At 48.6% G+C, this 144,179-nt stretch overlaps 2 protein-coding genes across 4 annotated transcripts; one reads left to right on the forward strand and one right to left on the reverse strand.

The window, feature by feature from the left end:
- Nucleotides 1-2,591: 2,591 nt before the first annotated feature.
- Nucleotides 2,592-35,427, forward strand: Arhgap8 (Rho GTPase activating protein 8). Its single transcript, XM_051189537.1, has 11 exons — nt 2,592-2,721; nt 10,943-11,030; nt 11,465-11,596; nt 15,159-15,245; nt 20,290-20,388; nt 20,944-21,054; nt 29,405-29,478; nt 30,354-30,431; nt 31,175-31,303; nt 33,185-33,288; nt 35,018-35,427. Exons 1-11 carry the CDS (start codon nt 2,643-2,645, stop codon nt 35,300-35,302), a joined length of 1,266 nt encoding a protein of 421 aa, XP_051045494.1. The 5' UTR covers nt 2,592-2,642; the 3' UTR covers nt 35,303-35,427.
- Nucleotides 35,428-48,180: 12,753 nt separating this feature from the next.
- Nucleotides 48,181-113,033, reverse strand: Phf21b (PHD finger protein 21B). Of its 3 annotated transcripts, none has more exons than XM_051189532.1 (13): nt 112,567-113,033; nt 111,603-111,668; nt 67,474-67,566; nt 64,049-64,399; nt 63,074-63,205; nt 59,131-59,182; nt 57,728-57,804; nt 55,850-55,904; nt 54,586-54,608; nt 52,916-53,074; nt 52,516-52,591; nt 52,227-52,330; nt 48,181-50,051 (listed from the first exon to the last, which is right to left on the reverse strand). In XM_051189532.1, the coding sequence occupies exons 1-13, from the start codon at nt 112,618-112,620 to the stop codon at nt 49,833-49,835; spliced, it is 1,461 nt and encodes a 486-aa protein (XP_051045489.1). In that variant the 5' UTR covers nt 112,621-113,033; the 3' UTR covers nt 48,181-49,832. The 3 variants fall into 3 exon arrangements, with proteins under 3 accessions (XP_051045489.1, XP_051045488.1, XP_051045490.1); XM_051189531.1 differs by lacking the exon at nt 112,567-113,033 and adding an exon at nt 111,853-112,116; XM_051189533.1 differs by lacking the exons at nt 52,916-53,074; nt 112,567-113,033 and adding an exon at nt 111,853-112,115.
- Between the last annotated feature and the right edge of the window lie 31,146 nt (nt 113,034-144,179).

A 144,179-nucleotide genomic window follows, 5' to 3' on the forward strand; every position in this document is an offset into this window, starting at 1 on the left:
AAAGGCTGCCTTAGACAAAAGCTCAGAGACGTGGGTTCATGTGAGGTGGAAGCAGAAAGATGAAGAGTTCAAGGCTAGCATGGGCTACATGAAGCCCTGCCTTAAAAAAAAAATTAGAGTTGGGGGTATAATTCAGTTGGTACAGTCCTTCCCTAGCATGTACAAGCCCTGGCTTCGATCTCTAACATCACATAAAGTTGGGCATGGTGGCATGTGCCTGTAATTTCAGGCAGGAGGATCAGCAGTTTAAGGCCATCCTCAGCTAAGTATCAGATTTGAGGCCAGCCCTATCTCAAAACAAAAACCTGGGGCTGGAGAAATGTTTCAACAGCTAAGAGCACTTGCTGCTCTTTTAGAACACACACACAGACACTCAGACCCGCAGACATACACACACTACAAAAGAAAAGGTGATTTTAAGTCTTGAATCTACCATGATTGTATGACTTTGATCATGTGATCATTCCTGAGTTTCTTTTCTTTTTCTTTTTTTTTTTTTTTAGAGTAATTTGGGGTTTGGCCAGACACAGGCTCCATGTTCAATCAGTTGCATGGTGTGTGTGTGTGTGTGTGTGTGTGTGTGTGTGACTGGAACCCAGGGATGCTGGGGGCTGGGGGCTGACATGACAGTTGTTCACTTTGGCTGCTGGCCAGGAGCCCTTTTACTGTGTGCCTGTGTGCCTGGACTTTAGGCCTCACACCTGTCTGCGGGCATCTTCCTGTTGAGCATTGTAGGGGAGGGAGTGGCAGAGTCAGCCACCCATGCCCTACATGCTCTTCACAAGTTCTGTTTCTGCGTGTTTGAGGGACATTCAGTTCCCTTCTCCATGGTGGTCAGCCCTCACGGGGCCCCAGCGCCTGACAGCTGTTGTAAAACTTGGCTTCTGACAACAGCCAGTGGTGACAGCAGACTGCATCCAGCAGCAGCAGGTGGCCCTTACTAGTGTGACAACTCGTAAGCCTGGGTGCCAGAATCCCAGCCCTCCACAGTGGCTAATGTGGCAGCAGTTCTCAGGCCTGGCTTAGCCTTTTAACAGCACTCCGGGACCCTTCTAGCAACCAGGGCCTTAGCTTCTTCAGATCTGTGCAGCTCTGGTCTCCATCGAATTTGTTCTTCGTTGCTTCTGCCCTAGGTAGTCTCTGGAAATCTTCATCTGTATGTTTGTTTGTTTGTTTGTTTTTCTGTTGTTGCTTTTGTTTTATTTTGAGAAAGCATCTCACTATGTAGCACTGGCCAGCCTGGGACTTGCTGTGTAGATCAGGCTGGCCTTGAACTCACAGGTATCTGTCTGCCTCTGTCTCCCCTCCCGATTACTAAGATAAAGCTGTCAGCCACCTCATACAACTTCAGATGCTCTCTTCTTGCTGCTCCCATTGCTATGGTTGCTGTTGTCACCACCTCCCTTTGTTCCAGTCACCTGCTCAGCCCACTCTACCTATAACTCAAGCCAGACAAGACCCTAGTATGGAAAGGGGAGGAGGGCATGAAGTCCCACCCCTCACTAAGGAGCTGTTGGCAATTGGTAATTGCTAAGAGAGGGAGAGTCAGGGTTTTTGTTTTTTTTTTTTGTTTGTTTGTTTGTTTGTTTGTTTGTTTTGTTTTGTTTTTAAGAATGTAGTTCCTGGGCTGGAGAGATGGCTCAGAGGTTAAGAGCACTATTTGTTCTTCCAGAGGTCCTGAGTTCAATTCTCAGCAACCGCATGGTGGCTCACAACCATCTCTAATGAGATCTGGTACCTTCTTCTGGCCTGAAGTCACACATGCAGGAAGAACACTATGCATAATAAATAAATAAGTCTTTAAAAAAAATAGCCCCTGGTAAATGAGCCATGCTCCGTGAAAGGCCACAAATCCAAGAATATTTGGGCAACACAAATTTGACTTTCCTGGGTTTAGAGAAAGAAACAGAAGACACAAGCTGGGTGGGTAGGGAAGCAGAGATGGGTCTGGGAGTAGTTGGGGAGGGAATATTATCAAAACACATTATGTGAAGGAACTAATAAAAATGAAGGAGAAAAATTAAAATTGAGCAAGAAAGGAACACCAGAGAGAACCCTTTAATGGGCCACACAGGAAACTGTCTTCCTCAGACTCACAAAGGGATTCATTCACATGGCCTACTCATACAGATAGAATAGAACAGTAGCTATGAGAGCCTGGCTGCCAGTCAGGCAGAGCTCACTGAGGCTGAAGGCAGGGTTTTGAAGTGGGTGTGGCTGACAGAGTTTTAGGAAACAGAATGGCTCCCACAGCCAGCGGCTGTAGTAGCCTTGGGGCTTTCTCAAGGCTCTGTGTAGCACTCAGAGTGGCCATTGTGTGGCTGGCTACTTGGAGAATAATCAAAACAGCAAGGGCGCAGGGAAGGGTCTAAAAGCTGTTGACTAGGGAGTTGGCTGTTCCCTGGCTCTCAACACCTCAGTTTATAACAAAAGCACACCTAGGAAAGGATGGTTACATAAAGGCTAACTATTGATGGTGTATCAGTAGTATTTAGTAGTGATTTGTCAGTGATTAGTGATAGGTCCCCCTAACATAGCTTACCTCCTGACTTCCTTTAATTCCTGTGTCCCCAGCAGAGCTACAGAGAGACAAGGAAGCAACAGTCACACTGAGGGCCACAGGAGGGCCCTCAGTGGTCTCCATGGCTGTCCAGGACCCGACATTGAGCACCAGTCACCCCTTCTATGACGTGGCCAGACACAGCATCCTGCAGGTGGCAGGTAGGTAAACCGTCTAGCTGGTCCCCAGACTGGGCAGTACCGTCTTCTAGATCTTACAGGATGGTGGGCTGTCACAGGCTTCCTCAATCCACCATGGCTGTTTCTAGTAAGCATTTAGTGTAGAACACATTTGGCAATCTCCCACTTGGGGTCATTCTTGTCACAAAGATGGTCACCTCTTCCCCTCCTAGGGCCTCATACAGCATTCAACATTGACTCCTGTCTTTAACTCTTGCTCCTGGGTTTTCAGTGGGCTGACAGCAGTTCTGGGCCAGGGACCACCTTCCCTCCAGGACTCCTTCTTAGGAGTTGGTTATATCCTCTAGATATAGCCAGGTGTGGCCTCACTAAGGAATAGTACAGCCTTCCCAGGGTCCTGTAGCCAAATCTGGAGACTTGTTAAAGGCAACTAAAGAATGACATGTCAGAAAAGAAAAGATCCTCCTACCCTGCCACATTACTATGGTGCCTCAAGGGAAAAAAAAAAAAAATCACCTCATTCAACTTCCTGTTTCTGAATTTTGTCCCTGAATGAAGGACAGGAGGTCCCTGCCTTCCCTCACAGTTGTCTCTCCAGGGCTCCTGGCAAGCTTTGAAAAGTAGCATGTACTACTTCAGAAAACAGGAATGGTGTCTGGTCCTGGAACTGCTATTCCTCCTGCCTCTGACAACCGGACTTCCAGATTATTTAGTACCAAAAGAAATTACTACAATGGGCAGCAACATAACCCTGCGAGCCTTCAAGAAATAGCTTAAACCCTACAAATATCTCACATGGCTTTATAATACCAAACATAAGATTTTAGAATATGAGTATAATAGTATAGAGACTATGTTCAAACTTAACCGTACAAGTGGTACACTTTGTATCTGCAATGTCCAGAAAGAAGACAAAGGTCACTACTACGTGAGAGTGTCGAATGAAATTGAGAAACAGAAAAATATAATCCTGGATGTATTTGATCCTGTGTCCAAGCCTTTCATAAAATTTGAGATTGAAAATTTGCCTGGCTCTTGTCATCTGAAACTATCATAGAACAACAGAATGTTCAGTATACTTGGTACGATGACTAGGGGTCTCTTCCCAAAGAGGGTAGAGGAGATGTGCTTGCTCCAAAGAATCGTCACTCCACAGAACAAGTCTGTGTTCTACCCCTGTGAAGTCTGCAATCCTGCAAGCAGTAAAAATGACAGTGTACTTCACTCTACCTTGTACTGTGGCCAGATCCAATGGAGTAATTTGGATCCCAACTTGGTCATGGTACCAATCATTCATGCCATCCTGTTGACCTGAGATAAACTCTTCTCAAGAATGAACCTTCAAGGCCACAGGATCCTGCCTTCATCACCAGCAGGTGCTCCTACCCAGGACAGCAGCTCTGGCTCTAAGGCACAGAAGAAATTGTGTTGTTGAACAATTTGTGAGGGTTTTCATTTTCTTACCATCCCAGGGTTAAATCCAGGGCCTCGAGCATGCTATGAAAGTGCTGTGACACTGACCTGTGTGCCCATCCCTTTACAAAACATTTTATAGTAACCTTTTAAAAGTTGTAGTTAATATCTAACTTTACATACACTATTTGATTTCCAACATACATTAAAGATAAAATTCATTATTTTCACACACAAATGAATGACATGCCGTCTAAGTGGGTGCTTTTGGTCAGTCAAGGCACCACGGACGCCATGGGGACTTCAGCAACTGACAAGTGGTCAGATGGGGTGAGTAATGAATGCATTGGAGACTGAGGCTGTGGCCTAGGGGACTGGGATCAGGAGAGATCATGTGGTGAGGAATAGAATGGGAGATGGAAGGTTCTGAACCTAAATATCAGAGAAAGAAGGCAGGAGGGAGGCTCTTGGAGCTGTTAATGGGAACAAGTAGCCTGGAAGACAAAGGGAAATTTATGCCAAACCTGGTCTTGGGACAACAGGTGTCACTATCCTATCATCTAGATCATTCCACCCAGCACACCACAGCCTTCTGAGCTTTCGTACAGGACAAACTCATAATTGCAAGTTTCCCTATCTCTCCCCATCTCACATCCCTCGAAGTGGACCGTGAACCACTCAGACCCTCTGCCTTGTTTTACTGGTCAAGATGGTGGACATGTTGTACCTGCCATGGGTGACGACTCTGGACACCTAATGGGGCTTCTATTGCATGGAGACAGGGAGGCAGCTAGTGATGCCGTGTCGTAGACAGGGGGAGGAACTGGCAGTGAAGTAGTCTCAGGCCTGTGGGATTTGCACTTGTGTATAGTGTTCATCTCCTTCTATTAATATCATTTTTTAAGCCTGGGTGATGTGCCAGTCTGTATTGTTGGAAGGAACATTCCTCAGAGTGCCCAATGTTGTGGATGTAGACACAATGACACTAATAGCCTCATAAGGCGGTGTATGGCTTAAGAGGCAGAGGGAGGGAGAGGAGGAGTGTGTGTTCTGGGGTTTCTCCTGGCTTCTGAGGCATGTGGAAACCCCTATTTGGAGCAGCGGAGGGCAGCCCTCTGTGGCTGCTGGTGCTGGGCAGAGACACCTATCTCCTGCCTGCAGGAGAGGAATCTCCTGACTTCTCGTGCACTGAGATGCTGCAGCCCTCAGTGAGCATTGGCTAACTGATCTTTGGATCAGGCAAAGGGGGGGCCACCAACAGCTGCCATTCTGCAAGGCCCAGGCTTTGTGTGTGAGGAGAGACCTGCAGACTGATGCTGTGGTTGGTGAGTCTGGTCTGCCTCAGGCTTCGGGAATGTCCCCGGGTTTCTGACCTTGCTGGGCCAACTTTACTATCTCTCTCCACTAGTCACTGTGTCTTTTTGAGCAGCCATACTGTGACTCAGAACTTCAGCTGAGACATTGATGGCCCTCAGACTCCAGCTGCAGTTGCCTTTGGATCTCAGTGGCCCAGTTTGGAAAACTCACTGTTTCCTGCTGTTGTGCTTAGAGCCTTGCTGGACAAGAGAGGGGACTGTGGTGGGTTAGAGCACAGAGCTCTAAACAAGCAGAGGCCTGGCTGAAGTTTGTAATGACAGGGAGATGAATGGATGCTGTATTTGCAAGCAGGTTGTTCTAGAATCTTAAACATCCCAGGCTCTGGGGCTTCCCAGAGGAAGGATGGTGTGTTGTTATACATAACAAACAGCTTTCCAGCCACAGAGGTGGGAAGTGGGAGGCGGGAGCCCACCCAGGCCCATGCAGTCAGTGCACACACTTGATACTGGCTCATTCTGGTCCGTTCTCTTTCCCGGCATGCATTCTTCTATCCCCGTATCACATTTAGGGGAGCAGGGGAGGGAACCCTGAGAATGGCTATAAACACTTCTTTACAACACAAGTGAGTTCAAGATGGGTCTCTTTCTAGAAGGGGAGTTTTGTTGTCTTCCAGGTACTGTCCTTCAGGCAAGCGGTCAATTATGATTGGACCTGCAGAAAAGGGATTGGGGAGGAGCCCTCAAGGGGGCTGGAGGGGTCTCCTCTGACTTCTCAGGGGTGAGTGAGGGTTGTGGACACCCAACCTGATGGATCCCCAGAGGCTTCTGGGATGGGGCCAGGCAAAGGGAGGAGAAAGAAGAGGTCACAAACAAAAGGAGGCACCGAGGAGCCTGGGCACCATAGGTAGTGGCTTGGGGACTGCAGGGGAGAAGAGAGGGCAGAGGCTCTCTCATACAAGCCACAGGTGGTGGTGGTTCTGTGGGACCCAGGCTTTGTGTGTGACATTTGCAGACTGATACTGCGATCTGGAGCAGCAAGGAGCCTTTGTCATGTGCCCTGGTCCCTTGCTATAGATGAGAGAGGATGTAGGGTAGAAGGAACATTCTAAATAGAGACATGTGTGCCCTTCGTTCTGAGATCAAGGCAGTCTGAGGTACAGTGGCTTCCCCCAGGAGGGGACAGGCTAAGCCACGTTTCAGTTTCATCTGCATAACTCTGATCTCCATCCCATGGATTCCTATACATTGGAAGATGGCCACAGACACAATACATTGTATTACTTCTCTCTGTGGTCTGTGCAGACTATAAATGAATCCATTTCTCTCCACCAAGTTCTGTTTCCCAAGACTCTGGAGTACAGAGAAACTGAAGCCCAAGTAGCAGGTAACTGCTGGGACAGAGGTTCCCAATTCAACAAACATTCACTCTCATGGTTCTGGGGTTCAGAAGTAAGAATTCAAGGTGTAGGTAGGCTGGTTACTCCTGGAGACTCTGGGAAGATTCACCCCAATCTCCTTAGTTCTAGCATTCCTTTGACCTCTTGACCTTTGACTAGAGCTGCACTCCCCACCTCCCTTGGTCCACAGCTGTGTTCTTACCTCAGTCAGTGTCTCCTGACTTTTTTGTCCTAAATCTAGGATGGTCCCATCTTGGACCAATAATTAAATCTGTGATGACTCTATTTGCAAGCAAGGTCACGTTTGGAGGCTCTAGGAAGTCATGAGTTGTTTTGGGGGCTGGGAACAGAATTCAACCCAAAGCTGCCTCCATATCTACTTTCCATGAAGTGTACCCCCTGATATCCACCAAGGGCAGCACTGTCCAGTACAGTGTGATGGAAAAGCCATGTCCACTCCTTCCAAGATGTGTCTCTACTGAGCCTGCAATGTGTATGTGGCTTATACTCGAGGGTACTAGAAGCCCATGGCAGCCAGCAGCCTTCCACACATCATGACTTCACAATACACCGCCTCTCTTTTTTCTGCGTGGGGGCCAGGGTGGCAGCAGCTCTATTAGAAATACAAGTGGGTGTGGAGGTGGGGGAGTCAGGAGGGGTGTTTTTCAGGGTTGGGGCAGGAGGATGCCTTCTATTACATGAAAGTCAGATGTGGTGGCCTATGTCTGTAATTCTAGTGTTTGGAGATTCAGGTAGTTGTGCCAGTGGCTCTGGGAAGATGCAGCTCAACACTGCCCCCAGATTTCTCTTTGGAACCTCCACTGTGGTAAAGCTGGTGTTTGGTTTTTTTGTTTTGTTTGTTTGTTTGTTTTGTTTTGTTCTGTTTTTTTTCCAGACAGTGACTCTCTATGTAGCTCTGGTTGTCCTGGAACTCACTCTGTAGACCAGGCTGGTCTCTGCCTCCCAAGTGTTGGGATTAAAGGATGCACCACTACATTCCGCTAAGCTGGGTCCTTGACTGTACTGTAGAAAAGAATTTCAGGATGCAAAAAGAAAAAAAGAAAAAGAAAAAAAATTAAGAACAATTTGGGCCAGGTGTTTTTAATCCCAGCACTCAGGAGGCAGAAGCAGGTGGATCTCTGTGAGTTTCAGGCCAGCCTGGTCTACAAAATTCCAGGACAGCCAGGGCTGTTAAACAAAGAAACCCTGTCTCAAAAACAAACAAAAAACAATTCAGAATTAATCAAGTTAGCAAGTCTTTGTTTGTTTTGTTTTATGTGTGTGGGTGTTTTGCTGCATGTATGTTTGTGCATGGCATGCTTGCCTGCTGCCTGTGGAGGCCAGAAGAGGGTGTCTAATCCTCTGGAACTGGAGTTGTAGATGGTTGTGAGCCACCTTGTGGGTGCTGGGATTCAACCCTGGGTCCCCTTGACAAGATGCCAGTGAGTATTCTTAACTGCTGAGCCACCACCTCTACAGCCCTCAAAGTAGCAAGTTTATTAGCATGTAGGGAAAGGCTCACAGGAAGGGGACAGCACATACCTGAGTGTGGGTGCTGGTTTCCATAGAGTTGCATTGATGTGCTTTTACAATGTGTATGTATGTGCACGACATGCATGAAAGTGCCCCAAAGAGGTCAGAGGGCATAGGATCCTGGAACAGGAAATATGGGCAGTTTTGAGTTACCTGGTTTGTGTGCTGGGAGCCAGCAGTAAGTGCTCCTACCTGCTGAGCCAGCTCACCAGTTCCAGGGGTGTGTTTATGATTCTGTGGCTTTGGAAGCTACATTGTTCAAATCATGTCATGTACAAGGAGGTTGAAAGATTAGGCAAAGTTAAAGGAGCGGGGAGATGAGGACTGAGATGGGAAAGTGCTTGCCACACAAGCTGGAACACCCGAGTTCATTCCCCCAGAGCCCCTGTAAAAAGCTGCACAGAAAGACACACTCCTGTAATCCCAGCACTAGGGAGGTGCAGACAAGGATCCCTGGGACTCCCTGACTAGCTAATGTGGATTCAATGAGCTCGGTTTAGTGACACATCTGTCTCAAGAAATAAGATGGAGACTGAGGAAGATGCCCAACTTTCAACTTCTGCCTGTGCACACAGGAATATGTACACACTCTGCAACACACACAAAGATATGGGAAGTTTAAGCATTAAAATTTTTAATGACCTGGAAAGATGACTCACTCTGTGATTACGGGCACTGTCAGCTCCTGCAGAAGTTGAGAGTTTTATTCACACACACACACACACACACACACACACACACACACAGAGAGAGAGAGAGAGAGAGAGAGGAGAGAGAGAGAGAGAGAGAGAGAGAGAGAGAGAGAGAGAGAGAGAGAGCAGCTCACAGCCATTTGTAACTCCAGTTTCACGGATCTGGTGTCCCCTTCTGGCCTCTGCAGCTCTGCGTAACACATAGACATTCATGCAGACAAACACCCATACACATAAAATCAAACTAATTGAGTTTTTGTTTGTTTGCTTGTTTTTGTTTTTAATAAGCTGGTTGAGTTATTTCTTTCCATTCTTTTTGAAAATGCCATTGTTAGGTGGATTTAAGGGTTGTATGGCTTAAATTTAGGGATGAGAGGGGAGTGCTTAAGGCCACAAACATTTCCTTCCTAAGGAAGCACACAGCTCATTGGTTGCCTTTCATGTCTGTGTTTAAGTCTTTAGGAAACACATCTTTGCACAGTCAGCTCTTTTGGCTGTGTTGAGCCAAAAGTCAGTAAGAAGGACAAGCAGGAATCCAGTTGTGGTTATTTGTCCCTTTTATTTTTTCTTTTTATCCTGACTCAGGAGGATGTCCCATTTAAGGCCAGCCTGGGTTACATATTCAGGCTTCATTTCAAGGGGAGGGTCAGGGGACTCCTGAGATGGTTTAGTGGATCAAGGTGCCTACCATCAAGGCTGTGTTTGCTCCTGGGTCCCACATTAGTGGGAGGAAAGAACCAACCATGACATGTTGTCCTCTGACCTCTACACATGGACTGTACTGTGCATGTGCGTGAGCACACACACACACGCACACGCGAGTGACAGAAAGAAAGAGATATGGAGGAAAGCCCCTGCAGCCAGGCCTCCTTGCTTTTGAACCCTGAAGAGCTGCTCTCTTTCCAGTGCTCAGGTCCTCAGCACATGTCCCAGTTGCACTCCCCTGTGCCCTGTGTTTACCTGTAATAAAGTGTGATGGCCAAAGCTAGCACTGCTCATCATTTTCTTCCTGTCTCTAAGGCGGAGCTGGGGAATAAAGCCCCGAGGACCCAGTGGGCAGGAGCTGCGACTCCAGGCTACTGTTCTTCAGTGTAATGTCCTGATCTTGTCTTCCAACGTGAACCTGGGGTCCCATAGATAGAAGGACTATGCAGCCATGGCCTGGGGAAAGGCATATCCGGCATTTGGAACCTCAGCAGCTACCTGTACTCTGGAGAGAGGCTGTGTGATCACTAGGTGCCACCATGTGCCTGACCTGAGCCTGACCTCAGGGGATGGTCTTCAAGTCCACTGGAGAGTCATCTGAAAAGGCTCCTGTCACCAAGACTACCTGGCTGCCACCAGCACCATTCATATGCTTGGACCAGCTTGCTTCCTCCCTAGCCAATTGAGCTGTGTGTACCGTCTCTCTGAAGATGAAGACCATCCCCTGTCCTGGGTGGAAGGAGGCCAGAGCTCTAGAACCGGTGGCTGTTGCCAGTCCTCATAATGCATTTGTCCCTAAGGCCTCATGGCAGGCTTGTGTACCAAGAGCTGATCCCAACCCAGGGTGACTTGGCCTTCACAAGAAAAAGCAAGTGTGGGACTCCTGTACCACCAAGTGGTCCTGTCCCAGGAAAACACTGAGGGACACTTTTGTGTGAAGGAGGCAGCCAGATTCTGCACTTGAAGTCAAATGAAGCTGAAGTTAAACCCACGAGCTGTCAACTGGTGGGACCTGGCTCTGGTGATGTAACCTGGCAGCTCAGTGTTTCATGTTAAATGGAGAGATGAATGGTTGGAAGTTTCCTCAGAAAATGTGTGCATCACATGCCTCCCTGGCGTGTCGGCTAGACCAGACCCAGCCGTAAGTATCCTAGCTCCTAGCTCACACCCTTGTCTGTTCCTCCAGGGGATGACCGCCAGGGGAGACGCATCTTCACGTTCAGCTGCTGCCGCTTGCCACCCTCGCACCAGCTCAATCACCAGCGTCTGCTGGAGTAAGTACACTCTGCTCTCATGGCCTGTGATGCAGAGGGCATGTGTGGAAGGAAAAGTATGTCCAATACATGTCAGGTCCTAACCCCCAGAACCTGTGGCTGCATCTGGCTTCTGAGAAGGACTTTGCAGATGCGATTGGAGACTTATGGGGACTCTCTGGGCCACCTTGGTGAGCTCAGGGCATCCCCAGGGTTATATAAGCAAGAGGCCATGAAGCTGCTAAAGCTAAGAATGCCAGTTCCACACCTAGATTGAACTGTAAGGCAATTCAGGGTGTTGTTTTAAGCTAATTAGTCATCAGAACGTGGGTTCTGGATATGACTTGAGCGTGGCACCTGCTGACTGACCATGGTGTCTGTGCCACGTAAATCAGTAACTCACAGTGCAGGACAAATGACTGTCCTGAGGGAACCCTTTGTCTTGTGCCCTTCAGGTATCTGAAGTACACGCTGGACCAGCATGTGGAGAATGACTATACCATCGTCTACTTTCACTACGGCCTCAGCAGCCAGAACAAACCATCACTGGGCTGGCTCCAGAACGCCTACAAGGAGTTTGACCGGAAGTGGGTACAGAGCACTTTGGGGGGGATACAGGGGTGGACTGCCCACAGGGACTGAATGGTGGAGGGGTCATGGGCTATGCAGTGGATAGAGACAGATGCAAGGGTCTCATTTTAATGATGGAGAGAGTCCATCTGAGAGAAGGCTACAGAATCTCAACTCTTCTGTTCTTTTGCTGGAGGCAGAAGTGTATAATGTACCTGTGAGTTTGACATCTGGGCAAAAGGCTATATATAATTTATGGGTTTTTTTTTGTTTGTTTGTTTGTTTGTTTTGAGACAGCTTCTCACTGTATAGCCTGGACTAGAACTCTCCATGTAGACCTAGCCTCTGTGTCCCAAGTGCTGGGATTAAAGGAATGTGCCACTGTGCCTAGCAGGCTACTGGTTGGGGAATGGTTATATCTGCAGATAGAGGTTGGAGGCCACCTATGTCCAATGTGAATGGACATTCACACTCACACTGAAGGGCAAGAGAGAACACAACTGTCCATGAGCAAGGACAAAGTCCTTGCTGACTGCCTGTTCCCTACTCTTTTAAAACCTGGGTCAGTGAGCTGTAGATAAAGGTGGATGGAAGATAAGGGCTGTGGTCTTCGGACTGGGGGTCCTGAACTATATATAGTGTTTTCTTTCCCACTCTTAGTCAGATATGGTGGGGCATGCTTGTAATCCTTCAAGAGATGGAGGCAGGAGGACCAGAGTTTAAGGTTGTCCTAGGTTATGTGAGTTTGAGACCAGACTTGGCTACATTTGACAGTGTTTCAAGAATAAGACCCAAACAAAGCAAATGGATACAGATTTCCCATTCTTCAGGAAAGGGGGGTGGGGGCAGGGACAGGATTGTCTATGTTGGCTCTCCATAGAATCAAAACAAGTGGGTGCTTTAGGCACCAAAACCATCCAACAATGAGGTGTATGTGTTTGGGGGGGGGTAATGAGCCCTCTGTTCCTAGAGGCCTGCGGCTCTAGGGACTCTGGCTCCAATTTGTGCTGGGAGAGCTTCCACAGTGCTTTCCCTCCCCTCCCCTCCCCTCCCCCTCCCGCCTCCTCTCCCCTCTCCTCTCTTCTCCAGGGACAGGTGACTTGGTGTGTCATTCAGTGGGGTACATATAAGAAATAAGTCAGTGGGAGAAAGATGAATGACAGACTCACTTCGACCTGGAAAGGACAGGAGCAGACTTGGCTGGTCTGAGGCTGGCATCCTCATACCTGTGTCTCAGTCTCAGGGTACAGGGGAATGCACTATTCAGGATCTGAGAATCAGTTTTTGTAGAGAGTAGGGAAGGGGAGGGCCTGGCTTTTCTGGTCCAGAAACTGGTGTGTGTGGTTTTTGTTTTGTTTTGTTTTCTGATAAACTGTTCTTTGAAATTGTGAGGTAGGAGATCAGTTAGATTGCCTGTTTTTGCAACCTTCTGACACCCCCGCCCCCCCAAAGATGAGACAAGTTGCCTGTTTCTGTGACCCCTGAGCTCCAGGATGCATGGTGGGGGTTAGCTGTTTCCTGGAATTCCATGGCAGCAGATTTCTTGAAGCCTGCCTTACGGCGGAGGTTTTGGAGGGCATTCCTTTAGTATGCCCTCACTGTATCATTTGCTGCTCACATAATACCAATTTGTCCTCCCCATTGCCTCTCAGCGTGCCTCAGGGTCCTGTCTCACCGCTTTACTCTGTCCAGGATTCTTTACCCCTTTGACCCCAGCCCTGGAACCTGTCCTTTCCCCCAGGATCCTGCCTCCTTCCTGAGGGCTGTATTTAGAGGCCCTGTCACCGGTGTTGCTTACAGTTGTCACATCTCTGGTCAGCCTCATGAGTTGACAGTGTGAATTCATGGGAGCCCTGCACACTCCTCTGCACGCTCACACCACCTCTCTACTGCAGCTTATTCTCCCTGATGCAGCCCCTCTTCCTTACCCACTGTGCTCTGGTGTTCCATGCCAGGCCACCTCAGCCCTCTGCTTAGATGCTTTCTTTTTCTGAACTTTGCTCCCTGTCCTGAGAGACCTAAGTCACACTCACCTCCAACCTTCAACCCAGTTCTGGCTTCCTGGTGTGTTGTTGCAGTTTAACAACCTGGCCCTCAGGTTGGCTAGTGAAAGACCCCAAGAGTTCGGAGCCTGTCAGGGGGAAGGCCCTTGCCCCCAAGAGATGAGACCAGACCACTGGATGCAAGTACAAGAGGCTGTTTATAGCTTACACAGGTACCTGTGGATGCTTCAGTCTTTCGGGGGACTGAGCGTGCCGAGGTTAAAACTCAGGCAGTTTATATAGGGTTGGCAAGAAGCAGGCTTACAGAAGCAGAAGCATGGTTACAGGGATTTCATTGGTCCATTCAATTAAGGCAATTGGGGTTAACCAAGGACAGAGTTGCTTATTCGGGTTGGGCACAAAGAATACAAAGAATTCAGTTATGACTATCTCAGCACTCTGGTGGTCTCCATAGAATGCTCCCAGAACCTTCTGTTCCCAGATATCGTCCTGCTGACTTTGCTTTGGTCCAAGCTGCAGACCACAGATATCTGGTTGGCGTTGGATGAGAGCAGCACCTGGTTCCCTCCTGTACTTTTCCCATAACTTGACCTTGGCAAATTGGCAAGAACAGCTCAAACAGGCAATAAGCATAGTGGGGGGGGTCTTTCACTAGGGCCCCTCACAATGATCTCTGGAGTAAATCCTGCCCCTCCCCTCCATGGCCTTATGCACACTACTCACAAGGTATCACTAATGGTGAGCTCTCTGGGTAGGTTTAATTCTGAAAGCTACAGCCAGGTCATCTTGGTTTAGGTCTGTGTTCTATGCCTTCCACCCAGCATCTGCAAAAGTATCCACAGCCACAGGCTCCGTGTCACACACATCAACTCACACACATGCAGTGTAAACTATGCAGTGGGTGCACCGGGTGAATGAACCAGAGTTTCTAAGTTTAAATACTGTCTATGGTGTGTGTGTTTGTGTGTGTGTGTGTGTGTGTGTGTGTGTGTGTGTGTGTGTATGTATGTGCACGTGCGCACACACGTTGTGTAAGCCACAGGGTAACCTCAGCCATCATTCTTTCTTAGGCACCATCCACCCTGTTTGTTGAGACAGGGTCTTTCATTTGCTTAGAACTTGCCCAGTAGGCAAGGCTGGCCAGCCAGGGATTCTCCTGCCTTTGCCTTCTTAGCAGTGAGATTACAAGCACCCTCCACCACACACACCTTCTCTTACATGGGTTCTGAGGTTCCCAGGCATTTTACCAATTGAGCCATCTCCCAGTCCCTTCCTCTTCTGGTGTCTGATTTTGTTTTGTTTTTGAGACAGAGTCTCACCGTGTAGCCCTTACTGGAACTCTGTACATAGACCAAGCTGGCCTTGAACTCACAGAGCTCTACCTGCTTCTGCCTCTCAAGTGCTGGGATTAAAGGCATGAGCCACCACAGCCAGATCTTCCTGGGTTTTCGTCCACATCCTTTAGTTGAGCCTGTTGAGAAATGGGTTTTCTGAGGCTTGGGCCTGCTGTGCAGGCACTCGGTTTAGAGTGTGCTGGAGTTGGGGGAGCTGAGGTCACCTACCTTTCCTTCCTCAGGTACAAGAAGAACCTGAAGGCGCTCTATGTTGTGCACCCCACCAGCTTCATCAAGGCATTGTGGAACATCTTCAAGCCACTCATCAGGTGAGCATGCACCCTAGACCCTCACCCCACCATCTCTGAGGCACACCTCTACAGGAGGGTTCCATGCAGGTCTGTCTCTGAGGCACACGTGGGTTTTTGTGAGGTCACATAACCAACCAGGCCATGCACTGTGTCTCTCTGAGGTTGTGGGCAGGAACAGTGGCCCATTGACGTGGCAGCTGGTATTTTAAATACTCCATGACCCCAATGCCCTCATTTTGCATCTGTATCTTGGTCCCCAAGGTCACTGTCAAGTTCACAAAGCCCAGGAAGGGCTACGGTTTACACAGCAGGGTAACTGTGTAAATACAGAGGCTGGGGACACAAGCGCATGGGCTCCGACCTTCTGTCTTTGGGAAATGACCTGGGACAGCGTGTCCCCTGCCGCTGAGTGTGACATGGTGAGGAAGCTCTATGTTGCTATGACCCTCCCAGCTGTTTTCTTTGGGTTGATCCTGTAGGTATGGACACTCCACAACTGGCCTCAGTGACTCCCTCTGAGTATGACTGGCCTCAGCGACTTGGTCTCCACTCCCTCTGGGTGCAGACAGACTGTGAGGCCCCTCCTCAATCATCTGAAGGCACAGACTTTGCTAGAAGCTCACAATGGGTGGCTTCAGCCCATGGACTAGCCTTTTATTGCCTGTACCTGGGCAAACAGCCCAGAAATTTGGGGACTTCTGTTAGCTCTTTCCAGGATGTCTGGACTCCTTGTCCCTGGACAATGATTTTTCTATGCAGCATCGGGAAGAACTCCAGGGGATCATAAGGCTTGGCTCTCCAGAGCCCCATAGGCGTCTTTACTTCCTCTCCCTTTACCCATAAGCATCAGGCACAAACTGCACCCAGCCACATGGTGGGTTGGTGAGCTTCGTTCAGGAGGATCTAGTATTTGCATGGGGCAGGTTGGGACATTCAGATGAGGTACACATTTAGAGATTGGGTGGCAATGTCCTTTCTGGTCAGCCAGGAGAATTCAGGAGGGTTTTCAGAAGGAGCGTTTTAGCACAGGAAGGGCACACACATAAGGGGGTGATCACCCTTTGCCTCAAAATCCTTTGCTGTCTCCTGTGCCATCATGTCCCTGTCACCTCCTTCCACTGTTCTACCTACAGTGGCTCTGAAGCCTGTTACTGATAATGCGCTTGACCCTCTCAAGCCCACGGCCACACAGGAGGTTGACGTTGTGTCTTGTGTCTAGGAGAGAAAGCGGGACAGAGACAGGGTCAGGCATTGCATCAGTCTCTGTAAACAGGAGTTTTTCTGTCCTGCCTCATCCTGTAGCTGCTTCCAAGTAATCATTCTGAGGCTTACATTAATTATTAATGCTCAACCAATAGCTGAGGCTTATTACTAGCTAACTCTTACATTTAAATTAACCCATATTTCTATGGATGTTTTGCCACATGGCTTGTGGCTTTTTACCTGTTCTCTAGCACATCTTGTTCCCTTAGTGACTGGCTCGCATCTCCTTGACTCCACCCTTCTTTTTCCTTTCCTTAGTTTGGTTTTTTTTGCCTAACTTTATCCTGCCTGGCTATTGGCCAGTCAGCTTCTTTATTAAACCAATCAGACCATAATTTACACAGTGTACAGGAATAGTCCACAGCAATTCTCTGTTTCCATTTCCCCTCTGACTTCAGGAAGGCAGCCCAACCCACCAACCACATGCAAAACTCTGTTTCTCCTGCATTCCCCATCTCCTACCTGCTTCCTTGAGGGGTAAGCCATGTATCTCACCTTGCTGTGTCCCCAAGTCTCTGTCACCACACACAGCCTTCAGGGCATCATTGGCATCAGTCCTTGGGGTCTCAACACTCTTTTTCACTGGACAATGAATGGCTTAGAAGGGCCCTGAAAGTATGTCATGTTCCAAAGCACATCTATACAGATGAGATTAAGGCAAGCAGTTACAAGCAGAAGACAACTTGGGATGTTCTACTGGGCCCAAGGTGGTCTCCGGGGTTCTTAATGGATAGCCTTTCCCAGCAATGTTGGGAAGAAGCTCAGAGATGCTGCACTTCTGGATTTGAAGATGGAGGCAGGAGTCCCACATCAAGGGACACAAGCATCTCCAGGAACTGGAAGAATCAAAGGGCTGCAGCCTTGCCCACTCCTGGACTCCCCTACTCACCTGAACCTGTGGAGGGTATGCTGGTGCCATTTTAAGCTGGGTCCCTGACAGCTGCCTATGGACCACCAGTCTACACCTGAGGGCCCTAGGACCCCACTACTACATGCTCTTGAACATCTGTCTGCACTGATGTGTGCACATACACATTCTCACTCCTGTGTGCATGTGTGGACACATACATACATTGTCATCACCATCATGCACATCATTGTCATACATACACATCATCACACACATCATCATCATGTCATCATCATACATCATTATTGCCATTGTCACACACACATACGACATCATCGTCATCAGTGGCTCCTGGGTAGTGCTGTAGTACTTCCCTACCTCAAGCCTCATCCCTCTCTTTCAGCTGCCCTGCAGCTCAATCTGCCTTCCCCACCGCCCTGGTGATCTATGGAATGTGGCATCTATCGCCCTAGAATGGTTTAAACTATCCTTTTTGGGACTGAATTATCTCTTTACCTTAGGTAACACACACCAAAATCATCTTATGTGGTCATCCATGCCTTCTAAACAGGGGAGGCTAGTGCTTAGAGAGGTTACAGTCTCCCCAGGCCCCATAGCCAGTAAAGGACTCAGGACTGGAATCCAGCAACAGAGTGAATACAGAACACAGGATGAAGGATGGAGCCACACAGGCTTGAGCTGGATTCTGAGAATCATCCCGACTCAGTCCCTCCTGGAGGCTGAGGCTGTGACAGAAACCCTGACCTGTGCCTGTGCTGGAATTCCTGCCTGAGCTGCCCAAGGCCCTTACACCAATGTAAAAGGCCAGAAGGGTCATGTCCACTTGCCCAGTGGGTGACTCCCTTGTAGGAGTCCCTTGTAGGCAGCTACACAGAGAAAGGGGGGGTGTGGCTCCCGAGTGGGCAGGAGTGGCATGGGAGGACCCCCACAGTGCTGAAGCAGACAACACTGGACAAGTCCACAAAACAGCTAGGCCCCTAGTAGACTGTGGGCTCTACACCCAAAGCATTAACAGCATTTCATACCCCAGAGGAACCTTTAATGTCCTCTGAGGCTAGACTGTCCCCGAGTTCAGGGCCCGTTCTCTTCCACAGCTGAGTTCTCTGATAGCACCCTTGCAGGCTGAAACTAACTACCTTGCTTGTGGCTGAAATCTGGCTTCCAGGTCCAATCCACTCTTTTCCACGAGAGGGAGCCAGTGCACAGGCCTTGGCCTCCTTGGGGTGTGGGAAGTGGTTTATTTAGGCTGGAGTTGGCACAGGACCCAGAATTCTACTCTTCACAGCGGTATACCATCTATCACAACCCCTGAGGTCTTGTTTTGTTTGGGCCATTGTACGTTGAATAATCTTAATTCTATGTTATCTATAATGTGAAGAACAAACATTGTTATTCCTGAGTATGCAGTTTGTGTTTTTTTTTAATTTATGAAGAAATTTATTTTTCAACAGTTCTTTATACACACATACATGAGCTGTATATAATAAATTAATTAAAGCAAATTTACATACTAGTAAGATGGATATTCTTGTTTTTACATGAAGAACTGAGTCCTAGCTGAATATAAGACAAGTATAGCATCTTTAGTATTTCCTCAGAGGTAGTCAGTGCTCTGACTTTATAATCAGCAATGCTGAGAACTCTGCTTTGTATAAATGTGTAGTGAAAGTGGCATATGCCTGCTTACATATATTTCAGAAATTGTTGGAAATCCTGTCCTACTCGCAAGCCAAACTCATTTAATGATTTTTAAAAAAACGAAATTCAATTCAACAATTTAAATAGCAATTCGTAAAATTCAAGCATTCCAAATACAATAATGCCAAGGACACACTACATGGATAATTATACTTGTTGCTCCCATGTAGAGATATCCAGGGCTGATCACTTGGGATTGAGCAAATTATGCAAGGACTCCTCCATTTCCCACCTGCTCTTCATCTAGAGCTGGGAATTTGTGGAATGTTCCTATCCACATTGGCATGCCAACTAGTATTGCCACTGTGCCCAGCTATGAACCACAACAAAGATCAGGTTGCCAAGATATCCCCAATGGTACAATCCTGGCACTTTCATGTAGCTTGCCTTTTTTACCTCAATTCTGCAAAATGGCTCAAGTTCAGAGTTTGTATCAGCGGGACCTAGGCCTTGTCTTGGCAGGTCAAGGGACTTGTCCCAGAGATAGAACTGATGGTAAAGGCTATGCTGTCTCCCCATGGCCCCCTGAGACACCTCTGGGGAGTCTCCCAAGGTCCCTCCTCTGTCTCTGTACAGGGCTGGTGAGGGGGAGAAGAAGGCTCAAAACCACCAGGGGCCATGGTGTCTCCAGACAGGCACACTCAGTCCACTGGCCCTCTGAGCCCTGCACATAGTCATGATTAAGGTCAGTCTGGCAGGATGTAGAATCACACAGGAGAAGGACCTCTGGGAATGCCTGGGAGGGGCAACCTGCCCCATGTGGTTGGACCATTCCTAGGCAGGAGACCCTGGGTTGCATAAAGGGAGAGGGGAACTGGCCAGTAGCATGCATGCATGTGTGCCTTGTCTCCTGGCCCAGATGTAATGTGAACGGCTGCCTGGAGCTCTTGCTGTCCTGACTTCTCTGCCATGATGGACTGGACCTTGAACCCTGAGCTAACATAAACCTTCCCTTAAGTTGCTTTCGTCTGAGTTTTATCACGGAAACATGAAAAGAAACTAAGACACATAAATACACTCCACACAGCAAGGGGCTCCCATACTGTCTGCTCTATGTAAGTTCACAGCCAGTTCAAACGGAGACCCATAGCTATTTTATATACAGGTGAGCCTTAAGGGCCTTTGGCCCATTCCAGGTCTCAGTGCATGGTCTGTCTTATGAGCAGCACCCCAACTCCTGCAGCCCTTTTTCCTTCACCTCATTCTTTTATTCTTTGTCTCCTTCCTTAGTCACAAGTTCGGGAAAAAAGTCACCTACTGCAGCAGTCTGCGTGAGCTCCGAGAACACCTTCAGTGTGACCAGCTGCTCATCCCCCCAGAAGTAATACAGTGAGTGCCCACTGCCCCCATTCATGGCTCTGGGGTCTGATATCCACACACATGCACAGGAGACCAACGTATGAAGGCTGCGTGTGGGCGGGAGGCTTGCTCTTCTCACTGCCAGTGTAAAACTGATTAAAAAAAAACACGGAGACACAGGTTTGCTTCTGAGCCGGATATGAAAGGGGTTCCCTGGTGTGCAGATGAGCAGTGTGTAGAATGAAATGATCCAGAAGTGGCAGGCGCAGGGGCTCTGGAAGACAACTAGTGGAGTTTCATTCAGCTCCTGCTGAATGTCTCACTGAATGTCTGGCAAGCCAGAGCACCAGGTCTCAATTGTAGAGGAACCCTGGCTTCATGCCTGCCAGGCATTCCAGCTCCGGCAGGGCTCCTGAGCTTGGTCTAACTCTGAGCACTTCACTCTCTCTGAAGGTGCAGCCTCCCGCATAGGATGTTTCCCGTTGATGTCAATCAAAGCCTGGTCCACATATAGCACTTGGAGACTGCTTCCATAGCCAAAAGGCTGTCCCCTTGTGAGGTGACACTCTCCTGTTGTGTCCACAGGTATGACGAGAAGCTGCAAAACATGCACAAAGGCCAGCTGCCCCCTCCCGCTAAGATTCCGCCACCTCGACCGCCTCTGCCCACCCAGCAGTTTGGTGTCAGCCTGCAATAGTAAGTGATGGAGGGTGGAGGCTACCCTGCTACCTTGAACACTGGGACCCCTCTGTGTCCTGGGAGGTTGCCCCAGGCCTCTGCCTGCAGTGACTAAGTTTAACTCTACCGGAGGGAAAGGGCCAAGTCCCCACTGAGGCTGAGTGACCTGCTCTGTGTGTGTGTGTGTGTGTGTGTGTGTGTGTGTGTGTGTGTGTGTGTGTGTGTGTGTACAGGCAGACAAGAGCTTTCTGGTCACGCACGCTTCAGTCCTGGCTCTCTGCCCTTCAGGACTCTGGCTAGGACCCCTCCTCTCACCTTTCAAGTGAGATGTACTCCTGGGACTTTGACCTTTAGTGGATCTTCCATCTTCCATGCAGACTTGGGAACCCTGGGAAGAGTTTAAGAGAAGTCTGGTGGGGGTTCAAGTTTGTTCCCGTCCTTCCTGGATCATCAGGGCAGCTTTCTTCACAGTCTCCTATGGGCTCTGGGATAAGACCTGTTGGCACGCTAGAATGGCCTGCAATACAGGGGGCATGCATGGAAGGTGAAGTATGCCCAGTACATGTCACATGGTAACCCCTAGAACTGGCAGCTACACCTGGCTTCTAAGAAGGAACTTGCAGATGTGATTAGAGACTTGAGATGGGGCTCTCTGGGTCAGCTTGGTGAACCCAGGCCATCCCCAGGGTTATATAAGCAAGAAGCATGAAAAACAAAGGGTATGTCCCTGGAGCCTCCAGGGACCAGCCCCACACCTAGACTTGAGCTGTAAGGCAATTCAGGGTGTTGTTTTAAGCTAATCAGTCATTACAGCTGCTGGGAAGCAACAGGAGGTGGCAGAGAGGCTGTCATGTGGTTCTGTGCCTGTCAGCAAGAAGGGGATGACAAAGCAATGTTCCCTGAGCAAGACAGGGGTGTGTCTGGTAACCTAAGTGGACTGTGAAGGATGAGCCTGCAGGGGAGGAGGGGAGCATTTTGGGATATCACAAAGGAAGACTGTTATTGCCTATGTGTCCCTGGATCAGCACTGTCCAATGGGCTTTCTGCTGTGATGGGCATGGTCTGCTGGACCACACGGTACCTCCTCACCCAGACAGATGTTCTCAGAGAGAAAATGCAGAATATGGTGAAATAGTTGGCCCCCAAACTGGAACACAAACTCTCCCACTACAGAGTACTTTCCTTTTCATGGATTATGAAGGTACATTGCTGTAATTCCCTGGTGGCTCTCAAATCACAGATGCCCCTGGTGGCCCCAGCAAAGTCAGATAGGGCATTAATCACAAGTACTAGGGGTCTCTGGTGAGAACTTATCACTGGGAGACCCAGACCATCAAGTGACAGTTGTCACAATGTTTCTGAGGCCTGCTGATGTCCCCAGTGGCTCTGCTATTCAGAATTCCTTAGTGCAGAGGCTCCAGCCATTTATATGACCTTATACAAGCCACATGCGTCTTGTAAGTTTCTGGCGAATGCCATGAACCTTGTGAACTTTCCTCCTTCCTCCCTCTTCCTCCCCTCTCCAGGAGGGGATGTTTCATTCTGAAGCAAACAGACACACAAGCAGGCCACTGGGAACACCTCTGGTCTTGTGACCTGAGCACTTACAGGATATGTTGACACAGAGCTGTCAGAGGACAGGACACTGTTGAGACTGTCACATTGCTAGTTATTCCAGGACTAGTTACTGCTCTTGACAATCGGTTCATTGGACAGACAGACAGCTGGGGTACAGCTTGGTGGTGGAGCGCTTACCTAGTGTGTATAACCGCCACGATCCACTCAACACCACACAGAAAAATCCACTTCATTATCTCTTTAGGGAACAGCAAGCAACGTCAGATGCCTTTGAATACATTCTGTGCACGCCACTTTAAGAGATAATCTGTGTGATTGCTCCTTTAAATTAATATTTTATGTTGTCTCATTGCCAATGACTATAATAAAATGGCAATAAACGTATTAAATAAAGCACCAGATATCTAATTTGTTTGGACTGCGAATGAATGGAAGACATTAAAATTCATAACCAAAGCCTATTCGCCAATGTTAATTTGCTGATTTAAGTTCACAACAGAAAGCCATCACATGGAACGAGCCGCTTAAGCCAACAGAGGAAGGCAGAGTCCGGGAGTCAGAGGTCTGGCTCAGGCTGGAATAGGGCTCAGAGTGGTTTGCCTAGCACATGCAAAGCCCCAGGTGCAGAAATAAAAAGGTTTGCTTGCTGTTCCTGAGGGGGGAGGATAGGGATATGATCCCCTCTAGTAGCTGTGAGTTTGGGAACGAGAGCAAGTCTAGAGATGAACCACTGCTTGCTTCCTCACTAATCCCCCCACCCCTGTCCAAGAGCCTGTGACCATGAGCCTTGCCACAGAGCATGCAGAATATGCACCCTTGCTACCTCCTCCTCCAGGAAGCCCTCCCTGATGTCTCCACACAAAACAGAATGTGTAAACTCCTCCCCCTCCATTCATGCATGTGCATACCCCACATCCTCCACCTGCTTCTCAGAGTAGGACTGACCTACACATGCATCCAGGAAATGTCCAGGCCTGGATTATTGGGTAAGCTTCCTTTTTTATAAGTATGCTATTCTGTGGGTGAGGATTGTCTTAGCCATGGGCAACCGCCACCATTGTCTAAGGCCAGGACATTCTGTCCATGTCAGTTGCCCTTCCTCCCTCACAAGCCCCTCACAGACACGAGTCCACTTTTCATTGCTAAATTCTAGACATTAAATGGAACCACACCACGCATAGGCACTTTCAGCTGTATTCTTCTGCCTGGTGCCATTTTTGAGGTTCAAAGAGGATGTATTTATTGTATTGCTACAGCAGATTATGTTGGTTCTCTAGCAATCACTGGACATTTTGTATGTTTCTGCCTTTCTATTATTTTGCATAATGGAAATTCACATAGAAGATTGTGAGTTTCTGGGGTTTCTGTTTTCATGTGCTGTGTTGGATACATGGTCCCTAGCTGGTGATGCTTTTTGGGGAGGTTATGGAACCCTCAGGGGTGGAGCCTTGCTGGAGGAGGTAGGTAGCTGGGGGAGGTGATCCAGCCCATTTCCTGTCCCCATTGTTTCCTGATCTCAGGTGGTGTGAACAAACAGCTGTGGGCTCCCACTGCCACTGTGAGCTGGTCCTGCCATCATGTCTTTCCACCATGATGGACTGTGTCTGTGTCTCCTCAAACTGTGAGCCCAATGAAGAATCCACCCCTTTAGTGGATTTCTCTTGGGAATTGTGTCACAGTGAAGAGAAAAGTAGATGACCCACAGAGTGATTCTTTTCAAGAGAACCCACCGGGCCATTATCCAATGTGGCCCCAACATTTCCCATTCCCACAAGCAGTTTGAGGTTCAGCCTTTACATGATGCTGCTAGCACTCATCATTGTTTTTCTTTATTGTGGCCATTCTGGTGGGCTTGGAAGAAAGGTCACTGAGTCTCTTATTCTGTTCTTGTGACTAGTGATGCCAAGTGTCCCATTATATAAATGTCTGTTCATATCACTTATTTGGAGAAATGTCTTTCAGATCCTTTGATTTTTTTCTTTTTTCTTTTTTTGTCTTTATTTTTGTAAAGGCTTTTAAAAAATATATATTTTAGGGATGTGGAGAGATGGCTTAGCAGTTAAGAACACTGGCTGCTCTTCCAGAGGACCCAGGTTCAGGGCCCAGCACCCACATGGAAACTCACAACTGTCTGTAACTCCAGTTCCAAGTGCTTTAGCGCCCTCTTCTGGTTTCCACAGCCACTGCACACACATGGTACACAGACATACACACAGACAGAATGTTCATATACTAGATTGTTATAAGATGCTTTGTAAATATAGTGTCTTGTTTTGTAGGTTGTCTTGACATGTGTGTGTGTGTGTGTGTGTGTGTGTGTGTGTGTGTGTGTGTAGGCAGGCCAGAGAATAATCTCAGGTGTTCTTCAGGTGTCCCCACCCCTTATTTTTTGAGCTAAGGTTTCTCATTGGCCTGGAGCTTAATGATTACAGGCTGGATTGGCTGGCCAGTGAGGCCCAGGGATCTGCCTGTTTCTGCTTCCTGGGTGTAGGGAATATAAGCTTATACCACCTGCCTAATTTTTTATGTGAGTTCCAGAGCTTACACTAAGGCCCGTGAGCTTGTACATCAGGGGCTTTACCTTTGCATGCCCCCCCCCAGGCCCTGTGTCATGCTTTGTTGATGTCCTGAGAATATCTGACCTGCTTCCTTGTGACTGGCCTAGTCATAGAGAGACGGCTGCCCAGGACCCTGGTTCTGTGCTGTGTGTGCTGGCCAGCCTACTGAGGTCCCAGGCTATGGTATCGGTATCCCTGGAAGCCAGTGTCTTGTATGGCACTGCTGAGGCACAGCAAGAGGCACACAGGACATGGGCTCCACCCTCGTGAGTGGACCTGAATGTTCTCTTCAGGGAGTCCCTTCTGTGGGAAGGTGGGTGGGGAGGCTCGTGCCTTTCCCTCTCTTGTACTCAGCCCCCTTCTGCCACATTATGATACACAAGAAACCCTGGCCAGGAGCTGAGCAGGTGCAGCGCCCCTCCCCACCCCAGCACTAGAACTTCTTGTCTCCAGAACTATGAGAAAGAAATGCATTTTATTTGTAAATGATACAACTTCAGGCCTCTTGCTATAGCAGAGTTTCAAGACAATGGTGAAGCAGTTTCTAACTCCTCCGTAAGTAGGAGGCCACAGCTTTTCTGAGTCCTGCTGCCCTGTCATCTCCCAGCACCTTCACTGCCTCCAGACCCCCAACTCAATAAGCATGCTGTAGTCTGTGCATTTGTGTGTTGCCAGGCATGGTGGCACATGCTTTTTAATCCCAGCACTCAGGAGGCAGAGGCAGGTGGGGATCTGTGAGTTCAAGGCCAGCCTGGTCTACATAGTGCATTTCAGGAAAGCTAGGGATATGTAAAGAGGTCCTATCTCAATACATGCATGTAGACACACACACACACACACACACACACACACACACACACACACACACACACTGGAAACTGAACTGAGGTCTTCTGGGTAGGAAAAGGCTCACAATTGACTGCTGAGCCATCTCTTAGCCTGATTTCAACCCTAGTTGTAGCCCACACTAGGCAGTGTGACTTTAAGTAAAAATAATTTACCTCTCTGAGCTTCAGTTTGTCCTCTATAGAAATGGGGATGAAATGGTACCGCTAATAGACTTCTAAAGGCATGGGATGCACAGTCAGCTGCCATCAACCCACCGCCACTGTCTGCTGACCCTATGGCCAAGGGGTTCTGTGGTGGTGGGCGCTGCAGCCAGCCATTCCTCCCATCATGGGGACTGAATGACCATCTCAGAGGTCTGGGATAGGCTGAGGAGACATTGACTGTCTTGGAGGGCTGGAAAAGCCAATGCCCAGGTCCTCACACTGCCTGCCCCCAGCCAACCAGCTTCACTGCAGTGGTTTCCCTCCCCACTCCACACTCCTGTTTGTGCATTCACCACATACAAAAGTAGGAAAAAGCCTGCTCTGACTGACGCCACGCCCTTTTCCCAGGGGATAGGCAGGCTTATGAGCTGCCTATCCCCATCTGCCCGGACATTGCTCTGTGTCCCACTCTGCTTCTGCACGTGCCCCTTGGAACCTCAGCTCAGGGGATGGATTAAATGTGCCCCAGGCATCTTTACAGAGGCCCGTGCCATTGATGTGCTCAGGAGGGACTTGATGTGACATTACTCCATTGCCTTGGGCATATCTTCCTGGGCAGGAAGTGAGTGGGGCCCATCTGCTCTCCTGGATGGGATAATTATTCTCAGCACTGACTTTGTGAGACCATGAAGCAATGTAAGGGCCAGCAAGTAGGGGCTGTGGGATGCTTGCCAAGGCTCAGAACTGGTGGTACCCTGTGGGTAGCAGCAACTTCTGGTCAGGTCCCCCATTGCTATACCTGACAGGTAGAGGTAGAATGCCACTCCTTAGGTCCACAGGCCAGTGGATCCCAGACTGGGAAAATCTCTCCCCTTGGGGGACCTGGGTTTTCTCTGCTGCCAGAGGAGTTGGGCTTGGGTGGTCTCAAAGTGCAGCGAAGCCCCAGGCAAAGCCATGCTGAGCAGGGCTCCCTAAGAATGATGGCCAGCCTGATCACTGCCATGCGACCTGGACAGTCACCACAGTTCACTGGGTCCACATGTTCCCTTCTGCTGTGGGGACACCACTCTGTCCTGGCATGATTTCTGCCACCAGCACCATCGGCTCCCTGCTTAACAACACCTCTGCATCCCCAGGCCCTGAGAGGTCTGCCAGCACCCTTGCCTCCCAGATCCAGGCAGCCCGAGGCGCAGGAGGCTAAGGATCTGGCTGGCAGCAGCCCAGCTCTGGGGAGAGCTGGCTCAGCTCATCTGCCTTCCTAGAAAGCAGTGCCGCTGCCTTGTTCCCTCCTCCCCGGACATCACCGCCTCAACAGTTGACAAGAAGGAAGCTGACATGGGAGAGGCTGGGAAGGGCCCATCCATTCCTGCACTTCTCAGGAGGGAGGCAGGGCCAGTCTCATGGCTACTCAGTGACTGTCCAGGGACCTATGAGTGTGGCTTTAGCAGAAAGAAAGATAACCGTGAAACCAAACCAGGGTGTGTGGAGGCCATTGCTGCTGTGACACGCACTGTGGTTGAACTGAGCCACGTATTTAAGGTTCATCCCTAATATCCAGGGACCACCCACTTGGGAACAAAGCAGGTTTGCTGACTGCTTGCAGACTGACATGATCACCTTGGAGGATCTTTCGCATCACCCTGATAACGCCACAGCCAGCCCAGGCGACAGGCTTCGAATCACACTCACTTGACAGAAAGGGAAGGAGAGGCTCAGCCAGGTCTGTGCCGGCAAAGCCAGAGCTGTCGCACACACTCTGCCTTTCCGTTCTCTGCCTCTGTATGAGTTTACACTCTGAATGGATTGTTACTGAGCTGGTGTACATTGTGTACACTGTGACCTTGACACTGTAAGTCACAGAAGGAATGGGATGGTGAAGAGGTGAGATTCTGGAGCCTGCCTGGGTTCAAATCTTGGCTCTGCACAACTCATCAGACAACTCATGTAACCCATCTGTGCCTCAGTTTTCCCATCCAAGTTCCAGTCAGCCTAAAAAAATCATCTCAGTCTCATAAAACAGAATGGGTGCTTTCTGTATTTACACCTGTTCCCTGTATTCCAGTGTCCTGATCTACCTTCTGCTTCAGGAGACCCCAAGGTCCTTTCCCTGTAGTTCTGGGCCTAGACTCACAAGCAGAAAGTGTGTCTCGGTCAGCTGTCTCTGGTAATGCTGCGTAACAAATGGTCTACATCTTAGCATGTTATAGGAGCAGGCGTTTTTTTTTTCTGTGTCTCAGTCAGTTCTTGTTGATGGTGCTGTGTAACAAGTAGCCTTGCTCTCAGAATGTTACAGCAGTAGGAATTCTTTCCTAGGTTCCATGAAGTGTGTAGTGGAATTGGGGTTCAGCCCATTTTATGTATCTTGTCATTTTTGACACCAGGATAGAGTAGTGGCCTCCACCCAGGACCTCTGTTCACCTGGTAGAAGCAGAAGCAAGCATAACCCAGTCAGGAGGTCTTACAAAATGTATATATCATATCTGCTTATGTCCTACAGCAGGTTGTGTGGGCCAGCTCATGGCCAGGGCACAGACAGACAACTGCTCTACAAGTGACACAAAGGCGACACAAAGACATTTATCTTAAGACACTGTAGCTCCCTCCACTGTGGTCCCCAGTCAGCGCTAGATGCCAAGGACTCAGAGCTACACCAAGTCTTTCTCAATATTTGCTGTTACTGTGTTTCAGGCCCCATGGTTTTATCATGTACTTTTGTTTTGTTTAGACAGGGTCTCTCTGTAGTCTTGGCTTTCCTGGAATTCACTATATAGACCAGGATCCATCCTCCTGCCTCTGCCTCCTGAGTGCTGGGATTTAAGGTGTGTGACACCATTCCCAGTGAGTACTTTTTAAAACTGAATAAGCATCTAGTCTGGTCTCCTGGGTCCATACTCATAGTCACAGTCAGACTGTTTTGTACCTCTATGTGTCTTCTTGTCTATAGTGCCTTTTTTCTCTTTCGCCCTCTGGCAAGCTCCTACTCATTCCTCAAAACCTCTGCCTTGAAGTAGTCCCCTGGGGAAGCCTGCAGCTACTCAGCATCCCCCAAAGTGTATTCTGGGTACAGCTCCAGCACTGTGTTGTCCTTCCAAATGTTTGAACTCTTGTGGATGCTTCATGGGGCCTGAGACTGTGTCTCTCCCTGGACACTCCCTGGTGTTGTATTTTCTTGGAATGGGGAATCCAAGTGCATTCCTACTATCAAGGTCTGGAATAAGCCAGTAATTTCTTCTCCTTCAGCCTCAAAGACAAAAATCAAGGTGAACTCATCCCCCCTGTTCTGCGGTGGACGGTGACGTACCTGAGGGAGAAAGGTAAGGAGCTAGTGCTTGCTGGGACACTCAACAGAGCCATTCCAAGGGCTTCGTTTCAGGTCCTTAACACCTCACAAGCCAGGTGCTGCTGGAGCTGTGGCCTTAGATGGTATGGCTTTAAGTGTGTGTGTGTATGTGCGCGCTATGTGCTGGCTGTGTGATCTTGAGTCAGCTGTTTACCTTACCTTATCCCCTGGTCTGTTAATACCAATGCCTAATTCGTACAGTTGTAGGGTGTGTGCACCCCTGTGAGCAGTGGGTTCATTGACTGGGTTGAGCCTGGGTCTGTAGGCTCCATCACCAATGGATGGGTATGCTCTATGGCTCAGAAGGCTTGGGCCTCACGGCCTTCTGAAATCATGGCTGGAAGACAGAGGAAGCATTGTATGTGCTAAGATTCTGTGGCCACCTTAGGTTTTTGTGCATGGCTGTGGGGCTGTGGGAAAGCTAGGAAGGAGAGGCAGGAGAGATCAGAAGGACTTCAGTCTCCAGGTTGCTGCCCAGTGTACCCATGTATTCTGAGGTTCTGAGGTACTGTTCCCCACATAAAGTAGACTCTGGACTGACTTTCTTTCCAGGTTGTGAAGCCAGCAGGGACCTGGCAGGAAAGCAGCCAACTGATGATGTTGGATAGAAGAAGAAAAGCTGAGAATTTTCTTTGGGGTCACATAGCTGCTAGAAGGCGGGGGCAACTAGAGTTTGAGGCTGTGTGTATTTCCTTCTCTTAGGGAGGGAGGGCCTGGAGGTGGGACATTGGGTGACTGGAAAAGCTTGACCTGTTGCCTCAGGAGGCTGACGATGCAGGCAGGGAAGTCATAGAATCTCAGGAGGCCAGAGTTCTGGGATCTGAGGTGTCCACTCTTTTTTTCCTGCAGGGCTACGCACAGAGGGCCTGTTCCGGAGATCCGCCAGTGCCCAGACTGTCCGTCAGGTGCAGCGGCTGTACAATCAAGGTGATGCCCTAGACCTCTCCCTCCTGCCATATTCTTGACTGCCACCCCCCCCCCAAGGACTTGGTAACTGTATATCCCACCTAGCCCCAGGAACAGGCCTGGTTGGTTGGGGCTGCCTGGGAACTCCAACCGCCATCGCTCTACAATGGGGTTCTATGTCCTGACTCCAGCCTGCTAGGCAAGTCACTGCCCCAGCTCTCATTGCCTTTTTGCCTTCTCCACTGACACCAGGTGGCCACATGTTTTGAACTGACACTTCAAGGTAGGGAAATCATGTTATGGTCTCTATACACAGCCCCAGCCCTGCAAGCGGAGGGAGACCTGGCATCTGAGCTGGAGGTACCCCCAAAATAACACTAAACAAGTAGCTATCTTGCTCCCAGGCTCCCTAGCCCTGCTTGAGCCCTCCATGTTCCTGTGATTGCATATTCATTCATCAAACACTAGACCCACACAGATACCCGCCTGTCCCTGTGTGAGTAGCCCCAGAGTCAAGGCCCTGACCTTGGAGCTCAAACCTCCTTCCAGAACCTTACCTGGAGGGAACCAATGGCTGGCTCTGTGGGCACCCTAGAAGGGGGAGACAGTAGCAAGAAGAGGGAAGCTGGTGGAGAAAAGCACCCTCATACCCAGATGGGGACAGAGGCATCCCTGGGACATATGGCTGTGACCTATACCTCCCCCTCCAGCTTCCAGGCCATGGACTGAGTGAACTGCTCAGTCATGCCATGTCCTGTGTTCAGGGAAGCCGGTGAACTTTGATGACTATGGGGACATGCATGTCCCAGCTGTGATCTTGAAGACCTTTCTGCGAGAGCTGCCCCAGCCGCTACTGACCTTCCAAGCCTATGAGCAGATTCTCGGGATCACCAGTATGTATCCACCCAAACTCTAGCCTCAGGGCGTCCCTGGTCAGCCTCTGTCTTGGCTGATGTGTGTTCAACCTACCTTGGCCCATTACCCTGTGGGTCAGCAGAGGGGAACTTGGGGCCAACCCTGTATTCAGTGAGGTTTTGGGCTGCTGCTGACATTAAACAGGCCATATTGTCCTTGGGATTGGGGAGAGTGACCGTAGCTTGCCTGGTGGCCCCATCCAGGGGTTACATTCTCCTTCAAGTGTTGTATGCAGGCCTTTCCTGGGAGCCCTGTGGAATCTTCCTGAAGTCTTCAGAGACTAGAACACTGCTGATGACTGAGAAGTCAGGAGAGTCATCGACCTGGCCCAGAGCTTACTGGGTCTTAGGTCCCAGTCACCAGCTGTGTGACCTGGCCAAGCCACACAGCCCTCTGTGCTCACTTCTCTCATCTACATTCACTAGGGCTCTTCTGAGGATGGAAAGGACATAAAGGGCTAGGGATGCAGCTCAGTGAATAGAGCACACACCTAGCATGCAGGAAGCCCCGGATCCCATCCCCAGCACCAAACAAAGTAGGCATGGTGCTGTGTAGCTGTAACTCCTGCGCTTGGAAGGCAGAGTCAGGAGAGTCAGGACCTCAAGGTCACCCTTGGCTCAAAGCAAGTAAAAATATGTTCAGCTGACTGCTGTCACAGAGTCAGTGTCCAGACTCTGCCTGCTTCCCGGGGAGGGGTAAGAAGGACCACCATGATCGCCAAGGTGGCCCATGTATCTCTCATGTCCTCTCTGCAGCCATCGTTCTCTGAAGATGGGCTTGAGACTGTGTCATCCACAGCCTGGAGCTGGTGGTCACTCATTTTCTTAGACATGTGAACTGCAATGAAACTCTTTGTCCACTGAGATTACTAAGCAATCATAACTCGGTTCCCCAGGATGATGTCTTTTATTAGAAGGCCCTCAAGCTTTTCAAAGATGGGAATCCTGTGTCCTGGGATGGGGGGCATTCATACAGTTTCAGGGTCTCTTGGTCACTGCACAGGCTTAGCAGGGAGACAGTATGTCAGAGGCTGGGGGCTCTGGAATACATGTGTACATGTCTGTGGATGGAGGGTCTGAGGATGTAGATTGGTTGGTAGAGTGCCTGGCCTCCATCTCTAGCACTACATAAACCAGGAATAGTGGCATACACCTATAATCCCAGCACTTGGGAAGTGGAGGCAGGAGGACCAGGAGTTCAAGGGTATCCTCAGCTATATAGTAAGTTTGAGGCCAGCCTGGAAAATGTGAGGCCTTGCCTCAAAACAAGACTCACATGGAGGGCAAAGGTGGGAAGTGAAGGTCTATGTATGAAACAGACCCAGCCCCCGACTCCACCCCTGAATGTGGGGCTTTTCCCCCCCACCACAACATGGTGATCTATGTCCTGAGAACCATAGGCAGGCAGGCGTATTTATCCCAGAGAGGCCAAAGAGTACATGCTTTAGCCACATAGTCTCTGTGGCAGTTGCTAGCCCCATCTTTGTAACTCACAAGCAGCCCTAGGCTATGTGTGTCAACACACAACCACGATTGTGTTCAAGCAAAATATTACTAATTATGCCTCTAATGCCAACACTTGGGAGGCAGAGAGAACAAATAAAACCTTTATTAACAGAGAGATTGCTGGGCCAGATGTGGACTGCAGTCTATGTGTAAATTGCCAGCCTGGCCCTGGTCTAGCCTTTTCCTGTTTGCAGAGTGACTCACTGCCCTGCTTCCCAGCGGGCAGTAGTTCCTGTAGCTATGACATGGAAGAGGAAGGAGCCTGGCAGAAGTAGTGGGGTGCTGGCTAGAGCCACATGGCCAGGCTGGCCTTAGGACTGTGTTGCCCAGGCCAGTAGCCTCATGCTGTTGCAGGTGTGGAGAGCAGCCTGCGTGTGACCCACTGCCGCCTGATCCTGCAGAGCCTCCCTGAGCACAACTACACCGTCCTCCGCTACCTCATGGGCTTCCTGCATGAGGTAAGTGGGGCTGTCTGCCTCTCCGGATGAGGAAGCCCAGCTCCAAGACTGGCTCTGGGGCCTCTTGCAAGCACAGGCCCCAGCTGTTTTCCCCAGGCCCAAAGTCACACCTGCTCCACTCTTCAACCCCCAAAGGATGTCACTTAAGGTCCAGCGAGGCTCCTCCGAGAGGCTCGGCAGTCTGATGCGATGCCCAGGGATGGGAGCCAGAAGGGAAAGAGGGGACTGTCTGTCGTATGCTGTCACATTGTTGGCTTTGTGTGTATGGTACGTGTTCATGCATGTGTGTGGATATTTGTGAATGTACATGTGGAAGACAAATGTCGATGTTAGAGGTCTTCTTTAGTCACTCTCATGGCCTAACACAAAGGCTCTTTCCCAGAGCTCATTTACTCAGCCAGCCTTTATTGGCTGCCCAGTGAGCTCTAGGGATCTGCCTGTCTATGCTTCCATACCCAAGTGCCAGGATTAGAGGCATGTGCCGTCACCTCACTTTTTTTTTGTGGGTGCTGAGAATCGAACTCAGGTCCTGTGGCAAGTACTTTGGCTCCCAAGCTACCTCCCCAGCTGCCCTCTACTCTATCCCCACATTCACCACAAGCAGTTCTCTCTTGCTGTTGCCTGGTTACTTTTCACCCAGGTGAGGATGCGATCAGACCCTCTTAGTGGAGAACGGATTTCTCAGGCTGCCCGCTCAGGCACGTGTGTGAACTGTCTTTGTTTTGTTGCTCCCACACAAGGCCTCAGAGGTAGGTCTTCTCAGCTGCAAAATGGGGAGTACTGAATCCTATTTATCCAGGTGGCCATGTGAGCCAGGAGGATGGAGTCCCCAGGTAGAAAGCACTTGCTGTCACCCCTGTACCCATGAGCCTAGCTCAATTTACCAGCCATATCACAGAAGGCAGACGGCACCTGGCTTAGATCTGCAGTGCTGGGAACCTCCCCACCTTCGAGTGTGCCGGAGCGGAAGGAGAGTTGATGGGGCACTCATAAGATCCTGCAAGTCAGACTGGGGGTCAGAGATCCCCACAGCATCAAGGCCAGAACCTTTCACAGATGGAAAAACTGAGAAACTGAGGCCCCAAGTGGGGAAGTGGCTACATAGGATCCTGACATTGGCTATGACCTCCATTCCAGAACTATTTATTTATTTATTTGCATGCGTGCGTGCGTGCGTGCGTGCGTGCGTGCGTGCGTGCGTGCGTGCGTGCGTGTGTGTGTGTGTGTGTGTGTGTGTGTTTTTGTGCATGTGTTCTCTCGGACCACCATGTGGGTCCCAGGGATTGAACTCAGATTGCCAGGCTCTGCAGAAGTTATTGTTACCCACTAAGCCATCTCACTGGCTCCAGAGTTGTTTTTTGAGACAAAGGTCTTGCGATGGTCTGGAATCCACAAGTAGGCTAGGCTGGCTGGCCAGTGAGTGGCTGGTTGGCCAGTGAGCCCTAGGGATCTGCCTATCCCTGCCTTCCTGGTGCTGGGATTAGAAGTGTGCACCAATTCTGGGAACCAAATTCTGGCTGATGTTGCAAGCGCCTGGCGAGTCTAATTGAGCCATCTCCACAGCTTACTCCTTCCACCTCCAGAGCTCTTTCCACTTTACTAGTCAGTCAGGGGTGAGGATGGAATCGAGAGCTCTCTCTACCACACCAGTGTCCTTTGGGGTGAGGACGGAATCCAGGCTACTGATACCTGGGATTCATTTCTCAGTTTCCTGTGTGGCCTCTTCCAGGTGTCTCAGGAGAGCATTTCAAACAGGATGACCAGCTCAAACCTGGCATGTGTGTTCGGGCTGAACTTGATCTGGCCGTCACATGGGGTGGCTTCCTTGAGTGCCCTGGTGCCTCTGAACCTGTTCACAGAGCTGCTGATCGAGTACTATGACAAAGTCTTTAGTGCCCAAGAGCACACACAGAATACTGTGGAAATGGAACAGGCTGGCCCTGTCACCAAAGGATTCACACAGACAGGCACACCCCGGGCCTCACCATACTTGCCTCGCCTCCGCATCCCCTGACTGGCTGGAGACACCTCAAGTTGGAGATGCCCCCTTGCAGTCTATGAATCTGTGTGTTTGTCTTGAGAACTTATTATCTATAAGAAGATGCAGGAATTAAATGAACCAGAACTTTTTAGTGAGAATTTTGTGCTTCTGATGGTTGGATCCATCATGGTTCTGGGGTATGCCTAAAAGGAAATATATCTGTGAGGGCGACTGTTTTGGATCATAACCCAATGTAACTTAAGGGAAATATGAATTTGTGGGCAAGGGCCCAAGACAGTCACTATGTGACAGGCCATCCAACCTAGTGACTCACATAGTTATAGGCTGGCTACAATCCATGGGTTACCTGACAGTTCAGAGGTCCTTGGGGAACTTTTACATGCCCCGGCTGGGCTGGCTACCATCTGGGGAGACTTAGTTGTCTGACCAATTACTTCTGTCCTCCAGCAGGTGGAACAGGGCCCATGGTTCCTTTGGCAGAGGCCCTGTACAGTTAGTATGGTCTTGGATATCGTGGCCATCTATGCTCAGGTGGCCAAGCGTGTTGGCCACTGTGGGAAGAGGAGGACTGTGGGTACTCCACACGAGTGGAGCTGCTGTTGGGCAGCCAGCCTGTCAGAGGGTTCCAGATTGGTGGCCTCAGACTGTCCCCTCAGGGTTGCAGAATGGACCCTGTACATCAAGTCCAGTGCAGGAAAGTTGCCAGCAAAAAGTTCCATAAGTTATTTTGATTGGACAAGCTTAGATCACGTGCCAATCCTGGACCAAACACTGTAGCTAGACTATGCACTGAAGGGCTAGGCCTAGGTCACATGCTTCCTGCTGGGATCCAGATCACCCACAGCAAACAATTATGTCAGCCGCCTTCACACTCGTGCTGTAGACAGAAGGAAGCCCTCCTCAGATACCTGCTGCCAATCCCCCTAGGCCTGGATGGGAGTTATGTGGTGACCATCCCAGTGCCTGTCTAAGGAATGGCTGTGGCTGTGGGAGCTTCTTCTCATAGGATGGATTAGGAAGTAGAGTAGAGATAGGAAATGAGGTCAGGCTGTGAGCCTCATAGTCCACCCTAGTGACCCACTTCCTCCAGGACATTGTCACAACTGAGGGACAAGTTTTAAGCACAGGAGCCTGTGGAGGACATCCTGCACACCTGAAGGTGTGAGCTTTCCTTAGTGGCTAACACTACAGCCTCCAGAGAGGCTGGAGACCTGCCTGAGAACTGGGGCACTGCTAACACATCATTCTGACCCAGACAGTATTGCCACCTACAACACCTGATTTCTGAGGAGCTGCTTGGTTGACCATGCAGGGCAGCTCCCTCTCTTCTAAGTAGGCATTGTAATGTTCCCTCTTCTGCCCCAGAGATGCGGAGGACACAGAGGGATTGAACCCAGCTTACAAGGATTTCCTACTGTGTCCTTAAGTCATATTCTCAGTCCACAAATGAGGACTCAGAGACCCAGGACAATAAGAGTACACCCATGCCCAGAGCCACGTGGTTGGAAAGCACTGTGCCCAAAATTAACTTTAGCTTATGGGTTACAGTTCCTCATGAAGGGAGGGCAGGACAGGAACCCAAGGCAGGAACCCGGAGGCAGAAACTGAGGCAGAGGCCATGGAGGAGTGCTGCTTATTGGCTTGTTCCTTATGGCTTGCTCAGTTTGCTTTCTTAAAGTACCCAGGACCACCAGCCCAGGGTACCACTGTCCTAGCTGGGCTCTCACATGTTAATCACCAGTCATGAAAATGCCCCATAGACTTGCCTACAAGCCATCTGATGGTGGCTTTTCTCCACCGAGATTTCTTTCCAGATGGCCATAACTTGTGTCAGGTTGACAAGAAATTAACTAGTATAGCTGTTTCTGAACCCATGTGGGCTTCTGCTCTGTGGCTTTCATGGAGAAGTGAGGCTGAAAGAGGCTCTGGATTGCTCTTCCCTACCAGACAGTAGGTGCTTATACCACATGAACCCACCCATCTCTGGAAAGTCTAGCTTCATGGTGGCTTGAGTTCGAATCGCAGCCCACCCTGCATACTGTCAGCCTCAGCACATTTGGTCTCTTCTGTCTGATTCCTGTCTGGGCAATGAGCAATGAGAAAGCTGAATACTCTCACGAACATGGATGTTTATCTACTTGTACCTGCCACTGAGCAGTCATGCCAACCTTTTTATCTTGGTTGTACCAAAATTGCTCAGCTATGGACACAGCACAATCCAAAATGAAAAAGTTGCTCAAAACTTAAGCGTTGTTAGTGATTAGAGTGGGGGCGAGGGGTGGGGTACCTTAACCCTGCAGTTCTTGAGTGTGAGCTTGTGGATGACATCTTGTCACGCCACAGAAAGGTTGGACACTGATACATACTTATCATTAGGATAAATTTGTCTCCTTGGTCAGTGCTGTCTGTCATACATCTATCAGCAGCCCGAGTGGCCCTCAACTGAAATATCCTTCACCAAACGCACTGCCAGCAGCCAGGAGCTCTGGCCTGGCCTGCATTGCCTCTGAGCTCAGGTGAGACTCCCAAGCCCCAGCCTGACCCTAGGGTTGACAGAAGCCCTTGGTGCCTTTGGCTTTAGTGGCTTCTAGATTCTCTTCTCCACACCCCCTCCTCGCGCCCCTAGCCATGCTCCGGTGGCATGCACTCACTGCCCATGACCCGCCTACCATGCTGTCATGGCTTTCTGCTTTTTCTGCATCTCCCGTCCCAGAGGCACTTGGCTTCATGAAACTAGCTGTGGCTTCTTCTCCTTTCTTTCTGCTATCCTAAAAGTCTTTCTTTTCCACCTTTGTTTCTTTCACTTTGGTGTCTTCGTTTTCTTTTCCCCCTTTGTTTTCCTTCCTCTTTCTTTCCTCCCTCCTCTTTAGTTTTCTTCTCTTTCTTTCTTCTCTATCATTCATTCTTCCTTTCTCTCTGTATATCTTTCTTTATCTCTTTGTCTTTCTTCCTCTCTATGTCCCTCCCCCTCGCCTTCCCCCTCCCTACTCCCCCTCTCTCCTTCCTTTCTTCTTTCTAACAACCAGTCTCTGACCCCAGACTGGCAAACAAAGTGGGCTCCCAGCAAGGCTCAGAATGGAAGCTGAGGTAGCGAGCCCCTGTGTCCCTGCCACAGCCTCTGAAAAGGCCACCATGCATCTGCACACCCCCCCCCCCTTCAGGATGTCTGTGCTCACAGAACCCTGAATGACCTGAGGGGGCTCAGAGTTCTGCTGCCAGGGAGAAAGAAAGGAAGGAAGGATATATGGAAGGAAGGAAGAAAAAGAAAGGAAGGAAGGGGGGAGAGAGAGAGAGAGAGAGAGAGAGAGAGAAAGAAAGAGAAAGAAAAATGATGGCTCCCTTAAGAGCCTGCCATTGTGAGCCCCGAATTAACAATGACATTAAATCAAGCCTCATGCATTATGCAGTGGGGTTTACAGGGAAATGCGCGTCTGTGAAATATATGTTTCAAATTTCCTGACTTGGAGAGCTGCCCCAAGATGGTCTCCTGCCGGTCCTTTGATAACAGTTTCTCTTCACAAATGGTAATTGTAGAATCCCAGCCCAGCACTGCATGGCCCCATCACCTTCCTGTTTCTCAGAACATTTTCCCGATCATTCCCACAGCAAAGGAAAGTGATTACAGTGATCACATGTGGCAAGCACACAAAATCTACCAGCTTAAAACAATGCCAACAATGCCTGGCCAAGGACTCCAGGGTGTCAGCATCGCCAAGACACACAGGATAAATTACCCAAACATTTGCTTTTGCAGAAATGACAGAGATTTCCAGTGACTTCAGAGGTTCAGCAGCTGCCCAGAGCTTGTGGTTGATGTTCACAGTGAACCACAGGCACCTACCCAGACCCACATGTGCCATGGTTCACCATGTGGAGAAATGTCAGGGAGTGAAAATGGAAGTCAGAGAATAGAAGCCACTCACTGATGGCTGAAGCACAGACTGATGCAGACACTGGGAGAGCAACTCAGTGAGCTGGGTGAATTAGACTGTGTGTCTAGGAATGGCCCGGAAGGGGGGCCAGAGCATTGCTGCAGGGAGATGCAGCAGAATAGCAGGTGTGTCGAGGTGTGTCACTGGGGTGACTGAAGAATGTTCGGCAATTATGGGCAGAACTGATGTGTGTCGATTTGGATCTTAATTTTTCCTGGTGACCATCTCTGCTGGCACCTCTGTGACACAAAAACTGGCAGGAAAATCTCGCCTAACGCCACCTCTGCAAACCCCACAATCACTCATCACTGAGTGGTTTCACACATGTTGAATGATACACAAGCTGAAGCAATTATTATAAACTGAATGGCAGGGAGCTGGAGAGATGGCTCAGCAGTTAAGAGCACCGGCTGCTCTTCCAGAGGACCCAGGTTCAATTCCCAGCACCCACATGGCAGCTCACAACTGTCTGTAACTCCAGTTACAGTGAGGGGATCTAATGCCCTCACATGGGCATACATGCAAGCAAAACACCGATGTTCATAAAATAAAACAATACATTTTAAAAAAGACTGAATGGCGGAAGCTGTGGGTGGCTCAGTGGGTGAAAGCATTGGCTCAAAGCCTGATGACTGGAGTTCAGTTCGTGGGACTCATGAGATGAATGGAAAGAACTGCCTTTCCCCATGTGCACCATGGCATGTGTGTGCTCACACACATGTGCACACACACACACACACACACTAAACAGAAAAAAACAAACCAAAAAAACAAAACACCTGAATGAGGGGTGCCGAGAATGGGGCTTTGTGGTAGGGCACTTGCCTGGTGTGTTCCATCCCTCAGTGTTTGGGAAGGAGGAAGAAAGTGACTGGGGGGGGGGCAAAGTGTGTAGACGTTTAAACAAGTTGAACACCTGGATTTATGCAGTGTTTACAGAATATCGTACTCAACAACTGAGGAATGTCTATTATTCCTAAGTGCATAGGATGTGACTACCAAGGTAGACCAAAGTTTGGGTCATAAGACAAGACTGGTAAATTAAAGGAATTAAAATCAAGTGAAGAACACAATGGAATCAAACTGATCCTGAAAATCAATGATATCTAAGGGGGAAAATTCAAGTATCTGAAAATGTTTTTTAAGAGAAAAGAAATACACAAATCAGTGTGTCAAAGAAGAAGTCATAATGTTTGTAAGACATTAATTCCTAATGCATGCATGCATGCATGAGGTGTTCCGTGTGCCCTGTGTATATGGAGGTTCCTGTCATTTCTCAGGTTCACCTGTTTTTTTTTTTTTTGTTTTTGTTTTTGGCTGGCCTGGAACTTGTTATGGAGATCAAGTTGGCCTCAAATTCACAGAGATCCTGGGTACAAAGACTAAAAGCATTTGCCACCAAGCCTGGATGATTTTATTTTTATTTTGAGTGTATGAGAGTTTTGCTACCGGTGTCTGTACCCTGTGCATGGAATACCCATGAGAGCCAGTAGAGGGTATCAGATTCCCCTGGAGTTGCAGATGATTGTGAGGCACAGTATAGGTGTTGGGAACTGAACCTGGGTCTTCTTGCAAGAGCAGCCCGTGCTTTTAACTGTGAGCCATCTTTCCAGTCCCATGGTTTGTTTTAAATATATTGTTGTTAATTATGTGTATGCATGTGCATCTGTGCCAGGCTGTGTGCCTGCGTGTAGGTGTTGAAAAGGCCTGGAAGGTGCTATATTACATAAAGATGACGTTTTAGGCAGTTGCTTGTGAACCACCCAGCTTGGATGCTAGGACTAAACCTGGGTCCTTTGCAAGAGCAGTAAGCAAGTGCTCTTAAATGCTGAGCCATCTCTCCAGCCACACCTTTTAGTAAAGGCAGAGTTTCTCACTGGCCAATTAGGTTGGACTGATTGGCCAGCAAGCCCCAGAGTTCTGTCTGTTTGCCTCCTTTGTAACGGGGCTAGTGGCACAATGCTCCTCCTCTTCTTTTTTTCTGCATGGGTTCTGGGGTTCTATTCAGGTCCCCAGGCTTAAATGGCAAGCTCTTTGCTGACTGGGCCATCCCCTCCCACCAGCTCCTGAGAAAATCACCCTGAAAATAATCTAAAGATATGCTAATGTCACAACATATCAACATTCATGAAGCAGGACCTCTGGGGAGAGCTAAAGGCCTGTAGGAAAGAAAGAAAAAGAAAGAAAGAAAGAAAAAAAAAAAGAAAGAAAGAAAGAAAGAAAGAAAGAAAGAAAGAAAGGACATGATCTGAAAGAAAGGAAGGAAGGAAGGAAGGAAGGACATGATCTAAAAGCAGTGGCTAGTGCTGTACCATAAGAGTCAAGGGTAGGAAATAAAAAGAAACAGAAATTTGGGCTAGGAGGTATTTCCTAGTGCTCTCTCGTGCTCTCTCTCTCTCTCTCTCTCTCTCTCTCTCTCTCTCTCTCTCTCTCTCTCTCTCTCTCTCTAGTCTTACTATGTAGCCTTGCCTGTCCTGAAACTCACTATATAGACCAGACAGAGATCTGCCTACCCCTGCCTTCCAATGTTAGGGTTAAAGGCCGAGCCACCACACTGGTCCAAGTACTTTGATTTCTGTTGCTCTGATAAACCCCATGACTAAAAGCAACTTCTGGGAAAAAGGGTTTACTTGGCTTACACATCCCAATCACCGCTGACCATTGAGGGAAATCAAAAGGCAGGAACCAGGAGGCAAAACTGAAACAGAGACAGAGAATAACACTTGCTTACTGGCTTGCCCCTCATTCTCCCTCAGCTTTCTTATAGAACTCAGGACCACCTGCCTCCAGCTGGCACTGTCCGGCCAACCCCACCCCCTGCTGTGAGCTAATCAATCATTAATCAAGAAAGTACCTTGCAGACTTGCCTACAATCTGCAATATGATGCGGGCTTTTTCTCAACTGAGGCTCCCTTTTTCAGACTAGCTGGTGTCAGACTAGCTGGTGGAAACAAGAAAAAGTAACCAGTGTAAAGTAGGTGTGGTAGCATATATTTGTAATTTCAGCCCTCGGGAGGCTGAGGCAGGAGGATTGTGAGCTCTGGGTCAGCATGGAGATCTTGTCTCAAAGAAGAAGAAGAAGAAGAAGAAAAAAAAAAAAAAAAAAAAAGAAATTGGGGCTGGGGTGCAGCTCAGCGCCAGAGCCTTTGCTTTGACTTTGGCTCCATTCTCAGAACCCAAAACAAACAAAACCAATAAATCCATAACAGACGATAGAAAATAAATCATGCATTCATTAACCCCTAACAGACAACAGATCAAGAAGAGAAGAAGCACAAATTAAAAAAGGAAATGTGTTTATTGCTTTAGAGTGCGGAGAGCAAAATGATCATCAAAATGTCAAGAACAATTTTACACCAAAATCAGCCTAAGTAGTATTTCCTTGAATAACTCAACATATTGAAACTGACAGCAGAATAGAATATCCCAGCAGCCCAGTGTATTAAACATACTGAACTGTTAAATGGAATTGTAACACCTTCTCACTCCAGCTCCAGACGGCCTTGCTAGTGCACTGGAACAAAAAGACGTTCGGGAAACAAGGAGTCGGTCACGGTTCTGATTTATTTAGTATAAATGTCTGAGGCATCAGAAGGACTAGCAGAAATTTAACATCCCACGGTAACATCTGTATAGAACACTTAAACATCAGCAAGTCAAATGGAGCAGTGTGGAAGGGATGCTGAGCCATGAGCAAGTACGGTTTATTCCAAGAATTTAAACTTGGGTTGGTGTTTGAAATTTAATATTAATATAAATAATCACATTTACTGAATCAGGGGGTGCTCACATGGTTTTAAAAGCATGGTATATGCATTTGAAAAAAAATTAAAAGCAACCATGATCTCAACACACACATATCCGCCCCGAGGCAAGGTTTCTATGTGTAACAGCCCTGGCTGTCCTGGAGCTCACTTTGTAGTTCAGGCATCTAATACACAGAGATCTGCCTCTGCCTCCAAGTGGCTGGGGTTAAAGGCATGTCTACAACCACACAGCACAACCACAATTTTAAAACAAACAAACAAACAAAACAAATAAAAAAAACTGTCCAGCTGGTGAGTGAGCTCAGCAGTTAGAAGCAAATGAGGCTCTTGCAGAGGACCTGAGTTTGGTTCCCAGCACCACTTTGGGCAGCTCATAACTACCTATAACTCTAGTCATGGAATCTGACACCCTCTTCTGGCCTCTAACAGGCATCCTGAACTCATGTACACACACATATACATTAATGTGTGCACACATACATACACATATGCACACGTACATGCACACGTACACAAATAAAAATAAAACTTAAAGCAAATTGAGACCAGAAGAGACTTCCTATCTATCATAATATTGATTATCAATTTGTAAACTAGAATCACCATGAGAGAAGCTGCTGGGCATACCTGCAAGGGATTTCTTAATTACATTAATTGAAGTGGAAAGACCTGTTCTGAATGTTCAGTATCTTCCAGTGGTTGGGGCTCAGATACAAGGATGTCCAAAGGAAAAGCATTTGTTTTGTTTCTTGCCTGTCTGCCTTAGCCTCTTGCTGGTGAGGGCCAATGCCATCTGTAATGTGATAAAAGACTCAGAGACTGATATTGGGGTTCAAGCTTCAAGCTGAAGTTCAGAAAAGCAAAGCAACCGGCCACTAGCTCTTACCTCTAGCTCAGGCTGAAAGGGTTGATCCATGATCCTTCACCAAGCCTCAAACTGCTGCCTCTCCTCAGTGTGGCTGGAGAATGAATGCCTGCTCTGAGACCTTGCTCCTGTCTTATATACCTTTTATGAGTCCTGGGATTAAAGGTGTGAACTATGATTCTCTTTAAGACTGATTCCCGCTTGTGTAGATCTGGGTGGCCTTGAAATCACAGAGATCCATCTACCTCTTAATCCTGAGTCCTAGGATTAAAGGTGTATAACATCACTTCCTAGCTTCTGGCTGTTGGGATTAAAGGTCTGTGCCTGGCTTCTATGGCTTGTGGCTGACTTTGCTTTATGAATTCTCAGGCAAGCTTTAATAAATCATAAATAATATATCATCACAGTCATCCTCTACTGATCTCTGGAGCCAGCTTCGTCGGCCTTCCAACCCAGATTGAATATCAGTGTCACCCTCAGGCCTTTGGCTCCAAATTGAGACTGCTGAGGACCTTAGCTCCATGGACCAAGTTATCGGCTTCCCAACCTGTCCTGTGTGAGACAGCCATTGTGTGACTACCCAGCATGTACCATATAAGCTAATGTAATAAACCCCCTTTAAATATTCATCCATTGTGCACATTCCATTCCTCTCGAGAACCCTGGCTAATGCAATACTTATGGTGAAGTTATTGAAATGTCACTAAAATGAGAAACAAAACAAAAGATGCCAAGTCTCACCTCTTCCTTTCCATATTGGATTACATATCCAACTGCTACAGGAAGCAAGAGGAATGAGAGCTACAAAGGTGAGGAGGGAGGTTGATAGACATGGTGAACACACACCTTTAATCCCAGCACTTGGGAGGCAGAGGCAGGTGTACTAAATTCTGGGCTTGCCAGAGCTACACAGTGAGAATCTCGTCTCAAAAAACAAAACAAATAGAAAGAGAGAAAGAAAGGAAGAAAGAAAGAAAGGAAAGAAGGGAGGGAGGAAGGGAGAGGGAGGTAGAAGCAGCTTGCAGATGCCATTTGTGTTTGTGATGAAGCCGGAAGGTGTTAGACAACCATTAGAATGGGCAGGAGGATTTGGTGGGTTTCTAAGTGCAAGCTGTATCAGGTAGGGGCTGATCAGGAAAACAAGGTCACATAGAAATCTGAAAAGGGAAATTTGAGGACAGCTAGCTGGTAAGGTAAATTCAATCTCTGAGTGACATCCTAAGGCTATTTGAGAGTCTCCAAGGCCAGAGCAATATGGAAGAAGAGTCCCCTCCACCAAACTGGGGTTCTGATCCCACTGGAGAAGGCATGGCTGCAGACTCTAAAGGTAATGCTGGTCAGCAATGGTCCCTAGTTACCGTCAGTTACAGGCAACCAAGGCAGAGGAGGATGAGAAGCTGGGCAGGCAGAATTTGTTGGGATATATATATATATATATATATATATATATATATATATATATATATATATATATTTTAATTTTTTGAGACAGGGTGTCATTATATAGCCATGGTCAGCCTGGAACACACTATGTAGACCAGGCTGGCCTAAAACTGACAGTTCTACTCACTTGTGCCTCTCGAATACTGGGATTAAAGTGCCTAGCAATAAATATTTTAAAAACACACATGGTGGCTGGGGATATAGCTCAGTTGGTAAAGTGCTTGACTAGTATGTACAAAGCCACGGGTTCTATCACAGCACCACATAAACCAGGTGTGGTAGCAAACACCTGCAACGTCAGTCAGTACTTGGAAGGTTGGGGCAGGAGAATCAGGAGAATAGGTTAGAAATCAGCCTGGGCTACAGGAAACCCTGTCTCATGGAAAAAAACGGGGGGGGGGGGAGCAAAAGCATATGAGCAAGTTTAGATGATTCCAGAACTGTCCCATTTGTCCCTGTGCTGTTATTATAAAACACCCCAGTCTATTCAGTGGGATGATATCATTCATATTAAAGGTGGGTCCTTCCTCTTTAGTTAATTCAGTCCAGAAATTCCTTCACAGGCACCCTGAGGTTTGTCTTCTAGATGATTCTAGATCTTCTCAGGTTGACAGTGAAGTTTAATATCATAAGCACATGGGACCAATTCCCCTGTATCAATCACCTTTTAAGATCACCTGATCCTGCCCACAAAGATATAGGCTTCCTGTTCTACTCACCTCTTAGAGGCCCGCCTTTTACTGTGTTGCACCAATAGCACCTGGAGGAAACAGGTGTAGAAGACACGGGAATTGTGTCCATCAAAAGCCCTAGGGGCCATGTCTGCCCAGGCTGCCATCTTTGCAGATACCTAGTCTGGCTGAGGCCACATGATTGCTCTAATGTTACAGGACATTGGATGCCACATGGTGATGGAGACAGCTCGAAGAGGCTTCTGTGAGCTAAGGAAGAGGCCAGAATGGTCACAAGCCACCAGATGCCAGAGAGGCCTGGAGCACACTCCTCCACAGTGGTGAGGCCCTGCTGATGTCTTCACTTTCTATGGCAGCCAAGATGAGTCCCTGTTACCGTAGTTACCCTGGGTGGTTATCCAGTGGTCCATCTGGGTAGCCTTGCAGATGGGTCACTGAGCTCTCCTCTCTGAAGCTAGGCCACAGGCAGTGGTATCCTGGGGTGGCACTATCCTACCTGTAGGCTGTCCCAGCACAGGATTATCTGGGTGTTATGAGAAGCTGCTAGAAGCTGAAGGGTTCCTCTTTGGTGGCAGAATTATGATGTGGGGCTCTCATGGCAAAGTGGAACAGCTGGCAAAGGGAAGCTTGGAAAGTACCCCGGTTTAGTGGGGCTGGAGACAGTAGGAGCTGCCCTGCGTCTTGTGGCTGAGTCAGATGGGTAGAGGTCGACAACACCGGGTTGTGAAGACAAGGGCCAGGTGGAGCTGGTCTCCACCTCTCAGCCTGCTTAGCACTGCATCCTAGCCAGAAGGCAGGCAACCTGGGCCAGTGGGTTTGTTCTCAGGCCCCTTTATTTTGCAGCTATTTGTGCAGACTGTGCTGGGGGAAATCTTGATTGGGAGCTTAGTGAAGCTAACCCCTGGGTGTGTCTGTGAAGGTATCTGCAGAGCCATTTAACTATGAAAGTCAGTAGTGCCATGTTTGTAGGCTGGGAGAATGCAAAGGGCAGCAGTGGCGGGGGGTGGGGAGACTGGAGAGATGGCTCAGAAGTTAAGAATGCTGACTGCTCTTGCAAAGGGCCTGGGTTCAGTTCCCAGCACCCACACCTGCCTGTAACTCCATTTCCATGGGATCTGTTACCTTTTCTGACCTCTAAGAGTTCCTACATACACTCAAGCACACACACACAGAGATGGGTGTGGAGGTCATGGGACTGGGGATGACTCGGGGTACTGCTGGGGAAGGAGCCTATGCTGAATCTGAGATACCCTCTAGTGATGTCAGTCTGGGATGGCTTACACACAGACACAGGAATCGAGGGAGAGCTGTCCAACATCTGGAGAGCAGAGGCTGGTGTAGATGGGAGGTCTCCAGTATATGGGGGTTAGATAGGAAGAAACAGCCTGGAGTAGACATGGGACAGTCATTCTAGAGAGGCCATGTAAGGTGCTTCAACGTGGAGTGTCATTAGTAAGTCTGTCTGAAAGTCACAACTGACTATGTAGATTGTCCCAGGAGAGCAATGGGATACAGAGTGAGCTAGAGAACAGAAGGGACTGCAAAGGAGAGTGTGGAGATTGTTCAGGAGGCAGAAGGGTGGGGTGTGTGTAGACAGTGCAGGCAAAGCTGAACTCTGGGTCCCCTCAAACTATGAGTTGCCCCCAACCCCAGCAATTGCACTAGGCCATGACTACAGCGAACATGCTTGGTGGTCTGTCCAGTCTTGCAATGTGTGCATGTGGGAGTGGGGGGCAGGCATGCATGTTTCTATCCCCAGCACCACAGGCAGCATTCGACAGGTCCTCCTCCTGCCACAGCTGCAGGTACATGGGGTGAGCCCTGAGCTCCAGGCTGATTCCAGCCCCTTTGAAGGGTCTGGAGTCCATACTGGAGGTCAGCCTTTCCACAAGCCTGCTCTCTGGGAAAACACTGAGGCAGCAGTGGGCTCATGTGTCCAGGAGACAGAATGAGTGGATGAAGATGACAGGAGAAGGCCCAGTGAGCGAGGCAGCCGGCATTCTGCACAGTGGCCAAGCCAAGGTAGGTCAGGTGAATCTGCTACCTCCTGGCTGGGGTGGGCACCAAAAGCTCTGATTTCCTTTGGGTGGGGGACAAGTGATCCCAACTTTTAGCCAGTTTGAAACCCACTCAGTTGTCCCAGTGTTCCCCAGAACCTCACACTGAAAGCAAGGACACAGGACAACCAGGCTTTGAAATTGGGTTTAATGCATCATACAGAAGGAAAAACTACACTGGCATATTTAAGACAAACACTTTCTCTAGCCACTATCCACTGGACGGTCCTCCTTGGTCCCCCCCCAAAAAACCTAAGTCTCAAGACACATCAGCAGCTCCCCCTCCTGGGTCCAACCTTCCACATCCTCCCACGTTTCTTACAAAATCAAACTCAATCCATCCAAGAAGAAAATCCAGCTAACAAAAGAACCTGAAGACAGTTACGTCACCAGCTGTGCGGTAATGCATAATCGGCACCTCGTAACCAATATATAAAGACGTGTACCTCACACAGCTCACGTCGTTCATCGATAAAAGAATATAAAAATCTTGTTCAACCCAGTGTAATGTGTATTAAAATAGATTTGTATCCTACAGCACAGTTTCTCCCGGAGTCGTGAAAATGACAAGAGGGACAGTAGCTGGTGGTGGGACCCAGCCAGCCTTCCCACTCTGCACTTGTGTCTGTGGGCACAGGTGTGTGGCTGTGGCCCTGGCACACACGCACGAGTGCTCACTGCAGTTCGGCACCATGTGATATGCTTGGGGAACTCTGTGCTCCTGATCGCATATGGGTTGTGCTGTGTCCCATAGGACAGGGTGGGGCTTGCAAAGTGGGCTGCATGGCTTGCAGAGGTGCAGGAACCCCCAGGGTACCTAGGGACCCTCACTCCCTGCAAATGAGGAGACAGCATTGAGGAGGAGGGCTCTGGAGTCTCCAAAGGCCAGGCCCCCAAGTGCACCAACCTCTCTGCCTCCCCGCTGGATCTCCAAATCCCTCTGGGTGCTCCATCTGAGCCCTCTCAAGAGAGGTTACCATTCCGGTATTGGAGCAGACTACCAGATGCAGAAGAAGGCAGGCAGGGGCGCAGTTCACATTACGGATCGTACAACAACAACAACAAAAAAACGCTATACAAAAAGTGTGAAGCTCTTTTTGGCATAGTGTCTTTAACTGGCAAGAAGTGAGCAGGATGCTTGGTGGCTCCTGCAAAGGAGAGTGCTCTAAAGGCTTCCATCATGAGGTGAAACCTGCCAGGGGCCTCCCATGGTGGCTGGCTGCTCTGTCTAGCCCAGAACTCCATGAGGAAAATTCCAGAGATTGGCAATAGGAAGAGGTGGGCTGCGGCAAGAGCATGAGTTAGGGAAGAATGAGGCAGAGGCCAGGCTGAGCAGCCCATGCAGCAGTGACCTCAGGAGAAACTGGCTTGTCACTTGTCCAGTTAAATGACTGAGTTTCGACATAGTAACACTGATGGACTAGGAGCCAGCAGGGCACAGGCAGTCCCAGGGCCGCTGGAGATCTACCTAGGTTAGTTACCCTCTCTCACACCAGAGGCTCACTCTGCCACCCCACTAACCAGCTCATGGTGACAGCTGCCTGTGCCTTGGTCAGAGACATCCTCACCTGGCCCTCAGGTGGTCCCCTGCAACTGGTATAGGGATCCACCTCATGCCAGTTCTGGCTCTGGGATGCTCAGCTCACTCCTTTTTTCTCTGTCACTCTGTCTAGTTTATTTTCTGTCTAAAATTCATAGAGTTTATGAATTAAGGCTGACAGATTTTCTCAGGTCTTGAGAGCAAAGTCCCAGTAACTTTCTGTGAGTATTATACAGGTCCCTGTGGTCAGTTGTGGCTCTGGGGGTGCTGGAGGGCAGTGCGCATGGTGGTAGTGGAAGGCTTGGTCCAGGTCCCAGTCAGAAGCGGGGTGGGGCTGGTAGTTGCCATAGCGACCTGAAGCATCTGCTCACCCTGGATCAGTCTTAGTAGGGCCCGGATGCGGTCCAGTGATGACTGTGTGCCCCTTTGGCGGGCCAGGAGGCTTGTCTTCAGCTCCAGGCATTTCTGTCAATAGAGAAGTGTTGGAGATGGTCTCAGAATTGAATTCTGCAGCATCCTGGCCAGCCACATTGATGATCCCACCTTTTTACACAAAGCCTTCCACTCCCCAGTAGAACCTGAAACAGGACAAAGGCCTCAAACAAAATGGGATTAAATAAGGGGCTGGAGTGGCATGCTGGTGTCAGGGATGCCTGTCCCTGAAGCTGACATGTTCCACCCTGGCTGGTGACAAGCCAGTGAGGCTCACAGAATGTTCTTTAGTTTTTCTGTGTGTCACACAGAGATGACACTGCAGTGGGCCTGAGACCTAGAGTCATGTGACCTAGAGTCATGGGCTCTAGGTCAAATGGTGCCCGTGCAATAGTGAGTTCCTTGGGGCACTCCTCAAACTATAAAGATAATCAGGGATTCTTACAGGGTTTTGGGATGGCTATTCTTGGTTGTCAACTTGACTATATCTGGAATTAACTATAACCCAAAAAGCTGGGTGCACACCTATGAAGAATTTTTTTTCCTTAATTAAATCATTTAAAGTGGGAAGACCCTCTTCAAATCCTGACCTTTTTTTGTTTTTGTTTGGTTTTCGTTCTGTGACAGGCTTTCTCTCAAATCATGATCTTTGAGATGGGAAGATCCACCTTTAATCTGGGCCACACCTTCTGCTGGGAGCCTATATAAACAACATGGAAGAAGGGACCTCACTCTCTCTGCCTGCTGGCTCTCGCTGACAAGTCCATCCCTTCACTAGCATTAGAGACTACTTTGGGATTTTGGCATATACTGAAGATCGGCTGAGATGTACAGTCTTATGGACTGAACAATTACTGGATTCTTTACCCTTCCCTGGGTAGTCAGCCACTGTTGGGTTAGCTAGACCACAGCCTACAAGCCATTCTTATAAATTTTCTTCATGTGTCTTCATAGATTCATTCCATCAGTTCTGTTCTAGAATCCTGGCTAAAATGGCTAAAGAGGGCAGTGCATTTAGAGAGCTTTTCTAAGCCTGAGGTCCCAGATCCTCGGGCAGAAGAGACGGAAAGACAGCAAGTTCAAGGCCTGTCTGGGCAACTAAGTGAAACCAAATTGCTAAGGAAAACACCATGCACTGCAGGGGGCACTGGGGAGATGGCTCATGGGTAAGAGTGTCTGCTGTGCTACATGAGCACCTGAGCTGGGATCCCAGCACCATGTAAAGGCCCGGCATGACTGTATGTAGCTCTAGCCCCAGTGCTGAGAAGCAGAGTCAGACGTGATGGGGAATGTCCTCTGTATGTTGTGAATATGTTTCTCTTATTGGTTAATGAGTAAAGCTGTTTCAGTCAATGGACAAGGCAGGATTTAGCTAGACAGGAAATCCAAACAGAGATAAAGAAAGTAGTAGGTGTAGTCAAGGAGACGCCATGTAGCTACCAGGAAGGTTAAGACACCCAGTCTGGTTTTTTTTTTTTTTTTTTTTTTTTTTTTTTACACAGGTGGATCCTGGGAACTCAAAATCTTAACAGCCAAGACAAAATGGCAGGCATGAAGTTTAATGATAAAGTCTCTATATAGGGAATAAATGAAAAGCAACAGAGGAAAACATCTGACGGCCTTCACTCACCTCAACATGTGCACACACAAGTATGTGTAGCTGTACATGCATCCACATCTCTACCCCATCCCCCATGCCTGAGAAATAGAGTGTTTGTGTAACATGTTCCTCCAGCGCCCCAGAACTGCTATTAGGACTGCCACCACCACTACTGTCAGCACCGTCCATCACCACCATCATCATCATCCCCATCACCATTATCACCACAACCATCATCACCGGTACTACCCACCATCACTACCACCCCAACACCAACGTCATGATCATTAACACAATTATCATTACCACCATCACCATCATCGCCATCTCCACTATCATCATCTTCATCATTTGTCTATCATCAATCTATAGAGGACTATGTTCTCTTTACAGAGGAGGAAGCTGAGGTTCAGAAAGGCAGGGCCTTGCCAAGGTCACATAGCTGAGAGGAGGCAGGTTCAGAATGTTCTCAATGACTTGGTAAGTATTCACAGTCCACATTAGAGCTGCACCCTGAACCTATGGATTTGTTGAGCGATGCTGGTCAGCTTGCAATCACCCTGGGCTCAGTAAGTGGGTGACAGGGGACCAACCCCACCTGTGCTCACCTTCACAGCTGAGGCCAGCTGTCGGTCCCGCTCCTCCAGCTGCTGGTGCTCAGTCTGTAGCTCGCTGCCACGCTGCAGCAGTTTCTGCTTCTCTTCTTCTTTCACTGGAAGGGAGAGGCCAGGCCCATGGAGGGGCAGGTGAGCAACTGGACCGGAAATATTCTGCTAGGGACCAGCCCCAGCCACCTCTTTCTCAGAGCTCTGGCCCAGAAGAACCTGGACCCACCCAGCACAGCCCAGGTCCCAATAAGATCCCAGGGGTCCTTTCCCAATCCCAGGGACACCTTACCTGTCTTGTGGGTGACGTAGGAGTGCACGATGGCCAGCATCCCGGTCCAGGGTACACCCTCATCTTTCTTTAAGGCCTGTGGGACAGATGGGGTGATGAGAAAGAATACAGATACTAGAACTTTCTTAAGACCAGACCCTGGCTATGTATCCCCAAGGAGACATGCTCTCCCAGCCACAGATTCCCATCTGTGACCAGGGGATAGTAGTCCTATCAACCTGGTTCACTGGAGCTTCTCAATGAGAAGCTTCCTTCTAGGTTTTTCTCCCTTGTAGAAGACAGGGCTGGATGCTCAGGACTCCTTGTTACACTCTTGTGCACCTGGTACACCCATGCTAGGGATCACCCACAACACTGTCTCAAATGTGCATGGGCAGGGTGTGAGCCCTTCTGCCCACACCTTCCGCTGGCACTTGGGGCAGACCCACACGCCCTTGGGCGCCGTCTTGAGGGGCGGGTCCAGGCAGCTGAGGTGGTAGGCCCCTGAACAGGTGCCACAGGGCTGTAGGCTAGCTCCTTGCTTGCAGGCAGCACAGAATTCATCATGGGTGATTTCGCTCTGCAAGAGAAGGGAGGGTAGGAAGCAGCTCAGCCAGGCCCAGGCAGCTTGAGGGAGTGGGAGACTCCCTCTGAGGAGATAGTGTCAAGATATGCTAGACTCTAGCTGCCATGTGTCCCATGGGTAAGGTTCCGGCACTCATGCACACCCTGACTGGGGCACTGGACACTGGAGAGCCACACAGCACGCCCCAGCACCAAATCTCCCATAGAGTATGGTCCAGCAGTGACGACTCATCCTCATGTATACGCTGCCTCAGGGAAGGGGACTGTGGCCTGACACAAGCTACACCTCAGTCCCTTCAACTGCATACCCATCTAGTGGGAACCACTGACATGTAGGCGAATCACACATCTGTTTCCACACCCATAATGGAGATAAGAACAGCCGTCCCTTAAGTGCTGGGCAGAGCAGGACAGAGCACACAAAGTGTACCCCACTAGTGCCAGATGCCCCGAAATGTGGTACAGGACAGAACCCTTCTGTCCCTCCCAGAGTCCTCAGTTCAAGCTCCAGGGACTGTGTTGCCCAACCCATCCACAGGCTGCACCGAGGAGAACTCAGCTGATGACCTGTAACACCTGTCCAGCCACGCACAAGGGCCCTCGTCCCTGGAAGACTATCAGCAGTTTCCAACTCCAGCACTGAAGTGGTGGGAAGGGATGGCCCTCATCACAAGGGATTTGACACCAGAGGTGTCTGTATTTCTCATCAAATGCAAAGACTAGTGAAGCACTTGCCTTGGGGTCACACAGGGAGTGGGAACAGGCCAAAGCCACAATAGATACCGCCTGCCTCAAAGCCAAGGCCCCTCCAGGACTATGGACTTATGGAAAAGGGGAGTCTTCCATCACCTCATGTATCCCCCTGTCTGTGTGGTCTAGGCGCTGGTGGTTTGAGTAAATTGCCAGGCCCAGGGCACCTGTGTTTACTACCTCAGAAAGCACTGTGACCACCCAGAGCAGGCTGTAAGCAGTTCCCTGCACGTGGGAGAGTGTGAGGCAAGGCTCATTTGGAATTAGATTAGAAACTAGGGAAGGGCTGTGGAGATAGTTCGGAGCACAAAGGCACCTGCTGCCGAGGCTGAGATCCATTCCTGACTCATGTGACCAAAGGAGAACTGAGCCCCGCCCCACAAGTTGTCCTCTGACCTGTACACTTGTACAATGGTGCACACGTGCCTCAGGGAACAGGGACGTGGGCTTTGTGAGTGGTGGCGTCATAGGATCACAATGGGCACAAAGGGTGACATCCTGGGAATTAGCCCATGAAAATGGCCAGCTCTGCCCGGGGTCACACAGAGAAGCCAGGCCAGCTGGGGTAAAGGTCAGGTGGTACAGTGTGAACACTCTCAGGGCTGGGCAGGGCAGGAGTTCTCTGCAGGAATGTAGGACTTAGCCTGGCATGGCAGCATGAGGAGAGCAGGTGTCGTGCAAGCTCTGGGTACAAAGGGAAGGTTAAAGCAATGACAGATGTCCCTCACCCCTCTGTGTGAAGATGGAGTCACGTACCTTCCAGCAGGGGTCCTCATTGGCTAGCACAGGGAGGAAGGGTGGAGAAGATGTTAGTAGGGGTGGGAGGAGCATGGGTCAAGGCTGGGGTCCCCCAGGCTAGGTGTGGCAGACCTAGAGCATGATGGGAGTTTCACGAGGCCCAGTGACACCCAAGTTCTCAGAACCACTGTATGATGAGGGAAGACTCTGCCTTGGTCCTGGTCAGGACCTACCTGGGAACAGGGTCATTGCATCCGAACTCATGAGGATCATGGCTGGCACAGTGAGATGGACCCCTTAGAGTAATCTGCTTCCAGCTCCTTCTGGCTGGGCACCCTTTGCATTTTATGCTGTGATGCCAAACCACACACAGTAAGAAACACAAACAGGGTTTTCCTCCCAGATTCCTAGACAAACATCTGTGATGATGCTGTTCCTGGGAGGAACGGTCCACCAACAGAGTAGGTATCACAGGCCCATTGTGTAGATCAATGGTCCAAGGGCTGAGGCGTGGCTGATGCCAAGAGCTACACAGAATCCCAAGATGCAGGCAGCCATCTCCTGCCCTCCAAAACTATTGGCAGTTCTTTCTTTGCTTCTGAGACAAAGTCTTTTGGTAGGTCAGGTTGGCCGAAAACTGACAGCAATCCTTCTGCCTCAGCTTCCTGAGTACTACGATAACAGGGACAAGTAGCTCCCAGCCACAGAGGATAGTTGGCACAGGAGAAAGGGCCCTACTGAAAGTTGGGGATGTATGTCCCTGCCTGTCAGAACTGGGCCCAGCACCCAGTGCTCCTAGATTAGCTGTGGCTGTCCAACTGCCCAGAGCCAGCCCAGGAGAGAGGGCAGGATTAGAATGAGCCCCAGCCCAGCTGGGAGATGAGTGCCTGCTCTCTCCAGAGCTGTCTAGTAGCAGGCAATATGGCTGAACACACAGCACTGGGCTTATACTCAGGCTGCAGATGGAGGGGCAGGGAAGTAGACCCATCCTTTACATATGCCCTCATGCCATCCCATCTCAGCCCTTTGGTGGGATACCCTACCACAGCGACTTTCAGCTGGGTTCTCTGAATTGGACACTCAGCACAGGTGTAACTCTGGTGAGAAGCATGTTCCTATTGTCTGTAGTGTCTGTATCTAATGAGATGGAGAAGATCCCAGCAGCTCTCCCCGCCAAGTAGCCTCGAAGGCAGAGGTATATGAAGTCCCAGAGAACAGTGGTGAGGCCAAGCTTAGGGAGGGGTGTGGGTCCATGGAAGCTGTGGCTCTGGCTGGCACTCACCTCGTGCTGTGAGGAACAGGGGGTTGTGGAGATAGCTGGAGGCCAGCCGCTTCCTCTGTAGGGACAAAAAGCAGAACCAAAGAATCGCTCGTGTGTGTACTCTTATGTCACTACAATGACCTGACTGGGACCCTCTGGGACAGCCCAGACATTGGGCAGACACCCTATGCAGAAGACATGGGGAGAAAACAAAACAAAAAAACAAACAACAACAACAAAACAACAAAAAAACCTGATACCAGGGCCCAGGGGCAGAGGGGCAGTCTACAAAGGCTGGGTTCTTCTAAGGTCCTGGAATCTCCATGCCATGTTGTCTTGGGCAGGACAGTCCCCAAACATGATAGGTTAGGGACAAAGCCAGCACTTTCCTTCCACCTGCCCTCTGATCTTTTTCTGCTTCTACAGCCAGGAGGTGTATGGACTGTCCCTGCCCCAACTTCACCTCCTGGTATGTGGCCCAAACCTGGCAGCAGCAGAGGCTTCCCTACACCCCAGGAGAATGGCAGAAGCTAGCCAAACTGTATTCAAGGGCAAGGAAAGGACTGGGAAAGGACTGCTCTTAGCTTGCATGCTTGTCTAAGGCTCAAGAGTCACAGAGGTTCTTGTTTGTTTGTTTTTAATTTTTTCATTAACTTAATTTTTACATTCCAATCTCAGTTCCCTGACTGAGTGGCTATGGAAGTCCCATGGCTCTGGCTGTAGACATAGGGCTTGTTGAGTAAGTTCTATTGCCCAGAGCATAGGGGGCAGTTTCTTAATAACCACAGGTCTGAGGCCCTGGTGGCAGGATGTGTTCTTGGTTGGAGGCTAAAAACAACTTGAAGTTCTTCCTTCCTTCATTTATTTTTAAATCAGAGTTTCATGTAGCCCAGGCTAGCCTTGAACTCTCTATGTAACCAAGGAAGACCCTGAACTCCTGATCCGGCCACTTCCCAAGTGCTGGGGTTACAAGTATATGTCACCACGCTCAGTTTAAGCAGTGCTGGGGAAGACTGAACTCAGAACCTAGTGGATATCAGGCAAGCACTCCACCAACTGAGCAACACCCTTAGCCACTGATGTTCGTGTGAAAGGGGTTACTCACTGAACCAGAGAAGAGAATGGGATGTATTCAAGAGTGAGCACCTTCTACAACAGGAGTGGGGAAAGAGACAGATGGTGGACAGGGCTGGGGTCCACTCCTCTCCTGGACAGGAAACTGTGGGACTGGAGCTGAACATGCTCCCTGCAAGGGCTCCCTTCCCCAGCTAAATTCAAGTTCATAAGAGATGGATTTGGAACCCACATCCTAGAGAGGCGAAGTGGGGCTTGGAGAAGTAGCTCAGCCTTTTGGAGCACTTGCTGCCATCAGGGGTTGAGAGAGCACAAGCCTGAGATACTAAAGTTCTTCAGAGAAACCCACGGGAGCCTCACAGGTGAAGGGCAAGCCACAGTGGGCTCTGGGATGTGATGCATCGGAGAGTAGCCTGCCTTGGGCTTTGCACACGAGCCTATCACAGTAGTCTCATGAGGGACACAGTGCTACCTGTGGTCAGCAGGTGTGTTTGATACTCAGAGTAGCCGCTGCTAGGACTCCAACAGACAGCTCTGTTTTATGACAGGATTTTACTAGGTAACCCAGGCTGGCCTGGGGCTAAAAATCCTCTTGTCTCAGCTCCTTGACTGTTGTGTTACAGATTAGTACACTCAGTGAGAGTACATGCCTTGTTTCATTTGAATGGTTCTGGCTAGGAAGGACGGGCAAGAAGTCAGTAAAAAAGCTGGCAGAGGTTCCACGGACTCTTCTTGACCCATTAACTGTTCATCAAAGGAGTGGGAGGGGCTCACGAGGCTCTTCACTATTCTCCCAACCCCAGTGGTGGTGCCCAAGAGTCCCACCTCGGTCTCCAGGAAGCCGCTATAGGCCGGGTTAGCCGTGCTCCTCCTCTTTCGCTCCTGACGCTTGCTCTGGATTTCTAGAAAGGAAAGGCAGACACAGCAGTCACAGGCTTGTTGCCCAGTGGGTCAGGGCAGGCCAGAGCCTTCAGGAGCTACTTATAGCATGGCTCTGGTGGCCTAAGGGTGAGTATCAGGTAGGAGGATGAGGGGACAGGGACACACTCCTCAGCATAAGGCCCTGTGGTAGTTTGAATAAAAGAGTATCCCCATAGACTCATATATTTGAGTCACTAGGGAGCAGAACTTTTGAAAGGATTAGAAGGATTAGGAGGTGTGGCCTCATTGGAGTGGATGTAACCTTGTTGGCGGAAGTATGTCACTCGGAGTGGGTTTAAGGTTTCAAAAGCCTATGCTAGACCCAGGTTCTCTCTCTCTTTCTGTTTGTGGATCAGGACATAGCTCCCAGCTGCTTCTCCACCATGTCTGCCTGCTGTCATGCTCCCTGCCATGATGATAATGGACTGAGCTTCTGAAACTGTAAGTGAGCCCCCAATTAAATGCTTTCTTTTATAAGAGTTATCTTGGTCATAGGGTCTCTTCACAGCAGTGGAAGTGACTAAGACAGCACCGGTGACTGGATAGCAGCAGCAGCAGCAGCAGCAGCAGCAGCAGAGACCCTGGTTCTGCTCAGCCAGGCACAGCTTGTGGGGCCCATCAGTCTCTGGCCTGTGCACACTGACCCTCCTGCTTTCCCTCTTGTCTCTATGTATGTTGTGACTTGCTCTGCCTCCCCATATAGCCGCCTGGGGGGCCCATTCTTCATCTCTGTCAGCTTCCTCCTGACCGCACAGTGTCACTCTGTGTGCTCCCTGTGAGGCACCACGGCCTTTGTAGAAGAGACCAGGGTCCAAATAAATACTGTGGGATCCCAGATCATGAAGAGAGGTTTTCAAAGTGAGGACCAATTGCATATAAGGGAAAGTGCTATTTCCTCACTCCCCCCAGAAACCCAACAAACTTAAGAATAAGGTTTCCCTTATTCTGGAGATGAAGAAACAGGTTCAGAGCGGACCAGACACCAAAGAAGTAAAGAAATATCAGCTCTCATGGGTTCATGAATACAGGATTGGAAATGACCTCTGTTACTTCACTGTGTGGCCTCTAGAGTGGGGACAGGTCCCTCCACAAGAACATGACAGTGCCACTGTCATGGGATAAGTAAAATCAAAAGTTTCACTGGCTTATCTTATGACTGTGACTCCATTACCTGGGGCTGGGTTCCTAGGAGCCTCACATCTGGATAGTTCACAACCATGACCTGGGGTACCCTGAAGGCTTCTGCTTCTATTTAGGTCCCCACCAAGCCCCACCTACCACACTCCACCCACTGTCCCCATCATTACCTTCCAGGTGTTCTGTTGTGACCAGGCCTAGAGCTACCATGAAGGCAATTTTCTGAGAAGAAAAGGGATAGAAAGGCATTAACACAGTTACCGATTCTCACTTGAGTCAGCCAAGACCTAGGCTGTGACCCACAGGACAAAACCTGGGGGTGCCGTCATGAGGACACTGCTCCAGACACTAAAGTTGTTCCCAGTAAACTTGGAGAATCCAGATACCCAGAGACCATCCAACATCAGTGTAGGGGGCTCCTGAGAGCAGCTAGGGGCCTGTGACGGGGATGGCTAACACATTCCTCAAATACACTTTAAAAACTAACAACACAGGGCTGGCAAGATGGCAGGTGCAACCTGAGGAGTGAGGAGGGTGACCTCAGCCTTCAGGAGGCTCCGGCAGAGGAAGAACAGACAGACAGATGGGTGCCACTTCCCAAACCATTCTGACCTTGGAGTGGGCTCTGCAGTGTGCATGTTCAGCACAGATGCCTGAGTAAACAAGAAGGAATGATAGGGGGAGCAGCATGGAAGACAGAGTCCTGTAAGGTGCACACTATCCCGGCCCTGAGCGGAGTCCCTTATACAGGACAGCACAGTGTCTACACAAATCCTACGCACACCCTCTTGAATACTTTGAACCACTTCTATATAGCCTGTAATGCCTGATGTGACAGAAACCGCATATAAGTCATTGTTTCACTGTGCTGTCTAGGGAATAAAGACAGGAGAAATGCCTGTGTGCAACAGTCATGGTGGAGGAGATGCAGGAAGTTAGGGAGAATGAAGATCTGTGAAACAGCATTCCAGTCGGATGTGCCCACACTTCAGTGATAGGATTCTGGGCTGTGCTTGTCGTGCAGCAAATCCAAGCACTGATTTTTGAACTCTCCAGAACCCCCCCCCCCCATCTCTCTCTTGATATTTTTGTTTCTGTGGGCATGGAACCTGAGGATACAGACTTACAGACTGAGTTAGGAGCTCCTGGAAGCCATAGGGGGGTAGGGTAAGCAACACAGGCCCAACCCAGCTTTGCTGGCCTTTTGGAATCTCTTGGAAGTATAAGGACTTTGATGGGGGAGATGAGCCAGGCTTAGAGTTTCATGGATGTCAAGTAATGGGGGCTTCTCACACCTGTCACCTTTTTGCAGAAAGTTTGAGACCTATGAGTGAGGAAGTCAGACGTAACCCCTGGCAGAGTGGCTGATGTCTGCAGTGCTGTCCTGAGAAGCTTGGCTGCAGCCCACCCTGTCCAGACTCAGCTGGCCACAGTGGAGGTGGCATCTCTGGTTCCCAACTGCAGGGCTGGGTAGCCTGGGCATGCCCTGGCTCTGCTGGAGACTACTTCCAACCTGTGTACACATGCAGGCTCCCTGCAGTTTTGGGCACTCAGGCTACTGCTGTGAGGACATATCTAACCATGTAGGGCTCCTTCTACAGTGAGCAGAGGCTGTGTGAACCCTCCATCCTGTGCACACACCCTTCACAATTGCCTCTGAAATACCCCTCTCAAAGTGCCAGGTATTGTTCTGAGTTGCTGGCCACACTTAGTCCCTGCTGTTTGAGCACTCTTCTGGCTGGCCTCATCACTAGCTGTCTTTGTTCCTTTACAAAAAAAACTGATGTCCAGGCCTAGCTTCATGACACAGGCCTGTAATCCTGGGACAAGAATAAAACAAATTCAAGGCCTTCCTGGGCTACACTGAGTCCAACCTTAGCAAATGTAGTGACACCAAGTTTCAAAAGAGGAAGCTAAAGAAGGCTGGGGCTGTATAACAGCTCCAGGGTGGAGTGGAGCTCTGTCCCAAGGACCATACAAAAAGCAGAACCCATGTCCTGTAATGGCCGGGGTTTCCACTTGGGCCAGTGAGATGCCTGGGGGCTGCTGCTTGTGTCCTGATTGGCACACCCCCTCTTGAAGCAGGCCTATACTGTCCAATTCTCACTTTAACAAGGACTTCTACACCAGGGAGTGTTTTGACTGTTCTGTTAAAGTCATTATGAATATTTACACTAATTACACAGTTAGATATAATTATACTAATTGTAAAAATGCTCAATAATTGACTAAGATGCACTTTGAGAGAACAAAGAGATGCCATCCAGAGAAACTTCCTGAATGTGGAGAATGCTGAAAACCTTAAGACAGGAGAGACAGGTGCAGGAGAATACTATAGGCGACAAGCTAGCCAGAGCCTTACCATGTAAACATGTGGAGCTCAGACACTGCCACAGGCTGGACCCAATAGGACCGTGGGCTGGGGTCCTGGAGATGTGGCCCACATAGCAGCTTCATGTTCCACACAGGCAACCCAGTGATCATATTCATCCATTCACTCATTATTTATTTGGGGGTGGGCTGGATGTGCTGGGTCTCATGTAGCCCAAGCTGGACTCCAACTTATTATGTAGCCAAGGATGACCCTGAACAAGTCCTCCTGCCTCCACCCGTTGGGCTAGGATTAGAGGTGGGCACCACCATGCCCAGTGTATACAGTATTGTGGGTTTTTAGCAACCCCAGGGCTTTGCGCATGTTAGACAAACTCCGTTGCCTCTTCAGCCCCTAAAGGTCTACTGCACATGTGCAAAGGCAATAATCAAATCACTCTTTTGCCTAGATACTCCCTGGCTCTGACATTGAAGGATTAAAATCCTATCCTGGCTGCCTGCTTTTAAGTCTTCTGAAATCAGGTCTGCCATCTGCCTGTTTAGGGCTGACCCTCTATTACTAAGCCACCTGCTATCCGCAGCCCAGCTCACCTGTCTGAAAGTGCTCAGTCCTTTCCTACTTTCTACTACTGCTCACACAGTACCCTCTGCCTGCCCTTTGCCTCTAGTCTCTGGCATTCCTTTGACCTATGTCATCATACCCCTATTTATGCAAAGCTCCCTTCATCCTCCCAAATAGCCTCCCTCTGTCCTTTGTCCCATAGCTCACAGCGTGTTGGAAGTTTCTTAACCCCCATTTTGGCAGCCTTTGTAGCCAGATTCGTCTCTGCCCTCAGAACGGAGCTCCCCAGGACAAAGACTACATCTGCCCATCCCGAGTCCCTTGCTCACAGCACAGAGTGTGTAGGGAGAAGATCCTAGTGTGAATGATAAGGAGGACAGGCTCAGAAAAGCAAGTGATGTCTTTGGGACCAGCTGTGGGCAGGGCACCTGGTAGGGACCATGCTTACTGGACCCTTGTAAGACTAATGAGGGTTCACCACTATCTGAGTGAGAAGAGTCATATGGAGAAGACCACAGCAGAGCAGAGATGTTCTCCATGAGGCGGGGCTGAGAGTATAGCACCAGCATGGGGCAAATACCCAACAAAGCCAGGTTGTTGGCCCTGCTCTATGACTGCAGATGACTGCAACTTAACAGTTAGAATGACTCAATTTATCCATCTTCCTCTAGGGAATGAGAGGAGGGGTGTCAGGTGTAACTTCTAGAAAGTTCTTAGGACATCTGAGTTCTCCAGTGCTGTTGGCCTTGCTCTGTAACCCTCAAGCTTTCAGGATTGGATACAAACTGGAAGCAGAGGCAGGAGCCACATGCTGCCCAAGGTGGGGAAATATCCCTTTCTGGACTTAGTCCTGAGAGGAACAAGGCTCACAGTCAGGGATCCCTGGAAGGTAGATAATGTCCCCGATCCAGTGGTTCAACTCAGAATCCTCCAGCAACCCAGGTCTTATCACTCCTGTCTGTAGACAAATCATTGCACAGGACACAGTATTGTTGACACTCAGACAGGCAGCAAGGTGCTAGAACCGTGCTGACCATGGTCCTACCCTGCCTGCACAGCCTGGAGAACAGAGGGAGCAGACTCAGTTCACTGCTGCTTTGGCAGCTTCCACTGTGCTGGTTACAACCAGTCAAGATCTTCCTAATGAAGCTGTCCCAACCCTGCAAAGAGCCTTGTCATAAAGCCAAGAAGGGGTTGGGCCCTCAAGCGGGCCACACTACCTCTGGATTCTCCTGGCTGGGGGGTTGATCTTCCTTGGTGGCCTGAGCTCCCTGAGATGGCTCCTCCGTGGGTGGCCGGGGCTCTGCTGAACTCTCGGGCTGTGTCTGCACTTGAGGTTGAATGATGATGACCTGGAAGACACAGGAAGGATGAGAGGGGCAGGGGCTCAGGAAGGGAGGGGCAGGGAGCAGCTAGGAGTCAGGTAGGTCCTGAGAGGTATATCACAGAGGAACCAGGAGGCTGCCCTGTGTCCAGGGCCTTGCTTCCAAATATTCCCCACCCCCCATTTCCATGAGCGCATCTGTGTGGGAGATGATCAAGTTTACAAAGCAAGCAGGCCTGAGTGCAAATCTTACTGCTCCCTGGCTATGTAGCTTCAGAGACTACTCTGAGCCTCAGGGAACACACTGGCAATGCCAGCCTCCAGGGGGCGCTAACTCTTTACTCTCAGCTCAAATGTAGGCTACTGAGCTTGGGAGCATTCAGCTGCTTCCCCTGCCTGAGACATCAGGTTGGGAGGCAGAGGGACTAGGATGATTTGGAGTTGCCTAGGGAAATGGAAAAACATCAGCTACAGGCAAGAGAGTAGGGAAAGAGGGAAAGATTCTTAAAGGGAAAACAGGGCAATCTTTAGAGCACTCTAGAGGACATAATGTTAGGGATTAGGACAGTATATCTAGGGATATAATGTTAGTTTTAGCATTAAAACTAAATTCCTCATAGGAAATCGATCATGCTACCATTCATTCATTCACCTCTCTTCATTCCTACAGACCTGAACCCTCAGCCATGTGTTCATGTTGCTTCACACACTCATCGCTCACACCTCCTGTCCATTCACACTAATTCATTCTGCTGGTCATTGGTTCACGGCCCCTCCACACTCTCACCCGAATCTTTCCCTTCATTTTCTGGCCCCCCACATGAGTCTTCACATGCAACACATCCTCTTGGGGCTTCTGGTGGCCACTTACCTTTTTATCGGCACTGATGAGGAGGGGCTGCACTTTGATGCTGTCGCTGGCCACGGGCACAGTGGTGCTAGGGGTGATGGTGGCAGCATTGCTGGGAGAGGTGGAGATGATGGCATAGGCCACCCCAGCACTGCTCAGGGGTGAGGTGATGGTGGTGGGCTCGGTGAGGGCCTGGGCCTGGCTGCTGGGTGTTGGCACATGGTTGACGGTGTTGTTGGCAGTGGGGAGGGCTGGACTGGGGTTCTTGATGCTGACCACAGTGGCCTTTTGGAATGTTGGGGGCTGCTTGGGTGGCCGGTCCCTGCCCGGGGTGACAGGGAGGCTGTCTGGAATCAGAGTCTTTGGCCTAACCTGGGAGGAAGGGACCAGTGTATGGTCAGACAGACAGATACAAGCTCGTGATGAAGGCAAAGCAGTGGGCAAGCCTCAAGCAGACAGGCTGAGTCCTAATTAGAGGGGAAGTAACCCTCTATGACCCCGCTCTAAGTCTCCCAAGCAATCAGGACCTTGACCCCAAGGCTATGGCTACTCTATCCACCTTCTTCCTTGCTTGGCTATACAATGCTTTATTGATCCCTACCCACTCATCCACCTCTGGGCTCAGATGAAGCTGCTCCAGGCTATATAGTCCATTCTAGTCAAAACTGTGAGGGACAAAGGGAGAGGCTGGGAGAGTGCATCTTCATACACCAAGTCCACATACAAAGCCCACTGTGTCACAGGTGCTGGATCACAACCCTTGGGCAGGACCAGGTAAGTCATAGGGCTCACTCCTGCAAGCCCCTGACAGACGCAGTGGTAGCCTTTGGGCCTTGGGCACAGTCACTCCAAAGAGTCCATACACATGGAAGTGGGACATGGGCAGTCACCACACAGTGGAGACTATGGCTCCAGTAAGCTTGAGTGGCCAGTCCTGGATCTTAGGGGATGTGGGTGGTCTTGGAGACACCGCTTAATGTCTTCACCTGTGCACTGGGGGTGATGGAACCCACTTGTCAGGAGCTGCAGACTCCTGTTCTCATCTCAAGTGAGGTCACTCTACACCCAGATACCCCAGGTGAGTTGACAAAAATGAGACTTAAGGAGGGAGGGGCATGGTTTGAATTCCACTGAAGCCTTGGGGAGAGTGTCCTGGCCATTCCATGGAGGGAAACTGAGGCAAAGCCAGACGAGGATTCCTGGAGGAGAATGGTAGTAATGATATCATTGTCATTAATGATATCATTGTCCGGAGGGGAGAGGGGCCTGGGCCAGGACTGCTGAAGCTGTGTGCTGGCCCTTCCGCTCTCCCTTGCTCTACTCTAGTGACATTGGGGAGATCCTGCTGGACCCTGACTCTTAGGAACGTCACCAAGACTCAGTGTGTTGTGGTCAGCAAGCATCATGGCTGTGAGATCCTCTACTGCCTGATACAAGCTGGCCCTCCATTCTGATGGCCTTCCTATCTTTTAGACCAGTGGGCCCTGATCAAACCAAACCAGGCCCTCCCCATCTTGGAGGCCATGTGTAATGTGGGTAATGTGTCCAGCCTGGCTGAGGTGAGTCTGCTGTTCTGTCCTTGTCCAGTGTCAGGCTCAGTCTCCAGACACTGGGCACAGTGCCACACGCATGACGAGAAAATGAGGGAAGAGTCCTTCCCCCTCCACCCCTTAGCTGCAGATGGCTAGTGCTGGCTGGGGACAACCTGTTCTCTGCCTCTGAGGAGGACCAGTTGGGGAAGATGATGTCCTAGGATTGTTGGAAAGATGTCACTCTGCTGGCTCCTTCCGGGTCACCTTCACTGTAACACTGGCCAGATGACAGTCCCTAACTGAGACCAAACATGGGAATAGCCATGCAGCAGGTGCTAGATACTGAGGACAGTTTAGCCAGGTTCAAATGCAGGCCGTCCACCCCAAGGAAAGGTTTGGGGACCTTGGAACATATGATGTTCCCCACAGCTATGTGGAGACCCCAAACCATCAGATCCCCATGGAACGGCCTCAGTCAGGGTCTGCTTCTACCCCTTCAAGCTTCCCAGGCCATCAGGATGAGCCTAGGTATGCACTAGGCACCTCTCAGTCAGCAAACCCAAGGCAGGGGCAGAGGAACTAGGATGAGACAGTGAGGGCTGAATGAGAGGCAAGAAACCCAGGAGCTGCAGGCAAGAAGAGGCTGGGCAGCCGCGCAGAGGGAGTAGGGGGAGAACACGTGGGACAGGATGCCTGTCAGTTGCCTGCCTGTGCTTCCGTGGTGATGGGAGGGAGCAGTGTGGAGAACAAAGGGAGGGCTGCCTGGGGAGCAAAAGCCCCAGAGGAAACACCATGGACTTTGGCAGAGCCCCTTGAGCCGTTCCCTTGCCTAGTAGAACCCCAAAAGCCTTGTGGAGTGGTCCACTGCCAGCAGACAAGGACAACACTGTGGCCTGATATATATCTGAAGCCACGACCCTCAACTCTGCCCACTCTCACCTCCCCTCAGGGGGAAACTCTGGCCTTCTCAATGCGCACCTTCCTCATGGGGCTCACCCCCAACTTTGGTCCACAATATCCCTACCCCACGAGACCTTTGTGGACCTCAGCTTGGGACAGGCCACCTCACAGCTCCCATCAGCCCTTCATAACCCCCTGAGAGTTCCTTGAGACTTGGGTCCTCTTAGGGGCAAGGTCCTTTGGATTTTGGAAAAGGTGGGAGCTTGGGGTGTGCTTTACCTCATGGACAAGAGCCCAGGGCACCTATTTCCCTTTATTTTTCAGCCAGGGGCATCTGTTCGGTCTCATAGCTCCAAGCCAGTTAGTGGCCTCATAGGTATGGTACACAGAGCAGGCGCTCACCAAAGCTGAGCCATTAATACTAAAGGCACTAGGCAATAATTCCTAGGGTCTAGGTGTCTGCTACGTACTGGTGCAGTTATAAGTTCTCCCTGTGACTACCAGGGCCAAAGACACAGTAGAGAGCCATCTGGCCCTCTGAGGGAGAAGCCTTCTATCCAAGAAGGTGAAAGGCTGGGTGACTTGTCCAGGGCATGGAGTCCATCTGTGGATCTAGGCTGGTACCCAGGGCCTACACCCTGCACCACTTATCAGAAAAGGTGTTAACTATAGAGCTCTTCAGACCCTCTGACAGACTCAAAATCAAAATATACACCACGTGTATATTTTGTGAGCCAGCATAGAAAAGCTTTGAGTATGCCTGACAGTAGCTACTCTGGTTGATGCTGGCCATACTTAATTCCTTTACAAAAATTTCTGGTCATGGCCCACTCAAGGGTTTCACAATTTCTCACTGTTTGAAAAACCAGAGTCCTCACGGTGAAAACTGTGAACCAAATGTTTCCCTCAATGAATGGGACAGACAGGATGGAGGAGGGTAGGCACTGCCTAAAGGAGGGACCCAGAGGCAGCTCTGAGGCGCTGGGGACAGACACAGGACACACAGACGCTTACCTGAGGTAGCACTGCTGCTCCTTGCCCGGCCAACCTCTGCAGGGAGCTGACCTGAGGACCTATGACAGGCACTGCAGTGGTGGTACCCAAAGCCTAAAAGACAGTAAGTGCCACCGTCAGAGACCAGCAGCCTGGGACCATGGGCTCAGGAAGGGCAAACTCTGTTCTTGCTCTACATATGATACTGTTCTTTTGTTTTATAAATCACAGAAGTAGTCTAACATTGTTTAAGAAAAACTGGAAACTAAAGGGAAAGAAAATGGAAAACACTGTCCAGAAAATAGTCAACCTTATTGTATGCTGGCTTCCCTCTTAAAGTGAAGTTTCTTCCTTCCTTCCTTTCTTCCTTTCTTCCTTTCTTCCTTCCTTCCTTTCTTTCTTTCTTTCTTTCTTTCTTTCTTTCTTTCTTTCTTTCTTCCTATTTTTTTTTTTTTTTTGTTTTTTTGAGGCAGGGTTTCTCTGTATTGTTTTGGAACCTGTCCTGGAACTAGCTCTGTAGACCAGGCTTGCCTCAAACTCACAGAGATCCACTTGCCTCTGCCTCCTGAGTGCTGGGACTAAAGGCGTGTGCTACCAACACCTGGCATCAGATGTATTTCTGATTGGCCTTGCATTTGCCATATGGGGATGACTTTGAACTTCCTACCCCCACCTCCCAAATGCTAGGTCTGCCAGGCATAGTACACAATTTTACTCTCAGCACTAGGGAGTTCCAGAACAGTCAGAGTTACACAGAGAGACCCTGTCTAAAACACCCTGGTGTACTGTTTCCATGGAGACCCCTCATCTCTGGCTGTCTCTGTCCTATAAACACCAATGCCTGTGGCCCCAAGCCTTCATTTCTGTTCAGCCCTCTTTCCTGACTACAACAGAGGCAGCTCCTGTCTGTCACCTTAGTGACTTACACTCAGGGAGGTAAAGGGATGGGAAGGCAGGAGAGTGACAAATGGCTGAGGTTGGACAGAGACCCAGAGCTTCCAGAGGGGCAACAACAGGGACAGCGTTGCTCCCACTCGGCTTGATTCTAAGTTACCAAAAGACACAGCTAGCTGGGATGGGAAGGGAGGGGGGTATCTTGCAGGCTGTGGGAGGTCTGCACAACAGAGCCTGGCAGATGCTTCAACCTGGACAACTCCATCCAACCCCATAGCCATGTGACCACTGCAGAGATTGGGATGCCCAGCTGTTCTTCAGAGGGTACTAAATATAAGATGCCTTTAAGTACAGCGTCCTGTGAGTCAGATGAAGACAGGTTCTGAACTGTACTATAGGACCCATTGCCTGGAACACCAGAGACCTGACAGTTCAGTGTATACACCCCGTCTCGATGCTCCTGGAAAGTCAGTAGCAAATATTGCCAAGCAGGGTACCAGTATCTTGTTGCTTCTGGACGTGGCGGGAGTCCTCTCAGAACATTCCTATCACAGATGGCCCATCTCCTGCTGATGCTGCATGTACTGTAGGTACGCTCTACTCAGCCTGGAAGCTTACATCCTTCCACACCCTCATAAAGCGCTCATTAACAAGTGGGAAGGCATTTTATCTGCGGGCTGACCTCTCTGCTCCATGCTGGAATTTATCGATGCAACAGAAGCAGTCACTTCAGAGACTGGCTCACTTAGAGTAGCACTTCTGTCAAGATAAATGAGCTGCTGATGACGGCATTTATAGCTCTGAGCATTTTAATAGAGGGAAAAGGGGCCATAAAAGTCTAAGATAACTTTCCTGTATGAGTTCAATCCCACAGGCAGTCTGGGAGAGGGCAGCGAAGCCAGCACATGGCCAGGAGGCAGGCTCAGGCAGGCCCTTCCATCTTTAGAGGCAGAAGCTTATTCTGACTTTGGAAAAATTTCTCTTTGGTGAATGTTTCCAAGTGCCAAGGAGACTTGACTTGTGAGCTTTGGCAGGGCCGAATGAGGGAGCACAGATTTGCTGTGACACCAGCTACATGGGTTACTTAGTATTTCCTGCTGGTGTCCCCAATGGCCACAAAAGGATACTGGTGAAGAAGAGGGCCCCTGTGAGGGTGGAAAGGCTGACTGAATGTGCTGTGTGTGGGGGTCCTCCCCCAGACCCCCAAAGACCTTCTCTTCACTTTCTCCTCCACCAGGTAGTGGCTAGCACTGCCTCAGGCGGCACACTGGACATTAGAAGCCACACTGGCAAGGCCACTTTGCAGAAAGCTTTCTGATGCTTGTGGCCAGGAGGGGGATAACCATAGCAACATCCGCCACTACATCCAGACAGGACTGGGAGTGCTGGGGCCGGGATGCCTGCTGTGTGAGTGGCCTTGAGCTGCCTTCCAGGGACATATGGCATAACTCCTGCTCACGATGTCAGAGCACAGAGATCCATGATTTCATGAGGGCCCAATAGCCATGGCTGCCCTGTTCTAACAGTCACCAGAAAAACACATCCTACAGCTGAATTCTCATCCTGTCAGGAAGCCCAATGGTCAGAGCCACTACAGCTTGGAGGTCATAGGATCCAAGCTCCATGAAAATGTTTATATGACAAGATCCCAAAGCTCAGGAGAGTGACTGTTAACACAGAGTGACTGCTAAATAGAGCATTATTATATGGTAAGACCCCAGAGCTCAGACAGTAACTGCCAAAATTCTCCTTTCTACAGTGGTTCTCAACCTTCCTAATGCGGGGACCCTTTAATACAGTTCTTCATGTTGTGGTGACCCTCCAACCATAAAATTGTTTTCATTGCTACTTCATAATTGTAATTTTGCTATTGCTATGAGCTTTAATGTAAATATTTGTGTAATGTAAATATCTGGATGCTGGTCTTTGTCCAGGTCAGATCCCTAACGACTTCCTGGGGAGGTGGTACAAAGTGGAGATGGAGACAAGGAACCCCCTCAGAGTCTGTTCTGAGGATGGTTAGGGAGGAGAGGCAGGGCCAGTGTGATGGTTTGAATAAGAATGTCTCTTATAGCATCTGTTATTTGAATACTTGGTCCCAGTTGGTTGTGCTATTTGGGGATTAGGCAGTGTGGCCTAGGCTGGAAGAGGGGTGTCACTAGAGGCAGGCTTTGAGAGATTTTTATATGCCATTAGATCTCTGTGTCCTGCTTGGAGGTCAAGATTAGAGCCCACAGCTTCCTCCTTCCACTATGCCTTCACTCTGCTCTCAGGGAATCCAACGATAAGACTAAATAAACTCCTCCTATCCCAGGAACAGAAAAGTACCGAATACAGCTAACGAGGCAGTATCCATAGCTTGCCTTGCATCTGCAGCAGAGGTCAGGATGTATGCCAAGGCAGCTGGGGTGAGGTCAGGTCATTTGACTGGCCCTTCAGAGCTCAGACTCATTACATGTGCAGTGGGCCCATGGAACACTGTCACACCAGGCACATAGATGACAGTTTCCACCCTTTGGGCCATCTGACCCCTCTGGGTTGTATCACATGGCTACTGTGCACCCAGTGAGGACATGGGTGCCATAGGCAGAAACTGTTGCTTGCCCCTTAGAGCCAGGCCTAACATAACAAAGGTGTTAGACATTTGCCTGGACCCCATCTTCCCTGCAGGAAAATCTTGGAACCGGATCCTGAACACTTACTATTCCAGTATGTTCCCTATAACCTCAGTCAATCTATTGAAGGGGAGGTGCCAGGCACAGAACACTGGGATCTGGGCCCCAGGTTCTTCACTGGGTGTGCCTTCCAGGATGTCAGGGGCAGAATATCCAAACCTCTGCTTTTCCAGAGGATCCCTAGCTGTTTAGGATGACACCTGCTTCCTGGGCTGGGATTCCAGCTTCCCATGCCCCAGGTGAGGCACATTCCTCCTCTGGCTGGGTCAGAGAAGAGGGGGAGCAGAACATCGGATGATTGCTTTCTCACCTCCGCTCCACGTGGTCCAGCCTCTGTGGACACAGCCTAAGAATGCAGCGGTTTAATTGCATCTAGGTTGTTATTTTCCTGCATTCTTACAGAACTGCTATGATGTGTGGCTCAGATAACGAGTGAGCTCCAACATCAGTAGCTGCTAATAAATATTAATATAACATAAGCACCGCTTTGACTGTCATGGGAACCAGTTTGTTATTCACAGATGAAACTCGATGGTTGCCTTTATCACTGTCAGCAGGAAAGAGCTAGTCCCAAACGATGCTGCTGGAACAAGCTTCTGGGCCTGGCCCTGCACTCCAACTTATTGTCCCCACTCCTGCTTCCTAGACATAGAGCCTCCACTAGCTTAAGCTTGGTGGGTACCATCTGAAGGCTTCACAAATACCGAGGAAAATCAGGTAGCTGACCTGCCTCCTCCAGCCCACTGCTCATAGCCACGTAGGACACAGTGACAGAACCAGTGCCAGGTACACCAACCTGCATGTGCATTTCCATCCACTGACAGTGTAGTCACACTATGGCCTTGTCCCCAAGTTGGAGGAGCAAGGACTGGCTTCCCATTACCAGAACCAGAGAGGAGGGTGGGAGGCATCTGTATACTTGGCCATTCCAACATCTCTGCTGTCCTGGGCCCTGATCCCTCTAAGACAAATGTATGCCATACACCAAGGCCGCCATGTAGTGACAAATGGGAGGAAGGGAGGGAGGGAAGGAAGTGTGCAGATGTGAGGGGTTCACCCACACTGGCAGGTGGGCCATAAAGCTGACCTGCCAGGTGAAGACAGAAAGCCTGGGCCTGTACTCCCCTAGAGTATACACTGTGCTGCAACACCTGCATCTAAGAAGGCTGGGACAGCACCACTGTCCTTAGGTGGGGAGAAAAGATCATCAAGAATGTTCAAAAGCTCCCAGCAGCCAGAGGAATTAGCTAGACTCAGCCAGGATCCTCAGAGTTTTAACCACACATTCCATTCTGCCTGCTGCACCATGGGACCATATCCAGTTTGGTGACATGCAGCCAGGATGGTTAGGGATGGGCTAGGAAGGCAGGGAATATGGAGGACTCCTACATCTGCTGCCCCTCGGAGCACTGAGCAGAGGAGAACTGAAGCATGGCTGTGATTGGACAACTGAAAACAAGCATGGGGAGATAGGAAGCAGGAAGGCTTCCTGGAGGAGGCACTGTCTGAGCTGGACTTTACATTGGCCAGAATATCCTAAGAGGGCAGTAGATGAAGGTCATGAGAATCAGAAGGGAGGTCACAGAAGCCAGTGACAGGGGCACATGGGAACAAGTGGAATGGAGAACAGGAGTTCTGGGTGTCACAAGTCGCAAAGGAAGGTAATGGAGGAGGAGGGACATATGCAGAGGCTCCATCAGTGGTGGCCATGAATGTCATGTCCAGGAGTTGGGTCACTCTGAAAGTAACAGAACAAGGACAGAGTCCCGGCTAATGTAGCGGGGGCAGGTGTATCACTGCTGGACCAGAGACCCTGCGTGCATAAGGGTTCTCAGCCCTTCTAATCCATTAGATGCCGGCTAAGTGCCTCCCTGGCTTGCTGAAAGGGCCTAGCGAGGCAGGCAGGGGAGGGCAGCATATGGGGGTGGCACACTATAGTCCTTGGGTCCATTTGGACTTCTGCATTCTCTCCTGCTGGGGCCAGTTTTCCCGTGAGGCTTTTCTCTGTCGGGCAGCCTGCTCTCCCCCAGAATGCTAACAATAACCCCAGTACAGGGCACTAGTGGCCTCCAGGACTCTCTGGGACTGTTAGATGGTTAAACTATACCTTCAAAGCAAGAGTCCTCTTCGAAAACTGGGTCTTTCCCACTGGGGAAGGAGGTCATTTGCTGTAGCTATGAGAAACAAGGTAACTGAGGACAGTGACACCTGGCCACCATGGCTCAGCTGCCCATGCACATGGCATGTGGAGCTGGTGACCCTGACTGAGACTTGGTCAGTGAGGGCAAGGGTTGCAGGGGCCCTTTCAGGGAGCAGCTGTCAATCAGCATGAGAAACACCAGTGACTACACTCTGCTGCCATCGGAAATACCCTTTCTGCAGCACCGGAGTGGTGGAGTAGCTTAATTAACTTGAAAGGATGTAATTTTATGCTATTTAGTACAAATGCACACCCTAAATGGCCCACAGTCTAAAGATCAGGGACTGACATCGTGGGGGTAGGGCATGACCACAGGATCCTGGCAAACATACGGTGGGAAACACTCTGGAAACTTCTGCACACAAATGGAAGCCTCTAAAGCCACACAGCTCTGCCACACAGGCCACCAAGACAATGGCAGCTGAAAGGGTTCCATTCCCATCAGCTCCCCTGAGATGTGAAAACCATCTTGGGAAGAGAAATGGGTTTAGGGGGCTTAGGAGGCCAGAGGGACTCTCTTGTCCACCCTGCCCAGCTGCTCTGTGACCTATCTCAGTTTTCCTGATGGGAATGCCCAGGCTCAGGGGAGACCTCTAAGAGAATTGCCCAGTCCCACAAGAGCTTGGAGCCTTGGGCAGGAATGACCCTGAGGAATGGGTGGGACCTGGAACTCTATGGAAGGACTTTGGGGCTAGTGCCCTGTCCCTTCTGTTCCCAGACCAAATAGCAACATGAGATATTGATGAGGGGGACTGAGTGATGGCCCTGGAGCCTGGGGAAAGAGGAAGTGGCTTGGATGGTGGGGCAGCCCCTTCCTGTGTTCCTGGAATCAGTGTTGTGCATTTCACCCAGCATCCATGCTTGAGTGTTTGCATCAGCTCCTTGACAGAGACCCAAGGCATAGCCAAGTCTGTGTCCTTACAACATGTTGCATAATGAGGATGCATGCTAGACCCCATATCTTTCAGAATATCCAATGTTCACCTGCAACTGCTGACATGCCTCTCACTGGTCACCTGCAATCCTCCTGAAGCTAATTTGCATAATGCCCTGGTACCATGGGAAACCCAAAGAGAGCCTGTTATACGAACTTATGTCTGAAGAGGGCCTGGGACTAATGAGATGCAGGGCCTACCATTAAGGGGCTTGTGGTAGCTTTGTGGTTATTGGTCCTTGGCTGGGTGGTGACTACACGGATGGAGACATTCATTAAAGTTTACTGGATTGCATGCCTAGCCTTGTGCCTCTCAATGTATGTGATCAACATTACCTCACTTTTAAAACACTGGCCCTATTCTTTGGACAGGGGTTGAGGTTCATCTTATTGCATCCCATGCCTGGTGCTTGAGAGACACATCACTCTACTCTGGCTGAGGCCTGAACGTTCTAGAAGGTTGGTTCCAGGCCAGTGGTTCTCAAACTTCCTAATGTTGTGATCCTATAATGCAGTTCCTCATGTTGTGGTGATCCCCAACCATATGCTACTTCATATCTGTAATGTATTGTAATACAAATATTTGTGTTTTCCAATGATCTTAGGTGACCCCCGTGAAAGGGTCATTTGACCTCAGAGGGGTCGAGACCTCAGGTTGACAACCTCTGCTCTAAGCCAACACTTTGCTGGAGTTAGCTGGGATGTCCCTGCAGGAGTCAACTTGTTCCACTGTGTTCAGAGCCATGGAACCTCAGGCAGCATGCTCCAAAGGTGACCTATCATTGCCCATCACAGGAGGGCTTTCAGAGCACATTAACTGTGCAGCTGAGGTCCCTAGGGGCACCAGCAGTAGTGCCTGGTTTGTTTGGAGCCAGGAATGTGGAGGGATTCCCGATAAAGGTAGCAGGAAGGTGGCACAGGATGCCCACAAGGCCCTCCTGATGGTCCCAGGGTCCTATGTGGCAGGTAACCTACGGGACAGATGATCCCGAGCTACATCTGTGGTTAGTTCTCCTCTAAGTGCTGGTTCCTCCCTGACCATGGGCCACCTGCCCCTTTGGTCTGTAGTGTTGGGCAACCAGTTGTGCCTTTAAGGCAGTAGTGAGGCTAGAGAGCTGTAGGCACAGATGTTACAGCTGGTACCCAGTGAGCCGGTACAGGATAAGGATCCATTCCATACTCTGGAAGGACAAGTTACAGTCACCATCAGTTAAGTCATTTGGGAGTGCTCCTTAGAGACCTCCACAGATAGCAGAGGGACTTGAGGTCCAGCAGGATGGTACATGCCTATCACTCCGGCTCTTTGGGAGGCTGAGGTTTGAGTGTGAAGGAATTTAAAAAGAATCCCAGGGTAACCCGGCTCATGAGTGAGATCCTGTCTCAAAAAAAAAAAAAAAAAAAAAAACCCAAAAACATGGGGAGATGGGGTTGAAAAGGAAGGAGGGAGAAGAGAAGGTGGCTGGGGGAGAGAAGGAGGTAGGGATTATTTGTATCATCAGGAGATAAATTTAGACCACAAAGGGGCAGGAACCTCCCAGGCAGAGGGATAGCCCAGAGGTTCTGGGTGTTGGGGTCAGGAAGAGCCCTCTGTCACAACACTGCCTTGTTGAGCGTATATCACAAGACACTCGGGGTCACATTACCAGGGCATTCTGGGTACAGGCACAGCAGGACAGGAGGCCCTGGAGTCAGGTCTTGATGGCTCAAGGCCCCTGTTTGTGCCAAATCTTTAGTCTTAGCATCTCACCTACAAAGCCACCAGGGTGCCCATACCTCCTGGGTCCCCTCACTTCCACTTAGACTGTAGGATATCAGGGCACTTCAGGCTCAGTGGCTTACTAGGGCTTCCTGGGAGTGGGGGTAGTCCCTGTCTTCATCCAGGCCTGACAGGAGCAGGGCAGAGATGTAGAGTTGGCCAGGAGCACCTGCTCAGTACAAAAGGTCATTTGTTTACACTCACACTGGCACTACACAGAAACACTCTTTCTTGGGGAGGGAAACATTGTCATGGAGATGGTCCAGTCACCTATCCTGATATGCCACCCCAGGCCTGTCAGTAGCCACAGGCATGAGGCTCAGAGGCCTGCCACCTATACCTGTGACAGCTTGCACCAGTCACTCAGACTCCCCATGCCACATCATGTGCTCAGGGTATCTGCCTGCAGAGTCTGATATGCACCTAGCAACAGAAGGACCCAAAAACCTGAGCTGTCACCTGAGTGAAGCTGTAGGACACCCTGGCTGAGGCAGCTTTTGATGAAGCCATTTAACCTCCCCATTTATAAGATGGGGGCATACTGGCTTTTAAGGGGAGTTTTTGAGATGGGATGGGACAGGTGTCAGCTGAGTACAAGGTGGCCCTGCTCAGCTCAGTCCTTTTGGGGCAGGAAGGCCTGGCCTCATGCAAGTTTAAAGCTAGACTATGCAGTCATGCATGCACAGGGATGTTGCACCTCCAGTGTCATGGCTGCCCTCAGGCGACACAGCACCCCATTGTCGCTATGCAGTCCTGAGTTACCTGGACTGAAAAGGGAAGAGACCTGTCCCAGTACCAGCAGCAGGAGGCACTTTGAGTCTCTGTATGACATGACTATCTTCTCTAAAGAAGTAACGGCTGTATGTTCTCTGAGAGTGAGGCTGCAGCCCCCTCATGCTACCCCTGGGGAGTTCTCCTAGCCTCCTTCCTGCAGGGCCTGGAGGGGACAGCACTGGGAAACTGCAGCGGCCAGTCCTGTTTAGATGGCATTTCTCTGCTGAGGTCTGGCTGGGGATGCTCTGCCATTTCCCCCCTGTGACCCTTATGGGGCTCTGATGGCCTCCTGACTTCTTGTCCTTGAGTCCTCTCAATGTGACACCCCACCTAGATGTCCTCACCTCCCAGCACCTGGCACCTGCTAGCACTTGGTCTGTGCACCAGGTATAAGGCACATCCTATTTCAAAGTGAGGGAAAAAGCAAATATCTCATTACTATTTTAAAACATTAATTATATGTTGGAAATGATAGTATTTGGGACATGCTGGTTACACAGAGTGTATTATTACAGTCAGTTGTCCCGGTTCCTTTTACTTCTCTTGGGCTGATGAGGCAGCATATAAGGGGTTTTCTGAGGTGATGGGAAAATTCCCTATCTCATCTCCATGGGGGTGTGAGTTACCTGCGTGCCTACAGCTGTCAAAACTCATCAGACGGTACAATTAAGAACTGTGAATTTCAATGTATGTAAATTATATATCAAAGAAGAAATTACACATTTAAGAAGGCAAGCACTAGTTACATCTCCCTTTTAGAAAGGCAGAGCCCCAGGGGCAGCTGGGGGAGCACCTATGAGGTGAGCCCTACCCTATGGAGCCAACCCCAATACTGTCTCCTTCAGGAGGCTCTAACATATTGGAATGGAATAGACAGCCCCGACCTTGTCTACCAGGGCTTGGGTGAGGTCCCAGGACGAAGACGTGGAACAAGAATAGGACGAGGATTTCCTCGTAGCACAGGGTAAGTATTGAGGTCCACAGAGGTTCTGCAGTTGTGCACACCCCAGCTTTGCTGATCACCAGTGTAGCCTCAAGGACGGTGCTTTCCTGATTTGTACCAGAAACCATAGAGAAGGGGAGGATAGCCCAGGGCAGAGAAGACAAGGGACTTTAGAAACCCACTCTGGCTCCCAGCCTGGCATACAAGCTGTAGAGTGGACATCGAACAGCATAGTGCCAAACACAGCACAGATTTGTCTTGTCCTCTGCCAGGAATACTGAAGAAGTCCCAGCAGGAAACCCAAGATAGTTCAGGCAGGACAGGAGCTAGGGATATCCCCATGGAGACAGACACATGATGGGCCAGGAGCTGGTGGGTGCTCTGGGAGCTACATTCTTCACACAAGAGCCCATGAATCTAAGATGGGAAGAAAAGACAGGGGATCAGGGGTCAGACACTCCAGGTTCTAGAGCCAATAGCTGAATGAACAAACTTATCAGTCACCACGCAAAGGTGCTGTGGGGTCTTTGTGTACTTAGCCAAGGCCAGTGTCTGCTCCCTTCACCTCTGGGAGGGAGCAGTATACACTTCGGACATAGGTGACAGGAACATTTGTGGAGACTGCTGATATCAGGAAGGGATTTAGCAGGAACCCAATGGGATCCAAAGGGATGGGTGAAGTCAAGTGTTGAAGACAAAGTTACTGAGATAAAGTCCTGTCTTCCTAAGTGCTCCCAACCCAGAGTCAGGAGACTGGGAGCCCAGTTGAGTCCTTGATGTTCTGAGCCTTAGTCTCTCCACCTACGAATTCAGCATTGCGTACACACAGAAGTGAATCCCAGATCTCAGCCAGGAGCGTGCACTGCTGTCACTAGGCAATGACCCCACACATGCCTCCTCTTCACAAGAGGCCCCAGAATGCAGCTGGCCCATTAGACCAGGTGTGACCCTTTAGCCACCTGAATCATTTTGATCTTCCAGACACGAACTGTGGCCCTTTCCACCATCACCACCAGCATCTCTCATCTTCTTCCTGCCCGCTATGAGCCACATCATCATAGTACTGTGTCCTTTTAACAATAAGCTAGGATACAAAATGTGTTGCTCAAGAATGGGGCACTGTGCAACAACTCGATGGATAGGCCACAACCCCAGGGGCCTGATAGAGGCAGACCACTAGGGCTAGACTATCTTGAGCCCTGTCTGTGTTCTGGACCACTGGACATGGTGGGCTAGGTACTTTGCAAAGGTCAGAAGGTGGGCCCTGCGGTACACACCGGTGGGAGTAGGGGTAGGGGAGCAAGATACAAGGCTACACTAAGCAGGCTTTTGCTCAAGATCTCTACGGCCTTATGGTGTTTTAACTGCCTTGGCTCTTCCCCTTGGGGCCCCTGCCTCAGGCTTGTGTCCTAGGGCACTGAGATGCCCCTCTCCATTAACTTGGATCCTTTACACTAACAGTGGGCCACAGCCACTCACTCTACTCTGCATCCTATAGACGGGGAAGGTGAGGTCAAGCCAATGCAGGAGTGGAGAGCCTTGAACTACACTGTCTGTGTTCATACCCTGCAGGGGGGAAGCCACACACCCAACTAGGCTGCCTAGGACAACACCAACAGCTCTTTCTTTTCCAAGCACACAGCAGGAGCTGAGCTGGACTGGGAAGCTGTTCTTTAGGGACAGGTTCCTGAGAGGGAGAAGCAAGGGATCAGAAAATACAGATAGGAAAGCTGGGGTCAGATCTTCCACAAGCTGTGTCTTAGGCCAACCAAGTTTATTAAGTAGCGCAGCATCTTATACAGTTTGCAGGGGAAAATTGGACAGAGTCAGCAGAAAGCGGTCATACAATGGGACAAAGTCAGCAGGAAGCTAATCAAGCAATGGCGTACAAAGGGAACACGGTATCTCAAGTGTATCACAGACAGAGCATACAGCAGCCTGAGAACTAAGAGACACAGCCCTTTAGGGGCAAGAGTTGAGCTCCCAGGATCCAAGGCTGCAGATTCCCAAGACTCTGGCCCCAGGCTGTTACTGGCCTTGCCAAGCATGTTCCTGGTTTCAGGCATAGGACTACATTCCTTTATCATACATCTGGGCCCCAGGAGAAACCTTGGATCAGTCTGGCTCCCAATAGTTCATCCTCATTGATTGATTGATTGATTTTTTCAAGGCAGGGTTTCTCTGTGTAGCTTTGTAGAGCAGGCTCGCCTCAAACTCACAGAGATCCTCCTGCCTCTGGCTCCTGAGTGCTGGGATGAAAGGTGTGCACCACTACTGCCTGTCTTATTTTTTAAGGCCAGATGAGTTACTCATATCTGAGTGTCCAAGAGACTCTGATGTCCCCTAAGCCAATAAAAGCCTCCTAACATTTTTGAAAGGGTCACTAACAAAAAGCAGTCTGAGGTAAAATTAAATGAATGTTGAAGGATGATAAAGCAGTTGAGTCCGCATACAGTAAGTCTTTGGCCGGTTCAGATGGGCAACTGCAAAATCCTAAGTCAATAACTAAATTGCTTAATAGTTATGAAATCTAAGAAATCTAAACTAATATTTTCATAATGTCATATTTCAAATAAATTATTTTTAGTTTTATTTCATTTTATTTAGATTCATTATAGCTTAATGGAGTAACAAAGCCAGCGTGACATTGAAAAATTAACTGATATATAGGTTTTTTGTTTGGTTTGTATTCCTTATTTTGTTTTGTTTTGTTTTGTTTTCCAAGACAGGGTTTCTCTGTTAACAGAAAAGAACTAGCTGTTCTAGAACTAGCTCTGTAGACCATGCCCGAACTCACAGAGATCTGCCACTTGTGCTTCCCCAGTGCTGAGATTAAAGGCATGTGCCACCACTGCCCGGCTGATGGTGTATCGTTTGTACTGCATCTCCTGAGTACAATATTATATTACTTAAAACATTTAACTTTGCCTCTAACTTTTTATTTTTAATCTATATGTTCTTGCGTTGCCAAAGTTCCAAAGGTAATAAAAGCAAGATGATTGCTGGGCAATGGTGACACACACCTTTAATCTCAGCACTCGGGAGGCACGGGCAGGTGGATCTCTGAGTCTGAGACCAGCCTTGGCTACAGAGTGAGTTCCAGGATGTCCAGGGCTACATAGAGAAATCCTGTCTCAAAACAAACAAACAAACAAACAAACAAACAAAAAATCAAAACAAAACAAAAGTGATTGGTTAGCAGAAACGGGCAGATTGCATTTGTTGGGTAAAGAGCTACTGTGGAAGCAGCTACAGACACTATTGCAGTGACTATGGACTACATCCCCTCAAACTATAAGCCAAAATGAGGCCCTCCTCCCTCTTGTTGCCACAGCAACAAGAAAACTAAGTTCTGGGGTTACAGGTGTGTGCTGCCAGGCACAGCCTCTTGAATGTATTTAATAAGCACACCCTCTCCACCTACGTCCTGACATCAGTCTATGTCAGTGGACAGTGAGCTTCTGGGCTCATGACAGAGCAGAGAGAGAGCATGGAGCAGATAGATGCTCTGGATGTATCCAGCTGAGCAAGGTTCCAATGGGCCGGACTTGAGGAAGCAGTCAGGTTCTTGAGCAGGAAGCCAAGTGTTCTTGTTTGTTTTCTGTTGCTTTGATAAACACTAGGATCAAAGGTAACTTGGGAGGTAGGGACTTGTTTTATTTTACAAATTATATACAGGTCATCATCAAGAGAGATCAAGGAAGAAACCTGGAAGTGTGAACTGAAGCAGAGACCATGGGGGGATGTGGCTTGAGGATCTCAAATTCAGTTATTTCTTACATTGACAAGGACCATGGCATCACCAACAGTGAGCTGGGCCTTCCTACATCAATCAACAATCAAGAGAGCTCCCCAGACATATCCATTGCCTAATCTGATGGAGGCAATGTCTCAATGAGGTTCCCTCTTCCCAGGTGTCTCTACTTTGTGTCAAGTTAACAACAAAGTTCAGGGTCCCTGAGGGTGTCCCTGACCTTACACTGTCAAGTGCCTTTTCCCTTGATACTCAACTCTTAATATGACAATGGCCAGGATTCATCAGTAAGCCACCTCAGCCCCATCATAGTCCCAGAAAGAGGCTGTAAATTAAATCTAACAGTCAATGAAATCATCAATATTTAATTTACTCATTGCGGGTGGCAATTTACTTAGCTTAATGGCAGAAATATTGGGGTTTACCAGACAGCCAAGTGTCTGGAAGGCAGCTGCCTGCCTTTAGGAGTTGGCTAGAGCAGGCTTGTAGAGGGAAGACATCTTGTAGGAGCATCCCACCCTGTCCCATGCAGGCTCAGGCTAGATGCCAGCTTGAGCCTGACTAAAGTCATAGGTGGTTCCTGGGAACCTCCTGCCACTCAGAAGCACCCAAGACAGGAGTTCCAAGACAGGAATTTCAGTTTTGCATTTTTTGGAGCCCATTTGGAAATGGAAGGAAGCTTTTTTTTTTTTTTTTTTTTTTTTTTTTTTTTTGAGAAAGAACTAAGAAGAGACTGAGACTTCCTCATCTTCCACATAAAGGACTCAGGAATGCTCACAAGTAACTCATTCACCCACATTCAGAGAAGACAGAGGAGGTGGCCATTGCTTCAAGGGTCCATGACAATCTTTGTCTCAGCCTACTTTCCAGTCTTGGGAGCTGTAGCTACCACCCACATGACAGTCCCACAGCCAGACACCCACCCTCCTCAAGAGCTCTATGTATAGCCTCCTATACATTCCTTCATCCCTGCATTGCTGGACACCCTCCCAACCCTTAGTGCCACAGTGCCTCTATGGCAGTTTTGACATCTGTGGGAGGGCCAGTTCCAAGCCTATGGCAACCCAAAAGTTCGGGGTCAGCTCCTTGGGGACATCCTTATTTGCATTCATGTCTTGCAACCCTGAGGAAGCTCAGGGGTCAACGCCACATTCACCATTGAGGGAGAAGCACATTTGTGTGGAAGGGCTGGTGATCGTCTGCTCCTGAATCCAAAGAGCACTTTCAAAAGGACTCTAGACTTGAGTTTAAATGGTGCATGCACTGCACTCAGGATTCGGCCCCCTGTTCTCACTAACTACTTTCCCAAGCCTGGGTTTTCGCCGGCTTGGCTTTCTGTTCTTTGTGCTCACTGCCCCCAACTTCCCTGGTACAGTCACCTCTCTTGAGTCACCCCATCAGAGCCTCATAGCATGTGTGAGCTTCCCCCAAGGCCATGGAATTCCTTTCGTGAACTCAGGTTCTCATTTTGTTTGCTGAGTGTAGCTCCTTCTTTCAGGGTAGCATCTGGCCTGGGGTTCATTGAGAAAGGCAAAGTGAAGCAAACACTCCAAAGGAGCTTTGTAAGATTGTAAGCAGAACTAGGTTGGACGTTGTATCCTCCACACTCTGGTGAACAGTGCTGATGGCTTCTGCTTTGGGAGCTGCTGGTGGTGGGGAGTACATATCTCTCTCCCCAGATGCTGGGGTCTTAGGAAATCCCTCATTCTCAAACATCCACAGTCATGGACTTTGCTGTGCCCTTTGCTAGAGACAGTCACTCTTCCTCACACTGCACTCTGGTCTAATCTGGGCTCCAGACAGACACTTCCCATTTTCCCAGCTTCCACTGCCAACCCGTCCACTTAACTGAAATTAGAGACCTCAGACTCCTGTTGCTGCTGGTTGTGTAAATCTCCATCCCACATCTTCCTCACCCCAGCTCCTAGCTCTGATTTCCTGAGTGCTGCTCTCTGCCTGATTCCTTGGAGGATCTGATTTTGGAACTGTCCCTCTACTTCCTGCAGCCCTTGCCTCCTGGACCCTTTGTGGTACAGCACTGGCTGTCAGGGAGGGAACTTCATCTTCCACACTGTGCTGGTTTGGATGAGAGCAGCTCTATAAGCCCCTATGTTTGTATACTTAGTCCCTAGTTGGTGGACCTGTTTGGGAAAGATTAGGAGGTGTGGCCTTCTTGGAGGAGGTGTGTCACTGGGGGTGGGCTTAGAAGCTTCAAAAGCTTGAGCCATTCCCAGTTAATTCTCTTTCTGCCCCATGCTTGGGGAAGAAAATGTAAGCTCTGGGTTACTGCTCCAGTTCTATGCCTGCCTGCCTGCTCACTACACAGGGAGTTTGTACTAGTACTCTGTCTCCTCAAAGAAAGCAGGCTCCCCCCCTACTCACACACACTGCATCGCAACCGGTGTGTGGTCTTGAGTTTCCTGGGCCAGTCACTCGGTCCCCAGTAGCATGGACCCCTATGGGTCACCCACACTGTACACACTACACACTGCATCAGTCAGAGGCAGCACTGTTCAGACTCTCTGTCTCTTGGGTGTTCCCTGACTGGAGGATGGCTGGTCTTGGGAGAGCCCCTATAGGAGGAAACACTAATGAGAGATAAGAGCTTGGCTTTGAAATTCAAATTCCTCTGCTCTTCCTTTCTCCTTGCAGACACCACCATCTAACTTATCTTCTCCAGGCCCTCAGCTTTGATGTCCTAATGAAGATACAGAGGGGGATTATGAACTCATCAGCTTGACTTTGGGAAAAGTAGATAATGAGTTCCACTCTAAACATTTCCCTCAGGTGAATCGAAAGCCTTGAAGAGCAGCATGCAAGAAAAACAAAACAAACAAACAAAACAAAACCAAAACAAACCACCACCCTCTCCTAGGGAAGCTGTGCACCAGGTACCCCAAACCCCTCACACTGTCAGTCAACAAATACCTCATTCACACGCCATCCCAGCAGACCTCACCTTCTGAAACAAATACAATACAGTGCTACCCTGCTCCTTCCCCAAGTGCTCTCTCTACCACAGGCCTGATGCCTGGTACCAAGGACAGGGAAGTGAGGAAGAAGGGAGAAGCAGGAGGGAGGAGGAAAGAGGCAGGCAGGACACACCCACCTCACCAAGCTGGTTGTCCTCAGCTAGCTCATACCACATGACTGTCACTGTAACAAGCTCCTATTTCAGCAAGGACTTTCAGCTTGTTGCCAGGGTCGGTGCCAACCTGACTAGCTCCCATCATAGTGATCACTGCCTCCAGGAAGAGTCTGGGAACCTGACTTAAATACAGCAGCCCCTGGAGCTGCATTCATATGGGTGGCCTGCTGGTTGCCATCCTGTCTGCATCAAGGGCCTCCAAATAGACAAAGAGCACTCTGTAAGTCATGACCCCCCAAAGAGGAGAAAGCTGGGAAACCTGAAGCCCAGTGGCTTTTCCTAGATCCAGAGAACAGGGCACAAAGAGAATTTCAGACTGGAGAGAATACTGGTCATAAATCTCAGCTTGCTGCAGACAGAGGCCTCTCAAGCCAAGGACTGAAATGTAGGTCCTATCAAGGAAATACAAGAAGCTTCCTATACTAGTCTGAGATAAAGCTTTCCAGAGGCAAAGCCTGAATTTACCTCTAGGAATGCCACTAGAGCAATGGTTCTCAACCTGTGATGGTGATCCCTTTGAATGTAGAAGGACCCTTTCATAGGGGTTGCCTAAGACCATCAGACAACACAGATATTTACATTATGATTCATAACAGTAGAAAAATGACAATTATGAAGTAGCAACAAAAATAATTTTCTGGTTGGGGGTTACCACAACATGCGGAGCTGTATTAAAGGGTCCCAGCATTAGGAAATTAGGAAGGGTAAGAACCACTGCACTAGAGTCTGGAAGTGAAGACAGAGATAACAAGGCAGCTTGGTGGCTTAAAGCACTTGTTGCCTAGACCTAGGACTTCTGTTTGACCCTGGAGCCCACATGGTAGAGAAGAACCTACACAGGAGAAGAGAGCTGGCTCCCTCAAGTTGCCCTCTAACCTCCACATAAGCATACCCCCAGGCAAATAATAAATAAAGATAATTTTAAGGTGAAAATCAGAGGAAAATCCTCTCAAGCTTAGGGGGAGGGGGAACAGCCATTCTGAAATGTTCTAACATGTGTGGTGCACCTACTGCACGACCAACGTATATGGGGCCCCTAGCATTGATAAACCACCCTAGGAGGTACACTGGGAACACAAGGGAGGAAAATGTGTGGCTCCTGCCTCCAGAAGCTGGGTAACGAGCCAAGGGAGACCTAGCCTGTCATTGTGAAGTCTGGATGAGGTGATATCAAGCCAGTTTTTTGTTTGTTTTTTTTTTGTTTGTTTGTTTGTTTGTTTTTTCAAGACAGGGTTTCTCTATGTAGCTTTGAAGCCTCTCCTGGAACTTGCTTTGTAGACCAGGCTGGCCTTGAACTCACAGAGATCCACCTGCTTCTGCCTCCTGAGTGCTGGAATTAAAGGTTTGTGCCTCCAATGCCTACCTCAAACCAGTTCTTAAGCAAGGCACAGGAATGATCTAGGTAGAGTGAGCAGAGCTAAGGCAAGATGAATATGTTTTAACACTGACACACCCACACCCAGAGCTTGGGGGAGGTTGTTACTTAAGACTCCTGGCTTGGGCTGACCCCTCCCCCATTCCCTCAGAAGCACCAAGGGTTGTGCTAGGGAAGACAGACAGCAATACAAGCCTGCCATCCTTTGCCCAGAGGGTTCAGTGAGACCCTGTAAAAATGGACGGAAGTAAGGACAAATGGTCTGGATAGGCAGATTTTGGTGTGGTGTGACGTATCTTCACACAATGCCCATGTGCTGGTACCACACTGTGCAAGGTCCTACAACATGATGTCCTATTTCAGTGCTAGACACACTCAGGAGCCAAAGCCAGTACCAGTGCTAGAGGATGGGGTCCCATGCTGTACTATGTGCAAATCAAGCGAGAATCAGAGAGAGGAGACAGCTGTGCAGTCGGCAGGCATCCATCTCCCTCCTCTGCTAGGTTTGCTGGTCAAATCAGAGCTGCTGAGTGTGAACGTGATTTAGATTTAATAAGCCCTGGGTGGCGGGTGGCGATGTAGACATATCAGCAAGTAGCAGAGCATTCCCCGTTATTGAAAGTTTCGATCATATAACATTGCCCAGCACCCAATCATTGAACAAGTAAATCAAAATGAAACATGAATTAACAAATGAATGTTGTCGGATTTGAAAGCCCAGAGAATCCTGTCTGCCTCTTCCTTTCCCAGCATGAAGCCAAAGCCTGCCCAACTCTCCAGAAAGCTGATTCCCCACCTCCTTCTACTCTATTCACACCTCCTCCCTCTGGCTCCCCACATCACCAGCCTAGGGCCTTTAAGAGTGCAGAGAATCTTCCAGAAGCCCACTTTGTGCACCAAGCCCATCTTTTTTAGGGATGGAGGTCACAGCCCACTCCATCAGCCCAGTTCCTTCCGGGGGAGTCCAACCCAAAGGACACCAGTACCTGTCTGGCCTTGTCTGCCACTTATGGAGCAGGTGCTGTCATCACTAGCACCATGGCCTGCTCCTGTGTTTCTATCCACAGCCAGCCTGTAAAGTGTGACACTGGTCATCACTTGCCAGAAGCCAACACTCAGGCCTGGCCAGATGACTTCCTGTCCTGCTTGTACTCATCCCACACTCCGCCATTCTTCATTCCTCCCTTCTGACAGTAGAAGAGGTTTATGACTGTCTACTGGCTCAGAGTACAAGCTGGTTTCTGTGGCTGAGCCTCCCAGAGGAAGCAGAATAGCTGTCTGTAGTCCTGAAATGGGACCCAAGCACAGGGGAACTGCCTGTGGCCCCAGAACTGTCCGTGGTGCTAACCCAACCCAGGCCAAGGAGGCTCTAGTGCTGTCCAGGGTGCTTAGAGATCAGGCCCCACCTTGGGGCACATCCACCCATGGCTGCCAGGATCCATTCCCAGCTCACCCAGGAGAGGGCGCGCATCCATTTTTCTTTGCTTCTAGATTTTTAGCTTGATTAAAGACAAAACTTAAAAGTACCTTGTTTATGCCACTTCAAGGAGAAAAGGCAAATTACAGCTTACATTGCAACTGACACAGCTGACTTCCACACACTGGTCTCCTACCTTGTCTCTAAAAATTGCATAGCCTTCCCCAGGAAGCTGGAGGTGCCAGAGTCTAGAGGATATGCACCCGACTCTCACCCTGGACACAGATGTCCACATCTGCATGCTCTATAAATGTATACACATTCTATTTTATACCGAAGATCATCAGTATGATAAAATGCCTAACATCTGAAAAGTAACAATATTCCAGTTAAAGAAAGCTGGAAGTCTCAGAACAAGAGACCAGTGATGCAGTCTTGGTCTGCAACTCCTGGAAGCTCTCTGGAGTCACTGGTGTGAGTTCACTGAAAAACTGCAGATGTTGGAGTCTGATGTCACAGGCAATGGCAACCACAACAGACAACTCACTCACAAAGAGCATGGTACATGCTGGGGGCTGGAGAGATGGCTTGGAGGTTAAGAGCACTGGCTGCTCTTCCAGAGGACCTGGGTTCAATTTTCAACACCCACATGGAAGCTCACAACCATCTGTAATGAAATCTGGTGCCCTCTTCTAGCCTGCAGGTAAAAATGGAGGCCTAACACTGTGTACACAATAAATAAATAAATATAGCAATCCTTAAAAAAAAAAAAGAGTAGACCATGCCCACACTGGCCCACATTGAATGTCTATCAGTTCCCTACTTTTATTCCATCCAGGCCCCAACCTATTGCATGGCACTGCCCACAAGGAAGGTTCTTCCTGACTTGTTGTCCCACGTGCCAATCCACTCTCAGAGCATCACTGTCTTAGTTAGGGTTTCTATTGCCATGACCAAAGCACCTCTTATAAAGGAAAACATTTCATTGGGACTGGCTTACAGTTTCTGCCATTCAATCCATTATTATCACAGTAAGATACATGGTGGCATGTAGACAGATGTGGTGCTGGAAGAGCTGGAAGAGCTTGATTCAAAGGCAACAGGAAGTGAACTGCCCCACTGGGCATGGCTTGAGCATATATAAAAACCTCAACCTCAAAGCCCACCCCCCCACACAGTCACACACTTCCTCCAACAAGGCCACACCTCCTAATAGTGCCACTGGGCTATGGCCAAGCATTCAAACCCAGGAATCTATGGGGGGGCATATTTATTCAAACCATCATAGTCACAAACACACCCAGAGGTGTGCTTTACCTGCTTCTTAGGTGACTCTTCATCCACTCAAGTTGACAATCCAGATTACCATCATAGCTTCTAAAATCCCTCTTAGCCCTTTAAATTCAGGTGAAAGTTGCATTGTGTTTGCCTTTTACAAACACACCATTACGTGGCATTTAGCACACACACAATGTTGAGCAACAATTTCGTCTCTGTAACCCCTGAAAGGGGCACTTGATACCTCTCTCTGTAGGGTGCTTGTACATCTGACTCTGGTGGAAACTAGGAATCCTGGTGAGGGGGAGGTATGGGGTCCTCTTCATCTGTGTTTGGGGTCATGGACACAGCTCCATGAAATAAATTAATATTTGAAGACATGCTCATGTAGCTCCTAGGTTGATCCAGATATATACATTCAACACCACCATACATCTAACAAATGACACAAATGTAACCTCAGACCAGGCCTGTGCTGAGAGTCGTAGCACAGACCTCTTCTTAGGAGGCGGCCTTCAGTGCACATGAGCAATGGGGTTTGGAGGGACTGTGCTACAATGAAGATCTGTAAAGATGTGAGAACAGAGATGGAGAAAGGCAGTGAGTATAATGCTTGCAACACAAGCATGAGGCCCTGAGTTCAAATCCTCAGGACACACAGAAAGCTGGACACACAGATCTCCTATGGCATGAAAGGAGGTGGAGCAGGAATTCCCCACAGTTCACAGGCTGTCACTCTAGGGTACAGAGTAACAAACAACAAGAGATCCCATCTCAAACAAGGTGGAAGATGAGAAGCAATGCTCACAGCTGTCCTCTGACCACCACACATGTACTATGGTACTCTCATGCGAGTTCACGCACACACAAAGATGAGAGAGAGAGGAGGGTACAAAGTATGCCCCATCGCTAATGGTGCTAATTCAGGGTGGCTTGCAAAATGGGGGTTCGCAGCCATTGGCCCCCTGCCTTCTTAAGCACTTTACACACAACTATAAAGTCCTGCACCTGAGTCTCTCCAGCATGACTAATTAGCTTTTACTCAGTCTTGACCATAATTGGGCCAGGGTCAGACACCCCAGGGAATTGAGACACTTCACAAGGGGACTGTGCCCTCTCAAGTTAACCCAGGACCAGGAACCAACATCTGCCACCCTGCGCTGAGCTCCAAGTCATCAGCATGGCTAATTAGCACTAATTGTAATATCGTTTCTGTCTTGTGGCTAATACATTTAGACTTGCTAATCAAATCAAACCATTCCACCTTGCCTCCTGCCTTCAAATAAACATTTCTGCAGAACGAGAAATAAATAACTTCCAAGCTTTGTTGGCTTCTCTGGAGCTGCTGTCTGCAGACTTGGGTGGGGGTGGGGACTGAGGGTAGGGTGGCTGGCTGTTTGTCTCTGGGACCAAAGGCATAAAAGAAATCGGAGAAAGACCAGGCTCAGTTGTCCAATCATGTTGAGAAAGAGAGAAGGAAAGTAAGAGAGACTTGGAACCTGGGAGGGAGAGGAGGATCTGGCCTGGCCTGTCCCTTTAACACACATCTTTCCTGTGTCACATCCAGCATCTTGGGAGCCACTTCTCCAGCAGCCACTGGTGAGGTTGGTATACACAGATCTTCCTTAGCTTTGAACTTGCTGAAGGCAGGCCCTAGGCCTCCAGATCTGGGTTTGCCCAGCCTCTCACCCAGCGCCTGGCATCCAGCAAGTGTGTGTACAGAATTCCTGGAGCTGTGAACACACCTAGCTTACGGATTAGGCAGATATTGTAGGGGAGGGAACTAAGAGTCAGGGACACCAGGTGACTGCATAGCTTTTCTGATGGCACAGAATGGGACTGGCTCAGAGTGAGTCTCTGCTAGGCCTGGCCCACACCTGTGCTCTTTCTGGAGGGAGGAAGGGCCACCATCATCCCCATGGCCACACACATGGCCTCCAGGGAGAGACAGGAAAACAGCCAATGACAGTAGTAGCTAGAACACTCTGCTCAAGGACAGGAGTGAGTGATTCTGAGAACTCTGGAAAGGAGACTGACAAAAGGGTGACCACAAATGAGACTAAGTGTAAATGCACTGGTTACCATGGCAATCCTGCTGTGGAAATGACTCTCTCACATACTACCCCACTGCCCAGGACAGGCCGTACTGCCCTGGGGACTTCAGGACTCACACGTGGCTCCCAGCTGGCTGACTTGTATCTTGGCGAATGCCAACCCCCACATCGCCATTCTAGAGGGAGCAAGAGTATGGCCTTACCTGGTTCTGCCTGGGGTGACCTAGACCACCTCACTCCCCATTCCAAGCCTGTGATTCTGCCCAGAGACCACCCTCCCACCCCCAGCAGCATCTGGCCATCATCCACCTCACTGCAGAAGGGAGTAAATGAGTTTGACAGCATGACAGTGGAAACAAGATGAGAACCAGCTCTAAGCACCAACTGTAGGTGGAAGTCAACATCTCCTTCCTCCACAAGCCCTCAACACTGATACCTAAACCCATTTCACAGATGAGGAAGCTGAAGCTGGAAAGTTCAATTGCACTAAGAGGATACAGGGCTGCCAGCCAAGTCTGGACCTCACCAAGTCCATGTCTTCCTAACTTCTCTACTGGACTACAAGCTTGGCTTGTCCTACAAGGTTCCCCCACCAAGCTTCTCATGGCTCCTTGCCCAGAAACAACCACAGGATCCACACACAAACTTAGACAGCGAAAGGCATCTCACATCAGATGAGGCTGTCGACTGTCATTAATTTCAGACTTTATTTCTGGGAATTACTGATAACAAGGCTTATAGAAAGCATCTGAAATCGGGATTTTTATGGAGAGATCACTGCTCATTTTGTAAGTGGCTTATTAGAGGTAAGTTACAGAGTAGCAGGGTTAGTGAGGATGGAGGTACCTGGGGCTCAGGGGAGAAGCCAAGAATGAAACAGTAAACCACACTGATGGATTGCAGCCAGTAGCACCATGAGAACACTCCAGAGGATGGAGATGTGTGCACAGGATGGGGTGAGGATGGGTCTTAATAACCTACAATGGGAAAGGGATTGGGCTGTAAAGCAAGCCAGCACTGGTGGCTCTCAGGGAAATCTGGCCATCCCTAGGCCCTGGGGTAGGAAGAGAGGCCTGGCAGATAACCTTGTGCTCACTTGCTGGTCCCCACCCCCCCTCCGTGTGTGTGTGTGCGCGTGCACACACACACACGCATACTACTGAGGATTGAACCTAGAGGGCCTCACCAATGCTGGATAAGTCTCTATCACCACTAAGCTTTATCCTCATACCTTTTGTATGTAAATCTTTTAGAAGAAGTGTTCTAAAAATCTAGCCCCCCCCAAAAAAAACCCCAAAACAAAACCCAGACAAATAGAACCATTCAAACAGCAACCACTTGAGACCAAAATGGAACCACGTTTCCCTCCTTCTATGGAGCTATGAAATAAAACCAAGTATAGTTAGGGACCAGTAAAGGTACTTGCTGCCACACTGGAAAACTTCAGTTTAATTCCCACATAATGGAAAGAGAAAGCCAATCCCCACAGATTGTCCTATGACCTCCACATGCAAGCCATGGCACACCCACACATACAATTGATAGTATTTTAATGTAATCAAGCATAGTCCAAATTACTACGTGTCTAGCTTCACCACAAAACACCTATGTGGCATCTGTGGGTTTGCCACACACTACCTGTGGCTTTGCCAGCATCTAGGGATAGGAAATGCAGTGGATAAAAGAACACACTGAATTGCACCAATAGAATTAAGTTGATGAAAAGTCAAGTTTTCAGATATTTGTCATTCAAATGTCCCAGGCTGCTTAACAAATAAGTTATGAAGAAAAGGTAACAGGCATGAGAGTGGTTCACATGACAGTAAGAATGTGAGTTCAGATCTCTAGCACTCATGTAAAAAGTCAGGTACGACTCCCACACACATACACCTGTTACTCCAGTGCTGGGGTTGGAGGACTGGGAGAGCTCACTGGCCAGAAAGCCTAACTAAAGAATGAGCCCCAGGTTCAGAGTGAGGTACTGACGTCCTTTAACTTCTGAGATCACACTAATGGATGTACACCCACTACACACAAGTACATGCATGCATATACATCACACATGTGTACATATATTACACACATTACATACACATACACACAAAATTAAAAAGAAAGGACAGAACAGATGAGGAACCTTGAGTTAAGAGAGACCTAAAAACAAACAGTTGTTTAATAGGACCAGACTGAACTATTGTCTAGAAATATACTTTGGGGTGAGAAAACACCTAGAAATTTCAAGAAAAGTGGTTAATATAAAAAGACAGGACAATTTCTTCAGCAGTGGCTGGGGGTCATTTTGTGAGAAGCTTTAGATGTTGTTGACAGAGTTCCAGTTCTTGGCGTAGGTGGTGTTTGTAAGATGACTCATTAGGCCACACACTGGGTTTGTATGGTATTCTTTACCTAGGAGTTAGCTTACAATGAAACGATTATGTTTAACCTGTAAAAAAATCCAATGTAGTCCTGAGCGGTGATAAAACACTACTACCATCTGCATGGGCCTTAGAGCTTGACAAACTATTGCTGTTTCTATTCTACCAACAGGAAAACTGATGTTCAACAGAGTTCCATGCTGCTGGAAGGTGGTGGCATTTGCCTTTAATCCCAGCACTGGGGAAGGGGTGTGTGAAGCAGAGGCAGGTGGATCTCTGTGACTTCAAGACCAGCCTGGTCTACAAGAGCCAGTTCCAGGACAGCCTCCAAAGCCACAGAGAAACCCTGTCCTGGAAAACTAAAACAAAAAAAGTTCCATGCCTTTCATAAGTAGAGGAATAATTTCCACTTTTAGAATTGAAGCTGTGATGGCTATTCTTGGTTAACTATACCTGAAATTAACTAAAACCCAAGCATCTGAGTATACCTGTAAGGAGGCATTTTTCTATTCTTTCTTTCATTCTTTTTCTTTTCTTCTTCTTTTTTTGTTTGTTTTTTGTTTTTTGTTTATTTCATTTTTCAAGACAGGTTTCTCTGTGTAGCTTTGGAGCCTGTCCTGGCACTCTCTCTGTAGACCAGGCTGGTCTACAGATCTTTGAACTCACAAAGGTCTACCTGCCTCTGCCTCCCAAGTGCTGGAATTAAAGGCATGTGCCACCTCTGCCCAGCTGGGATTTTTTTCTTAATTAAATCATTTGAAGTAGGAAGACCCACTTTCAGTCTGGATCTAAAGGTGTGAAGATCCACCTTTAATCTGGGTCACACCGTCTGCTGGGAACCTATATAAAGGACATGGAAGAAGGAAGCTTGCTCTCTTTGCCTGTCCATTCCTTCACTGGCAATTAGAGCCACCAGGATTACAGCATGTGCTGAAGACCAGAAGAGACATTCAGCCTCATGGACTGAACAACTACAAGATTCTTGGACCTTCCTTTGGTAGACAGCCATTGTTGAACTAACTGGACCACAGCCTGTAAGCCATTCCAATAACTCCCCTTTCTATATACAGAGAGATTCAGTCTATCAGTTATGTTCCTCTAGAGAACCCTGAGTAACACAGGGCTCCTTATCTGTGAATCCTCTCAATCGTTCCCTGACACTAGTAAAGCATGACTGTCATCAGTATTATACTAATCATCTCTCCATAATCATCATCATCAGTATCACCATCATCACTATCGTTACCACCACCATCACTCATCACCACTGCACCATCCTCTCCATCAGTCATCATCATCACTATTGTTATCACCATCATCTCCACCATCCGCATTATCACCATCACCATCATTAGGATTATCATGACCCCCATCAATTATAACCATCATCTCTATCTGTCATCACCATCATCACCATAATCACCATCTCCATCAAACATCATCACTATCACCATCATCATATCATTATCATCTCTATCAACCATCATCATTACCTCCCATCAATCATCATCATTATCACCTCCCATCAGTCATCTCCATCACTTCCATCCTCATCAGTCATCACTTGATCAGAATCAATAACCACAGGCCTGTTGTGATGGAGATGGTGGTGGTCATGCTGAAGGACCTATGTGAAACCTTCATCCTGGTCATGGAGAGCATGCCTCAGTTAAAAATCTATGACCACTTGTTCTTAGGAGCGATGGTGGGATTTCCCAGGACACATTGTATTTGCTTATGAGTACCTATATAATCTGCAGGGAGGGAGGAACTGTTTATCCTGAATGCTTCAAATTTTCAGACAAATCACATTAAGATATACCCTATTGCTGACACTTTTTAGGACCTCAGCATTGCCCCTGACCACCAACAGAGCTACAGATGTAGGCAGAAGGACAGACAAAAATCCCAGCACCCAGGACATGAGCTGGGATGTGTTGTGGTTGTTAGATGACCAGAGAAGCACTGTGTTTGTTAAAGGCTTATAAAGACTGTGGCAGCACTGGATGTTTCAAGTTCCCTTGTCATTAGTTTTGTGGATATTTTGCAGGATTTCCCTCTGGAAGCACAGCACACTTCCTCACTGGTGTCAACTCCAGTGAGAAATTGTAAAATGTTTGCTTCTCCTTTACACAGACACACAACAGCACTGTGTCCTCAAAGACATAAGTTTCCAAAGTCCGCTACCGCTCAAGACTGTACTTCCATTTGGAAGTACACCTCTTTCCTTCATTGACAGGACCCTGAAGCTCCAAGTATGATTTGCCATCAAGTGGCAGAGCTAAGACCAGCAAGCTCCAGCACCCAGTGTTTTCAAGTCACCAGTATAAAAGACGTCAATGCTGCTTCTCTGCTAATGCTGAGTCTCACATTTCCTCACAGAAGTGCTTAGTACAGGGGACAGGGTCACTGCCTCTACCAATGCAACCACTATTAGCAATAGCACCAATACCATGAACACAACCCCCACACTGTAGCCATTGTTACACTGCCATCATCAGCACCAGAGAAGTACCATCACAGTCACCACCATGCTTTTTTTTTTTTTTTTTGAAGGCCCTGGGCTCCATCCCCAGACACCTGCCTCCCCCAGATAATATGAAGGTGCCCTGTTTGCACGTGTAGTGTATTTTAATTTTATTTTTTAAATGTGTTTCTGGAGATATATGCACATGAGTGCAGTGCCCACAAAGGCCAAAAGAGGGCTTTGGATCTCCTAGAACTAGAGTCACAGAGAATCATGAGCTGCTATGTGGTTGCTGAAAATTAAAGCTGGGTCCTCTGGCATAGAAGCCAGTGCTCTTAACCACTGAGCCATCTCTCTAATCCTGACACCACTATTCTTAATACCACCATTATGGTCACCGTGACCATCATGGTCTCTACTACCATTACAGTCACCATCTTAGATGATAGTTCAGTGACTCCTCCTCAGGTGTTTAATGCATCTGACAAATGGTCAACAGTGTGTTGGGAGGTGTTGCTGAAGAATCTGGGGCCAGACTGCGAAAGGCCCCATATGTTCAAGGCAATCACCTCCTAGATTTTATTCCTGAGGCTTCTGAACTAGAACCAAATGCCTCCACATGAAGGCCAAGGGCACCTGTATAGGGCTCCATTACCCACTTAGCCTCCAGCAGTGCACCCAGGTGAGAGATCAAGCAGACATCAGGAACAACTGACATCAGCAACAGAACTGTAGAGAGCATTTGGCACATAAAGGTCAAACTTTAGAATAAACAACACTGGTGACAATGTGGAGGACATGCCCTGGGAAGAGAAGCCACCTAAGCTGCTGAGCTCTTCCATGTGAGAGCTGCTGAGATGTGAAGAAGGGCAGCTGCAGAAGCAGGAAAAATAAATACTTAGGGGGTAAAGCTGGCAAGGTGAAAATGTAGGCTTGGTGTGAGAAGAGGGGCCAGTGGGAACCCAGGGTGACAGATGTCTGTGCAGCCAACAACAGAGGGTAATAGCCAGATGTGAGCAGAGACCACTTCACTCCAGAAGCCAGGCACTTGATGATCCATCTCAGATTGAGTACATAAGAGGCTTCAAAAGCAAGTTCAAGGTCGCAAAACCAACAAGGTTCAGGGATGGAGTCTAAGAGCTGGTGTCATGGAGAACTGTCAAGCCTCTGGGTCAGAGCAAGGAATTACCAGGTGCTTGATTCCCAAGCACACGTGCCTACCACCTCTGTCACCAGCCCAATCTTTCCCAATTACAGAAGAAAAGAATTGCTTGCAGATGTATTCACAGCAGGTCCACAGAGACTGAGTGGTTCCCAGTGGTGTGCAGGGATGTCGGCCCGAGGTGCTGCTTCTAAATAAGTTTCACAAACACTGGCCAAGTTCTCCAGGAGCTCCTACCTGGTCATTCCTACCACTTGGCTCCTCAAGTGACAGGGAACTCACACTTCCAAAGCAAGGCCAAGAATGTGGCAGCAGCCATCATAAGAGTCAAAGGTGGAAGGAACCCAATGCGGACACAAAGGGGCCTGTACATGGGAAACTATGACTTGGCCTTTGAAAAGAGGGAAATTGCCAGGTGGTAGTGGCGCACGCCACACTAAGATGTAGAAGATAGAATGGGAGCTGTAGGGTGCGTGAGGAGGCGTGGGAATTGTTTAGTGGGGACAGGGTTTCAGCTCTAGCAGATTGTGCAGCTCTGGAGATGAGCACTGTCACTCTCACTCAGTTCTGACATCAGCTCTCCAGATGGTGAATTCGGACAGTGGGTGACAGCTACATAGGAGACATACAAGCAGAAGTGGGGCACAGAAAACTTCTGCTGGTGATGTCTGATAGCGGGGAGGGGGCAGGGGTAGAGGGGTGAGGCAGGTAGTTAAAGCCAAGCCGTTGTCTCCTCTTCAGCCTCTGGCCAGTCACGAGTCTCTCACAGGGCGGCACAGTGCTTGAGACATGAGACCCCACTGCTGGGTGATGGTAGGCCCTCTGGACCCAGCACCCAGTGGTCACCCCAAGCATACTGGTGAATGACTGATTATCCAAAGACTGTCCATCCATCGTGACCCAAGGTACTCCAACTACAGCCCCAGGGGAACAAATGGTTCCTGAAGCCAGGGCACTTCTACCAGCAGATCACAGAGCAAGGAATGTGTCAGTGGAGGAACTCTGCCTTGTGTGGCCCCAGATCAAATGATCATTAGGAAAGCTGTCAGTGCCACATACAGGCCAGGCTTAGGGAATGAGCCAGGGCATAGAACAAGGCATCCTGGGACAGGGAACATGAGGGAAGCTCAGCCTGAGGCCGCATCTGGGAGGGGACACCTGTGAAAGAACTGGGGAAAGACACCATGAGTGTTTCTCTCCCAGGCATGGTTTGGGCAGTGTCTCATGTAGAGTCTGAAAGTCCAAGAGGAGCCACAAAGACCCCACTCACTGTCCCTTGTCATTTGCTAGCACAGCAGAGGTAATGGTCTCTTCAGCATAGCACCTAAGAGGAGAAATGTACAAAGACCATTGGGTCTCATGAGAAAAGTAAACCCTGACTAGATGTCTGCACCTGGAAACCTCCACATGCTGCCCTACAGGACACTTCCACCACACATGCAGTGACAAGCAGGAGTTCAATGGCAAAAGGAACCTGAAGAAGTTCGGTATGGACTTGATCTCAGTGTTTTTGAGCTTTCAGGTGACAGAATGGGAGTCAAAATAAACATTCCCAACCAGGATGGGGCAGTCTGAGTCCAGGCAGGGATGACATCAGTAAACTGTTTGGAGTGGTGTTAGGCTACCTGTTTCTATTGCTGTGAAGAGACATCATGACCACAGCAACTCTTACAAAGGAAAGCATTTAATGGAGGCTAGTCCATTATCATTGTGACTGGAAGTGAGGTAGCACTCGGGCAGACATGGCACTGAAGGAGCTGAAAGTTCTACATCTGGATCTGCAGACAACAGGAAGTGAACTATCCAACTGAGTGTGGCTTGAGCATATATGAGACCTCAAAGCCTGCCCTCACAGTGACACACTTCCTCCAACAAGGCCACACCTCCTAATAGTGCCACTCTCTATGGATCAAGCATTCCAACACTCCAGTCTTTAGGGGCCACTACTATTCAAACCACCACAGACACTTGAGCTTACAGCCCATAGCCTAGGAACAGGAAGAACACAGTTCCAGCCAGACCTGTTCCCAGTCCTGTCTCACCACTGACAATAGCCTCATCCCGTAAGCCTGGACACTTGCAGGGGCAGGCCTGAGAGGCACACCTACATGGCATGAACTGAACCCTCAGCATAACCATGAGGGGTAAGTGAGCCCAGCCAGCACAGTCCATACCCAACTCAGTGTTCTCCACCCTTTCCTGTTCCCATCAGTTGGGACCTCTGCTGTTCCAAAGTGGCAGACACTGCTCACAGGAAAGCCAAGGTGAGTGATAGTGTGGCAGAGAACAGGAGGATCGAGATGGCTCTATGGGACCTCTCAACCCTACTCAGACTCCCTGCCAGAACCCTCTGCCCCATCGCCAGTTCTCCACACCTGTGCAACTCTGTGTTACTCTATGTTCATCAGCTAAGGAGGCACTAAGGCTCAGTCATCCCAGCTGTAGGGCTCATCCCGGTTATTATAGATTCAGAAACTGACTACAAAAAAGTCTCAGCCTTTTTGGTCAAGCAGGAGGACCAACAACAGGCTGACCATTCTTCACTGAGCCTCTCATGAACATGCTAGCTTCCCCAGGTGCCAGCCCCCCACCCAGCTCCTGATTCAAATATTCAAACCCACTACCAAATGATAGATTTGGAAAATCAGGCCATCACACCAGCCACAGCCAAGGAAGTTCAGCAGCCTGTCCAGCTTAGCTCTCCCTGTAAAGAACACACTGTGATGGGAAAGCCAGGGCGTGGTCAGTGCAAGCCTGGCATCCCCATTTCCTAACAGGAGGGCCTCCCCTATAGCCCGCAGATGTACCAGTCTGAAGTGACACCCATGGTTCATGTCTATCTGAAACCTTGGACTGTGACCTTAATGGGCAACGGGGCCTTTGCACCTAGCTCTGTTGAGGCTATTCTAGGACAGAGTGGCTCCCAAACCCAAAAGACTGGTGTCCCCACAAGAAGAGGAAGACAAAGGCACAACACTACAAATCTAACTATGGATAGGCGGAGAAGCAACAGACTGGGGTCATAGTTCCTTTTGTACATATTAACTTATCTACCATGCACACAGCCCTGGATCACTCAATCTCCAACAGAGTTTGAGGCTAGCCTGGGCTACATGAGACCCTGTCTCAAAAGCAAAAGCACAAACCAAAAGAAGGAGGGAAATGTCAGAGACCACCAAAGGAGAAACACAGCCTGTGAGATGCAGGGAGAGCCTAGAGTCTTCGAAGCGTCTACAAGACAAGGTATAGCAGGAACCAAGCTGGGGCAGGTGGGGAGGAGGACCCTTTCCTGGGGCCTTTGTGAAAACTCAGTTCTGTGGGTACACTTATTTCAGACTTCTGGTGTCCTAAGCCATCAGCTACCTCACTGTTGCTTTAAGCCCCAAATTGTACTAATGTGAAACATATAGCTGAGAAGAAACATGCCGCTCAGAGGACAGTAACTGGATGAGGGCTCTGAGAGCTGGACAGCCACAGCATAGCACCCTATCCCGGAGGGCTCTCTACAGGTTCCATCCAGCAGGAACCTCTCTGCCATTACTGCCCACTTATAGGCTGCCGCCGCCACTGAATCAGGAGCTGCACACATCCCCACTTCCGTGGCCATCTCCAAATGAGTGTGATCACAAGAATGAAAGGCAGATAAAAACACTCCAACCCAGGAAACACTCAGTGAGCCTAAGAAAATCTACAAGGCAAGTGTACGCTACTTGTGGGACCACAACTGGGCATGGACTGTGCACGTTGCAGGCATGAGCCACCACCCTTCTGTGCTGGCAACCCCTGGCCACAGAGTACTGGTGCCCAGTAGCAAGTTTATCTCTTTTATGGAGTAAACAAAACCTAAAAGGGGCAAATATAGTCTTGGGAAAGCATGGGAGGGGCACACACACATTCTTCTTGAGTCACCAGGACTGGGGCACAAGGGGGAGGGTAAATTACTACGCAAGTCCCACCGCACTGGGATGTAATAAAATGTGTTGCTAAGATACAAGTTCCAAGGAAGTTCATTAAAGGCCGCTTTACCCCTGGCTGCCAGCTTCTTCCTCCTTCCAAGGCGGCTTATTTGGTGCTTCCCTTGTGTTTATAATTAGATCCACAGTACGAGAGGCCACGCTGCCCATTCACGTCCACTCAGCAGAATGCATTAATAAAATAACTTAGAGATACTGGCCTGGGCTGTAAGTCTATTTCACTTAAAGAACCCCACTCACTGATCTAAATGGCAAACACCCTTGAGGAACCTCAATGGCTCTCTGGTTATGCAATCTCTCTGGTTATACTGTATTCAGCTGTGTTTGCCACATGGACTTTCATACCAGGATAGCAGAATAGTTATACCTGGGAAGCCTATACACACCACAACCTCCAAGCTTGCAGAGTCTCAGGGGGTCAGGGCTCATGTCCTCTCAGTAGCCTCCATGAGATGCTGCCAGGAGACAAGAGGTGAGGAAGGGAAGCCACTTCTAGGCTGTGGCCCAGTCCAGTGGAGCTATCAAAGGGTTGGCCCAGAAGAAGCTAGACCTTGTCTGAGAGGCTCTGTATGAGGAGGGAACATGACAGTCAGCACTCAGGCGAGTCCTTTCTGTCCACGAGTGTTTGGAAGCTGAGGCCTATCCTCTGAAGTCTGGGAATCTGGGTTGCCACTGGGCCATTAGAGAACCCTGAAGGCCTTTGCAACTCTGAACCAGAATCTCCACATTAGGGAGAGGCGGCTGGCCTTGGCCTGAGTTGTGGCCTCTTCTCCCTTAGAATGGAGTGGCGGGCAGCAGTCCCTCCAGAAGCTCTTCCAGCCTTTGTGTGATTTTCAGATGCTGTCAACCCTGACCCCAACAGAACTGAAGGACTGAGCCCAGCATACAGAGCCAAGCGCTGATTTAAAAGGGGGGAGGGGCACCAGTACAGCAGAGAGACACCCAACCCTACCCCAGCTCTCCCTGCCATGCTCATTTGTTTTCTGGCCACACCGGCCCCTCGTGGACACACCAGTCCCATCTTCATGCAGGCAAGTGAGTCCTCTGCCCAGAGAGTACGACAGAGTTGCCTACCCACCCTACCACAGCAGGCTCCAATGTCATCTTGGTGAGAGCCTCTGGCCACCCTACTTAAAGTGCCCACCCACATCATGTACCCCACATTCCTGACTTGGCCAGAATACTTGCCACCCCCTAAGTGACACGTTTCACTTACTGTGTTTAACTATCAACTGCTTGAGGCTAGCAGTACCACCTGCCTTTGCCCTGTCACCATGTTGACCCAGCACTGTCCTATATAAGCTAAATGTCACAGCCGTCCCCCATGAGGGTGTGCCCCTGGACTTGACCCACACTCACAAAGGTTAGGGGCACCCCAGACAATATGCAAAAAGGGCTTAAGACACTGAGAGCTCTGTTCCAGTCCTCACTGCTCAACACTCTGGGCCATATGAGTCCCAGCTTTGGGTGGCCCACCACACACCTTTCAAAATTCCCACATCTGCCATCATGCCTGCAGCTACAACAGCCTTACACCACAACCATACCAATGGCTAGCGTATTGCTTTTCTTTCTTAGCCAGAACAGACTCCTTCATGGGGAGGTGTCTGCAGTATGAGCAGAGGGATCTCTCACCTAGCAGCCAGCCCAGCTGCACATGTCACCCCCAAGCAGCATCATTAAATCCAGGCGTGCAATACTCTACTGATTGCAAGGATGTTGCCTGTCACTTGGTGAGCTATATCTCCTGGTTCTAGACCAGGGCTTCTGATATGTATTTTAATGACATCTGAAGTTCGCTTGCCCGTGCAGATTGTCTGCCTGAATGACACGAGACTGCCCCTCTCTTTCTGTCTTCCTACTCGCCTATTCCGCCTCTACCCTTTCCATTTCCTTGGGGCAGAAGTCCTTCTGCAGCCTATCTCAGTGATAGTTTTCTGGACCTTCACAAAGTTGCCTCAGTACCAATCCTGGTCCCATCCTGGTCCCATTCCATCCCATCCAGTCCTCCCCCCACCTCACCCCCACCCCTACCCCAATCTCCTAAGATTCTGTTAAGGGATAAGAAAGAGCAGACATTATATCCCCCTGTGCAATATATCTCACTTGTTATCTGCTTCTAGCACCTCTATTCAGGAGGCTTATCCTCTCACTTGCCCACTGTAGTCCTCTATCCCCTAAGTGCAGACTCCAAATGCAGCTAGGTGACAAACAGGGACACTGGGGCTAAGGCAACCAATCTTCATCTACAGTTCTACAATTAGTCTAAGCCAATACACTTCACTCACAACTCTAGAATGGAACATAGGGGCCCTGCCCACACTGCTCACCTCTTATTTGTGTAGTATGGAAGGCTGCTGCCACCAGGCATCTAAAGATCACTTTAGAGCCATGAGAGCATCACCTGGGGACCTTGTCATCAGCACACAAGGATATCTCATTCAGGACCCAATATCTGGAAGTGGTAACCCCTAGGGTAGGCAGCTTCTAATAGAAATATAGAACTTTCTTCCTTTAGACCACAACATGGTATCTGAATACTGAACATTCCAGCTACTTCCAGTCTCTAGATACCATCCCCAGGCCCATTCTTGAGCATATCCTCAGTTTCTCCTTTGTAAAAGGAGGTGTCCTCCAACATCTGCCCTTGGTACTTACATCTGATATGTTCCACCATAATGTACTGGCCATTTCTAGGAGAATCTGGAAGACATCCTCATCTACCAGAGCTCAAATCTAGCACCCAACTCCAGCTGTGAACACACAGGAGAATAGAAACTTTGGACATCTCTAAGTTGCTAGCCAGCTGGTGTGTGCTGGTACTTGCCTTTAATCCTAGCACTGAGGAGAGGTAGATAAATCTCTGAGTTCAAGGCCAAGTTGGTCCACACACTGAGTTCCAGGTCAGCCAGAGCAACATAGCAAGACTCTGTCTCAAAAGAAAGAAAAGAAAAAAAAAAAAAAAAAAAAAAGCAAGCCTGAGTTTCCTCTCCCAAGAAAGGCACATCCGTGTCTGTGTTCTCTGGGCTGGTTGGCTTTCTGTTGCTTGCACTATATTAATAAAGCAATAGTGAGAACAGCTCCTCCACTCAACTGCCATGCTGCAACCTGGGAATCTGGCGCAGCATACAGGACACCGGCCCTCACACACCCTTGGAACCACACCTGACAAGTAGCACTGACTCCACTTTGAGACCACTACTTCTTCAGACTGACGGTTTGACTCAGACACCATGTCCCCAAAATTTCCCTGTGGATGCACCATTTCCTGTTTTTAACAGGACAAGAGTCAGGCCCTGCCTCTCAAAAGTGCAGTCTAGCTGAGAGCCAGGGCTGCCTGTTGTTGGCCATCAGAAGGCCATCAGAATGAAGCTGCCAGAAAGAAGCTGCATTAGCAGTTTCTCCTGCATTGGAGACTCTACCCAACAATGAAAATACTCTTAAGGAAGTACACTTGTCCCTTTAGAGAATAGAGGCTATTTCAAAGTGAGAAGAACTAGTCCACCTTGAAGCAGAACAGTATGTCAACTGTCATCAAAAAGAAAAATCCAAGCTCTGCAGGAAGGAGCTCAAGCCAGGAATGGACAAACACAAAGTCAGGCAGATAGATGTAGGGGCCCATCAACAGGTCCAGGGTCTGTCTACTGGGCCTCTTGACCTGGCCTGAAACATGTTCCCAATCTGGGACTAGGTAGAACAGGGAGAAAATCTGCCCTGGCCTCTTGAAAGTTCTAGGACTTTCTATGTCCGTGTAAAAGTTCTATTGTAACCATGCTTTGGAGGCTTGTGTTCCTCAACAAGGAAGTGGAAAACCAGAGCTCACTGCCAGTCAGACGATAGATTACAAGAAGTGGTTCATGAAGTGATTTTAAATTATTTATTTGGTATTTGAGTTGGGAGGTGGTGGCCCATGCTCAGACAATATACATGTGGGCAAAACATCAATGTACATAAAATATAAATAAGTACTTTTTAAAAATCTTTTTGAGACAAAGTTTCTCTGTGTAGCTTTTTAGACCAGGCTAGCTTCGAACTCACAGAGATCCGCCAGCCTCTGCCTCCTGAGTACTGGAATTAAAGGCGTGGGGCTGACTTAAAAAGTTTAGGTCTGCTTAGTTTGAAAACCTGTGATATTGACCTGTTATCAGCCTCTCTGAAGACCAGTGACAGCCTTCTGAGAGGCCTTTCTGGAGGGGAGAGCCAGGTGGGCCAGCACACACCCTAGGAGACCTCTGGAGTCCTCTCACAGATCACCAGAGACCCTGCTCCACATCAAAAGCCTCCATTGCCAATGAAGGGACCTCAGAACCAGTGGCACACTTCCAAGCAGAGCTTTAGCTCCCACGTATGGTGAAAGAGAAAGACTGAGTCCATGATTCTGTTTCCTGAAGAGACAAAGGCATCAGACAGAGATGTTGCTCCATCACAGGGTGAACCTTATAGCTGGGAGCTCTAATGAGGCATCAAGAGATTACCAAAGTTATTATCAGCATCATCTCACTGAAAAAAGACCAGGCCTAATTGAAATCAACTGTACAGTTCTGACAGCAGGTACTTTGAGAAGCGAAAATATCAAAGCAAACTCTCTAGACGAATTGAAAAGGATGCCACTATCAGTAGTCACCATTGCCAACTGTCCCTAGGGTGGTGGGTGCATGACACCTTCCACAGAAAAGGCTACAGCACACTTTCTGAACAGTCTGTAGAAGATCTGCTGGTGATTTTGGTTTCATTCAAGAGGTCAAAACCAGGGTCCAACTAAGACTCTCAGAGTGGTAATGTCACTCACTAGAAGTTTTCCTTGACTTTGGGGCTTTTGTGAAACTTTCCCAACCACTGCTGCACTTCCTCCAGATGGCCTGGTGAGGGAAAGGTCTCATCCTTGCCCTCATTACAGAAGGCAAACAAGTGCAAAGAGGCAGAATTGCTTACCTGTGTCTCAGGCCCTGGGACCTGAGAATTTGGGGAGTATGGCAAGCTTCTGGACAATTTCATTCTCCATGGCAGCTTGGTATCTGACTTTAGGAAGTTTTCCTTCTCTTATCTATTCAGCAGAGATGGTTGGCCAGCCCTGCCTGACTCGAGAACACCCTGAGAATCAGGTAGGGAGGAATTCATCGAGAGCTCATGTGACAACCTCTTTAGGCACGGAGCAGTGCTATACTTGCAGTGTAGCCAGCTTCCCTGCCAGTGCATATTCAACTCCATGGACTTGTCCCTCAACTCAAGAGTGCTCACTGCTTCCTCAGCTGTGGAGAACTAAGTATCTTGAATCAAAACCTCACTTGACCTCAAGAAACAGGTAGACACACCTACCTTCCCAGCTGTATGAAAATGTTCATCAATGGAGACCCACATCCCCAGCACTGGGCTCCTTCACACAACTGTGGGATTGATTAATGGGAGTGTTTCCAGCAGAGGACTATGAGGCTCAGCCAACAGTGAGAACCAATGTCAGGAAAATGGAGACTAGTACACTCACTGTGTCAGAAAAAGGCATTTATCTACACTGTGTGTGTGTCTGCATGTATGTATGTATGTATGTATGCATACATGCACTCACACAAGTGTATGCCTGTATGTGTCTGTGCACATATACCCACACAGAACATAGCAGCCGAGCATGCCCCAAGACTCACACTGATAGGGCCCCTGAGGTAGGATGGACAACTAAGAGTTAGAAGATGACTTTTAAAGTATTCAAATCTACTCTTCCATTTTCCCAACAAGCACAAACTGCTTTCATAGCAAAAAAAAATTCTTTTAGAGTTCTTAGTGAGTGTGGCATTGTGCTTCTGTGGTCCCAGCACCCAGGAATACGGTGGGGGGTGGGGGGCATTAAGAGTTTGAGGTCAGCCAGGGATATAGATCAATAAATACAAAAAGTGGAAATTCTCCTTTATCCCTGAAATATTACTTCAGAGCATGAGAATGGCAATTATTTCCCAAATCACAAAGATTCGTGGGGCTAGAGAGTTGGCTCAGCAATGAGAGTGCTTACTTCTCTTCCTGAGGGCCAGGGTAACTCCAGCGTCGGGATCCAAAGTCCTCTTCTGACCTCAACAGGCACCTGCATATCTCTCTCTCCCCCAATCCTCTCTCACACACCCATGGTGGGGGCAGACAGAGAGAAAGAGGTTTAAGAGCTGGCTCTGCAGTTAAGAGCACTTGCTGCTCCTCCAAAGACCTGGGCTCAGATAGCAGCAGCCCTGTCAGGCAGCTCACAGCCATCTGTAACTCCCCTCCCTTCCCTCCAGCTTTAACTGCCAGAAGCCAACCAGCATCCTTACCTCCTACTTGCAAGTTTCACTCAGGCCGCCAGCTCCACCTTGCCACATCTGAGTTCTGAGGACACAGATACCCTCCTCCAGGTTGCCTGCCTTCGAACTCACCACATGATCTCACAGTACCTTCCAGAAGTTCCTCAAAGCTCAGCCACACACACCCACCCTGTCAAGTTTCCAGGAAGTGCATCTCATTTCTAAGACCACTCATTTCTAAGATGTACTTTCAAAATCTACTGTTCACTGTGTGTTCATCACTGCTAATCCCCACTTCCTCTCTACCCTGAGAACAAACACAGGGGAGTGCACCTTACCCATGGAGCTTACAGCCTAGCAAAGAAAACCATGCAAGATGAAGACAGTGGACATCCAATCCTCCCACTTGGGGTACAGAGAAGTTGCTAAGGAGCAACCCAAATGCCCCGGGTCCAAGAGCTGGAGGAGGTGGACAACCCCAGTAAAGAATCAACAGCAGGGGGCACCCTAGGATACCTTTCAGGAGCCAAAGCAGCCCATTGAAGGTTGTGAGGCCCGGGACACAGCCCAAGTTAATGTAAGCCACTATGATGAAGAACACAGTAGGAGGGGCTGGAGAGACTCCTGCTAAAAGGTAGGACACACTCACATGCCCATCAACAGGTGAACAGTGAAGCAAATTATTCAAATGTCAGGGAAATGAGGAAGCAATACGGTTTCCAGCGTGGAGGCAAGGGAAAGGAGCCAAGCTCAAGAGCACACAAAGCAGGCACAGTTACAACTGCATTCACATGAAGGTCCAAAACAGGCAACTCTCAGATGGGAAGCAGGTGAGAAATGGGTGGCACAGGGCCAGGATGAAGCTTCTGCCTAGCTTCCAGGTGGCGATGGAAATGCTCTCAAATGAATGCTAGCTATGGCACCGGGCCTGAGACGTAGAAAAAGCATCAGACTCCCCGTGGGTGACTAGGAGGCCAGAATTGTGTCGCCATAGCACAAGAGGCAGAAAGGGCTTCTGAAATCTTCCAGGAGAGAACAGCACTGAGCAGGTCTGAGGTAATGGAGGGCTCAGGTGGAAGCATGGGTCCAAGTGTTTGTAGGGCCTGTTGTCCAGCCCCGAGCACTTTACTGGCGTACAGAGCCTTTCTCACTGGTGTCTCTTTAGTGTGTAACCATCCCGTCTCAAAACAGACTGGCATGCCACCTTGGAAAGAAGACTGGCGTTTACCTTTCTAGAGTGAAAAGCTCAGCAAACAAAACTGCCTTTCATCCAACAGTCTTGGGATAGGTGCTCCTAGAATAGACCAGCATGCAGATTTCGGTGTCTGACCTAGAGCATGAATCATACTGAAGACATGATTCAGGGCCCATGAGCACCTGATATATAATCCCTTTCAAGAAGACAGATTATTATTGCCACGCTTGAGGACAGCCCCTCAGAGTCCTAGTCCACAAAATCGATAGATCAGGTGGTGCACCAGACTCCAAGTTCACCTGCAAGATCTTTCTGGCCAGGTCATGCCAGCTCCAACTGCAGTTCAGACAGAGCGCCTCCTCACTCTGCTCACACTGGACTGCAGTAAGTCCAGTCAGGTGAGGCTACCACAAGCCACAAAAGGCTTTGCAGAGAACTCCAAAGGAGGGGGAAGAGGCTCCAATATTTATGACATGCTTGTTATTTAGACAAAGTGCTTCTTGTGCTTGACAATGAAGATTAACATGTTACTGCATCTCAGCACGTGCGCAAATTCTCAGAGTGAAACCATCGGGAAGCTAATAGAGGGCTTCACACAGCATGTCTTAAGTCTGTCCTCCCCCAGGTCCAAAACCTACATGGCAGGCTGCCTGTTCTTTGGGGAGCCCATCCCCCTTCACTATTCTGGGGGAAGGGATATGTACTCCTCTTGCAAAACACAAGGTACATAGTAGGTACTTGTACTTAACCCAAGACCCCAAATGATGGGAGGAAAACTGTTTCTCTCCTTTCCTCTCACCAAGCACTTTTAGGAGTCCTTTCAATGTGTCTCTATTTCTCAAAGTAAATGAAACACAAAACAAAACATCCCAGTGCCAAGGTGGGGCACTATCTGTTGGATATTACCCATTGCTATTATGAGTCTAATGAGGAAGGAATTGAAAGGTAACCAGCCAATCCCTTCCTCTTACTGTGTAGTTCATCATCTACCTGTGAACTTTTGATTGAATGTAGCCTTTTTATTTCATATTTCAAGGGGTGGCACAGGAAAACATCTCTGGAGGTGGAAAGGCTAACACTGTTCTGCAAGTAACTCTACAGAGAGATTGTGCTTTCAAGACTTCCTTGAAATAAAATGCACATTATACTACACCTGACTTACAAAAAAAAAAAAAAAAATTCATCCTCATTCCTGCACTACAACTTCTGGGCAAGTTTTGTGGCATCCAAGCCCAGCCTGTTCACAAATCTGGGTTTTGGAGTCTTCTCTGACCTTGTAAATCCACATGTACCCAGCCAAACTGTCAATCACCACCAATGTCCCAGAGAGGACAGCAGAGAATGTTAAAAAAAAAAAAAAAAAACACTAGCTCGTCACATAGATGAACTCTGAGAGCCCTCTGCAGCCAGCGTGGGAGAGACAGGCAACTCTATTAGCATGCTGAACCGGGCCTCAGGCCCCCTCCTCTCCCTCTTTTATGAGCCCTTGTTATATAAAGGCCACAAAGAGAAACAGAAAAGCGGACTTGCGGCTACAAACACAAGTTCCGATGGCCGGGCCAAACCCTGGCTGCCTACCAGATGTTATTTTTAGGTATCTAAACGAGAAACATTTTTAAAAGGCCAGAGAACAAAAGTTTTCTGGCTTCCTTTCTTTCTTTTAAAGCACTCACACAAAAAAGATGGAGGCACTGTTCCTTTGCAGGCAGTACTCCCGAATTCAAATTTAAAGGCAAAGACGTCCAGAGGGTAGGGTAAGAAGGTTCCTTTTCCTAGCGGCAACCTCTACCTTCTAACAGGGTTTTCAAAGATTTCCTTTGTAGCCTTATCTAAATTCCAGCATGCAGGATAACAAATAGCTACTCATTTACTATCATAAAAATTTAAACAGCCCCTGAAATAGTTGCCACAACACAGAGGAAACGATCGCAGGGAATCTCTGAAAGACCTACTCCAGATAGTGAAACTACTGCCTCGAAGATCCCACATAAAGAGACATTGTTGCGGAGAGGCGCCTAGCACTAGCTTTCCCTTTCAAATCTTCGACTCGAGGATCCCAAGACTCCACAACTTCTCGTTTTACCCAGTCTATCACACAGTTCTGGGTTTGTTGTTAAGCTTTTTTTTTTTCAAGTATGTGGTTTGATTCTACACAGTGATTAAACATCTTTGTGCTCTGCGAAGAAGGGTCTCCCCACCCCTCCCCCTCCAAAAATGGCATCGAAGCAATCAAAATGGAAATGCCGGGCCTGGGTCCCCTCCCCCCGCGAACTCCCCGACTTCGCCGGGGCCGCGCGCAGGCCCCCCTCCGGCGGGAATGGAAGCTTCCACTCGCGGACGGGGGCGCGCAGCTGAGGGGTGCAGGGGCCCGGCTCTGACAGAAAGGGCCAGAAGCCTGACTCCCCCGCCTAAGGGTCCAGCCAGGCGCCCCCTCCCACCACTTTGCAACTTTAAAGACTCGGCCTGGAGCCCATGCCTGCGAGCCAATGCGTCTTCCCGAGGGACTGTGAAAGCCAGGCCGCTGGGGAGGAGGACCCCGCAAGTTGGGGGAGGGGAGCCGGCCGGCGAGGGTCCCCAGGCTGCCCTAGTCCGGGGCGGGCAACGGCATTCCGAAGGAAGCGAAAGCAATGCCAGGGCGAGGGCGGCGCGAGGTGGGGAGGGAGGGGCGCGCCCCCGCCTGCCGTCTCGGAGACCCGGGTGCACCATTGGCTGCACCGCTCAAAGTTCTCGGCCGGGGGCGCGCAGGGGACGGGGGCGCGCGCGGAGGGGGAGGGGCGCGGGAGCGCGCGGCCGGCCGGGCTCCGGCGGCGGCATCTGTTCGTGGTGCTGAAACCTGGAGCGCTGAGCTCAGCGCAACTAACTCACAATGGACAACTTTTCCTCGCCGAGGGGGCGGCGGGCGCACACCCCCATGGCTGGAGCTTCTGGCGGGTCTCCATAACCCCTTTCAGGCATAGACACTCAAGTTGGGGCAGAAGCGGTGGGTCTTGGGGGCGCCTTTCTTTTGTTTCCCGGGAGCTGGCCTCAGGTTCTGAGAATAAAAAGTGAGGCCGGCGGGATGGCATAGCAGGGAGGGGGCCGGCCAGGAGAAGGAACACTGAACCAGGTCGGCCGCCACGCGGATATGGCTTCCCAGGAGTTTGGGGTGCAGGCCCAAACTACCTCCCTCATGCGTCCCCCTCCCACCACAGCAGGGATCAGGGGATGCAGAGGCCGGGGAATGTCCACGTTCCCAAAACATGTCCACCGCTCAAGATGGACGCCGGGCAGCCGGCGCCTCGGAGGTACAGCGCCGATCTTTGGGCGGCCACAGGAGCCAAGCGCTCTCCTCAGCCGCCACCAACCAGCTCTTTCTATCAAGAAAGGGAGGACAGCAACTTTGAGGAATGCAGCCAGACCCCCCACGGGAGTCGGTGCGTGCGACGCCCGCACTGGCACTTTTTAGGGTGCTGCCAAAGTGCCCAGAGACCCTCCCTGAGCCCCCGTCCTCGGTGGAGGTCAGGCCCCCTCCTTACTTGTTTGTCGCTGAGCGCTGCGATCCGGGGCTGCCTTTCGTGGAGCTGCTTCTTGAGGTCGCCGTTCTACGGAGACACAGAGGAGCAGGTTCAGCCTGGCCGCCCGTAGGAAATGGGGGCAGGTGAGCCCCGATCCCCGTGAGCCCACCACCCAATGCCAGATGAGCCAGGCCAGCCGCAGCGCGCCCTAAGTTTCCGGGGCCGTGTCCCACACACGGACGACCGTGCAGTGTCGTGCGGAGCCGCTTACCTGTGGCTGCCGCCTCATTGGGGCAGCTCCCGGGGCGGGGCGGGGGCCGAGGCCACCCGGCGGCGCGCCCCGAGCCGTGCAAGTTTGCAGGCCGGGGTGCGGGTGCGAGTGAGTGTGAGAGTGTGTGCCGGGGGAGGGGGGACGAACAAAGAGCCAAGTAAACACGGCGAGTCCGTGTCGAGCAAAGCTCATAAATATTCAAGTCGCGTCCTAATCTCCCCAACACACACACACACACACACACACACACACACACACACACACACACACACGAGCACGCCGCAATACCGCTCGGGCACCGGCCGGAACGGCGCCGCTCGCCTGAGTCACAAACGCCAAAACTACTTTTGCTAACAGTGTGGGTAGGTGCTGGGTTGGGCCCAGCGCAGGAGACTGGAGCGGGCCTGTCCATGCACCCCGTTTCCAGGACAGCTCTAGAAGAGTCCCCTTCCCCGGTGCCCAAGTTGCGAACCCGGAGGCGACAGAGAAGACGCCGGGCTGGGGTCCCACACGTTCTAGACCTGCAAACAGTGCAGGATCACCCAGAAGCGAGAGGGACAGGGAGATCTAAGGGACATGGCCCCGAGACAAGCTCCTGGAGGGGGCCTGCTCCCCGGACCCTGTGACCAAGAGTTAGGTACAGAACTCTGGTCCCTCTAGCCTCTTCTCCCCAGGCCACTACTCCTCTCCTGTCCAGGTCCCCGGACCACCTACCTGGTGGCGCGCAAGTTCCACCGCGAGCGCCTCAGACCGGCTTTGCAGCTCCATCGCCGCAACTTGGGCAGCACTTTGCGCTCACTTTGGCCCGAGCTCGCGGGAAGTTGTGCTGCTCGACCGGGACCAGACCGGGAGAGCTCGGATTCAACGTCCCGGCACTGGGGGACACTAGTTCCTTCCTGCAGCACCGACAGAAAAGGGGGCTGACGCGGGGAAAGAAAGGCGAGCTGGCGCCCAACTCTTCCGGCTGCCGCTAAGTTGCGCCGGGTGCCCGGGCTGCCTGCGCCGCCCGGCGCATGGCCCCCCGGCGCCGGGAGCCCCGCGCAGCCCCCCAGCGCGCGCCCTGCCGCCGCCCGCTCCAGCTGACCGCTGGCAGGGACTATATTTCCTCCGGCGCGCGCGCCTGGATCTCGCTGGGGCCGCGGCAAAGTTGTGCCTCGGCACGATGCTAATTCGGCAGTGCCCGGATGGAGCGGGCCGGGGCGGCAGGGGGCGGTGCCGGGAACCCGCCGCCCGCCCGGCCAGCCCCGCCCCACCCGCGCGTGCGCAATGTGTGCAGCCCGGCGAAGGAGCTCCGGGAACAAAAGTGGCGGCTGAGCGGAGCGCAAAGTCGTGGCTCCCAAAGGGGGGCCCCGCGTGATTTTCTCGGTGAGCAGCCAGGAGCACGGTGAACCGGGAATGCTCTCGCTGTTCCACTTCGAGGGTGACACTTCCCGCCGCAAGCTGAGATGTCATCCCCCTGCATCTCGCACCTCCTTCCTCCTCCGCTTCCCCTCCTCGCCTCGCTCTGGTTTCGTTTAAATCACCCGGGTGGTCCTCTACCCCCAGCGCTGCGATTCGGGAAACTAAAAAGTCCTGTCGCGGGAGTCACAGCGCCTGATGGCCTCCGTGGTGTTTAAACACTATGAAAACCGATCTCTTGACTATTCTTTTAATGTTTTTTTTACACTCACAATTAAACTCTCAACAGATGTCACTAGACTTTTTTTTTTCCAGACAGTTGTTAAAAATCGTAAACACGCTGGGTCAGTGTGACATAAAACAATCACAACTACAGCTGCGGAGATGGCGTTTCAGAACTCCCAGTCCCAGAGCTGAGGTCAACGTCTCAGAGTCGAGATTACGGCAGAGTTTCCTGTCCTCATCAATTATTGTCGGAGGCTTTGTGCCCTGCTGAGCTCTAGCACACTCGTGTTGCAAAGAGGCAGCGAGAAAGGGGGCCTCCGTGTCAGAGTAAATGAAATTGATAGTGACTCATAACTCTTTCCATGGGTCACCAGGAAGGAAAAAAGGAAGGGAGGGAGGGATACCAATACTCTACACATTTCCTTTACCCCCAAGAAGAAATCTCTCTCACACACTCACACATGCACACACGCCAGAACACCAGTGTTGTTAGGGCCACTTCTGGTTTAGACCCAGTTCAAAACAATGTGGCCCACTCCTTCACTTTTTTCTTTTCTTTTGCAGTTAGCACTACTGGGAATCTAGCCCAGGTACTCAAGCATGCCAGGCAAGCCTCTGTCACTGAGGCACACTCCCAGTTCTGCTCATGACTTTTGCTTGGCAGGATAGAAGCCTGGTGGTCAAAGACTGGTGTGTTTGGAGGGCCAGGGAGGGTATCTTCTAGCCAAGAGGCCCCCTCCTGCGGTTCCTGTTAAATGTCATTAGCTTTCAATGAAAACCTGCAGTTATCTTATTGACCATCCATGGTTATCTCGTTGGCTAGGTGGTCCTTAGAGCAGACATTCTGGTTGTCTTTAGCTAGCACAGACTCTAGCATTTGCCACCTGAAGAGGTGCAGCTCCGATGGTGATGGTCCAGGATGGTTTGTAGTTTTGCTTGCTGTCCACTGATTTAGGTTTCAGTAATGATCAACATACCATCGTCTTCCTGTGTCAACAGCACAGGCCATGGCATGGGAGCTCTCTGAAAGTACAAGAAAGGCAAAGCAAACAGCCAAAGACGAAACACAAAGCCTGGCCCATGCTAGCAAGCACCCTACCACTCAGTTATATGCCTAGCCACCTGCTTTTGGAGACTGGGAACTTGTGATCCTCATGCCTCAGCTTCCTGAGCAGCTGGGAGGTGTTCTCATATGCAAACAAGGAGAGAGTCCTGAGCTCCTGGAGGGTTCTGCACACCAGGCCTCCCTGCCTTTGCATGAACCATGTTCCCTCTAGAATGCTTTTTCTATCATTCCACCTTTCCCAAATTTTCTTCAAGATTCACTTTAATGCCCTTTCTGGGACTCTGTCCCCTAATTTCCACATGAAAACTCCTTATCACCTCTCTGAAGGTCTACCTAGCAGGGCTTACTCATAGGGAGTACTGGGGGGTTGAAGCCAGAGTCTACCCTGAAGAGCATCAGGCAAGTTTCTCTACACCTCCTAAACCCACTTCTATGCAAGATGAGAATATATCACAGATACTAGACACAGATACTCCAGACCCCTTGGCCACTTACCCACTCCTCACCACCTTGACATGCTTAGGAGAGATGCTTGATTACTGCCCATTGGTAGCTCTATTTGTCTCCAGCCTGGCCTTGGTGGCAAGCCTGCCAGAGAGGAGCAGTATTAGCTACTTTTCAGTCACTGTGATAAAACAGCATGACAAGCTGGGCATTATCTAGTGTCAGAAGTGGGATATGAATCCATGCCTTTATTCAGAGACCAGAAAGATAATGCATGGTAAATATGAATCTGTGAAATGATAGGCAGATGTCTATTTGGGGAGAAATAATTTACATCAGAAACAGATGACTGCTGCAGGTTACCATCCTAAGGATGCCTCCAGATGCTCTCTGTCTCCAACCAGGAAATAAGAGAGCCAGCTGGGGTCCAGGACCCCAAACCAAGTCCCCTCAAGTCACACCCACACCTGTCCCCACACCCCAATGAGCATGATCAACGCAAAAGGTGCCTGCGGGGTATCTTACTATACCCCTTTAATCCCAGCACTTGGAAGATAGAGTCAACTAGATCTCAGTGAGTTTGAGGCCAGCTTGGTCTACAAATCAAGTTCTAGGACAGCTAGAACTGTTACATAGAGAAACCCTGTGTCAGGAAAACAACAACAAAACAAGGAACAAAACAAACAAACAAACAAAAAAAAAACACCATTACAAAGGCAAATTCTAGAACTGTGACTGTATTAGGACTTTTCCAGAGGGATAAAAGCCCATCATGACAGAGGAGAGGCAGCAGAAACAGAAACTGGGGGCTTACATTTCCAACCACAAGCAGGAAGTAGAGAGAATGGTCTGCGAATGCCCACTTGACACTGTCCATCACCAGTTACATTCTTCCTCCAGTAGGGTGGCACTCCTAAACATACTCTTCAGTACCACCAACTTGGAATCACATAGTCAAACATCTGAGCCTATAGAGGACATTCTCACTCAAATGTGAGTGAGTGTGGAGGCATCAGAACCCAGGTTCATTCTATGGCTATAGAAGGGACAGTTGCTTGTAGCATCTCGGGCCTCCAGTGGTCATTCAAGGGCTTGAATAGCACAGGCTCTGCATACAGCCTTTCAAGCTTCTAGCATTTTCACTGAATATGCACCAAGCTAAGCCCCATCCTCTCCTCTTCTTCATTTCCATATTCAATTTCATCTTTGTCATCTTCTTTGGGGGGACAGTTTCTGTTAGCATGGAACTTGCTATGTAACAGAAGATAACCTTGAACTCCAATAGTTCTCAACCTTCCTAACACTCTGTCCCTTTAATATAGTTCCTCATGTTGTGGTGACCCCAACCATAAAATTATTTTTGTTGCTACTTCATACCTGTGATTTTGCTACTGTTGTGAACTGCAATGTAAACATCTGTGTTTGCCCGTGGTCTTGGGTGACTCCTGAGAAAGGGTCATTTGATACACACACACCCCTCCCACCAAAGGGGTTGAGATCCACAAGTTGAGAATCACTGGATTTGAGGAATGTTCCACCTTACCTGGTTTAAGTGGTACTGGAGGTTGAACCCAGGGCTTTGTGCTAGACAAGCACTCCACCAACTGAGCTATATCCCAGCCCGTAGTGTTCATTCCACCATCTAAGTAAGACTCATGGTTTTGATGGATAGATTACATGTGCAATTTCATATGTTTACATAAAAGCCAACTTTTATGCTGACCATGAACCAGATTCAGCTGCCCATGAATATGGTTAATCCTTGCTATCATCCCCATTTACAGATGGGAAAACTGAGACCTCACAGTAGCATCTGTATGGGGCAGAGCTTGGTTCAGCCCCATCCTTGGAAGTACACCTGAGAAAAGTCAGGTTGATGGGTTATCCTGCTGCTGTAGAAGCAACCTGAGATGGAGCTTGACCTGTGCACCATGATGTTTAAGTCTCATTTCCTGTGGCAGGGTGAGGATGAGGGAACTGAAGCCCAGAGCTCATAATGAGGGCCTTGCCCTGCAGTAGCAGGATGGTGGCAGAATAAATTTTCAAACCGTGGCTGCTGCTTCCAGCACACCATGCTGCTGAGGGAATGAGAAAAAAAAAGATGGTGCTGAGAAACCCTCCAGAGCCTGTTACCTACACTTCCTGTCCTAAAGAGTGACTGCCAAGGGAACACAGGCAGAGAGATGAAGACCAGAACTGGGGAGGTGGTGGCCAAGTATGGGACTACAATTTGGAGAGGGCATTTAAGGAAAGTACTGCCGAGGATGTGGTAGGGTATGTTATATGATGGAAGGCTTGGCACAGGCCTGGAAATGATAATGCCATGTTCCATTTACAGAAGGAGCAACTAAGGTCACCCAGCCACGCGTTGGGCTATATCTACCTGAATCCAGATTAGATACCCAAGCACATGTTCTCTGAATTCAAATGGTCCATGAGCAAAGAAAAGTACCCCCCCAGGTGGGGGGGGTGCTTTCCTGAACCCAGTATGGGGGAAGTGGTAACAGATCAGAGGCCAGGGGAGCCTGGCTAGTGTAGGAGTTTGGGGGCTTCACGATGTGCGGTGTGACTACTACCATTTCACACAAGCACCCTTCTCTCAAAAATGGCTGCTTCTCAGCTTCCTTGAGGAGGAAGAGAGGTATGGGGCCTCCATACCTCTGAATAACTGACCAACTCTAGGTACAGCAGCTGGTATTGGAGACCTGGCAGCTTGCTGGAGGTTCCTTGCTTCGTTTCAAAAGTCTGGGTTTCCTCCTGAGTCCAAAACAGTGTAGGCTGATGAGATGAGGGAGAAAACAGATAAGGGGCCCAAGGTGAGGTACAGCCTTCACTCCCCAGGGTCCCTCAGTAAGAGCCATGAAACAGAAAAACCCCACCCTGTGCCACCTGAGGATGCTTGGGGTTCTATTATTAGCAAACCACCCTAATTAGTAGTTTCACACCTACGTCATCATAGACTCCAAGTCAGCTGCTCAACTCACTTTTGCGAATGAGTCAATGCGTGGCATGTAGACGTGGGCCGCCCTTTAAAAGGAAAGGGACATTTGTGGGAACAGGCTGAGTCCTCACTCTCTCGTCTTTGCACCTTGAAGCCAGCAGAACAGGAAAAGTGGAGACGGTTTGGGTTTTCCTTCCCACATTTGCCAATGTTTTTTTCCACTTAAAAAAGTGACTCTGTGTGTGTGTGTGTGTGTGTGTGTGTGTGTGTTCACATGCATATACAGCATGTTTGTGGATATCAGTTCTCCAGAGACAGAACTCAGGTTTTCAGGCTTCACTGGCTTGACCTTTATACCACCCACCAAACCAGCCTTTGGTGACATTTTAACTTCTGGCCAATAGTAAACCTAACCCTGGACCCCTTTTGCAAAGAAACAGTGAGAATCTTTTTCTCTGGCCCAGCCTTAGCAGCTGGCAGTCTGCCCCTCATGGAGTCGTCCACAGTGGTTCTTAGGAAGTCACTGGGAAATCCAGGTGGCAAACTGGTTTTTGTCCAGTGTCAGTCCTTGGGTCTCCCTGTATCTTCTGGAGTATCCCCAGTCTGATGAGAACAGACACTTGTCAACCTCCACCTGATAGGACACTGTCCAAGGATAAAGAGAGACCAAAGAACATCAGCTGGCCTCCCCTGCCATCATTTCTATCTACACAGAGAACAAAGAACACCATCGACATTCTGCATCTAGGGAAACTGAGGCTTGGGGTAGATGGTGACTCATCTGTTGTCACTTTGCTGGTGAGTGTCAGCAATGACTTAGCCTCAGTGATGTTGGCTTGAACTGGGACACTGATTTTCAACTGATGACGTAAGACCAGAACCACCGAACACACTGAAGACACAGGGCACAGGAAGCTTGGTGATTGTACTGGCTGGTTTTATGTCAACTTGACACAAGCTAGTATCATCAGAGAGGAAGGAGCCTCAGCTGAGGATGTTTCCATGAAATCTAGCTGTAAGGCATTTTCTCAGTTGGTGATCAATGTGGGTAAGCACAGCCCATAGTGGGTGGTGCCATCCCTGGGCTGGTGGTCCTGGGTTCTATAAGAAAGCAGGCTGAACAAGCCAGGGGAAGCAAGCCAGTAAGAAACTGCCCTCCATGGCCTATGCAGCAGCTCCTGCCTCCAGATTCCTGCCCTGTGAGTTCCTGTTCTGATTTCCTCCAATGATGGACTGTGACCTGGAAGTGTAAGCCAAATAAACTCTTTCCTCCCCAGATTGCCTTTTTTTTTTTTTTTTTGGTGTTTCATTGAAGCATTAGAAGCCCTAAGTAAGACAGTGGGGTGGCATAAGTGTGCAGATAGGCTGTGACACAGTATGCCCAGACATGGGGGAGCATGGTGGCTTAGCATGCATTTAAGCCAGATGTTAGTACTGAGCTATAGTGGAGTAAAAGTGTCTAGGCAGGAGGTGACCCAGCTAGGCAGTAGCTCCAAATTAAGAGGTGACTACAGTTTAGATTAGAGGTGGCCCCAAGAAATAGCCAAAGAGTGTGGGAAGGGTGTGAAGAAGACAGAAAGAACTGTACTGCAATGCTTTATAGACCATGAAGGGCCAGGTCTCAATGCAAGGTAGGGAGTGAGACCAGCCTTCCTTTGTGCCTTTCTGCCTCCTTTCCCGCACTGAGTTCTGTGAATCCACTGAAAAGTGATATTCTGTCAAGCATGCTGTGTATAGCTGTAGATCCAGCTTAAGAAGGTTGAAGTAGGAGGATTCCTGCAAGTTCAAGGCCAGCTTGGGCTACATTTTGAGACCTAGTTTCAAAACCAAAAGCAGAAATGGAAGTCACACACCCTCAGCGAATTTCAGAACATCACTTGATTCTGAAATAGAGTCATTCAGATGAACAAGTTAAAACCAACTATTCCCAGGTCAGGGTGGGTCCTGGTCCCATAGGACATGGACAGAGACACAGGGAGAACATTATATGATAACAGCCAAACCAGGTTTGGCTTCTTGCTTCTTCCTGTCTTTCCTTCTTCCTCTCTATGCATACAGATCCAAGCTAAAGAACATTCATCATTTACTTATTGGGTACCCACCACACATCAGGCAACACTGAAAATACTTATCAGCACCAACACCTACCTCATATAACCATTATCATCATCATTAACTCATCAACATTGTCATCATAACCAACAGCATCAGTACCATCACTATGATTAACATCACTACCATTACCATAATCATCATTACCATTACCACCAGCACTACCACCTCCATCATCATCATCACCATTATCACCATCACCATTTCTGTCAAACATTTGCTGAATTAGAATAGATTAGATGTCACATGTCACGTGCGGGGTCCCCCTTTTCCTTGAAGTTCATTGGCTACCAGTCCATGAGGACAAAGGGTCAAAAGCAGTGACAGAGAGCTTCGTACAACCTGTGAATATGGTGGAAATACCCTTCCAGGAGACAGCTTCAATGAGGCAGGTCAACTTTATTCAAAAATATAGAGGTTGTATAGGAGTGGGGATGGCAGGTGAGGAATCACCTAATTTTCATTAAATGGCATGCTCCTATCATATAGGTGGATTAGTAGCAGCATGGTCCTATCAAAATAGATAGAGCATGGCACCTAATTACCATATGGGCAGCGGGAAGAGCTAGTGTCAAGAGTCACACTAGAGATAAGTCAGGCATCCGGGCCTAGAGACATTCTCCAAATAAGGTCAGGTAGAAAACAGGAAGCCATCCACCAGTGAGAAGGAGTCCCCCATGTTGCCAAACTCAGAGAGAAAAAGATTCCAGACCATGGTAGACTGCAACCTCTAACCAGAAAGGCATCCCAATAATCATATACCACATTGTCTTGTTTTCATCTTTCATAAAACCCCCTACAATGGGTATCTTAGCTGTGGTTTTTACTGCTTTAATAAAGCACCATGACCAAAAGCAACTCTGGGGCCGGAGGAGGGTTTATCTGACTTACACTTCCACATCACTGTTCATCATCAAAGGAAGTCAGGACAGGAACTCAAGTATGGCAAGAACCTGGAGGCAGGAGCTGATACAGAGGCCATGTAGGGGTATTAGTTACTGGCTTGCTCCCTATGGGTTGATCAGCCTGGTTTCATGAAGAGCACAGGATGATTAGCCCAGGGTGGAACTACCCATAATGGGCTGGGCCCTCCCACATCAACCACTAATTTAAAAAATGTTCAACAGGCCAGGTTCACTCGGGAGGCAGAGGCAGGAATATCTCTGTGAGTCTGAGGCCAGCCTGGTCTACAGAGAAAGTTCCAGGACAGCTTCCAAAGCCATAGAGAAACCCTGTCTGTAAAAAAGAAAATATGTTCAACAGGCTTGCCTCCAGCTCAGTCTTATTGAGACATTGCTCAAATTGAGGCTCCCTCCTCTCAGACCAAACTGAGTAGGGTTGGCAAAAATGTTGGCCAGCACTGGCCAAAGGCTTCCTGCTGAAACTTGGGGACAATATGCCAGGCTGAGTGACTGGAATTGGGGCTTGTTTTAGCTCTCTCTAGAGAGGACATGTGTAAAAATCTTCCAGCCACTATGTGCCAGCCACTGATGAGAATAGCAGTTAAGGAGTTATGAGTTATTAGTGTAAATTGTAATAACAAAATGAAGATTATTGTTGTAACTATCAGAGGTGCCATCAATGAATGCTAATTGCAATAATTAGTTCTGATATATCGGGGGATGAGGGAATGGCTCAGAGTGGTACATCAGGAAGGTGTGTGGTTGCTGAGTGTTCTAGTTCCCTTTCTGTTGCTGTGACTAACACTCTGACCAAATGTAACTTGGTGTGGGGAAGGGTTTATTTGGCTTACACTTCCAGGTCATAGTCCACGGCTATGGGAAATTGGGGCAGGAACTCATGCAGAAGCCACAGAGGAGCACTACTTAGTGGCCTACTCACTCAGCTAGCATTCCTAAACAGGCCCATTTGCCTAGGGATGGTGCTGCCTAAGGTGTACTGGGCCCTCCCATGTCCATCATCAGTCAGCCAATCTTCCACAGACAGTTCTTCAACTGAGGTTCCCTCTTCCCAGGTGATACTAAATTGTGTTAAGCTGACAACTGAAAACTAACCAGATTAAGAACCAGATTAAGACACTAAAAGGAAATGGGGAGTTGGAGTTTAAAATACCTGCCCAAGTCCAGGTCAGAAAAAAATTATAAAACACTGCCTTCCCAGGAATATGTTCCTGAGGCAGCTACTGGTAGATCAGCAAATCCTAAAGCTACAAAATGTTCTGGGCCTTAGGTAAACATGAGATAGACAAGCTGCTGCTGGCACAACATGATTGTCCAATTATGTTCAATACCTTGATTAAATAAACGAACAGCGGGAACTCCGGAGCACAGTTCAGGATGACACAGTAAATACCTTGGCAATGTAACCACTTACTATTGGGCAGCACCATGACTGCCCATAGCATACACTGCTGGGCTTCCTTATGACCAGAAATGCAATTGTTGACACATCCATCATGCCTCATGTTACAACAGCATGACAACAAACTACAATGTCACTAGCTGATTGGATTTTCTAGGCTCCAGGGTAACCTTAGGCACTTTCACAGCATCAGCAATCCACAATTGCCTGCGGCATGGTTATTATTCCTTGGGTGCCTCTTGGCTCAGGTAGGAATTCAACCTTGGACTAAGTAAACCTGCTAAAGATCAGCAGGCTGTGTGAGATGGAGGTTCATCATGACCTTTCTAATCTGGACTGTGCACTAGGAAAGAAAGATTCAGGTGGTGAAAGGCAAATTCAGGTAGCTCCTTACCTGAAAGATATGGCCACAGCTCAGAGTGATGAGACCCAACAAGAGTCCAGGAGTAATGTTTGAACAAGTGCAGTGCTTGATTGCTAAGTGATTAGCCCACTTCCCTATGAGCCTCCCTGAAACCACTAATTACTTTGGGCTTTAGGATCAGCCCCAAATCAAACACTTTCTTTTGCAAGTTTTAATTGGTCATGGTGTTTGTTGTGTCAATAGAATAATAGCTAAAACAGCTAAGACAGGCAGACAGATAGACACACAATAAATCAATAAAAACATAATAAATACATTTAAAAAACAATAAGGGTTGAAGTATTGGAGGAAGACACCTAACACACATGCACACACATACAGGGGGAGGCATGGATGTGGGGGACTCTTATAGATGGAATTATATGTTTTTTGTTTGGTTTGTTAGTTTTTGCTTTTGAGACAGGATTTCTGCCTTAGCAGTCCTAGAACTTGATCTGTAGACCAGGCTGACATTGAACTCACAGATCCGCCTGCCTCTGCCTCCCAAGTGCTGGGATTAAATGTGTGTGCCACCACCACCCAGCTGGAATTGTATCCTTTAAGATGAACATGAGACCTGGAGGGCTATCCCCAGGGGAAATTCAGACAAGAAAAGGCAAACACTGAGGAAGACACAGGTCTGTTGGATTCATCATATGTCGTCCCAGAAGTTGAGGGAAAGGTGGTATTTATAGGACTGGGTGATAACTGGTTTTTATACCAAAGGAAAACACACAGATAAGAATGAGCACCCCTGAAGCAGGCCTGCTTATAGCGCTCAAAAAAAAAAAAAAAAAAAAAACCCACCAGGGAACAAAGAGACTCAAATCTCCCCCTAGGAAAACAGGCTCGCCCACACAAGCATCCATCACTGTGGTCCTCTTGCTTCACACAGATGAGCTCTGTGCTGGTAAGATCATTTAAAGAAAGCTATACTTCCTGGCTGTGGTGGTACACACCGTTAGTCTCAGCACTCAGGAGGCAGAGGCAGGTGAATCTCTGTGAGCTCAAGGCCAGCCTAGCCTACACAGGGAGTTTCAGGCCAACAAGGACTACATAGAGACACCCATCTTAACAAGGAAGCAAAGAAGCTGTGCTTTTTCCAAATCTAAAGTGACTTTTTTGTTTCTTGAGTATTTGGGTTTTGTTGCTGACCTCAGAACCATGTGCATGTTAGAAAAACTTTACCATTGAACATCTCTAGCCTCTTTACTACTTATTTGGTGACAGTGTCTTTGCTAAGTCACCCAGACTAACCATACATTCACTCTGTAGCTCAGGCTGGTCTTGAACCTGTGATCCTCCTGCCTCAAACTCCTGAGTAGCTGGGGTTTCAGACTTGTACCGCAAGACCTGGCTTTGAGGCGTTATTGTATTGGAACATTTAATGAAGGAAACTCAGGGGTAAGGGAGGGGACAGTGGTGGACAGGGAAGGAGTAAAGATGGCTGACACAGTACTGCATGTAAACAGACAGGTGGGGTATGGGAGGTGAAGGGGCCTCCTCACTATGGGTGTTGAGATGTGCAGCAGACATGTGGAATCTTCAGTGGCCTGCCCTCTGGCCCTCAGGTGAACCTCTGCCCTCTGCTCTCTGCCCTCTGCCCTCTGCCCTTCACTCTCTGCCCTGTGGGAGGAGCAGCCCCCTTTCTTGCTTCACCAGCAGCTGGGCTGTTTTCTTCCCTGTGAGATCAACCCAGGAACATGGCAGAGGACGTGGGACAAAAGGGTGCAGACCTGAGTCTGGGACTCAAATCTAAGCTCTAAGCTGTCCTGAAAGCCTATGCATGCTCTGTACCTGTGTGGGCTGCACTGTCCTCGTGATGCAGATGACAGAGATGGCTGACAACAGTGGCTGTGTGACAGAGATGCAGGAAGGGGTCAGAGAACTGTTTGCTCCTTCTCTGCTTGAAGTGGTGTCTGTCCCCAAAGAAGAACCAGGCCACCTTTGCTGTGAATGTCACCCCCAGTTCACCCACCTTTGGGGGGATTTCAACACTTACAAGAAGAAAAGGGACAGTAGAGCCAAGTGGTCCTTCCTCCCCACCCCAGTTCCTGCACGTGGCAATGTTCTCCCTAAACCCTTACCATATCTGAGCATCGGGTTCCCCTTGCGGTTGTTTAGTTTGAGGTTTTCAAATAGCCATATTATATAGCCCAGGCTGGCTTTAAACTTGTCTTCCTTGTGTCTTGGCTTCCTGAGCACCGTTTATGGCTGCATACCAACATGTCTAGCTGTTGGGTCTGTCTTGTGTGACTGTGCACACATAGGTATGTGTTCAGGCTCATCTGATGAGCTATCAAAATCCAGCTCTTTGCCATCCCAGATCCAGAGCCTGGGTTCCTTGCTGGGTGTTTGCCCTAGGTAGCCTCTGGGCCTCTCACCACCAATAGGTCCTCAGTGTAGGTTTAGAGGACATTCTGTATAGCAGGATCAAACCATGGGATGCACACCTATCACCTGTGCCAAATGACATAGCCCAGGAGAGCCACCATGTTCCTGCAGTATGTCATCAAGGGGCGGGGCATAACCAGGGTATTGCCCAGATCTGTCTACCATCATCTTGTGTGTTCTTCTGCCATACCAGGTTCTCATGTGTGTGCTCCTGAGTCTCTGTCTCAAGACCCGTGTCTCACAGGGGAAAACACTGTGACAACTGCAGAGACAGGCTCTGTGTGTCCTCTCAGTGAGGACAGTCCCCAGGGAGACAGCAGATTTCTGCTGGGTCAAGCAACTACATGGAAGACACAGTGTGTGTGTGTGTGTGTGTGTGTGTGTGTGTGTGTGTGTGTGTGTGTGTGTGTCAGGGGGTAGGGGATGAGGGGTGGGGGGTGGGAGTGGTGTCAAACTGCAGCTCACTGGACCTGAGCTGTAAGAGGTGTGTGGGTTCGTTTCTGTCAACTTGACACAAGCTACAGTCACCAGGGAAGAAGAAACCTCCATGAAGGGATTGCTTCGATCAGATTGGCCTGTGGGCATGTCTGTAGGGACATTTTCTGAGTGATGATTGATGAGGCAGGCCAGCCTTCCATGGGCAGTGCACTGGCAGGTGGTCCTGGATGGTTTAAGAAAGCAGGTTGAACAAGCCGAGGGGAGCAAGCCGGTGAGCACTCCTCCATTCAGCACTGCTCCATAGTCTCTGCATCATTTCCTGCCCCCAGGTTTCTCCCTTGAGTCCCTACCTTGGCTTGCCTTAGTGATGGGCTATAACCTGGAAGCCAAATCAACCCTTTCCTCCCTAGGCTGCTTTTGATCATGGTGTTTATTTCAGCAGCAGAGACCAAACTAGAACATTGAGGAGTCCTGGGCTCTGGAGCCTCCCTGAGTTGAGGGCTCCAAACATTTGCAGGACGGGACTGGAGGTGCCAGGGCAACTGGACTGGGGTGATGCGATAAGCCCAGGAAGAGCACAGCAGCTGCTGCTGGGTGGTCAATTTGCAGCCATGCTGTCCCCTCAGTGGCTGCCTCCAGAAACACATGTCTGCCAGCAGGGTGCAAACATTGAATATATCCTGGGTCACAGCCCCGCTGGCCCTGTTCAACATTCCACTGGAGGCAAAGCCCATCATCACCTGCAGCCTTCAGCTCTGCTCCTGAAAGAGCAACAGCCATGAGCACTGTTCCCAGCCAGCTCATTCAGAGCAGGGTCAGCACTAAGTGTGGCAGTGACCTGAAGGCTCCCTGTTCCTTTGGTCAGAGACAGCTGAGGGGCTTGGAAGTGTGTGTGTGTGTGTGTGTGTGTGTGTGTGTGTGTGTGTGTGTGTGTGTTATGAGGTGTGCATGTGGTGTGTGCATGATGTATGTGTGTGTCTGTGCTGGGGGCTCTGGGACACAATCCTCCAGTTCAGGAATTCCAGGACTCTGCCTTTTGGCCTGTGGCCCAGGTATAACAGCAGGTTCCTCAGCCCACCTTACCACCCCACTCGTAAAAGCATTTTTAAATACCACACTTTGTGCTCTAAAGATACTGACATATTTAAGCAGAAGCCATGAATCACAGTAGAGTTCTATAAATAGAGCCTTGTTGTTGACAGACCAGACCTACACCCCAATTTCACTGCCAGATCCTGCTCCAGCACCTGTTGCCTTCTGCACTGATCTCTCATCTACTTGGTATACCTGGACTCCTGTCTCCAAAGGCTTGGATGAGCAGTGGCCAAAAAGGAGCCACAAACATCATAGCTCACACCAGAATGTACATTGTGAAGTCCAGGTTAAATGAGAGACCGTGCCTACAAAATAAAGAAAGTAAGAAAGAATACTAGAGGAAGACAAAAAATGGAGAACAGTCAGAAAAGATACCTGAAGATGACCTTTGGCCTGTATGTGCATGCATACACAAACCTCCAGGTGTGTCTGCTTAATACAAGATAGTCATGCTTCCTGTGTTCCTGCTTTACCTTATGTCTTCATAGGCTGGATTTGTCCACCCTAGGAGTTCCATGTCAACAGACCATGGAACCACCTGGCTTCCAGGCAACATGATTTGTGGGACATCTGTCTATATCCTGAGTATATTTAGACCTTTGCTTAGTTGCTTCAAGACATGGCTGCTTGGACCTAAGATTCTAGACACTTGTGGCTCTGTGACTTAAAGAAATAAGTGTGTAAGCACCTACACACTGTTCTCACTGCTAACAGGGGACCTCTGTCTGGAGGGATCCCAGATCTTCAAAACCCAGTGCACCCACTGAACTCAACCCTGCAGAGGACTAGTGTACCCGAACAATGTAGTCACTACTGTAGGGATACTTTTCCTGGACAGTCATCTCTGTTCACCCCAGTAGAGGATACAATGACACAGCAAAGAGACAATTCTGTCCAAGCCCAGCATGGTGAAGAAAGGACTTTATTTACACAAGCATTAGTGAGGATGTTTTTACAGGAGCCTAGGTGACATGCGCAGCTACAGTGCCCCAAGACTTATCTCAGTGTGGGACTCACAAAGCCACATCCCTGGAGCTCTCTGCCCAGCATGCAGGCAGCTACACCACTGGAGACAGTCCTTGCCAGCCACTTCTTTCCTATTTCAGGGAGGAGCCTGACATGCTCAGTGAGCTTCCTCAGTCATGTACATTTCTTTTGTTTCAGAAACCCTCCTCTCCCCTCAGGAGGAGCTGTTTTAACCAAGAGGGACAGCCGAGGGATAATCTTCTACCAGCAGATGGATACCAAAGCCAGATGAGTTTCTGTAGGCTATGAGAAGGTAGTAATTTCTTGCTTCCCATTTATTTGACAAGACCCCAGACATAGACAGGTCAGGAAAGTGTCATGGCTAGAGTCACTGGAGAAGAGGAAGCCTTGATTGAGAGAATGTATCCACAATATAAGACTGTAGGCAAACCTGCAGGGTATTTTCTTAAGTAGTGATTGATGGGGGAGGGCCCAGTCCATTGTGGATGGTACCATCCCTGGGCTTGGTGGTCCTAGGTTCTATAAGAAAGCAGGGTGAACAAGCCATGTGGAGCAAGCCAGTAAGCAACATTCCTCCATGACCTCTGCATCAGTTTCTGCTGCCAGGTTCCTGTCCTGTTTGAGTTCCTGTCCTGACTTCCTCCATGCCAAAGAGTAAGCCAAATAAATTCTTTCTTCCCCACTTTGCTTTGGTCATAGTGTTTCATCAGAGCAATAGTAACCATAAACTATGACAGAAAGTCAGCTGATGCTGTCCAGTTAACTGATAAACAAAATTTATCACCTTGAAATTCAACAGCCTGGCTGCCATGGGTCTCCCCTACATCAACAAGGAAAGGAAGTATAGTGAATTTCAAGTAGCATGATGTAGCCTACCTACTAACTGACCTGTCATTGAGGTGATAACAGGGTTTGTCATCCTAGCCTAGAGGAACTGGTTAGGCTTCTGCCATGGAAACCCATACTGGTGTAACCTACTTGTTGGCAGGTATTATATAGCAATTTCCTCCTAGATAACACTGTCCATCTTGGAGGGAAATTTCTTAAGATACAGAATATTTTAAGGGAAGGTGAACCGTTCCATCCTCCTTGAGCTCAGGAAATAACTCAAAAGCTTCAGGAATTCCTTAAAACTGATCAGATTCACTAGGTCCCTCCCTCCCCAAGCTTACAATAGCAGTAAGGACTGCTGAGAGGACTCAGACAGCTGAGATTCCTTGTAGAGGCTCAGACCAATTCCAGGTACTCCACAACCTGTTGAGCCTCCTAGTGGTTGTACTGTGTGCTCCAGGTTTCCATCTTTGGTGAGACATCACCATGCTGAGGTGGGCTTTGGCACAGTTAAATGCCTTTGAGTCATTTCTGTTCCTGTAAGTAGCCCCTAAAAAACTCACTGATTCACCAAGTGGAACTTTAGTGAGTAGACACTTGTTCATGTCTCCCAGGAATAGTGTCACACAACAGTGGGCAAGCAAGCACAGTCCCAAGCCACATCACTTCCAAGGGAAGCCTTGTCTCCCACCATAGACAACAACTGCTGCTTCATTTTGTTCACAGGCTGCATCACCCTGGCCAATGTTTCTCTTTCTTGGAAAGTTTGGTAGGTGGGCGATGACATTTTCAGCTGCTATTTTCATGCATCATTCTTAGTCACTGTGGGCAGCTGGAAGCCAGCAGAAAGTCCTCCTATCATCCAGGGCTGGCTCCTCCCCACTCTTCTACCTTCAGGAGAAAGTGACAGGCCCCAGTGCAGAGCCCTACTAAGACAGAACCATGACATCTTCCAGATGAAAGAAAGATAAACGTAGGCTTTGGGACTGGAGCTGAATCCTGAGTGAAACCTGGCCCTTTTGAAGAGCTGATATCATCTAGAACATCTGATATATAGAAGATCTGATATCATCTATGTCTCTGAATTACCTAGAATATTCTTAAGATTAGAAATAGCAAGAATGAGGTCTTATTCAAAATAGATCCTCAGAGACCATGTCCTAAGGTCTGTGTCACAACTAATAAGGGCCCCTCAGGCCCTAATCCATACATCTAGACATGATTTGGTAACCCTGAATTTCTCACATATAGCAGATTAAAAGCAATAAATCTCAGGGCTGGAGAGATGTATCAATGGTTAAGAGTGTTTCCTGCTCTTCCAGGGGACCTGAATTCAGTTCCCAACAACCACACTGGGCAATTCATAACCACCTGTAACTCTGTCTCTGAGGGAACTGATGGCCATTTCTGAACCCCAAGGGCAACTGCACTGATATGTTCATGTCCATACATAGACATGCATACATGGATACAGGAATAAAAATAATAAAAATAAATATTTAAAAGCAACAAATTCTAACATTTTCATTTGCATGCCTGCTGTATTAATTATTTAAGAAATTTCACGGTGGAGTGCTGATGAACCCAGAGGTCTTTGGTCTTGAGAATCTTCCATTTGGCTAGCTGGCCACCAAAACAGAATTCACATGGTGGTTTTCTACTTCACTTGGCACTGAGCAAACCAAACATTTCCACAAACACTGTTTTCATTTCAGGAACTGTTGCAGTTACTGTCCTATTGCTGCAATTTAAAAAAAAAAAAGACAGAAAGAGAAAAAGAAAGAAAGAAAGAAAGGACAGTACCATCAAAATGACTTATAAAGGAAAGCATTTACTTAAGCTTATGATTTCAGAGGGTCAGAGTCCCTGATGGAGGAGCAATTTCACGGTGGTGGCAGGAACAGCTGAGAGCTCTCATCTTGATTCATAAACACAAGGCAGAGAGAGCACACTGGGAATGACCTCATCCACAAGGCACACCTCCTAGTCCTTCCCAAACAGTCTCACCAACTGGGGATCAAATAATCAGATACATGGGTATATAGGAACACTGGATATGTCAGTGGTTCTCAACCTGTGGGTCACCACCTCTTTGTGGGCCATGTATCAGATATCCTGCATATCAGAGATTTACATTATGATTCATAACAGTAGCAAAATTACAGTTATGAAATAGCAATGAAATAATTTTATAGTTGGAGGTCACCATGACATGAGAAACTGTGTTAAAGGGTCACTGATGGGAGATGTCATTCTGTAAATATGTTTCTCATACTGGTTAATGAATAAAGCACTGCTGGCCAATAGAAAAGTAGGATAGGCAGGACTAGGAGACAATGAGGAAAGAGGAAGTAGTAAGGAGGAGTCAAGATGGAGAGTCTGGAGAGAGCAGGGTGCCAGCCAGCTCTCCCGTAAGACCACATGGAAATACATAGATTAACAGAAATGGGTTAATAATTAAGACAGAGCTAGCCAATAAGAAACAAGTAACTGGCCAACTGCATTATATCAAATATAGAGTCTCTGTTATTTGGGGCTGGTGCGGCAGCGGGACAAGACCAGCAGAGGGGGGAAAAACCTTACTCCTTACATATGGCGCCCACATGACTAATAAGAACTTCCACTTAAAATTTAACAAAAGCTTAAAAAGGGGTTTTAGAAACAAAAGAACAGAGACAAGCAAGGTTTCTTGGTAGCAGCATTTTTCTGGGTTGGACTCTGCTTTGCGAGAGACAAGCAGATATTTGTGCAGCTCCTTTAAGGGTCGTTTCCTGACTCAGCATAAGTGGCAAAAAAACTGCACGGCTTTTAAGAAGCACTGCAAACAATTTATTGGTGTGTATGAGAGCTGGCAATGGCAGTGACCCCATCCCAAAGCTGGCAACATGCTGCTGGATGGCAGCTCAGACCAAGGCAATGAGCACAGCTCTCAGTGCTGGTGGTAAAATAGCCGCCGCCATCTTGGATAAACCGCAGCTAACACTGCTATGACTTTCATTTTAGCAATGTTGTGGTTTACCAGATAAAAGACTCGTGAACAGAAAAAGATAAAGATTTACAGTAAAGACAGATTCACATTTTTAAAAAAAAGTGATAAAGGTTTACAGTGTGTTCTGAAATATATGTAGGCTTGGGAGAGAAAAGGAATAAAATGGTTTTAAAAATACAGCGAGGAGTTGGGTGTGGTGGCACATGCCTTTAATCCCAGCACTCGGGAGACATAGGCAAGCAGATCTCTTCTGATTTCAAAGTAAACCTGGTATGCAGAGTGAATTCCAAGAAGGATAAAAGTTATATAGAGAAACTCTGTCTCAAAAAAAATAAATAAATACGTAAAAGTAAAAGCTACACAGTAATAAAAAAGCCAGGATGGAGAGAATCTGGATACTGTACAGTGTTATATTGTCTTTGTATCTTTGACTGCTGAGGAAATAACAACAACTATTAAAACAAATGCTACTGGATTAATTCAATTTATATATTTTAAAAATGCTTTGACTCAAAAATTTAAGTCTAAGGACGAGTTACTGGGGAAAAGGATTTCTATTTTTGTTTCCACAGAAAATAAAAAACTATGGATTTCTAAATGACTAATGTGGTTTGAGCAAGCCAGACCCCCTGAAACAGCATTTCTGGTGATCCAACATTCAAAACAGCATGAACAAGGCAGCCTTGCAGACTACAGCCAGGATTTCTGTGTCTTCTTAGGATCCCCATGACAGCGCCCCCTACCAGCAGGAAGCAGTTTGGAAAGAATGACGCCCAAATTCCCAAATATTGTTTATAAATGTTTGTTTTCATTTAAGTGGGCTTGGTTATAAATGGTTACTGACCACAACCAATCTCTTTTTAAAGGTAAAAAGGGGATTATGGTATAGATATGATTACTTTGTTTTGGAATGGATTTTCATTTATTGATACAATTTAAGGTCAATTTTGTGATATGTATATTTCGCCTTTTGTTTAGGTATTATGTTTATATAGCTCATTTAAAAATGTAATGTATAATTTACTTCAGATTTTAGATAGTTACTTACAATAGTCAAAACTTATAGCTAGGTGAGTTAGGATTTCTAGATATGTAGAGATGTATTTGAAATGAATAGGCATTCTTCACCTTTCAAAGACCTACATAATATGGCATTTAAAAAGGCTTAGGGTTTTTCTTGACAATGATGCATAATTGCTCCTGGCAACACACCTGCGTCAAAAATGAAGATGGACATCGAAGAAATGTGTTATGAAGTTTACTTCCAATATGGGAAGACTAGCCATTTGGACAAGATAAATGCTCTTGTCTGGACTGTTTGACTTTATGCTGTATAAACTGGACATCCAGGACCCACAGAAAAGTGACTGCTGATTCAAGATGGACATTGCTACAGAGTTCCTGCTTCATGGAAGAGTCGGCCAGACAGTCTGCAGGACACAGAGAAAAATGACTGACAAACTGCCAATTCAAGAAGATAATTTAAAGTTTCCTGCTTTGCTGAGGAATCTGCCAGACACACTAAGACCTATAAACTGAAGATGGAACTTTACAGAAGAACTTCAGGTAACTGACCAAGGGAGTTGTTTCTGTCATTTCTAGAGTTTATATATTATCCTTCTGTGGTCTTTGATGGAGTTGAAGACAGATAGTTATGATTATAGTTGTCCTTAGTTAGGATTAAAAATAAGTTACATATAGGACTTTAGACTCACAAAGATAGGATAGATGATGAAATATTTTCTTTAAATCTTGCAAATGTTAATGAACTAAATATAATTAACTGTGGTTCTTATTTGATAGCTGTTTTGTTATATATTTTGCTATGTTAAGGTTAAAACCCTTCTTTTTATTTAGACAGAAAAGAGGAGATGATGGGAGATGTCATTCTATAAATATGTTTCTCATACTGGTTAATGAATTAAGCACTATTGGCCAATAGAAAAGCAAGATAGGCAGGACTAGTAGACGAGGAGGAAAGAGGAAGTAGAAAGGAGGAGTCAAGATGGAGAGAGCAGGGTGCCAGCCAGCTCTCCCGTAAGACCACATGGAAATACATAGATTAACAGAAATGGGCTAATAATTAAGATGGAGCTAGCTGATAAGAAACTAGTACCTGGCCAACAGCATTATATCAAATACAGAGTCTCTGTGTTATTTGGGGCTGGTGCGGTGGCGGGACAAGACCAGCTGCGGGACAAGACCTTGCAGGTCACAGCATTAGGAAGGTTGAGAACCACTGAGATAGGCTGTGAAGAATGGACCAAAGGGACACTGGGGAGGAGTATGGAGTAGGAGGACACCATGGGGACAGGAAGATGGGCCATAGAGACACTATAGGAGGAAGGAGTTTTCATAAGAAACAAGGCCTAACCAGCTGGCAGGTGGAATAGGTTTTGAGCAGGCAACTAAGTGTGGTGTGCTCGCTCTCCTGAGAAGCAACAGGAAGCAACCTGGAGTTGGTCCACCAAGCATGCAGTGGAAAAGGTGTCTGTGGAGAGGGTGGCAGAGCTGTGGGTCCCTGGGGATTTTCTTACTTTAGTCATAAATCTGATTATATGCCCTCTGGACTTCTTCCGTTGTTGCCAATGTCCCTCCCCTGTGTAGCGTCCTCTCCTTCCCATATATCTTAAACTCGTGACATTGTTTTACTTAGTTCCAGCTGGCTGGATGTGACTGGCACACACCTTTAATCCCAGCACTTGGGAGACAGAGGCAACCAGATCTCTTGAGTTCCAGGCAAGCTGATCTAAATAGAGAGTTCCAGGGCAGCCAGGACTCCATACTGAAACCCTGTGTCAACAAAACAAAACAAAACCAAACAACAATAACAAAACACCATTGTAGCTGGAGGTTCTTTCCAGTCTGGCCCCACAGCTGCTTCAACCCCAAATAAACACATGGATGTTATAATAATTATAAACTGTTGGCTGATGGCTAGGGCTTCTTACTGGCTAGCTCTCTCTCAATTATTAACCCACAACTATTAATCTACATATTTCCACATGGCTTTGTCTTACCAGAGAACACCTCTCACACCCTATCTTCCTGGTCTCTACATGGCATCCCTTCCTCTCTCCTCTCTCCCCAGCATTCTCCTAGTCTCCTAGCCCCACCTATCTTCTGCCTCTACTGGCCAATAAGTGTTTTATTCATCAATCAATAAGAGAAACATATATACAGAAGGACATCCTCCATCACACCAACAACAAAACAAACAGACACCCCACTTGATCACAGTTGACCACAGCACCCAACAGCGGCTTAATTTGTTTTGATTCACATGAGTGAGTCTCAGCCATCCTCATGTACCCTCCCATTGAGGACAGAGCCAGTGCATCTGCCCAAGGAACTGCTGGGCTGTCTGTTGAAGGCATAGCCAGAGGCAGGAGTAGCCTAGCCCCAGGATCCCCTCCTTCCACATTCTCCATCCCTTTCTCTGTGTTGGTCATCCCTAGAGCTCTTCTCTGGTCCTCTGAAACATGACTCAAGTCAATTCAAACCACAAGCAGGGAATGAGGTCAGTGTGAAACAGAATCCCATCCCTTGACCTCAAGGATCACACTTCTCCAGGGCAAAGATGGTAGAGTCCAAGAGAGAGCTCACCAGAGGCACCCAAAACTCAAGAACCGGCATTTCTCTGAAACATACAGGGTTCCTTCCCATCCACTAAGGGTATAGGGTGCCCATCAGGGTACAGGTGTTGATTTGGTAATACTCCCCTCGAGGTCCGATAACAGTGGAAGCCTTCGGTCTGGCTCTGCCAGGCACCAGCATGCCGATTTGTTCAACTGTGCAGTGTTGCTACAGTTGGAAAGCATTTGCCAAGCCCAGCAGAGTCCCCAGTAAGAACACAGACAAGGCACATACAAACAGAACTTGCTTGGAGTTGGCGTTCGTCTGTGCCTGTGTTGTTTGAACCTGTGTCACCTCTGCTGCTTTTAGGGTGGGTCTCACTTTGAACCTAGGTTATGTCAATGCTGCTGCTTTAGGTTGAGAACTATAAAAAATGAGAGTTTCGAGGCTGGCAACATGTCTTAGTAAATAAGCCACTTATCAAGTCTAAGGACCCGAGTTTAATAATGGAACCTACGTGGTGAAAGGAGAGAAATGAGTCCCACAGGTTGTTTTCTGACCTCTATATGCCCCCGACAAATAAAAAATAGAATTACGTTTTTAGATTGATTTAGGTGTTTCACCTGCATTTATGTCTGTGTACAATGTGTGTGCCTGTTTTCTGCAGAGTTCAGAAGAGGACACTGGATCCCCTGTGAGGCACCATGTGGCTCATACATACATACATACATACATACATACATACATACATACATACATACATGAGGCCACCAGTAGCAGAGGCCTCACAGCTTTCTATGATAATGTAGTTGTTCATAGCATCTCCACTCCTGTGGGCCACCCCTAAGAACTTTCCCAGTTGAACTTGGGTGAGGTGAGCCATCCTTTGGACTAATGTCCCTGTTTGGGGGCACATGTTATCTTTGCAGGTCATAGTGAGAAGACTGCTCACAGTAACAGTTGCAAGAAAGGATGGAGATCGAAGAACCTCGAGGGTCAGTTCCAAATCAGGCTTTCCACAAGGGCACCGGGTGACTCTGGTCAAGTCTTAGCACCTTCCTGAGCCTAGGAGGGAGTGCTGAGGTTGCATGAGATAGGTGAAATGATACTTGTGGAATACACAGCCCTGCCCGGAACATAGTCTGCTGAGGCAGAGCTGAGGGAATTAGTGACAGAGTGATGCTGTTTTTTTAAAGACTTCAGATGACACAGTGCTCCTTCTCTTCTACAGCTGTCACACAGAGAAAGTGGAAGTCATTAGTCACACTGGCACCAAACACCCTTTCCAGCCGTGGCACACCAGAAGCAGGTAGCACAGAAGAGATGTAAGGAGCTTGAGGCTGAAACAGAGCTGCAAGCTGGGGTGGGGATTGTGAGATATATACACACAGGCACATGCACATATACATGCATGTGTACATACACATACACATACACATATACACATACACACAGACATACACATATACATACATAGGTACATACACATATACATATACACACAGACACACACATATACATATGTACATACACATATACACATAGAGACAAACATACATATTTACACATATACACAAATATATATACACAATATACATACACACACATGCATATACACACACAAACACACACGTATCAGTAACTCAGTGACTCAGCTGGGCACAGTAATGTTGAGAACTTCCCAGAAGGGTGATCACCCTCAGTTCTAAGAATCAATCCACATGCCCCTGGATCTCCTTCTGGAATTCTCCTCCTTTTGGATTTCTGCTCATTTATTGATTTATTCAAAATTTACTTTTAAAAATGTATGTGCTGGAGTATTTTGCCAGATGTATACATGCACAGCACATGTATGGCAGCTGACTAGGGAGGTCAGGAGAGGGTGATGGATCCCTTGGCACTATTGTTATGGTTGGTTGGGAGCAGCCTTGTGAGTGCTGGGGACTGAATCTGGGTCCTCTGTAACAGCAACAAGTGTTTTCAACTACTGAGCCATCCCTCCTGCCCCTCTGATTTTTCTAAGGCAGGGTCTTGCTGTGTAGCCCAGGGTGGTCTGAGACTCAATTATAGAGCCCACTCTGGCCTCAAATTTGTAACAATTCCCCATATTCAGCCTCCCGAGTGCTAGTTTTTTAGACATGAGCCACCATGCCCTACTTTTGCCTCTGTAATTCTTTTGAGATGTGTGTGTGTGTGCATGTGTGTGTATGTGTGTGTGCGTGTGTGTGTAAGTGTGTGTATGTGTATGTGTGTGTGTGCATGGGTGTGTGTATGTGTGTGTGTCTTGCATGCTTGTGTATATGCAGATGCACATGTGTGTGCACATGTGTACTCATCTGGATGGAGGCCAGGTATTATTTCTCAAGAAAGCACCATCACCTTTTATTGTTGTTTCTTTTCTCTGTTTTTGAAATAGGGTCTCTCACTGGCCTGGAACTCACTGAGTAGGCCAGGCAGACTGTGCAGTGAACCCTAGAGATCTGTCTGTCTCTCCCTTTCCAATGCTGAGACTACAACACTTGGATCCCAGTGCTTGCAAAGCACAGCACTTCACTAGCTGAGCCACCCCCGGCACTGCCTCTATAATCCTTAACTGTGAGCTATGGAAGGTCCTGTCACCTGCTCACCTCCATCTGGGCTGTCATAAGCAACCTTTTCTCCACCTTTGTCTTTGCACAGGGATACTGCTGCCCCTCCCATTGAGGACAGTCTGTTTGCTACTCTCCCCTCCCTTGGACATGGGCAAGGCCACCTGACTGCAGAAGTGACAGTGCTAGCTCCAAACTTGAGCAAGCTCTGCCACTCCTAAGGGAATAAACTGTGATTCAGTCTAAGACTCCAAGAAGTTATGGGGCCTGTTCAAATTTAAACAGCAGTGGAGCAGGAATGAGATGTCCCAATTGTTCCAGCACAAATTGGAGGCATGAAGGGCAGGAAAAGATGATCATAGCTATGTGTGCACTGCAGTTGCTCAGAGTGCACTGCAGGGAGCCCAGCCAAGATGGAAAAGACACCCAGCAGGCCTCTAAGGCCCAAGGAATTGGGATATGAGTCACTGAGGTGTGGGGATGTCTTTGGTGACAGCTGATGGAGCATGCATTTAGCTAGCTGGAACCTCATTGTATCCTCTTTTCAAAGATGGCCAGTGCCATCCTGGACCAGAAGACAAACAGGCAGAGGGGCTGATGTTAGAATAGTGCCGAGGCCCTGTTGTTTACCATGGAATGTGCATTTTTTCTAGGGATCATGGGCTATTTCAGCTAAAGAAGATTTTTTTTTTCAGAACAGGGATCAGGGGAAGAGGGCCGTGGCTAAGAGAGCATCCTGCAGGTTAGGTTGTTGATCCAGTCTCAGCAGGGCTAATGCCTTTTCATGGAGGCAAGCCCCATGAGAGAGGAGGATGGGAAAGAGGAAGGAGCTGGGGCTATCCCCAGGCTGAGAACAAGGCTGGTCAGAGAGCACATGAGGGAGCAGGAATGTCAGGATTCAGCACTGGAACAGTTAAGGATGGAAACTTCATCCTCTGTGGCAGGAACAGCCTGGACACCAAGGGTGGGAACAACATCTCCAGGCTCTGCCTATAGCCCCCCTGCCCAACTGTGATGACCAAAAATGTCTCTAATGTTGCCTGATGTTCCTGGGGACAGAATGACTATCCTCTCCAACTCCCCAGTATAAATGGATGTTTCTTGTTCTGACATCTGGGTCCCAAATAAACACCCAGAGGCTTTTATGTTAATATAAATGCTCTGCTAAAAGCTCAGACTTATTATTAACTAGCTCTTGCATTTAAATTAACCAATTTCTGTTAATCTGTGTATTGCCACATGGCTTTGCCTGTCCTCTAAAATCTTGTTTCCCAGAGGGCTTTCTGGCATCTCCTCTACTCTGTCTTTCTCCCTCCCCCTCCCCCATGTCCCCATCCAGCATCTTCAGTTTGGCTTTTCTGCCTAGTCTTATTCTGCCCAGAATAATGCTGGCCAGTCAGCTTTTTAATTAACCAATTAGAGTAATAAATACTTACAGGGCACAGGAGGGTTATTCCAGAGTACCCCAGGCCCTGGGGAGAAGAGAGAAGTGCTGATGGGGCTTGTCTTGTTACTTGTCTCAGTGCTGTGTCAAAACCTGACAAAAACAACATAAGGAAGAAAAGGTTTCTTGTGGCTCACAGTTTGAGTGTGCAGTCAATCCTGATGGGGAAGGCATGGCAGCTGCTGCTCACTTTGCTTCCACAGTCAGAAAGCAGAGAGATGAATGCAAATACAATCAGTTTATTTCTTCCTTTTCATTCAGCCAGGCACCTCAACCCCCGAGTGGGTGCTGCCCATTGTTAGGATGAGTTTTCCCACTTTAATTAACAGTCCAGAACTCCATCTTAGGCATGCCTAGAGGTGTGTCTTCTAGGTGCGTCTAAGTCCTGTCAAGTTGACAGTCAAGATTAACCATCATTGGCTGGGTGTAGTGGCCTGTACCTTTAATCTCAGCACTTGGCAGGTAGAGGCAGATGGATCTCTGAGAGTCTGAAGCCAGCCTAGTCTACATAGTGAGCTCTGGGCCAGCCAGGGCTACACAGAAAGCCTTGTGTCAATAAAACACACACACACACACACACACACACACACACACACACACGGGGGGGAGGGGGGGAGATTAACCATCAGTGACCTTTTGCCATAAAAAGACTTGCAAATGTGAGAGTTCTAGGAGACAGAATGGGAGAAGGGAGGCTAGAGATGCAGCTTGAGCTAGAGTGCATGTACAGTATGCACAAGGCCGTAGATCCGACCCTAGTACCACACACACACACACACACACACACACACACACACACACACAACAACAGAAACAATGAATGGAAGTGAGGCACAAGGAGCATCCAAGCCCAGTTTAGAAGGCAGCACTTCCCACTTGCCAGACCTCACTGAGCAAATTACACTCGGGATGGTAGGGTTTGCAGAGGAGGATGGGAACTTTCCCAGGACTGACAACCACTTCTGAGGAGTCCCTTGCTGGTGGGGTTTGTCTGGACAGTTGATGACAAAGAAGGGCCCCTGTTAAGAGGGGCTAGCCTGAGGTTTCTACCTCCAGCAGTTAGAAGGAGTCAACTTCAAAGCTGAGTGCTTGGATTCTCTTAGTTCTGAGAGAATGAGATGTGGCTGAGAGGTTTCGGACTCACAGTAAATGCAGAGGTGAGCAGGAGGTTCAGTTCTTGGCAATTACAGTCGTGTGTTCCTTGACAAAGGGGAAACTCACAGTCAGGCTATTGGTATCACAGATGGTGGCTCCTGTGTTACAGTCTATGAGCCCTCCATCACATGTGATCAAATGTTACACTGGGCATGGCTGTGAGTGAGTGAAAGGACAAGAACTCTGGGATGTCCCATCTGAATGAGTCACTAGTCCTCACAAGACTCCTTACACTCAGTCCACAGACACAGATGAGCCACGGACTGAGCTGGGGCCAAACTAAGAACCCATGAATGGCTCAGCCACGAGGGTGCAAGGTTAATGTTCCAAAAGACTTCTAGTCCTGCACTTCTTTGCACTATTTTCTCTACCTACTAACAACTGTCTGGACATCTTTGTTATCTGTGACTGCAGTGTTGTCTAAGAACATTTATAAAAAGCATAGTTAAGATCTCCCTGACCTGCCACACAGGTCAGGGTGTTGAAATGTGAATTTTGTTAATAATTTCTTCATGTGAACATGTGGATACAAAGGCTAGGGGGTCAACCTTGGGGGTTGTTCCTCAAACCATTCACCTTGGTTTTGTTTGTTGTTTAAGACAAGATCTCTTGCTGAACCTGGAGCTCACCAAATAAGCGAGGTTGACTGGCCAGTGAGCCAAGATCTGTCTTCTCTACTTCCCCAGCACCAGGACTGAAAGCTTACACCACCAGCCTGTTGTGATGGTTGGTTTTGTCAACCTGACACAACATAGAATTGCTGGGGAAGAGAGTCTCCATAAAGAGTTATCTAGATCAGCTTGGCCTGTGGTCATGGTTGTCTTGATTATTTTAATTAATATGAAGAGACTCAAAGCTTGTGGGTGGGTTGTGCAACGATGGATTGTAACCTGGAACTGTGCACCAAGCAAATCCATTCTCCTTAGGCAACAGAAATGAGAAAAGAAAAAACACCTGGGCTCAATCCCACCCCTATCCTATGTAGTGAGCACCACTTACTGAGATATCTCATTGATTCTTGTCTAGGATGCATGTTAAACAGATAGTATTGGGTACGTAAAGAATTAAATATAAGCCTAACCTTAAAATTAATTTCCTTTTTCAGTACTGCTACCACACAATTTAAAATGACCTGCATGGCCATCTCACCCTTCACTAATTCCTCCACTGACATTTACATTACACATGGAGTCTGAGTGGATTACCCTCATTTTCATTATACTACTGGTTTCTAGTTTAATTGTGCTGGAGTCAAAAAATATATACAATATGATATTTTATAGATATTAGTTTTAGAAATAAATGAAAAACTCATTGAGACTCACTTTGTGGACCAGTATATTGTCTACTTAAAAAAAATACTCCTATACTTTCTTTTTTAAAAGCATTGCTTTATTTTATGTTTATGAGTGCCTATATGTAAGTCTGTGCACCCTGTGCCTGCAATACCTGTGTGGACCAGGTGAGGGCGTCAGTTTCTTGGGAACTGAGCTACTATGTGGATGTTTAAAGTTGAACCTGGACTTTCTAAAACAATAGCCTGTGTTCTTAATCACTGAACCATCATCTCTCCAGCTCTCTGTATTTTCTTTCTTTTGTTGTGGTTGTTTGTTTTTGAGCAGGGTTTCTCTGGGTAGCAGTGGTTGTCCTGGAACTCAATGTGTAGACCAGGAAGGCTTTGTACTCAAAAGATCTGCTTGCTTCTGCCTCCTGAGTGCTGGGATTAAAGACTTGTGGGTGAAAGGTCATCTTCCAGGGCTCATGATGTCACAAGAGCGTCCTGGGACTGAAGGCTTCTGAGATCTTGAAGTGTTCTCACCTTTCAGAGGAGCAACAGACAAGCAGCTTGGGGCTGACAACGGCTGCTGAGGGCTCTTCATCTAACGACACTGGCTATACTCCTAACCCTCATGTGGTGTGGTCCTCCTAGTGAGAGACTGCCATTCACACAGCTTAATCAAGAGTCAGATGGTGCCTCTCACAGACGTGTGCTCCACCAGAAAGCTATGCACACTGTCCTTCTGTAGCAGTGACACTGTCTTCCGGAGAGGGGATGGCCTGGCACTCCAGGCCTGCCTCTATGGAGGCCGTAGGAATGACTGCAGAGAGAGGGCATCGGGTGGGTGGGGAGTTACAGAGTTAGACAAAACTGAGGCAAATGCTGGAGAGACCTCAAGACAGTGGGTCTCATTCCCTGGGCTCCCGTGCCCACATCTGTGAAACTGAAGCTAAGCACATTGAGGGTATAAAGCCACAGGACTCATGCATGGGACCACAGACAAAATACAGAATGGCCAGTAAGTTCTAATCACAGGAAACAACAAATGGGTTGGTCTGTGTGTGTCTCCAATATCCCAGGGGATACATATATATACAAAAACATATTCACTGGGTATAAGATATTCACATTTAACTAAACATCCTGTGTGTCTCTGTGTGTATGTGTGTAGTCAGGTGTGGTGTGGGGTGTGTGTGTGCTCACATGCGCGCAGGTACATGCATATCTGTGTATGTGTATTTATATGCCAGAGGACAATCTCTGGTGTACATCCCTCATGATAGCATCCATCTAGATCTTTGAAACTGGGCTTCTCACTAGTCAGGAGCTCACTGATGTAGCTAGGCTAGAAGGCCAACAATCCCCAAAGTTTCTCCTGTCTCTGCCTCCTTGGTGCTGAGATTACAAGCATGAGCCACTACACCTGGCTTTTTCACATGGGCTGTGAAGATTAACTCAAACCCTCATGCTTGTAAGGCAAGCACTTTACCAATGAGGCTCACTCCCCAGTCCTTCCTGGGCCTTTTCTAATGAGTACACCAGCCATACTGAATAGGACCTGACATAGCCTCCTAAAAGTTACCATCCCTAGGTACAATCATGCTGGAGGTGAGAGCATCGATGTGCATTTTTAAAAAGGTTTATTTTATTTTTTATGTGTATGTATATACATCTTTGTGTGTACATGCATGTGAATGTAGGTAGCCAAGATGGCCAGAAGAGGGCATCACATTCAGATCCCCTGGAGGTGGAGTTACAGGAGTTTGTGAGCCATCAGGTGTGGGTGCTGAGAACTGACCTTGGTTCCTTCCTCTGAAGAATAGCAAGCACTCTTAACTGCTGAGCCATCTCTCCAGCCCCTTCAACACACATTTTATAGAGATACAAATTCTATCAAAAACAAATAAAAATGGCAATGTTTCATGTAATATATTTGTTGCTATCATTTTTTAAAAATGAAAGGCACTAGCTATAATCCCCGTACTTTGGAGATGGGGCAGGAAGACTGCCTTGACTTCAAGGCCAGTTTGGGTTATATATTGAGTTCCAACCTAGCCAGGACTACAAAGAAAAATCCTATCTCACAAGCAGCAGGGATAGAGTGATGGCTGGGCAGTTTACACTGCTTGTTTTTCTTCCAAAGGACCAAGGTTTGATTCCTAGAACCTACACTGTGGCTCACAACCATCTCCAGCTTCAGTTCCAGGGGACCAGACACCTTATTCTTGCCTCCACAGGCACCAGGCATGCAGGCAAAACACCCGCACATATAAAATAAAAATAAACATAAACAAAAACCACAGAAAGCACATTATCTGCTTTATAAAGTCCCCATCTAAGAAGTTCCATTGAAAAACGGGTTTGACTGGGAAGGAGCTATCAACCCACTGTGGTGAACGCAGCGTGTTTGCCAGCTGCTGGATGACGGCCAACATTATCTCCTCTCACTGTAACTGGATTAGCTCCATTAAAAGTGTTTTTAAAAATTAATCATAGAAGTCTATTTGTACCCAGGGCACTGCAGTCTCATGGGCACAGGATTCTCATATGTTAATATAATCAGTGCCTATTAGATGCTGTGACACTAAGAGGAACAAATAGCCTTAGATTTTCCCTTTAGATCTCTACACACTTTCTTCC

The sequence above is a fragment of the Phodopus roborovskii genome, unplaced genomic scaffold (assembly GCF_943737965.1).
Source record: "Phodopus roborovskii unplaced genomic scaffold, PHOROB, whole genome shotgun sequence".
Lineage (NCBI taxonomy): Eukaryota > Metazoa > Chordata > Mammalia > Rodentia > Cricetidae > Phodopus > Phodopus roborovskii.

Bases quoted from the DNA above. Each gene is read 5' to 3' on its own strand.
- Phf21b (XM_051189531.1), bottom strand. From the start codon at position 112,044: ATGAGCTTTGCTCGACACGGACTCGCCGTGTTTACTTGGCTCTTTGTT. The intron at 111,669-111,852 runs GTAAGCGGCTCC...GTGTCTCCGTAG, and splicing joins CAATGAGGCGGCAGCCACAG to AACGGCGACCTCAAGAAGCA. The intron at 52,331-52,515 runs GTAAGGTGTCCC...TCTCCCTTCCAG, and splicing joins CTACGTCACCCACAAGACAG to TGAAAGAAGAAGAGAAGCAG.
- Arhgap8 (XM_051189537.1), top strand. From the start codon at position 2,643: ATGGCTGTCCAGGACCCGACATTGAGCACCAGTCACCCCTTCTATGAC. The intron at 11,031-11,464 runs GTAAGTACACTC...TGTGCCCTTCAG, and splicing joins AATCACCAGCGTCTGCTGGA to GTATCTGAAGTACACGCTGG. The intron at 20,389-20,943 runs GTGAGTGCCCAC...TTGTGTCCACAG, and splicing joins ATCCCCCCAGAAGTAATACA to GTATGACGAGAAGCTGCAAA.